The sequence below is a fragment of the Ctenopharyngodon idella genome, chromosome 6 (assembly GCF_019924925.1).
Source record: "Ctenopharyngodon idella isolate HZGC_01 chromosome 6, HZGC01, whole genome shotgun sequence".
Classification (NCBI taxonomy): Eukaryota; Metazoa; Chordata; class Actinopteri; order Cypriniformes; family Xenocyprididae; genus Ctenopharyngodon; species Ctenopharyngodon idella.
Genome location: NC_067225.1, coordinates 10409573 through 10553751, shown reverse-complemented (window position 1 = coordinate 10553751; position 144179 = coordinate 10409573). Strand labels below are relative to the sequence as shown.

Below are 144179 nucleotides of genomic sequence, written 5' to 3'. Positions count from 1 at the left end.
GATGCTCCCCTTAATTAGCACCCCAAAGGAAGAGTGTGTTTCCTCGCCTATGTTCCGTGGAAAAAAAAAAGTAAGTCTGAGGAAGAATGACCCTGAGGAGACAGACGTGCTGATGTCCGAAATGACATTACAGGAGCCACCTCTCGCCTTCGCTCGCTCCCGCTCTCTCCGAGGACACGTAGACCTGGATCTAGGCAATGCCCGAGGAACTCCTAGGCCTTTTAATCAGTGGCTGGAAACAAGTCTCCTATTAGTCTAATTTCATTCTCATTCCCGCTGACAAAGACCAAGCCACACAAGATGCCACCCGACGCCTGAAACATGCTGCGCTTGTGCCAGAGCTAGTGCCGCTGGGCAATAATTGGTGGCACTTTAACTTCCAGGGAAACTGGCAGATGACGGATGGGGGTGAAGTAAAAATGTGATTCGTTTTTGAAATCAGATAGAATTTTGCTAATTGGGTTTGTAAAGCCACCATCACTTCCACTGACAGCCAACTCAACTGCACACTGGGCTCCAGGCGAGGTCTTCAGCCTCACACCAACTTTGAAGACAGTGACATGATAAAAAAAAAAAGACAGAGACGGAACAAAATCAGACAAAAGACCTGACTGATAATCCGCTGCACCTAGGGGACCATTAAGCTCACGCGTTCTTTTGTTCATTGAACTAACACTGACATGGTCTATGTTGCTCGGTTGCTGCACTTCAAAAACACTGAGGGAAGTTCATCATCATCAACTAGATACCATTGTATATTAATAGTTATTTATGTAGCCACTTCATATGCGAAAGGCCTATGCAGAGTGATTTACTTTTGTAGCTTCTTAAACACATTAACTTTCTTGCAAGACAACCAATACAATAGAGTTGGTGAGCATAAGTGAGCAGCCTGTTTGAATCTCTGATAATGAGCTTGCTGCATACCACCATAACAGCGTTGTTCATGTCAAGGCTGTAACCATATCTTGAACATTTTTTTAAGGAATTACATAATTAAAGGATTAAAAGGGATTTAAGGGGAAATAAATAAGAATGGTAAAAGTTCCAGGTGTATTGTAGTTATGAAGTATTCAATTTAAATTGTTTGCAAATAATATTTTATTTTTAAATACACACAAATTCACCCTTATTTGTATGTCCAATATGCAAAACGTTTCTTGTCTCGTCACATTCATTACACGAATCACGTAACTAATAGCATACTTTCAATTCAAAACTGTGAAATTTCATAAAAAAGTTGAGTAGTTTGCATCACTGGGTGTTACTATCGGTTGCTGAACATTACTTTTTTAAAACAGTCATCAAATATTAAACGTTTAGCTACTTGCATCTTACCATGCGCTCTATTTCTGTTAAAACTAAGCATAGTATTGGAATTCGTGTAACTTCTTATGTTCGAACCGGCCGATCTAAGCGGGACTCGAACCCTGGTCCGCCGGCATGGGAGCCAGGCGCTCTAACAAGGAGGCTAAAGACCGCAGTCTCTAACGCTAGAGCGCCTCTCAAGGGAGTGAGGTTTACGCACACAGCTCTTACCGGCCTACGTCCGGTACATTCGCACAGTAAGCCCCGCCTTCTTTAATTTGATTGGCCATTTCAATCATTTTGACAGTGATGGGCGCTGTTACATCTCTGCCTAAAAATTTAACTTTTAAAACTTTCTGTCATTCTAACAACAAACAACGCAGCATCAAGAATATCAAATTGGGGGGGGGTGGGGGGGAAGGTGGGGGGGGGGGTCAATTTGGCCATTTCTAAATATTGGGGGGACTTGTCCCCCTCAATGTCTATTGTGGTTACGGCCCTGGTTCATATGAGTTTAAATGAGAGCCAAGAAATACAGAGAGGGCGGCAGAAATGACAGTTTACATAACTTTGGGCCTTTTACAGGCCTCTACTGGGGGCCATTGAAAGCTCTGGACAATTATCCACACATACGATCCGCCGGCTTCCTGTAAAACTGACATGCCTGTTTGGGCCGCTGCTTGAAGTACAATCAGCCCCTTTGTGGTACAGAGAGGAAAGTAAGAGAAATCCTGTTACAAAAGGACATGAAGTGCCGGTGTAATTGGGATATTTGGGAGCGTCCTGTTTCAGGGCAATGGTAAACGCTCCTGAAATGAAGCCGGTAAGAGTAGCTCGCCTGGGTTACTCGCCCTGGTCGTGCACCCCCCCAAGCAACCCATCACCTTGTCGTCACAGTGACACGACGGGACCATCCGTGACGGGGCCGCGGTGATAGCGGTCTGATCGGGAGGTATAAGTAACAAATGAGATCAATTAAAGACTTGGAGAGGGGCACCTGCCTGGAGCTCCGGTTGCACTAAAACGATCCCACCATCTTTGTTTCCTCCAGCAGGATTCCATTTGCAATCTCATCACTTCCACGGCTAACAATGCCGGTGATTGTTCCCTAATGGAGAGGGAGCTCCAGAAGGATAGCCTCTTCTCCAGACCTCAGGGTATCGCTAGCATCGGGGCCCCAGGCCAGGGACGAGGGGCAAGATCAGCTACACTCATCCAAACTACTTCAACCCTTTCTGTGGCCCCGCTCAACTTTTCAGGATCTCAACAAGCTTAATTTGTAACAAATTTGTAACTTCAACTCTCCTTAATTGAGTCAAAGAGGCCCAAACAAGGGACTGACAGAGGTGGGATAAAAGAGAAGCGCAGGAAAAAGAAACTGACCTGTCCCTCTCTTACTCCCCAAAATCCTTTACGCCACGGACACATGACTCAATAGGAGGGCTCGAAGCGTAACTCCCGTCCTTAAACCCTGTGGTTGTGCATTGTTTAGGAAGATTTGAGACAAACGTAGAAGATGCAGGTATTTCTTGAGCAACAAAAAAACCCCAATGTTCAGAGGGTCGTGTCTGTCGCACAACATTCGGTCCAATGAAGGGTCAAGGTAGACAGCATTGTTGTGTTACACTACAATTACACCTCTCGTCACGTTAGACAGAGAAACACAATGTGCGGGGGGCCCGCAAAATCACTGAAGTTGAATACACAATTATGAGGGATCACCGTAACCGAGACAGCCTCACCGCACTGAGTGCGTCTGTCTGAACCGTCGGGTGATTGTGATGGCCTGTCTGTTCTTCTCCTCAATTCATCCAGCACCGTCTGACTGCTCTGTTTACCATAACCTTGCAATCAGCCCACCTGACAGTGTACCATTACCCATGGTAACAAGCCTGGCGTAATTTCAGGCACAGAGCAGGCCGCGCCGGAGACCGGGCTGATGGTGTATTGATGGTACGCGGCTCTGTTATCTTTCCCCTTAATTTGTTTTCAAGAACTGTGATTTACATTTCAGTTGGATTAAACCTTTTAATGTATCGCCAGCGTGAAGAGGGCCCCTCTGAACATCGCCTCTCCCCCTCCATCTTCCGTCCAGATTTCAAACGGCACATTTTCAGCCCTCAAGTGGAGAGGATTACAATTACAATTAAAAATCAAAAGCCCGAGTGTCCACCTAACGACTGCCCATCACCCTTTGTGCAGCTCTAAACAGCGAGCGGCGGGAGAAGAGAGGCAGGCAGATGTACCTCAGCACTGGAGCATCAGTAGGTATTTCTGACACAGTTCATCTTGTTATTACGCAATGAGTGTTATTTTAGATGAAAGTAGGGGCGGCCAATGACATGCAAATGTAAGTCATTTGGCAGCAGGTAAAAGAACATTCAGACAGGCCTTTTAAAACAATGGTGCGCAGTTTAATACAGAGTTCAATTATCTGCCTTGATGTTCTTTGGCGTTCTGTAGATCCAGCCTGTCATCAATGTTTGGAGATAAATTCAGCGTGTGTAACTCGGGTCTTTAACTTTTGCTTGTGATTTTATAATTCATAATTTACAATAATAATAAAAAAATGATGGGGCTTCAGACTGTGTTTTTTCTGCTCATTTATGTCGAATAATGTTTTGCTTTCTATCTGCAGACTTCTGTTTCTACTAAATCTGTTATAGGGAAATATTGGACAGAACACCATTTGTCTAAAGAACCTGATAGCGAATAGAGATTTTGAAGGAAACGTGTATGCCACAACTGCCCCTTTTTCAAGAAGAAAGAAAGAAAGAAAGATTTTTTTTTTTAATTCATTACATTCTGTATTTCTGTTTCTTTTTCTTTTGTAATGTAGATTATGAAAGTATAATTTCCAAATACTGGATGTAAATAATTATATTAAAATCACTTTTAGTGTAACTAAATTTAATTAATCAAAATTCACCCTCCTCTAGGGTAATATCGCATGAACCTGCCATATGATAACCCATAATGTAAATTATGATATTTAGGCATATCTTATCTGTTGGTTATTCATTATCATTTTGCACTTTTTCCTAAGATTTCTGAAAAACAAAATGTCAATGGAAGAGAAACGGCAACATCATTTGCACATACCATTATTCAAATAAATTCATTTTCTCTAAGGCAAATGATATCAATGTATTTTAATTTGGTGACACTTATTGTTAATTTCTGCGATCATTTATGCTCAGATGTTGATACTCAATTCTGCATTAATATATCTATTGCTGTTCTTTTCAGTGGTGATGATTTTGGAATTTTACAATGCATAACCACACAGTGTGTGGATTATTAATTGCTGCCTAAAATTAGCCTGCCGTATTATATGTCTTCCGTACCATAGATCATACGAGACCGTAGTCCCTTAAATATATCTCAAATTTATTTTCACTGAACCTCTGTCTTAAATGCATAAATACAATACATAATACATTTTCCAGACTGTTAGAACTCAAATCTCTATTGGGAAGAATATTAACATTATTCATGTTGTTTAAATATGTTAATATTTTGACTGCAACTAATGTCCTTTAGCCAGAAAAATAAGCTACATTAAAACATTTAATGACTAAATCTTTCAGTGTGAGATTACAAGCAAATAAAAGTGGTCTTTATTCACTTGGTTTGCATTTAGTAAAAATGAGAAGAAAGAAAGAAAGAAAGATCAGCTTAATTAACATATGGTCGTTCAATAAATGTCTATATTTTCTGGTTTGTTAGATGTCCGTCTGTTGCAGGTGATTTACAGCCTCATGGATAATGCTGAGGGAGGATGTCTGTGTTTTCAGTTCACCAGGGGGCGCCATCTTGATTTTACAATACTGTCCCCTTTTCTAAAAAAAGATTTTTCTTTGTCTATAGGCGTTAAAGTCTCCTAACTTTTATTATAGGTCAGTTTAGTTGTATAAATATTCTTTAATAGGTATTGTTTTGTGTTTAATACCTTCTGCCCGAAGAGAGATTTTATAAAGATCAAATAATTCAGTGTCTGCGTGCAGATTTGCAGAAGGTAAACACAGCAGTCCTATCAGGTCCCTGTTATCAAGTACTTTAGCGACATCTAGTGGACTAGGATGTCACTGCACATATTTGTATTAGTTAATTCGCACCCAAACGAAAACTAAACAAGTAATCTGATGTATTCGATGTGTAACTGAATTTATATTCGATTTAATAGCATTTATATTATTTTATGGCGGTTTAATTTTAGCCTTCTTCTAGGGGAAAACTTACACAACAGTTAGCCTACTTTCGGTTACTGAGGAACTAGTTAATCTCGAGGGACACCTGACGCGTGTTGATCTTCTCCTCCTCTGTTGAAGCCGTTTCATTTATTATATTAGTAGGCGAAAACATTAACTGCAAACGATTAAGTGAAACAAAGCTTCGGTGGGTGAAGGCGGTGGGGGTAGTTCTGCATGGTTTGGTGTTTATTCATTGAGGCTTTGTCGCGAGGTACTAGATGAGGTTCAAAGACAAGTATTGTAACAACATTGTTTCATTAGGAGGTGCAGCGCTTTTGATGTCCTCCACTTGTGCAGCACCTGTAGCTTTGATAGTGAAGCTCTGGACCACACTGAAGAGACCACACCGGTTTATAAGGGTGTTTTGTCATGGTTTATAACAAGTAATTTTAGAGCAAGATCGGCTTCTTTCTTCATCCACGCATGGAGACCTTCTCGTAGACAGGACACAAATACAATGCGGTCTTGTTTGCATCTGTTAGTGCAGCTGACGAAGAATGATAGCTCCTGATTTTTGTCGTTTGTGTGATGGAGTTGGTATATTGTGGTTGACATAAAATATACTTAAAATGATTGTTAGATACCTCAATAAAACGCACCAGAACCTGCATGACCTCATAGCAGTTGAAACATAAGATTATATAATATATATATATATATATATATATATATATATATATATATATATATATATATACACACACACACACACACACACAAACAGGTGCTGGTCATATAATTAGAATATCATCAAAAAGTTGATTTATTTCACTAATTCTATTCAAAAAGTGAAACTTGTATATTATATTCATTCATTACACACAGACTGATATATTTCAAATGTTTATTTCTTTTAATTTTGATGATTATAACTGACAACTAAGGAAAATCCCAAATTCAGTATCTCAGAAAATTAGAATATTGTGAAAAGGTTCAATATTGAAGACACCTGGTGCCACACTCTGATCAGATAATTAACTCAAAACACCTGCAAAGGCCTTTAAATGGTCTCTCAGTCTAGTTCTGTAGGCTACACAATCATGGGGAAGACTGCTGACTCGACAGTTGTCCAAAAGACGACCATTGACACCTTGCACAAGGAGGGCAAGACACAAAAGGTCATTGCAAAAGAGGCTGGCTGTTCACAGAGCTCTGTGTCCAAGCACATTAATAGAGAGGCGAAGGGAAGGAAAAGATGTGGTAGAAAAAAGTGTACAAGCAATAGGGATAACCGCACCCTGGAGAGGATTGTGAAACAAAACCCATTCAAAAATGTGGGGATTCACAAAGAGTGGACTGCAGCTGGAGTCAGTGCTTCAAGAACCACTACGCACAGACGTATGCAAGACATGGGTTTCAGCTGTCGCATTCCTTGTGTCAAGCCACTCTTGAACAACAGACAGCGTCAGAAGCGCCTCGCCTGGGCTAAAGACAAAAAGGACTGGACTGCTGCTGAGTGGTCCAAAGTTATGTTCTTTGATGAAAGTAAATTTTGCATTTCCTTTGGAAATCAGGGTCCCAGAGTCTGGAGGAAGAGAGGAGAGGCACACAATCCACGTTGCTTAAGGTCCAGTGTAAAGTTTCCACAGTCAGTGATGGTTTGGGGTGCCATGTCATCTGCTGGTGTTGGTCCACTGTGTTTTCTGAGGTCCAAGGTCAACGCAGCCGTGTACCAGGAAGTTTTAGAGCACTTCATGCTTCCTGCTGCTGAACAACTTTATGGAGATGCAGATTTCATTTTCCAACAGGACTTGGCACCTGCACACAGTGCCAAAGCTACCAGTACCTGGTTTAAGGACCATGGTATCCCTGTTCTTAATTGGCCAGCAAACTCGCCTGACCTTAACCCCATAGAAAATCTATGGGGTATTGTGAAAAGGAAGATGCGATATGCCAGACCCAACAATGCAGAAGAGCTGAAGGCCACTATCAGAGCAACCTGGGCTCTTATAACACCTGAGCAGTGCCACAGACTGATCGACTCCATGCCACGCCGCATTGCTGAAGTAATTCAGGCAAAACGAGCCCCAACGAAGTATTGAGTGCTGTACATGCTCATACTTTTCATACTTTTCAGTTGGCCAAGATTTCTAAAAATCCTTTCTTTGTATTGGTCTTAAGTAATATTCTAATTTTCTGAGATACTGAATTTGGGATTTTCCTTAGTTGTCAGTTATAATCATCAAAATTAAAAGAAATAAACATTTGAAATATATCAGTCTGTGTGTAATGAATGAATATAATATACAAGTTTCACTTTTTGAATGGAATTAGTGAAATAAATCAACTTTTTGATGATATTCTAATTATATGACCAGCACCTGTAGATAGATAGATAGATAGTGGTATTTTCAAAAGCATTGAGATATCTCAAATCTACTTGTTTCTTTAAAATATATATTATTGTTGTTACATTTAATATACTTTAATCTATTTATGGTCTGAAGACAGTGATTATGTAATGATTTTTTGACTGATGTCAATTATGATTAAACAAAAATATATTCAAATTAACTATACTTATAATGAAGGGTTAAAAACAACCATTTCTGTTATTTGGCAACCCAGTGGTGGGTAAAGATTGGACATGCTGGGTTATTTTGACCAAGCTTTTTGAGTTTTATACATTAACTCATTTGTTGGGTTGTTTTTTGACATAGTGCATGGGTCAGTCAACCTATAAATAATACAAATGGCAAGTCAGTATTTTACAATCACCTTTTAAGACATGACAAGAGCAGCCAGTGGGAATCTGTGGGAAGAAATTAGGCTGTTCCAGTTCATTAAATTAACATCTTATATATTCATGTTTGAAAAGTTACATCAAAAACAGCTTTACTTTGTGCCGTCTCCTCTGTCAGATTTAAAGGTGCAGTAGGTGATCTGGGAAATGCTAACTTTAGCCTGCTAGCATTGCAAGCATACGATCTCACCCTCCCTGCAAATCGCCATCCAAAGCCACGTCTCCTCCAAAACACATGAACACGCACAGACCAGAGAGACATTCAGACATTCAAACTTTACAGTACAGTGAGAAACTTTGAAAACATTAAAAATAGCTCCTGATTAGACGCTGGGTGCTGCTGTCGTTGAGCTAATTCGTAAAGCTACACAAACTACATTATGCGTTACTATCAAAACACATTAAAATCGAGTACCTACCTGTTCAAAAGAAATAATGCAACCATGGCATCATCTTTCAAACCTTTTGACTCCCGCAGTTGTCTCCAGCGTGGAAAACACCGTTGTTAATTGTGGTTTTAGTTCTTTTCTGATCCTTTTTTTAAGACTGTCTTTCTTTTCGTAGATCCTTTGCCAGTGCCACTTGTTGTCGGTTCAGAAGGAAAGTTCTGGACCGAATGCAATGATTGAATGAACATTTTATGGCCCTACGCCTTCCACAGACAATAATACATTTAGACCGTTTAACATAGTGATTGCCATCAGGATATGAGGAGACTTTCAACCAGCATAACAAAAAATGTTTCTGTAGAGAATCACTTATTGCACCTTTAAAGGAACACTCCACTTTTTTTGAAAATAGGCTCATTTTCCAACTCCCCTAGAGTTAAACAGTTGAGTTTTACTGTTTTCGAATCCATTCAGCCGATCTCCAGGTCTGGCGGTACCACTTTTAGCATAGCTTAGCATAGTTCATTGAATCTGATTAGACCGTTAGCATCTCGCTCAAAAATGACCAAAGAGTTTCGATATTTTTCCTATTTAAAACTCGACTCTTCTGTAGTTACATCGTGTACTAAGACCGACGGAAAATGAAAAGTTGCGATTTTCTAGGCCGATATGGCTAGGAACTATACTCTTTGCTGACTATGAACTTTGCTGCCGTACCATGGGTGCAGCAGGCGCAATGATATTACGCAGCGTCTCTCACAAATGTCTCCATGGTTGCAAGGCACGCTCCCTGTGCAAGCAGTGGGTCACAGGCGCTCGTAATATCATTGCGCCTGCTGCACCCATGGTACGGCAGCAAAGCTCATAGTCAGCAAAGAGTATAGTTCCTAGCCATATCGGCCTAGAAAATCGCAACTTTTCATTTTCCGTCAGTCTTAGTACACGATGTAACTACAGAAGAGTCGAGTTTTAAATAGGAAAAATATCGAAGCTCTTTGGTCATTTTTGAGCGAGATGCTAACGGTCTAATCAGATTCAATGAACTATGCTAAGCTATGCTAAAAGTGGTACCGCCAGACCTGGAGATCGGCTGAATGGATTCGAAAACAGTAAAACTCAACTGTTTAACTCTAGGGGAGTTGGAAAATGAGCCTATTTTCAAAAAAAGTGTTCCTTTAAGTTTCAACCTGTCAAACGCATAGCACGACCACAGCTGCGACGCTAGTGCACTAGATCAATAGTGCTCCTATTGTAGTCAGTGGAGCGCACGGCAACTTCGTTACATACGACAGCGATGTCACATCGTGTTTCAGCCCTGGTCGCGCACTCGTTTGGCAGAGGAGAAACTTCCATTGTGGAGCCAAGTGTAGATCCGTTGTATGCTGCGTTTGTAGAAGGCTAGCGTTCTAAATGTAAACGAAAATAGGTAAAATGTGAGCATACAGATGTTTTCCTATTTGTAAATTAATAATTTGCTAGAAATACAATGTAATACAAACCTTAACTTCATTCAGGAAGTTTCCACCCAGGACGTTTTCTCTCAGATCAGAACACAAAATGACCGTTGACAAATGTATGTTTAACTGGTTTGGCACAGACTACCCAACATTGGGTTACACTGATCCAGTGCTGGGTGGGTATGTGAGGGGGTTCATCATTTGTATTGACCGTAAAAATGACCCAGCAGAAAAACTACCCTAAACTGGGTAAAAAGATATAAAAAATAACCCAATAAAATGACCCAGCAGGCTGAACCCAGCATTTGGATTAAAAAAAAAAAAATTCAGAGCATCCAAACTTATAATGGCAGTCAGCGATACCAACGAGTATGAGCTGAAGAAAATGCTTCCATCCACATCCATCCATCATAAACGTACTTTGCATGGCTCCAGGGGGTTAATAAAGGCCTTCTGAAGCAAAGCGATGCATGCGATTTTTAACAAGTTATGAAGTAAAATATCTAGCTTCCGCCAGACCGCCTTCTGTATTCAAGGTACAAAGAAAGTGTACACTGCCGTCGCATCAGTTAAGCTTTTTCCGTAAGTTGAATAGGGAAGGCGTAGGACGTAGCGTAAGCTTTTTGACCTGCAAGAGTTTTACACTTTCTCCGTAAGTTGAATATAGAAGGCGCTCTGACGGAAGCTAGATATTTTACTTAATAACTTGTTAAAAATGGATATTTTTTTACACAAATGCATCGGAACGCTTCAGAAAGACTTTATTAAGCCCCCGGAGCCGTGTGAAGTACATTTATGATGGATGGATGTGGATGGAAGCACTTTCTTCAGCTCATACTCGTTGGTATCCTATCACTCGATCATAAAGCTCGGATGCATCAGGATATTTATTAATATATCTCCGATTGTGTTCATCAGAAAGAAAGGGTTGGCTTGATTATGAGTAAAGCTTGGGGTAATTTTCATTTGAAAGTAAACTAATCCTTTAATGTAAACAATTAAAACAGGCAGTGTTATCTCTTTAAACACTTTAGGCCAAGGTTCAGACTTTGAACAAGGTGTAATTTAAAGATTCAGATCACACATTGAAAGACAAAAGATTTGCTGATGTCTCCTTTTAGGCTTCTTTAAAGTAATAAACAGCAACCATCTGACAGAGATGAACACAGGCTATGCATTCTTTGGTTCTGTGACCTAGTATTAGCGTATATTATCAGTGACGCAAAATCAAAGCAGAGTTCTGGTATTGTTCTCAATGTCACTTCTCTCTAATTCACCCTGTCCTTTCTGTTTCTTCAGCTTTTGTGCTGGGAAATCAAACAGGGAAGCTTTGCAAAGGGAGAGAATGATCTGGAATGAAGTGCAAATCAATGATTCGTCAGGACATTTAGAATAAAGATGGAAACTCCTGTCAGAGGTGCACAACTTCTACTGTGTACCTCTGGGAAACTTACTTGTGGCTTGATCTTGACTTACCTGCACTTATTGTTGGATGGTCAATTATAAATAATGGAGAGCCCTTAAATGGATAGTTCACCCAAAAGGGAATATTCTGTCATTATTTATTTACCCTCATATTGTTTCAAACCTTCTAATTTATTGTAGAATATAATATAATTTATAATTAAAGCATTTATTTTTCTGCAGAATGCAAAAGAAGATGCCCGTGCATTAATCCGTCCCTGCAATAAATATACGCATTGCTTTTAATAAAGCACCCAACATCTCCAACAGTAAGCAAAGTTAGCAACATTCTCATGTAGGCAGCATGCAACTTAGGTTTGGTTTTGTGAAAACATGATGTAAAGTTGGTTTTACAAGAGTGCTACGAGAGGAGATCCTTCCTTACAAGAGGAGGGTGGGATCTTATGCTTTCATATTGAAATGCAGAGGCATACAAAACTGGCTAAATAGACACCACCAAAAAAATGAGTGCCTTGTACATCGTGGATCTTAATTTTTGCATTGTTATGAATCCCCACCCATACAGAAGTCACTGCTGAACCTGCTAAAAGTTTTGATATTAGTCGGCACTGCAATTTTTATTTTTTTTGTCAGAAGTTCACCAAACTAGAACCTGGTGCAAAATTTGCATTGGGAAATTCTTTGCCACCAGAAGTCCATCAGGCAAAATACTTCAATTCCCAATAAATGACTGGATTTTACCCACAAAATTTTGCCGAGCAACAGTAAATGTGACCAACACCTTAAAGCTGCAGTCCGTAACTTTTTTTGGTTAAAAATGATCCAAAATCAATTTGAGCAAGTACATAACCATCCAGTGTTCAAAACTATCACCTTACCTTAGCCTGATTCACAACGGTAAGCTTGTAATAATGTTTTAAAATAAAATCGGTACTGGTGGGTTTCTGCAGGAAATTCAAGCATGCAGCAATTCGTCTTTGCGTCATTACGTCACATCTGTTTACATGAACAGGGATGCAAACAGGTAAGGGGGGAAAAAAGGTGAGAACATTGTGCAAGGCGGGGGCATGGTGTGCACAGATTTTTTTCTTTTTTAAAGTTATTTGCTTTACATGCTCATTTGTAGTTGCTTTAATGGATTTTTTCATTTATTTTTTATTACCCTATATGTTCACGAAAAAAATTAACATTGTTGCAACATTTTACTAAAATCAACATTTGCTTAAAATCTCATGTTATAAAAGACAAAATGCTATGCAGGATATTTAAGACAATATTGGCTGATTAGATGGCAATACTTTTCTCACAGCAGCTGCAATAATTAAACTTATCATTTTGATGGTGGATTGTAATCCAGAAAGGTTCAAACGACAATCATCAGTGACAACTGGAGATACACCCGTAGTCAAAAGCAAAAGACTTCGGACTGCGGAGTGGCTACAGAAACTGAAATCTACAGGTAACACTAATACACACTAAATACACATTGTCACGCAATGCTGATGTTGTTAACATTAACAATTTGAGAACAAAGTATAGCAATAATAATAATTTGCACGGTTTGACGTGATCCAAGCTAAGCAATCGTTAGATTTAATCACCATTGGCAGCACGATTGTAATGCTTTTTTCCTCAGTTGTTCAGAACAAAAGTGGCAGACATGTTACTTACTTATTCAGATGACATTTTCCGGTGAAAATTCTTATTTTGGTCATACTTCCAAGACTACAATCTGTGATTCAGAAGTACAGTATCCACACCGATGTGGTGACTGACAGCAAACATTAGATTCATCCGCGCTGAGGAGCCGTGCCGATGCACAACCCACGTAAAGATGATAATTCTGCAAATAACTGCAATTGCAGGTTTCAAACAGAGATGGCGACAAAGAGGCAAAACTTACAGACTGCAGCTTTAAGACAACTGTGACATTGCTTAAAAGTTCAAAAAGTTGTGATTCCTAATGCCTGACTTATACTTTTTGCATGCTCCTGTAGACAATGTGTGTATGTTGGTGTTATGCTATGTGATATTGCAGGAGGGAAGGTGTTTGGTGTAATTAGGACAATATCAGCGTTATCGCCTTACTCTCTCCTCTCTGCGATGATGAGCCGTACTGCCGGGTCTGTTGTTGCCTAATTCCTGCTAACAGCCGGTGTAATCACACACCCCAATTAGCCACCCCTGCGCCCCACTTCCCCCAACTACTTCCTCTGCACGCCTCTCCTCACCACGCTGTGTAATGAGCTTTCATCTGTCGCTGCAGTCCTTATAGGAAAAGAGCAGAAAAGAGCACAGTACAATAAAGTTATTCGCGAGAACAGAGACTTGTATTCACTTGGCTTGATTTTTTGCCACTTACTGTAGTGCTACATTATTATGTGTTGAATTATTGTGTCTAAAACCTTAGATTCTTAAGCTTATTTTGAAAGAAGCCTTGGATTACCATGTACAGTAACAATGTGCTTGTGTAAAGTGAGTGAGTTGCACCCTCAAGGAGGGAGAACCCCAAAGAGTGATCAATATCAGCATGCTCATCTGTATTCAAGCACCTCCTCCATTTTCACTGTCTGTTTGTCCTCTTATCTCTGCATGTCCTCGACAAATCAATGAGCCAGTCGTTAGTACTGGATGGTCTACAGAGTCTGCCCAGCCCAGAGAAATGTCCCATATTAGAACAAGCCCAATGAATCTTCATGATTGTAAGCTGTGTTTCTGGATGATGGATGGAGGGATGGACTAACAGACAGTGGCTGAATTCATTCAGAAACAATTCACTGGCCTTAGCTTTTGATGTATGCTATAATATTGTAAGTATATGTTAGATTAATTTATATTCATTTACAATTTGTTGGATGTTAACTGTATGTAATTGGCTCTGTACTTGAACTCTGCACAGTGACGGTGAATCTAATCTAATCGAATCTATACACAGTGTTTAACCTTCAGTACAGCGGGGGGAGAGAACTAAACAAAAAAATTGCTTCTTTTTTAATTAAACAGTGGTTTATTGTCTCTCTCTTTAAAAAAATTTAATTACAATTAACATTTTCTTTAGGATAAAAACAATCTATCTCAGCTAATGCTGTAAACTATCCAACAATCAGACATAACATTATGACCACCTTCCTAATATTGTGTTGGTCCCCCTTTTGCTGCCAAAACAGCCCTGATCCGTCGAGGCATGGACTCCACTAGCAGAACATTGCCCAAAGCATCACACTGTCTCCGACGGTTTGCCTTCTTCCCATAGTGCATCCTGGTGCCATGTGTTCCCCAGGTAAGCGACGCACACGCACCCGGTCATCCACGTGATGTAAAAGAAAATGTGATTCATCAGACCAGGCCACCTTCTTCCATTGCTCCGTGGTCCAGTTCTGATGCTCACGTGCCCACTGTTGGCCCCTTTGGCGGTGGACAGGGGTCAGCATGGGCACCCTGACTGGTCTGTGGCTATGCAACCCCATACGCAACAAACTGATGAACTGTGTATTCTGACACCTTTCTATCAGAACCAGCATTAACTTCTTGAGCAATTCGAGCTACAGTAGCTCGTCTGTCTTCGTGCATCATTGAGCCTCGGCCACCCATGACCCTGTCGCCGGTTCACCACTGTTCCTTCCTTGGACCACTTTTGATAGATACTGACCACTGCAGACCGGGAACACCCCACAAGAGCTGCAGTTTTGGAGATGCTCTGACCATCACAATTTGGTCCTTGTCAAACTCACTCAAATCCTTACGCCTGCCCATTTTTCCTGCTTGTAACACATCAACTTTGAGGACAAAATGTTCACTTGCAGCCTAATATATCCACCCACTAACAGGTGCCATGATGAAGAGATAATCAGTGTTATTCACTTCACCTGTCAGTGGTCATAATGTTATGCCTGATCGATGTATAGCATCTTTGTCACTTTTCATTGCCAATCCTGTGCTGTGAAACAGAATGTTTGATATGATGGTGACTGTTAAACTTTATAACACCTCTGCTACTGGCAGATCATAACACTTCATAGAACAAATATTAACTAGTTCCTTCGAACAGTGAAAAAACTGAATTTCATCTGATGCAAGCCACCACTGCTGTAGTATACTGTTGAAAAACTAAGATGGAGGTCTTCACACATAACATCTGAAAGTCTTAAGGCGCAACAAATGGTCATATTAAAATGATATGCAAATATTAGATGCTGAGGGTTGGGTTTTGTCATTTGTGTGAAGATTGAGTGAAATGATGCAGGAATCATTTTTCTTTGATTTGTACCATGAATATGTATTTTCTGAAAACATTATTAATGACTCCTTGTTTACATATTCACGCTCATATGAATGCCATTTCACTAATAATGTGTGAAAAAAGTTTGTCTGTTAAGTTTGTGACTATGTTGTCTATCAAGGGTAATGACGGTTAACGGATATGGATGAAGAAAAACAGCATTAATCTTAACGTTTTGGCTATTTCCACAGACACGGCAGTGCTTCTAAAAAAAATTAGTTGTTTGAACTAGACTTTTTTTTTTTTTTTCTCTCCTTTGGAATAACAACTTGTTCATCAAAAGTGAGAGAATGACACCACCATTTACTTGCCTAAAAGAATTAGAACAGAGAGCTGCTTTCATTTGCAAATCACTGCAGCTATGTTATTCTGGTGGTCACATGTTTAGGGCACTTCCTGTTTGTTTTCCTTTTTCGCTTAGTTTTCATCATAACTGCATGTGCTAGTCTTTACGTGATTACTCCACAGCACTGAACCCCACCCAGACCATTAGAAGTGTGAAGCCAGAATATCACAGTGCACCGTTGACCTTAGAATGCAAAAAAATGTCTTTGTTATCTTAATAAATAACCCTGGGTAGAAGAATACTGTGATTTGTTTATGTAGTTTAGCCAGTTTGATCTCCTGGCACTCTCATAATACAGTGATTGTGGGACAAACCTCTTAAAGGTGAAGTGTGCAATTTCTGCACAATTCGCGTCACAGAACAGAATTATAAAAATTCTCCCCATCTGCCATTGGTTTAGAAAAACATATTCATATTCCTGCCTCAAAGTCACATCAATGGTTGAGCCAGCATTGCCATGTCAGGCTGGTTGGACCAATGTTTGAATAGGCACTACAGAGCCACAAACTTTTCAGGGAAACAAACATATAAATGACTTAAATGACAAACGTTCAGTGCGAAAACGATCTAAGCACATGGTCTGAAGTGCATGGCGCTTGTCCGAATCCACTTTTGCTAGTTTAACGATGGAAAAAATGGTTGTACCTTGTCTCTTAATGAGTCATGGGTGAGTTTTGGGCGTAATGTGCAATAAACCAATCAGAGTGTCATCTCCCATTCCCTTTAAAATTCAGGTGTGCTTGGAAATTACAAACACGCCCTTTAAATAAAATAAAAAATACTTGACTTTAGACCAGGTTTTTGTTGGTCAATGGCGCAGTTGTTTTCAGTTTCTCAAAATAGCAACACGCCAACAACGCGCCTGAACACACCCATGGGCGAACAGATGGGCACGAGTGCATTTGCTATTTAAACAACATGGCACTGGACATGAAAATGATGACTGCGTCGGGCTGAAACTAGCAAAAAACACTTGCGTCGCATTGCGCTAGGTGTATGATAGGGCCCTTAATGTGTCTGTTTAGACCGACACACCAATTTTTGCATGTCAACAATGCAACAGATTTTTTTTTTTATAGAGAGGTTATCTCATTTCTTTTCCAACACACTGGAAATAATCTGACCAACCAATAAGATTTGCGCTTTTGGTCACATGCATTGCCCAGAGTTGCTGCTGTTACATTCAACTACAACTTAGTAGCACTCACAAACAGATTATTTTGCAAAGTGACACAGTGAAAGGAAAAGGAAGAATCTGGAATCCGGCTCTCTTGTCTCTGAACTCGTATATTTGGTGTTGTTTATAAACAACATAGCAAATAAAAAAAAATGTTTTTTTTTTATTTTTTCATCATTTTTTCGCATTTGGACCGAATTTACATACTGCACATTCATGTTGGTCTGAACAGGATTTTACTTATAGTTGTCTCCGTACAATATATTGGATAAAATAAAGTATTTTAGCTCCAAAAATAGTTGAAATTTCACCTTTAAGTTTTTATTTAAAGCTACAGTGGGTAATTTTGCGTCAATAGCACTGAACATTAGCCCCAAATAGAATTTCAAAGATAATTTTCAATTGTCACTGTTGCTAACTGTTGCAGTTAGCAACAAATCCAAGCTTTATGGATCATCCCATAGCAATCAACAGAAACTGCAAATCTGAATTTAGGCAATCAAAGTAAAAAAAAAAAAAAAAAAGAGTAAAGCCTCATTTGAAGTGTAGTGAACAGAACAGTTCTGCAAACAAAATCACTATGTACTGTGAACTCTTTAGTTACTGTCGACATTACTGTATAATGACCTGAATCAATACGAAAATTAAATTACTTCAATGTAGTAACAAATAATATTTGACATATTTTAGATAATTTCCATTAAGTTGCATTTAAAATATTCAAACACACATATCCTCCATAAAAATACATTAAAAAAGAGCAAAAAAAAATCAATTATGTTTTTTAAGGCAGGGCTTAGCAAGGGGCTAATTATAACAAGATCAACATCCTTGAAAGTTCTGGAAACATCTGAGTCTGTGCTTTCAGGTTATAGATTCCTTGTTCCAGCTCTAGTATGTTCTTTTTGTTAAAGGGTTAGTTCACCCAAAAATGAAAATTCTGTCATTTATTACTCACCCTCGTTCCACGATTTTTAAGTGAACTAAACCTTTAACTTTTTACAAAAAACTAACTATTTTTTTGTTTTGCATATTGTTGCAGGTTACACCAAAGCCAGCCATCCACCAACACGGCACCTAAACCATGCACACACAGACTCACATACACGCACAACACACCATCACCTCCCAGCCCTCTGCTGAGCTGTTTGTTTAGGAATCTTGGTCTGAAAATTGTATTCCATCGACCATGCTCGCTATCAACACACAATTATCTGGGTTAATCATGTGGAACAGTGGCAAATTCACCTGGGGCTTAGGAACTAATGACATTCGCGTCTGGCCTGCTTTAGTGAAATAGCCCCACACCTGCAGCAGGAGAGACAAGATTGCCAAAGAAAATTTGGTCTCATTTTGTCCCCCTCCCATCAACCACTGCACCCTCACTCCCCTTTTTTCTCTCTTTCATTTCCCTGCTCTCTTTCTCCTTTTTAAATCTCCCTTTTTGCTCTTACGACTGTTTACTCTCCCATTTCTTCACCTGTTTCCATTCATACATTCTCTTTCTGTACTTTTCTGTTTTTATCCTGTCACCTTTTCTTTCCTTTTTTATATTGTTGTGTCATTCGTTCCATCACCTTCCTCCACATTGCTATCCTTCAGGTGTCACCTTCGCCGTTTCCATTTTTAAACAACAAGTCCACCAGAATACATCAGCAAAGGCGTCAGAGTTGTCATTGTCAATAGGGCGAAGAATACCATTCTGATCAGCGTATCAAGACTCATCAGATGGGAAATGCATAAAACACCAGAGATGCTCACATGCGCGCTGGACGGCGAGATGTGCTCACACTGCATAATTATAGTGTGATTGTGAGCCAGCAGAAAGATGCTGTCACGACATCACCTCTCCCACAATCCCCCGGCTTTATGAAGTCATTTCAGCCAACTTCCAATACAGGAAGAGAGTCTCATCGCTCATAATTATTTATCGATACTGTGACATACTTTTCTCATCACAGGCCGCATCCATGTGTGAAATAGCAGCGTGCAACTGGGAGATTATTACCTGTGTGATTGTGATAGGCTCCCTGTGTGCTTGGGATAATCAGCAAGGCACTGCCACAGACAAGGCTGCCAATCAATGCAGCCCTGAATCAACTCAACTCTTTTCCTCAATCACATGGGTGTTGCATCTAGATCTTGGTAAGTTGGCATACCGTCTTGCATGCAAACTGCATTGCCAGCACCCATCACTTGCACAAAAGAAGACATGCATTTATGTTATTCAATATGTCAGATGCCAAGCAAGTAAGAATAGAAAGCTCTTGTGTGGCTATTCAGTCCTAGAACGCAGAAACAGTTCACACAAGAGGCCAGACGCCATCAAGCACTCTTGTATATGCTGTCTTGTTATGCACATTTCACATAAAGACCTTCGCAAGTCAACTCCACGCTGAGCCAAGATGCTTCAATTTAATTGAAAACTGAAATAAATAATCAAATTTAAGGCTTAAAGGTGCATTTTAGCACACGTGAAGGAAGCGTACACATAGGACCGTGGTGGTGTTATCCTCCAAAGTCCATGACATGGTTTAACAGTCTCATAGAATTTATAAAACGCCCCTGAAGGCCCACATAATCTCTCCTTTTTTCCGCTTAATGGGAGATAATACAGGAGCATACCCTGATGAATCAACACGCAACAGCAGCTTTAGTTTGATAATTAATACCGACGTTGGAAATAGATTTGTGATTTGGCAGCGCAGGTCTCTCAGTCTGATACGGCACAAGCCAAGCCCCCGTTCCAGCCGGATCTGCATCCATTGAGCTAATCTCATTTTTTCAATAGTGTTAATTCTTTGACTAAAGCCTGTTATCTCATTAAGAGCCCTGCCATGGGATCCGATGGCACCCTGACATCTGTATTCATTCGCCTCAAAATTAGTCCTGACACAAATTTAATGAAAAAAATTTCTCCAAACACAGGAGATTAGAAGACGGGCCAGGAATATCAGAAAATTTCCTTTCTATAGAAAGGGTTGTTTTACTATTTTTTTCCTTCAGAGGTGGTTTAATAACATTTCCATGCTGCCTCTGTATTCGGTTGTTTCATTAAAACCTCATGTGTATTGAGGTCAGACGTAAATCCCTCCTTCTAAGATCCTTAAATCTTGAAGCTGAACCGGTCTTTTCTACCGCGAGTTCGGGATTCTTCGTGTCAGTCTCCGATTCAATGATCAATGACATATTTGATTAGACTGTCGCATCACTTTCTGTATTAATCTCGTGACCAAAACAATTCCAAACAAAAGAGGCGGGCGCTAGTAAAATCCCTCTTCATCAAGAACCTTACTTCCTCATTGTTCACACCTCCTCCTCCCATCAGTCCCTGCTGCACGAGTACCAGCACTGATAATTCTCTGCTTGAAAAAAGACATGAAAGCACTCATGGATGAAAGAAACTTGGATTTAATCTTTCTCTCGCTCACACTTCCAGTACACTGTGTCGATCATTTTTCTCAGGAAGAGCGTGGAGAGGCTGGGATGTGAAGGGGGGGGGGAGGAGGACAGAACAAAAGAGTGCAAACTCATTCTGATCATTAGCGAGAAGCAAAAAGTTTTCCTTCCCTAATGTATATGGTGACAAATAAGAAAGGACACGTCTAGTTTAAAACACATAATGGCAACTTCTTAAAAATGTTCAACTTGAATTCACATATTCTTTTATTTCATTTTCAAGAAAAGTTTAAGTTTAATGCCTCTAAAATATAATGTGGTGTAAAACCATCAAGAAAAAAAAAAAAAAAAACATATTTCCTTACATCTTGAATACATGAACTCTAAAAAAAAATGCTGGGTTGTTTTAACCCAAATTTGGCTCAAAAATGGACAAACCCAACTGTCAGGTTACATTTTTAAATTAAAGGCACAATATGTAAGATTTTTTAATTAAAATATCCAAAAACCACTAGAACAATGTTATATATTTTGTTGACTTGTTTATGTTTAAATTCAGAGAAATAAGCAATTTTAACCAGGACACGGACTGTGTCCATGTGTCGCCTATCAATGACATCATATCCACGTTACCCTCGATTTTTATTTTGTAGAAATCATGGAAACACCAAAGATGCTTTAATATATAATGTGTTTTATTAGACAGGTGAGCAACTGTTTGGATACATTCATCGACAGAAAACGAATTATGTTATATAGCTCAACACAGACAAGCTATGTCCCAATTCAGGAGCTGTGCACTTCGGAGTGCATGAAAGGGGTGGGGCTTTGGAGTGGAGGGTTGCCAGGTCTGCGCAACAAAACCATCCCAAAAGTAGCGTAATCACAGCACAAGTGTAAAAGTATCCCAATCCCAGACGTGGCAACAATGAGCCAAGCGTCGTTACATGGCTAGCGGCTGTGTGACAGACAGCTGACAGTTTGACGATTGTGAATGCATTTTAAAGTTTTATGACTTTCTATTTGGTTTTGACATGATTCACTGCCGGCGACGACGGGACACTGGACCAAAATACATGCCTAATATCGATCTAGCTTACTGCAGTGTGCAACAAGTGTCTCATGGTGTCGAGCGAACGCAGAGTAGCACTATAACAATTTTTAACACTCAAATGTATCTAACATACACTTGATCAGAAGAAGCAGTGACTGTGGCATAATAAAAGTCCTGCTGCTCTCGAGGCGTGTCGCGCTTGTCTCTCATTAGCAATAGCTCCAGCGGCCTCGTTCAGCTCCAACAGCACTCGCCCTGCTCTGCTTCATACTACAGTAATGTTAATAATCTCATCCATGAACATGATTTCTGCCGAGTCCCGTCACAATTCTTTTCCACCGGCTGTAGACGTGAAGACAACACTTCCCATGATTCCGCGAAATCAAGGCGTCATCAAGCTATGCCTTTGTTTTGAATAAGCGACCTCTAGCGGCGAAAATTTACATATTGTACCTTTAAATTTTTAATCCAACAGTAGGGTTTGTCCATATTTGACCTAAGTTTAGGTTGAAACAAATCCAGCATTTTTTAAGAGTGTGTGGGTGTACACATCTTAATTTTCTAAAAAGTTTTTAAATATATATTTTTTCAAAGTAAAAAGAATTTTTACAAATATCTTAAATTATTAATACAATATTGTGTTTTTGGTAAGCAGCACTACAAAACAACCTGAACTAACCTTGTCTTGTCATAAAATGGTCAAATTATTTGATATTTTAAGAGACTTATTGACAAACATTCTATGATATAATTTCCTTTTTTATGTTTTGTTTTGATTTGTTTGCATGCTTTGCACCACGTGATTTGTTGGTCAGACCAACTTGACTTTCATTAGGCAGACAAAGTCTTTCAAAAATTAATAAGCAGTGAAGCAGTTTTCTTAAAATATTTTTTTCTAAGAAATAATAAAAATGCCAAAATAGTTCATTTTTTGCCTCTCAAAAATATAAAAATAAATTTTTAATTAAAAAAATAAAAACGGAAGTGGTGTATTTAAGTCTCTGTATGAATGAACTGTATTTTTATTGAATTTTTGAATAAATTAATAGTTCCAAACAAAAAACTCTTGACTGACATCAGCATTGCTACAGCTGCTGCATCCTTTGTTATTAACATTCGAGGCCTAATTTTAATAACCAATTGAAGTTATAAATATAAGAGGAGAGATCTGAGCGGACTTTTAAATTCAAATTATTAAAGGACTAATATATCAGCAAACAAGGAAAAATGAAACAAAGAAAGCACAGTATAATGCACTACATATGCAAATATTATCTCTCCTAAAAAGAGTAGCGGGCAGCCCTGGCAGGGCGAAAGAGAGGAGGGTCTGCCAGGCTCAGTGCCAAAGATGGACAGGGGTTTGTTCAACACCTCAGCGTGTGTGACATGTCTAACAGCGGCATGCTGATCTCTCCGATCCTCATTAACCTGCCGCAGAGCAGAGAGGGGAAGCACGGGGCACAGGGGCGCACAGCAATCACAGAACTCATTATGGACCCTAAAAGAGTTGGCCAGAGCGAGTGAGCAGAAGAGAGAGAGAGAGAGACAGAATAGCCAAAGGAATGAGAGTGCTGGCTGGCATCTCTGGAAAATTAAAGAACAGCCTTATGCTGAAGAGTTCTCTGTAAATGAGATATAAGTGGGATTCACACAATGCAGAAGACATTCACAGCACCGCAGATTGTGGCCCCTAAATTCGATTCAGATCAACTGTCTGTTTTCCTCCCTGATAATATAAAAGGAGCCATCCAATGCCCTCTCCAGGGACAACATGCCAGGCCCCAGGCCCTTTGAGCAAAAGCCCAGACAAAGAATCATCTCGGAATATGACCTCCGGAGGGCCCACTCATAAACAGACAGCGCTCAAAGGAAGAAGGGAGCATAATTGTGGAGGGGACAGTGGTCCAACACCAGGTCCCCTGGTTGAGAGGTCTTGAATCCAGAAACAGCCATTTTCTCTTCTTGGCTAGCATGTGTAGGATGTAATTGTGCCCCCTGGGTGTGTGCTCTAGATGAATAGTATGATTCAAAAAAATAAGGGCCATGTATACAAGCAATCTATGGCCTGCATTGAATAAAATCATATGAAGCAGCTGTCACAACAAAATGTCGTGCATAGTGTAACCAACAAGAAAAAAAAAAAAAAAATTACCTTTTTACTTCTTTTCTTAACTTCAAAGTGAACAGTAGCCCATTTTTGCAAATATCGTGAATTATTAATTATTAAACAATATGTTTTTGGGAAGTCGCAACACATAACATTTTAGTACAACCTGAACTAACCTTGCCTTGTCATAAAATGGTCAAATCATATGTCATATGTGACCCTGGACCACAAAACCAGTCATAAGTCGCACAGGTATATTCGTATCAATAGCCAAAAATACATTGTATGGGTCAAAATTATCCATTTTTCTTTTATGCCAACAATCATTAGGATTTTAAGTAAAGATCATGTTCCATGAAGATATTTTGTAAATTTCCTACTGTAAAAAATATTTTTGTGAGTGGATATGTATTGCTAAGGACTTCATTTGGACAATTTTAAAGGCGATTTTCTCAATATTTTTATTTTTTTTGCACCCTCAGATTCCAGATTTTCAAATAGTTGTATCTCGGCCAAATATTGTCCTGTCCTAACAAACCATACATCAATGAAAAGATTATTTATTCAGATGATGTATAAATTTCAATTAAAAAAAAAAAAAAAAATCGACCTTTATGACTAGTTTTGTGGTCTAGGGTCACATATGGTCTTCAGGGGTCCTCTCTATCATTTCCTTTTTTATTGTTGTTGTTTTGTTTTCTATAAAAAGTGCAATTTCACGTCAAAAACTTTTTTTTTATACTTTAAAATCGGAAAATAATATTTTATTTTTAAAATTATTTTATGTAGGCTATATTTTAAATTTGAACGAAACAAACATTTTTCATTATTATTCAGGCGAAATGTGAGGACGCCAACTTTTTGTTTGCTTTGCAGTAAACTTTGGCATAGTAGTTTTATCTATTTGATTTATTTATTTGTATGTGTGTGCGAGTTTAAAATGTCAGGTAGGCCTATTTGCGTTTTGTCGCCTCTTTTATCTGTATATCTCCAAGAGAAACTGCGAAGAGATTAAAATGCTTCACCGCTTGTCGTTAAAGCTTCTGAGGTAATTGTTCTGGACAGTTCTATCTCTCTGGGACAAAGACCCTCGGTGATGAGGGGGACGAACAACTGCGCGAGCCGTGCGGGTGACAGTCGAGCCGCGGGAAAATCTCGTGCGGGGGGTTGTGGGCAAGCACCAGTAATGAATCTGCCAACAGACGCCATGGAAGAAAGAAAAAATTGAATCTGAGGTGATATGACCGAAACCGACTCCCCCTTATTCATTAAAACCTACCTTAAAACATCAATTCATCGCTGTGGTTTGACGAGGGTCGGGCCTGACAGAGATGTTTAAGTTGGTTGCGGCGGCGGAAGCGGATGTGACAGGTCCAGGTGTAATTATACGCGCCAAGCTCGCGACTCAGATTAACGGTGCTGCGCTTTGCGTCAAATATTAAAGGCAGATCTGCGCTGATGAGGCGCTTCACTTCATCTAAGTCAAACTCCACCATCTCTCGGAACATCTCAGGGGTCTGTTTGCCTTTTCCAATTATAAAGGTGTGACAATAGGCCGAACAAACGTATTGTAATTATTTCACGCAAGAATCACTGTAGAGGAAAATGGAGAACATCGAGGTTTAGATCAAAATGTGCCAATTTTATTCATGTTTATTTCAAATGTACAGTTATTATCTGAGCTCCCGTGTCTTATTCATAAAACAGTGATTTATTTTTCAATCTCAGCACTGTTGTTTCAGCTATCTGGGATCAGCTTTTGGATAAGACCCACAGTTCCCTGGGGTGATCGCTGCTTCCATAATGTGACAGTTATCGAGATCTGAAGCAACACTGCTCTCTAGTGGTTACTTTCTGTAAGACATTAAACGCATTAAATGCATAACCTTCTTGCAAATGTATACTTTTGGTCAAAAGTTTGTAAGATTTAAGCTTTTTTCTTATTCTCACCAAAGCTTTAGGCCTATTTGATAAAAAAAAATAAAATAAAATAAAAAACCAGTAAAAACGGTAATATTGTGAAATATTATTATAAATAATTTCAATTTTCAAATTAATATTTAAAATTATATCATTTTTAAATGTAGTTATTTATGTGATGGCAAAGCTGAATTTTCAGCATCATTAGTCTTAAGTGTCACGTGATCTTTCTGAAATATGCTGATTTGCTGCTCAGTTATCAATTATTGTTGGTGCTCAATTATTAATGGTTCTTATTATTTTCAATGTTGAAAACAGTTTTTGCTGCTTAATATTTTTGTGGAAACCATGATACATTTTTTTTTTCTCAGGATTATTTGATGAATAGAAAGTTCAAAAGAACAGCATTTATTTGAAATAGAAATAATTTAATTATAATTCAATTTACTGCATCCTGCATAACTTCTCTTTTTTTTAAATCTTACTAACCTATATATATATATATATATATAGTGTGTGTGTGTGTGTGTGTGTATATATATATATATATATATATTATTATCAATTTAGAAACTAATATATATATATATATATATATATATATATATATATATATATTAGTTTCTAAATTGATAATAATAATAAAATGAAAAAAAATTGAGCACCAAATCATTTGCACATAATACAGCAGATTTCTGAAGGATCATTTGACACTAATGACTGCTGAAAATTCAGCTTTGCCATCACGTGAATAAATTACATTTTACAATATATTAAAATAGAAAACAGTTCTTTTAATTTGTAATAATATTTCACAATATTACTGTTTTACTTGATTTTTGATCAAATAAATGCAGACTTGGTGAGCATAAGAGACTTTCAAAAACATTAGTGTATGTTTTCCTTTTGCACAAATTCATATCTCCAAACAATGTCCATATAGGTACCACACAAATCATCATGTTATGTAATATTTCAATAATAATAAGTATGGAAACCCAAAGGGTCATGCTCTTTTCTTCTGCCTTGTTTTGTTGAGATCACAACTTAATTTTCTGCATCATGGATTTTTTCTGACAGTGACTGAAATAGAGGTCAGTGATAGACCACTTCCAAATCATTGTCTGATATTTGACTTTATCAATATAGACATTATAGTGACTCTGAACATGTGGTCAATTTATTGCAGCCAAATCTTGAGACTGGGTCATCTGAATTGTTATAGAATGTTTGAGGGATGCTCATTAAATAGTCTGCCGCAGCTCAGAGAAATGGTAAGTGACATTTCTTTTCTTTTTTTTTTTCTCATGAGAAAGTTAAGTCAAGATCACAAGAAACTTTGTTCTGTTGAGGTCACATACTTATGTATGTAGGTTTCAAATAAAGCCTTAGTTTAATAAACAAAACTCAATAATCCACAGAGGTTTCAACAGAACAGTGTGCACTTTAACACATTTAACACCCGACAATGAATGAAATGAAACAGAGGGCATACATACACAGGATAATGAACTAAATACAAACAGGTGGGATCTAATTAATGAGTAACCAAGGAGACAAACTAGCGGGAAACTGAGAACATAGGAGAACCATTTTTACACAAACTTATTGTATTGGCTGTTACAATGCATTAATAATAAGAACAGGTGGATAGTTTCTACTAATTCTAATTATAGTGCTTAATCAGAGTGTTCACTGGAATCTGATTTTTTAATAGTTTTTTAATAGTTCATTTGGTAGTAATAATAAGTCATCACATATTTCTTTCTTCTCCACAAAAGGATAAGTTTATCAATGTCGAAGCTGCTCTTTTCCATAAAATGAAAGTGAATAGTGACTAGGAGCATTTCAGAGCTGTTAAGCTCTGAAAATGACAAACATCACCATAAAAGTAGTCCATACAATTCGTGGCCTCTATTTAAAGTTTTATAAAACCATATGATATGGTATATATATATATATATACATATATATATACATATATATATATATATATATATATATATGCACATTTGTTATTAAAGGTGTAATAAGCGATTTCTGAGAAACACTAGCCGGGTTTCCATTACAGATTTTTTTTAACTAAACTTTGTTTAACCCTAAAAAGGGCAAGACCATAAAGAGACATCAGAAAATTAATTTATTGCTATTTTCCATCTTCTTAGGACACAAATAATACAATTCCATGATTTTATTAAAAATTCTTTTGACATTTTTTTTCATGCTAATGTAAATGTCAAATATGACACAACAGACTTTTGGGGAACATTTATTTGTCTATTTCTCAATTATCATTGATTTGCAATGAATTGCATATATGAGCCATAAAAGCCTGATGTATAAATATGATACTCGACAAAAATACATATGCATGCATAGTAAATATACAAGTTTGCATGTGTTTTATGACATATATATGCAATTCGTTGCAAATCAATGATAACTGAGAGATGGAAAATGTTCCCCAAAAGTCTGTGGTGTCATATCTGACATTTACATTAACATGAAAAAAAATGTCGAAAGAATTTTTAATATTTAACATTAAAAAATGATGTATGAATAATCAAGTAAACCCAAGTTGCTTCAGTACAATAAATGTTTATCTTACATTTACTTTATTAAAATCATTAAAGATTTCTGAGCAAAAAAGACTTTACTTGATAAAAAAAGTATGAATTATCAATCAGAGGGCAGAAGGCATGAAGTAGATTGTTTTTTCAGCAAAATTTTGGTCGTACTGATAATTTATAGGGCCTAGAAATTTGCATATTAAATATTATACAGCATTATACAATATATTCATAAATAGGCATTATACTTATTGTTTAACAGAATTTTACAAAGAATGTTTAGTTTAAGTTATGAGAGTAAATGGTTTTAAAAATGTGGCTAAAATGTTGTAACATGCATTGACAAACAATGTTTTCAATTGATTTATACCCCCAAACGGGCAACGTGACATGCGTGATACAAACATTTACAGACGAATTATGAAAAATGTACAAATTTAATTCATAAAATTTCAACATAAACATAATAATCTAACATTAAACAACAACTTTTTAAACATGTAAGTCCCCTCCAAATATTGTAAATATGTGAAATAGGTCAACTTTTATCAGAAGGTTAGTAGATTTTCCACTACAGGAGGTCATGTTGTTTTTAAATGCTGCCTGTAAGGTAAACAAAAAAATTTATGAACAAAGTCAACATATCTAAATATTCACAACAAACACCCTTTCAACATGAAACCAAGAAATGAGACCTAAACTTTCCCTGCCTCGCCCCACAGCCTCTGAAATGTTTGTATCACCCATGTCACGTCGCCCCTTTTAGGGTTAAAGATGATTCTCAACTATGTTTTGAAAGATATAAAGGAATGAATTGATATACCATTTTACTTCATGCAGTATGTGGGTAAAATGGCCATACATGGGTTTTCCCATTCAATGCAATGTATCTATACACTATGTAATCTGCATATTAATGTATTGGAGCAACATGTAATAAAAAAAGGAGTAATAGTTGGCAACATTTTCATAATAATATCTAATATTGCATAGGAATATTGATATGTAATTTCTTTCCCTATTCACTGTCTCCTAAAATGTCTGATAAATATGATTTAAGTCCTGGTGTCCTCTAGAGGACATGTATGAAAACAATGCCCTGTTTTGTAACAGAAAGTCATATTTTTATTAAAAACCCCATAACATTTTTCCTGAGATGTTGATTGTGCTAAATTTGACCATTTTTACAGACCAAGAAGAAGTTGTTGTCCTGGTGAAACCTCCAAACATTTGGTATCTCTGAAAAGCCCTGAATGTGCTAAAACTGTGACATGTATGGTGTCAGAGAAAATCACTAAAATATGCCCTCGTACCTGGACAGTGGGACCCAGGAGGTTAAGGCAGACAACCATAAACATTCAGAACAATATAAGAGAGAGTGAATGATGACAGAATTTTCATTTTTATGGGTATATTGGGAAAGAGTCATTCTCATATATACACAACAACACTACACACATTCTTCCCGCAGTGATAACGGCTGGTTCTCTGTGTCCCTGGCCAATGCTCTGCTGACTGATGGAATGAGCAGGAGAAGTAGGCCAGTGAGCAGGCAGAGGAAGGCAGCAGTGGGAGCCAGCATAAAAGACGGACCATAGTGCACACTGAGCTGCAGATGGGGGCACACTAAGTGTCTGCGCTGGAGGCCGTACCGCTCTAAAGAGTCCGAGACCTGCACCCACACAGCAAACAACAGCACTACAGACATGATTAAGACACCTGCGGATGAAAGGACAGAAAAAGAGAGAACCTTTGAGTAAAATCACTTTAGAATCACTACAAAGTGAGTATTTCGACAACATTTTTTCTCACCCCCGGTTATAAAGAGAGCCCCTCCAGCCTCATAAAGGCGATGGCTGGTCCCAGGGGTTGCACAGATTGTGACAAACCCCCCAATCATCACAGAGAGGACTCCCAGCACAAATATAACGCACCAAAAGGCCCTTTGCACTAACAGTGGAAAATCGAGTCATATTACTTTGACTACACAGTAAATGAGAATTCCATCATATTGGCAATATATTGTTGAGTAAACTGCTGGAAATCTCACCTGTGACAGAGTCGGAGGTTAGAAGTCCTGAGGTGGGAGCATGAGACAAGTAGGCTGGCATGCAAACCTTCTGGGATGGCTGATTGGCTGGTGAAAAATGAAGCAGTGTGTTTACAAGAAAGAGCAAACAGTCAGGTGTTGTGCTTCCTCTGTAGAAAAAGTTCAAGTTTATTTAATTTCAGACATGTTTATTTAAAAATTAGTGTCAGCAAAAATGTAGCACCTGTAAGAAATTCTAGCTATCTATAGAAAAGAGGAAGTGAAGAGCAGATGTGTGCAAATTAAAAAACTATCAATGCATTCAGTTTTTTCATATTCAATTTTTTCACATTTTGTTGTTCCCCATATGACAAAGCTCGCTCTCTCTCTTCAAATGCAAGCCATTTAAAATCGATAGTTCACCCAAAAATGAAAGTTATCCTATGATTTACTCACCCTCAAGCCATCCTATTTGTATATGACTTTCTTCTTTCAGTCAAACACAATTGGAGTTATATTAAAAAATATCCTGGCTCTTCCAAGCTTTATAATGGGAGTGAATGGTGCTATTTTTTTAAAGTCCAAAAAAGTACATCCATCCATCTTAAAAGTAATCCATACAGCCCCAGGGGGTTAATAAAGGCCTTCTGAAGTTAAAAATATCAGGCAACGGCGAGTTTTGGCATATGACATAGGCGTAGCGTAATCTTAAAGGGATAGTTCACCCAAAAATGAAAATGTGATGTTTATCTGCTTACCCCCAGGGCATCCAAGATGTAGGTGACTTTGTTTCTTCAGTAGAACACAAATGATGATTTTTAACTCCAACCGTTGCGGTCTGTCAGTCGTATAATGCATGTCAATGGTAACTCCATCTATAAGAGTCAAATAAACATGCACAGACAAATCCAAATTAAACCCTGCGGCTCGTGACGACACATTGATGTCTTAAGACATGAAACGATCGGTTTGTGCGAGAAACCGAACAGTATTTATATCATTTTTTACCTCTAATACACCACTATGTCCAACTGCCTTGAGCGCACGCACGGCATCCGGTGTGTGAGGTCTGAATGCACTCTGATGCCGGAAGTAATCGCTCGCACTTGTTGACATATACGCACGAGAGATCACTTCCGTAATTCAGACCTCACCAACCGGATGCTCAAGGCAGTTGGACATAGTGGTGTATTAGACGTAAAAAAATGATATAAATACTGTTCGGTTTCTCACACAAACCGATCGTTTCGTGTCTTAGGACATCAATGTGTCGTCACGAGCCGCAGGGTTTAATTTGGATTTGTCTGTGCATGTTTTTTTGACTCTTATAGATGGAGTTCCCATTGACATGCATTATATGACTGACAGACCGCAACGGTTAAAAATCATCATTTGTGTTCTACTGAAGAAACAAAGTCACCTACATCTTGGATGCCCTGGGGGTAAGCAGATAAACATCACATTTTCATTTTTGGGTGACCTATCCCTTTAAGACTTTATTTATTCTGAAGCATCCTGGATAGACGCACGAACGCACCATTTTAAGATGAATACAAACCTACAGTATAGCTAAAACAACTCACTTCTTTCCGCCGTTTTCCTTTGCTGTAAACAACACGTGCTTCTGCGTTTGTCACTTTTCACCGGAGCTTACGCAACATCATACGCTGGACCTCGACTCTCTCGTGAATGTGTGGACAGCCGTTACCGGAACACAGTTTTTATAGTTTATAAAGTTAGAAATATAGATATTTTTCTCACAAAAACACATTGCTTTGCTTCAGAAGGCATTTATTAACACACTGGAGCCGTATCGATTACTTTTATGATGGATGGATGCACTTTTTTTTGGCACCATTCACTCCCATTATAAGGCTTGATTTTTAATATAACTCTGATTGTGTTTGGCTGAAAGAAGATAGTCATATACACCTAGGATGGCTTGAGGGTGAGTAAATTATGGGATACTTTTCATTTTTGGGTGAATTAAGCCTTTAACACAAGTAATAGTGCCATTGTTTTTAAGTTGCAAGTTGCATGCCACGTGCAAAAGAAAGAGTTGACCTACTGATCCAGAAAGCCAACATGCTGTCCTGCTCTCCATTTGCACTGCTATAAGAACATCTCCAGAAGAGGCCCTCATGGTAGAACAGTAGGGGATTTTCAGCCTGAATGCTACTGTCTGGCTGTGTTTGAGAGATAATGAAATAAAATAAAAATATATTAAAAAAAAAAAAATGTTCCTTTAATATTGATATTATTCCGATTTTTTTATCCCGCTGAAAGGTCACCAACATGTTTGGTTTGGATGCTTGTGTCCCTATACCAGTTTTCTTAACAAGCCAGCCTTCTTTGGTCAGCTGCAGCTTCATCAGAAAGACTGTGCTCGTTGACCAGCACTTTTGTGTTGGTGAATAACATGGCTGTGCACATGCTAGAGCAGCAATAAACAGCACAATGCATTTAAACTTAATTCATTCTTTATTAGCATCTATGGAGAACCATTAACATCCATGGAAACTTTCCAATGCACGAATGGTACTTTATGGTGGGAAAAGGTTCTTTAGATTATTCAAATGTTCTTCACACTAAGAAAAAAATGGTACTTTTAAAGTGTCATTATTATGCTATTCTAAAGGTTTCTAATTTTGTTTTGGAGGTCTCCAGCAATAGGTTTACATGCATCCAAGGTCAATAAACACTTTATTTTTCTCATATACAGTGCAGCATCACCTTTTTTCTCACAGTGTCTGAAACGACCCAATCAAGGATCCGGTCTCCTCAAACCCCTCCTTTCTGAGAGCCTACTCTGCTCTGATTGGTCAGATGGCCCAGTCTGTTGTGATTGGTCTACCGCTTTCAGGAAACAAAATAGCCATTACCATTACCATAGTGCTGCTGCACAAATAGCATATATCAATAAGGGTTTTAGAGGAACTCTGAAGCACACTGCAAACTGCTATAGTGAATATAACCAGCCATTTAAATGTGTTGAGCAACAAGCTCATTGGCTGCAGATGCAACATGGACCAATCAGCTGCCAAGTAGTTAACGCTGTAATTATCATCAGCTTGCGTTAGAACCATCAGTCTGTGCCATCTAGAGTTTCATGACAGAACTATGTATTTATCGCGCACTTTGCAGACCTTTTACATTCAGAAACAACTATATTACACACTACATGGAAGGTAATATCTGAAAAAAGGGCCACTTAAAAACTATTCTCTGAAACCCCAAAAATTTGTTCTGTAGCAAAAGTTTCTTTCTTGTTGTTTCAATGAAACATATCAACTACAATACAATGCAGCCTTCTAATTCTAATGCTCTGATTCTGATCCTTCTGATTCTAATGCTCTCAGAAGGATTAATTTATTCTTTGTATGTCTGAATGTCTGTATTGCTGAATTCTCTCACAAGTCACTTAGCTGTGCAGTTCAAATCTAATGAAACACATGGACAAATCTTTTTAACACCTGGCAAATATGTCCGATCCTTACCTCTGTGACTCTGAAAAAAGCCGCATGATCACAAGATTCAAATGCCAAAAGCCAGTAATCGGACCCAAGAGATCCCAGGAGGAACATTGAGCTTACAGCTCCAAAAAATCCAGCCAGGAACCGTAAAACTGCCAGACGCATAGCTGCTGAAAAATAATTTTCTTGTCAGTCTTTCAATCAAATTTAAATGCTCACGTTACTTGTTGGTTTGTGTTACCAACACTGTCCAGCTGGTTTGTTAATCATCTGTCTACATTATTTCTTGTCCTTCAAGCAAAATGTTTGGTTCTATCTCTCGCCACTGTGCAATGACCAATGATAAAAAAAGACCAGACGCCACTATTCTTAGAGTCTAGCTGTTAGGGCTTGTTTAAAAACAGATGTCTGATTCAGTTCAATGAAATAAATCTAAATAGCTAATAAAAATCATCTTTTTATATAACTGAAGAGACCTATGTGTGACTGATATGTTTAATCACTGACTGTAGCACTTCTGATATCAAGTTACACTGTGCAATCAGAGAACACTGGATTTTCATAAACTGAATCTGGTCTGGTGAGGTAATGGAATAGAAAATAACATCTGTCATCATGCATTACTGGAGTCAGTATTTGGTTTCCTTTAATAAAAATAGCTGTACGACTGTGAAAAGTTTATTTAACTGTGAAATAGATCTACACATATCTCAAGACACTAATGTCCTAATTAAATGCATTCATGTACTTGTAAAAAAAACTATACTGAAATATTAACTTGTGCTGTATGTTTTAAATAAATTGAAAATAACACCTGCATGTCGTCACAGAGCAGTGTCCTTGATCTTTGCCAAAGCAGTAAAACATTTCAGGACAGGTATTAAGTTTAGAGCACAATACAATTCTGAATGTAAAAAGATGGTATTAACACACTGAGTCTGCAAATATAGTGATTTATCACTATTATAGTTACTCAGTATGAAGATACATAAATATGCAAAATATGTCTAGTTTAAGCAGCTTACCCTTGTTTTACATGAGTGGGAATATGAAATAAATACACATGTAGATATATTAAATATGCATCCATATGTCTGAACGTATTCACAAAGACACACAGCACAAGTCTGCCTGGCTTTCAGAAATTTGATTATTTAAATTTTTAATACCATAAATGTTCCTACACTACAGTTGCTTTTAAACCAAGATTTCCATGGTTAGGGTTAGGGTTAGGGTAACCCAACCCCACCACTAAACCTACCCATTTGTGTATTATATAATATAAAATATAACAGGCAGATACGACTACAGTCACAATTTATTCAAAAAGTACAAAGGTTCTGAGGCCAAACGACTGACTTGTGTGAAGAAAAGACCCAAAAGCGATCACTGTCTCCATCCGCTGTAGATACTATGCACACATTAAAAAATTGCGGCCCGAAGAAGCATTACATCAGATTTGATTGCGAAATGCCATAGGCTCTCGTGTGTCTCATGACCGATTGCGTCATGAGATATGACTGCATGTGTTCACAGAGTGGCGGGATCATTTCATCGATTAAAACATTAAGATCCACTCTGTTCTTCACATAAAGCTTCATCTGAATTAAATCACAAAATCTTAATTGGATGTTTAAAATGTAATATTTAAAAGTCATAGGTAATTTACTAATATAGCAGTAATAGGCAGAGCTGTGAAATGACTTCATGCAGATAAACTAAAATGTCTTCCTACGTACATGTACATGGGAAAATGCGGTATTATATTGTTAAATAACAGTGTCATACTTTTTCTGGTCAACACGCAATTTGAAGCGACCAAGTTCTCTCATAATTCATTGCAAAAAACAGTAATGCCTCGGTTACTAGTTTAACCCTCATTCCCTGATGGAGGAAACAGAGGCATTGTGTTGAAACCAACACTAGGGGTCACGCTTGGGAGCCCCAAACACCTCTGATCCTCCAGAAAAGGCCAATGAGAATTGGTGATTGCAATTTGCATGCCACTCTCTCCTCATACGGGTATAACGGGGTGGCGTGCATCCACTCATCATGGCATTTAGTCCCTATACTAAACGCCACAACTACAGAACTGAGTTACGAAAGCTGGCGGTGCAGATGCTAGCTTGCTACGCTGTCTCGCAACCTTCCAACGCCCAGGGTAAATGACCTCAGGTCTCCCTATGAAGGGGGCCTCCTTACCACTTGGGAGAGGTAATTCCAGCCATAGGGCCTCTTCTGTTTTTCAAAGAAAAGATTTTTTTTACTTATGGCTGAGTACATCTGGATGTTTATGTTGGGGAAGTGTTCTCTTTTCTCTACAGAGAAAGGAACACTGCAAAGATCACATCCTACCCAAAGGGGGAGGTTAGTATGTGGAAAATACATTCTAAGGACTCATCTAATGGGGAGTACTACATAGGGAAGAGTCCCTGTGGTGGATTCCGCCTGATGAGGGGAAGACTACCGGCCACAGCGACACCAATAGGGAAACTGAGCAGTGGAAGACTACATCATATGGGGTCACCGTTAGGGAACTACTATATATGGAGCATTAGCCAGATTACAAGGGCTCACCTGAAAGGGCATACCACAAGTAATGGGCCTGGTAGGCAATTCCTACGCTGAATTCGCCACCGATGAGTGCAAGGAGGTAAAGGTGTCCTGGGTAACCTGGGGAACTTCTCTGGGATGAAAAGGGGCACCTTTTCATCTTGTGGAGGGGGAGTGCACTCGTGCAAGCACTACACAAGACCAGTTGTTCAAGCTTTACCTGTTAGTACCCAAAACTTGTGACGAAACTGGTTTCTACGAAGAGATTACAAATCCTTGCCTGTTGGCCGTAGCCCAGCCCGCAGCTCCACAGATGTCTGCCAATGACGCACTGTTCGCCAGGGCTGAAGAGGCTGCAATGCCTCTGGTGGAGTGAGCTCTGAGCTTTAAGGGACAAGGTACGCCTTGGGCTTGGTAAGCCAGACAAATGGCATCCACTATCCAATGGGGCATTCTTTGTTTGGAGACAGCCTTCTACTTCTGCTGACCTCTGAAGCAGACAAAGAGCTGATCAGATCTTCTGAAGCAAAGTGTGCACTGGGTATATGTGCAGGGCTTGCAGGTTTACTTGGTCCCTGAAGTGCCTTCTCTTGGCCTTCTTGGAGTAAGGAAAGCGCTGACCCGACCTTCGTGGATCCCCCCGAAAGGAATACCACATTACGAAAACGTGCCACTTCAAGGCATATAGCCACCTGGTATAGGGGACTCTAGCCTGTGTGATAGTGTGTACCACGGCTGGTGGCAGACCTCTGGCTCTAGAGGTCAGGGCACGGGTGCCAGATTGTGCCTGCCCCTGAGAAAGAAGGTCCAGTTGGGGTCCAGTCACCACTCTCCACGGAGCGTGACCTGCTGTGAGAGCGTGTTGGCTGAACCAGGGGACGGTACCGCCTCAGCCCCAGCCTGTGTTGGAGGCATCTTTTGTGACAACAACATGCCTGGATACTCATTCTAGGGGAACACCTGCCCATAGACATGTTCATGCATCCAGACTCCGTATGAGAGGCATCAGTGGAACAACATCCGGGGTACCCGGGGTGGGAAGCTTGCAGCGAGGCAGAGCAGGTTCCGCCACGTCGGTAGACCCAGCATCTCAAAGAAACCGTGGCTTACGGTGTAGTGGCACACCTACCTTGCTCTGGGGGCCCACAGCACAGGGGGCTGGTGACGGCGAAGGAAGACAGGCTTCCACGTGGCTCATCACACTTACCTGTCTCTTGCAGGCCCGTGGCAGCAGAACACGGGAAGGTGAAGTGTTCACATCCACCGGGGTTCTGATGCAGACACTTGACATACGGCCATTGCAATGTTGAGAGCCATAAACCTCTGGTGTCAGGGGATGACCCAAGAAGAGAGGAAACTGCCCTTTGCTGACAGTGAAATAGTCGTTGGCCACCTGTTGTACAGCAGACAAAAATCCAAATGAAAGAGTCTCCTCCTGTCCCTCCATAGTGAGACCCGTCCTGTTTTCAGTCTTCTCGGCTCTGAAGAACAAATCTGAATGAGTGGATGTACACCACTCCTTTATACCAGTATGATGGGGGAGTGCCATGCAAATTCCACTTGCCAATTCATATTGGCCTTTTCTGAAGTATCAGAGGTGTTTGGGGCTCCCAAGTGTGACCCCTAGTATCAATTTAAGTAAAACATCAAAAGTGACCGATAGAAAGGGTACTTACTGTTGTTACATGTAAATTTACAGAATTTTTTTTACAGTGTAGTCAGTAAAAGGAGAGACCCTAGTATCTTTATCACTGTACACATTCATATACTATGCATTTTGATGTTACTTAGTCACTTATTATCTTCAACTTTGGTTGTTAAATTGAAATTAAAACTAGTTTGAGATTAACAATTGTTGACCGACCCCTATATTTAAGTCTTCTCTTGTGAATGTAAATACGTGGTATGAAGATCATCCATCCACCTTAAAAAAAAAAAAAAAAAAAAAAAAAATTTGACCCAGTTTAGGATATTTATAGATAAAATAAGGTTACAGTATTAATTTGATCCTGAGGCTAAGAAAGACCTTTGAAGTTCTTTATGATAACAGTCTGTTATTGAGCTCATCATGCACCTGTCATTTAACGTAATCAACTTTTTTGGTTCTTTTTTGTTCATAAGTACCAATGCATCAGCTGTATTAGATTTCTGTATTTATCAATGCACAAATGCTTTTCTTCCAGAACATAATAATTTAATCTTATTTAATACTTATATAATATTGTTGTACTTTTTCCTGAAAATGTGTTCATAATGTGTGTGCATTGATATTTATGTTATTTTTAAAATATCTTTAAAATGTTTAATTTGGAACCAAGTTCAAACCTCTTTTTTTCTAGTGTGAATTCGTTTTTTGAGAGATTCAAACATTGTAGCAAACATTGTAGTCCTATCCTATGTAGCTTATGATATCACAGTCATCACACCAAACAGAAAGTGAAATAAAAATTAAAACTGTGACTGTATTTTTAAAACCATCCACATGATGGCAATATAGATCTTAGAAGCATGATTTTGCGTGGTACGAAATAGACTGATGTTTGCAAAAACATACTATTAATCTGAGAATCAGAACCTCCAATGTAAGGTACTTACATTAATTTATAATCATAATTAGAGATATAAGAACTGCATTTCTTCAAATGCACCATGAACCAAACTACTGTCCAATTTAAATAAAAGTCTCGCTTATTGGTCCTGCAGAAAGGGATGCACAATATAATTGACTATGCACATAAACAAATAACAATATTAAAGGTATTATGTTTAGAATTCTAAAGATTCATAATTAAGGGAACTGCAACCAAGCCAGTACGTTAAACTATTATATTGTTTTAAGTTTTATCAGTGCGTTCTGCGCTGTCTTGTTAAAAACATTATTTTGTGTTTTTGCTTGCACGTGTAGTTGCGGACAGAGCGCGTGGGAAAGGCGGGGCCGGGCACGCCGGCGTCACGCATTAGGGCGGGGCCACACTATGCAGCAACGCAAGGAAGAGCTAGAGGCAGCGCGCTGGAATTTGGCAACTGAGATTCGTTTGCATCACAACTCTTCCGATGGCAATATGGATTGACACAGCGCCAACTGAGATGTGAGTACATTTGATTTGTGAAATATTCCGAAGAGTCAGTCTTGAGGCTCTTTGTTGATTACACAACCAGAGAAATGAGCATAAAGTATCTATGTTGTTTGCATGCTCTGTAGTGCGCAAGGAGGCGAACTGGAGATAAGTTACATTTGTAAGCTGTTTGTATGACTTGGCTGCGATGCCATTTTATAATCGCTTCCCTATTGTGAGATTGGCATTGGAATTGTGCGTAAAATAACAACCAGACTCTGCCTGCCAAATCGAAAGCTACAGTAGCCTACTGTTTCTTTGGGAAATGTCTTTCATTGGCAGAGAAAGGTGAAAGTATGCATGCGGTGTGACCTGAAGGGCCAGTGTTTGCGTATCTTGTGAAAGTGAAACAGGGCCAGTCAGCTGTTCATGATTTCCCCAAATCCCAGCGAACCTATAATTGCCTTGTAAACTTGTAAACATCCTCAATACATGTCATTATTAATTAGATGTGTAATGACTTAACCCTTTAAGACACAAAATATTTTCCAAGAAAATATAAAATATGATTATATACTTTATCTCTAAATTCAATCTTAAATGAAAATATAATATATTTTAATAATTATATTTAATAGTCATTTCATTGGCTCTGAACAGTAACAACATCCAGTTAATTATACATGAGTAATCTGTTTAATATTTATATATGTATAATATTTAATTTTTTTTTTACAAAATCACCTGATTTGTAAGATTCCTGATTCATGTAAGATCATGAAAAACTTTATAGTGAACATAAAAAAATATTGCTGCAAGCAGTTATTACTTGGCCCTTGCTCAAGTGTACAGTGGTATTGACTATTAAATCAAACTCTGTAGGGATTCAAACCTGCAACCCTTTGGTGACCAATTCAGTTTATTATTTTTTCATAATGCTACAATAGAACAATGAAAAATGTTGATGCAATGCATTAGCCGATTTCTGTTGTTGTTACTGGCAAATGGTTTTGCGGATTTTCAAGAATAAGTGTGAGATTTATTTTGCTTACAAATAACTTGTCTTTTAATCAAGACACTAAATGTAAATGTGAGATATTAAACAAAGTTCACTTAATAATAGGCCCTGTACAATGGCTGGTCAGTGTTTGTCTGATACCCAGACATTCCTTCCATAAACAAAGTCAGACCTAATAGGGTTTGACTGGTTTACTCCTGATTGGAGTTGATATTTCATGAAGCTGGCAGGCTGTTGCATAAGCATGGTTCAAATGCAGTGTGCTTGTTCACACTTCGTTAGGGGATTTGTGGTTTCACTCAGCTGAGAGGAAAACATGTGCATCACACAGCAGCCTGCGTTACAGCAGCAGTGCCGTTACATTAAGACTTCATGTCTGTACAGGGCAGGCCTTTAAGAGCAAAATTATAGATGATGAATTTCTTTGTTTTATGGTCTTATTTTTCAGTTACTAGTGGTGTAACTGTTCGTAGTTGATCCGTGATCCGTACGGACCATTCGCAGTTTATTTGCAAAGTTTAACCATCATATAGTGAAAATTTATCGTTTACATGTGTGTTTTTTTTTGTTGTCAATTTACATATTCAAGCGATTTTAAACCATTCAAGCGCAAGAAGAGGCGATAGAGAACTCACTTCTGTACTCGCACGCTGTTATCTGTGTGCACTATAAATACCTGCTGCTGTCTATGTCATTAATGTTAATCAAACAATAAAACGCAGCTTTAACGAGGATTAATCTTAATTTATACAGTGAACACTATAGTGTTATATTACATTTAATTATTACATTTCTGTACCTGAGTACTACTGTTAGACCTTACTTTATTTGTAATGATTCTATTGTATTTACATATGCTTTTACTGACTGTTCACTTGTCTCTAATAAGGAGTAAAGGCCCGTTCACACCAAAAACTATAACTATAAAGATAATGATAAAGATATAGTTCTAAAAATCGTTCTAAATTATAAAAGAATAGCACTGTCCACACCACAGCTATAACGATAACGATATAGAAAACTATATCATTGGGATCATTTTCAGAACGATTTTTCTCCAACTGTTGAACAATAAAATGCTGACAGCCAATCAGAATCCGTTCTAATTTAAGGGCTCGCGCATTTAAAATGGCAGGCGACATTGTGGAGAAGTTAATCGGCAAGGTCCAGAAAAAGCCACCACTGTTTGACAAGTCAAACCCCCTTTTCAAGGATACTTTAAAGAAAATGAATATTTGGAAAACAATCAAACAGTCATACCCTCGGAATAAATGGTGAGAAGTATTAATGATGAGATCATTATGCCAGGCTAGCAAACAGTGTAAAATAAAATGACCTCAGGTATCCAGCGCTAGTTTCGACAACGTTGTCTATCTTCCTTTGAAGTTGCAGTGAAAAAGACTAGGTGTTGTTTTTATTCCACTATATTGACGTCAGCTCAATTGACTGTTAGATTAGATCGATTACACTAGCTATTTACTCGAAACATAGCATGCTGAGAACATCTGCTGGTTAAAGCCGTGTAAATGCAGCAAAAACATGTTGTACACACTTTAAAACCTCAGCACGTGAACTTAGAATAAACAGACTGTTATCATTCGTTGGTGTGGACGCAAATATAGTTATCTTTATAGTTATCGTTCTTGGTGTGAACGGGCCTTAATGAATGGAAAGCAAATTTACACCCCCCTCCCCCCAATCCTTGACTCAGAAATCATATGATCTGAACCCTTTTGTGATCCGTTGCACCATTATAACTTGCCTTCATTTAGCAAAACTTCCACATCAATAAATGAGACAAAGAAAGATGTTTTATCTAGGCTCGTTTTGTTGTGTTTTAGATGGTCGATAAAAATGATCTCTTCACCCTCGTTATCAGCATCGCCTCAACCCAGGTCACATGTAACCGATGTCACAGTCGGTTACAATCAGTTATGTCCGTGAGTCAGATACAACACATTCCTCTGGCAGTGTGAACTGTTTGATTATTCCCCTTCAGTACCTGAAAAGGCACCTTCACAAGATTTACAGCCTAAGAATTTCAATCACAGAGACATGTTTTTCTCTTAAAGATTGGCAGCGTTCTCAAGAGATTCTGTAGCCCTATTTTCAGAGTATTTATTTTTTCTTCCTATATGGCTTCCAGAGACCATTAGGCCCAGACCGGGAAGCACTTTGCAACTGAGGTTATGTAAACCTTGGAAGAAATTCATAAATCAGATGTTCTAGTAAAGAGACTGATCACCTTCATTTTGAGGATGGAGTTCTTTTGGTTTTATCTTGTAAAACTGGTAACATTTTATTCTATGTTTCTGTTTGCATTTTGAACAGCAAGGAACTCATGCTGAGCTGAGATGCATGATGGGATACATGCTGTGGTTCACATGGCAGTCAAATTAGGATCTGTCTCAGTCTTTTATCTGTAATGACTCAGCTTCTTCAACTCTGCCTGGAGGCTGGGAGCAGATCAGAACTGATCTGTGGAGCATTTGTTGTTGAACTTATACTGTGGTGATTCCCAAGACTTGCTAGTTATGCAACGCAGGCCTGCATTATTGATATTTCCTTGGATATAAGATATTGTGGAGCTAAAAGGATAGTCTGCTTCTATTTCTGTCCTGGAAAGGCACTCATATGGTTGTAAACGTGATGGCGTGGAAAGGTCCTCAACCATATGTTGAGGCAAGGATGTTATGCAATTTTGCTACTGATGTAGACCATTTCTATGAAATGTTCCTTCTCCAGCCATGTGGATGATGGGGTCTTGAAAGCAGTCTGGGATGAATAATAAATGTACAACTGTTACCAGAAACAGCTGCACTGTTTTAATGACCGCCAGTATACTATTTATTGTATATTTAATCGAATTTTTCTAATCGTGATTATGATAATGGATGCCATGATTTCGTAATCGTTCAAAGCCGCGATTACAAAAAAACGACTACTTCAGAGTGTAAAAGGTCTAATCCAGCACAAAAGTGTACGCTGATTGGTTGAATGAACGTGAAACTCCAGCACCCGCCATTTTTAAAAAGTTATGTACACAGCCTATACTCCACGAACTAACTATACAAACATGGAAAACAGTGACCTCTCAACCTTACGCTAAGGAGAAAATCCAGCACGACTTTGAGCGGACCAAGCGAAACATGATTATGTATTTCTGCTCGGCTAGCAACATTGTGCATCAATACTTTTTCATATACTACTTTCTACTTTCTACTTTCTTTGTATAACAGTTATATTTAATAACGTATTAGACAGGTCTGTTAAACAGAGAAACTAATGAAGACGGAGAATTCAAGCACTGTGTGCACAGGCTCTGGCTGAGCTGTTCTCAGCTCTGTCAAAATAAGTCACAACAACAAGTGCAGTTTACATCACTTCAGAGTTCCTACTGACGGTGTGAATGCAACCAGGAAAATTGCCATAGGGAAATATTAGTTCTCGGGGAACCACAATGGTGGCTAGTTCCTATAACAACATGGTGTGAAAGCCCGTATTATTATTATTATTATTACATGCATATGTTTACTTTTTTATTATTTAAAGAAGAAAGCAAACCAATGTATAGTTGACATTTGAGGCTTAATGCAATAGAAAAGCAATAAGAAATTTTCAGGAAGAGTGTTTTCAGCTTGTTTTTTATTTGGCATGGTATGCTGTTGCTTCAAAAAATGGTATAAAGCTATTCAAAACATCATTCGATGTAATTGTGATAATCGTAATTAATAATTGCAATTAAAATTTTAAGAGAATAATCGACAATTATGATTTTTGTCATAATCGTGCAGCCCTAATTGTAGCAAATGAGTGCAAAGACACAAAAAATTGTATTTGTTTTGAATGTTGGCCTGAACTCTGTATATGTATATAAGGAGGTCACATTCTTCAATAGTTTGTGGACTTTCAATAGCTCTGTATAAATGGAACAGTTTGGCTTTTTCACCAAGCATGCATTACCATTGTAAATTAGGGATTTTATTTTCCCCCAAGATGGACTAATTAGTGGGGTGCATGATTGACTAAGGTCAGGTTTCTTAGGGGATGTTTACATGAAACCTGTTCTTGCATTTAAAAACAGCTAGATAGAGTACAATGGAACAGAACAAAATGCTGTAAAATGGAATGACTTTTAACTTAACAAATAGTTATAAAATACAAATAAAACATTAAAATAAATAAACGCTAAATGACACTAAAATGGTCAAAACTAAACTAAAAGCAAAGAAATATTTAATATGTGATATAAATTAATATAATTAAATATTTTAAATATGTTAAAATAACTCAAATTCAAAAAGAATTCAACTTCACTAATTAACTAGTTAGTTGTTGAATGAATAATTAACTGCCATGACCCATCCTGAAATCAAAATTGATGTGGATATTTTAATTTATTGTGTGTGTGTGTGTGTGTATGTGTGTGTGATCAATAAAGACATCATTTCAGAGAAATTAATTAAATATAATGAATATGTATCCATTGTCATATATCTGTGATAATTTGCAATTAACAGCTTCCTTTTAGACAAGGAAAATTAGGGTCTTGAGTGATTTCCTAGTGTTTTCCTAGACAGTTTAGGGACAGTTGCCCTTTATTTTTCTTCCCTGAAGAACCAAAAATGCTTGCTCCATTTGATGACACCCAGCAATCTATACATTTCTCTCTTCACCCATTCAGATGCGCTACTGTGAAATCGGAGCTCAAGACCTGTGCATCAGTGCACAGCTATGTCATTTCCTGCTGACCTTCAGAGTTATCTTCCTTGTTAGTCATAGAGAAGCATGCTGAACGAGTGTTTTAGATTCAGGGACTAGTAACACGATTTGAGTGCATCTTTTCTGTTTTATCAGAGTAGAGTAGGCCATTTGTAATGGTCTAGTTAAAGACTTGTAGTCCCATGAGCTCATTTTGGCATTCAGTATAGAGTAAGTCATTTCATCATAGCCCAGAATAGAGAATGTGATCATCCTAGTTCAGTACCTTGATTCATCTTTAGTGCTTCCTCAAAGTCATGCTTCTGCTGCCAGTGGCAAACCACTTCCCTTAAGACCTGCAAAACAACATGCTCCAGCTGCACTTACACAAATGCATCATCACTCGCCGCTTCTTGTTTGCTCATTTCTTGGTTAACACTTTTTGACCTAATTGAGCTTTTGTCATTGGCTTTAAACATGTCAAGCTTTGTGACACTTAAACAGTTTCACAGGGAGATCAAGATTGAATGGTAAACACTTATGGCTGCAGCTTCTTCAACTGATGATTTACTGAAGTAAAAGTTAAAATTTGTTTAATGAAAATATTATTAAATGAAAAATATTAATGAGACCATCAGACAACAAAACTTTTGTGTTGCATATAGGTAAAGAGTGGGGAAATTCCCTGGGCATTCCTTGTGCATTTCCTGAATTCCGATCCTAAAAAGCACTCATTATTTTTTTTTTTCTTTTCTTAAAGAGAAACCTGAAAGTTATAACTCATTAACTATCGATCAGTATTAGTATTATTTACAGTCAAACCAACATTTCATTCATTAATACAGTTTATTCACTATAGTTTAAAAAAATGGTAATAAAATATGACAAGATCTCAGAGTTAAACTGTGTCAGAAAAAATTTATCTTAATTATGTCAGATAACACTTAAGCAAAACATGGTCAGATCAAAGGGTCTAAATAATTTTTGGTTCCAAATTTTTATCAATTTTACTGGTAGTCCACTGTATGAAGAATTTTTGGGTATAATATGTCACAGTTTACTTTATTTTGCTATCCTCACTTACATAAATGAACTATAGCGTCCTGCACCCACTAGTCAAAATATAGCAACAATATCAAAAACGTCTGTATAATTTTTTGTTTGACTGTATATACTGTTATAGTATTTAGTAATATTTATATTTTACTTTTATTTTTATATTTTCAGATTTCATTTTAATTGTAGTTTTAGTCATTTTGTTATGTGCTTATGTCATTTATATTTATATTTAGCTTTAATTTTATTTCTGTTTCATTTTTAGATATAATAATCAACACTCAAAAACTGAGTTGTATACAAACATTTAGATTTCCGATAAGGCAGTTTTTGTATTTAATTATATAATTATTATGTTTTTAATCCATTTTGTTATTAAAGCATAAACATTTAAACTGTGGCTGTCATATCTTGTTTTCAAGACAAATTTATTCAAACATACATTATATAAAAGATAGGTTAAGTAAAAAAATATAATAGATAATATTAGTGCATATATTTAGTACAAAATTCCTCTCTAGAATTATTTATACCAAGTTATGGCTCCTGAGGTAAATGCAATGTTACATGACATATTTTTTCACAAAATATTTGACGTCTTTCTGTGGTTGAAACACTGATTTCGATAAGTTGTACTGCATCTTTCAACATATTCTGATGTTTTTCATCTTTATTTTAGTGCTCTAACTGGTAGTAAAGTTGAAGGGATGATTGGTTCATGTGTGCTCCTGACTACCGCTTGAAATATTTAGGCAGATACTGACTGAAATATGTCATGCCACATTAAAAAGCATCAAAACAACATTATTTTATTGTTTGAATTTTGTGAAAAATTTAATTGAATTCGAAAGCGGAAACATTTTTATATTTTTTAAGAAGTGCCCAGCCCTAAATGCAACATTTATAAGTTTTCATTTAATATTTTATTACATTTTATATATTATTTTTATTTTATTTCAGCTATATGTAAAAATAAAAAATATTTTTAATAGTTTTAGATTTAGTTAACATTAACAACAAATTATTTAATTATTATTATTATTAATATGCAAATTATTTACACTATTGCATCTGCTGACAGGCCTACTTTCTGGCTAATCTTAATAAAGGCTTGGGTTCCATAAAACTGTTAAAAAAAGCCTGTTATACTGTACATAAAAAAAGCATAATGATGCTTTGTATTTGTGTTTATGAGCTCATGCTGGGAGAAAGATGGCTGTTGCTCATTTTCATCTCAAAGGGTAACATCTGTGGTTGTCCTCTAAAGAAATTATGCAAGCTCCAATTGGATGAACAGACCAAAAGGATGGGCAGTTTTTTGTTCTTGAGCACAAAAACACATACACGCTCACACAAGGGCTCTCCCTCTCCCTCTCTTTTTCTCCCTATTTATCTCTCCATCACACACAATTCTTAGTGCAGTGTTTGCATAGTCTCCCTAATGCTAGTGAGGCCATCTGGAGATTTTACATACTGGAAGTTTCTCAGGACGTCCCTGACAGAAAACATTAGGAGAAGCGTATTATTATCCCTATAAACTTACTGTTCTCCTGTGTGTGTGTGTGTGTGTGTGTGTGTGTGTATTTCCTCCAGTTTCAGAGTTTAACACACCGGTATTCAAATGAACTGAGCAATCGCACCAGTATTAATCAAACCAATATTTTAATCAAACCAAACCTGCCAAGTGTGAACACACTCTAAAAGATTCAGCAGTGATTTGATGGAAAAGAGGAAGTCTGCTGGACTTTGAGCTAGTAAACCATGCAAGATTATGAGTGTGTTTGTTTAGCATTGTATCCTGTTGCATAATCATTTGCACACCAAAAACAATTAAATGACAAAGCATTTGTGTCCTGGTTCTGAATATACTACCCACTTTTGTGGCACAGTGTCCAGTGATTGAGTAATCCACAGCTCGCATGTCACAGCAAATGAACTGTCTTGAGCATCTAATGGGCAGTGCCATATACAGTATCTCACAGAAGTGAGTACACCCCTCACATTTTTGTAAATATTTTATTATATCTTTTCATGTGACAACGCTGAAGAAATGACACTTTTCTACAATGTAAAGTAGTGAGTGTACAGCTTGTATAACGGTGTAAATTTGCTGTCCCCTCAAAATAACTCAACACACAGCCATTAATGTCTAAACCACTGGCCACAAGTGAAAATGTCCAAATTGGGCCCAAAGTTTCAATATTTTGTGTGGCCACCATTATTTTCCAGCACTGCATTAACCCTCTTGGGCATGTAGTTCACCAGAGCTTCACAGGTTGTCACTGGAGTCCTCTTCCACTCCTCCATGACAACATCACGGAGCTGGTGGATGTTAGAGACCTTGCGCTCCTCCACCTTCTGTTTGAGGATGCCCCACAGATGCTCAATAGGGTTTAGGTACCCTCAGCTTCTTTAGCAAAGCAGTGGTCGTCTTGGAGGTGTGTTTGGGGTTGTTATCATGTTGAAATACTGCCCTGCGGCCCAGTCTCCGAAGGGAGGGGATCATGCTCTGCTTCAGTATGTCACAGTACATGTTGGTTCATGGTTCATGGTTCCCTCAATGAACTGTAGCTCCCCAGTGCCGGCAGCACTCATGCAGCCCCAGACCATGACACTCCCACCACCATGCTTGACTGTAGGCAAGACACACTTGTCTTTGTACTCCTCACCTGGTTGCCGCCACACACGCTTGACACCATCTGAACCAAATAAGTTTATCTTGGTCTCATCAGACCACAGGACATGGTTCCAGTAATCCATGTCCTTAGTCTGCTTGTCTTCAGCAAACTGTTTGCGGGCTTTCTTGTTCATCATCTTTAGAAGACGCTTCCTTCTAGGACGACAGCCATGCAGACCAATTTGATGCAGTGTGCGGTGTATGGTCTGAGCACTGACAGGCTGACCCCCCACCCCTTCAACCTCTGCAGCAGCGCTGGCAGCACTCATACGTCTATTTCCCAAACACAACCTCTGGATATGACGCTGAGCATATGCACTCAACTACTTTGGTCGACCATGGCGAGGCCTGTTCTGATTGGGACCTGTCCTGTTAAACCGCTGTATGGTCTTGGCCACCGTGCTGCAGCTCAGTTTCAGGGTCTTGGCAATCTTCTTATAGCCTACACCATCTTTATGTAGAGCTACAATTCTTTTTTTCAGATCCTCAGAGAGTTCTTTGCCATGAGGTGCCATGTTGAACTTCCAGTGACCAGTATGAGAGAGTCAGAGCGATAACACCAAATTTAACACACCTGCTCCCCATTCACACCTGAGACCTTGTAACACTTACGGGTCACATGACACCGGGGAGAGAAAATGGCTAATTGGGCCCAATTTGGACATTTTCACTTAGGGGTGTACTCACTTTTGTGTCCACCGGTTTAGACATTAATGGCTGTGTTATGTGCTTATGTTATTTTGAGGGGACAGCAAATTTACACTGTTATACAAGCTGCACACTCACTACTTTACATTGTAGCAAAGTGTCATTTCTTCAGTGTTGTCACATGAAAAGATATAATAAAATATTTACAAAAATGTGAGGGGTGTACTCACTTCTGTGAGATACTGTATATGTGTATGGCACTGCCCATTGGCTATCCTAGATTTAATTATTTGTTGAATTTAATAACGCTTTAATAACACTTGAATGTAATGTAAACATGAACCCATTAATGTAGAATAATATACATTGGGATAAAAGCTTTGATACACTGAAGGTCCGATATACTCATATATCTAAAAAGAAGTTTGAAATACGTGACTAGCGATATACTGTCAGCAAACATCCCAGAGCTGCTCCAGCTGCTGAGAGAAGTGTTTATATCATCAGTGTTTAGAAAGCATCTCCGCTTCCTTGACTGTTGAAAAATAAAGCCAAAATATCTCAGAAACTCTCATTTACATCATTCAGAGCCTTATCAAAGTCCCGCCCACACTCCCGCAGATCAATCGCAAGCACAGCTGTCAATCATGATGTTACACCCCATTTTTATAGCATCAAATAACTAACAAAAACCAAACTAATTGAAAAAACGAACACTTTAACATACGTCTTCGTGATAAGAGAACTACTTAAAACAATAGAAATCAACTTTGAAAAAAATATTTAAAGTGTAATTACTGTAAAACCGGCAACACTTTACAATGAGGTTCCATTTGTTAACATTAGTTAACTACATTAGTTAATATGAGGTAAGCACACATAAAGCAGAAGAAGCATGAAGACAGTCTTTATTTAAAATCCAAAATATGAAGAACTCAGGAAAGAACGCAAACCACATAAATCATAAGATAACCAACAAGGGACTGGGAAGTTTAAATACAAAACAAACATGATGACTGACAGGTATTAATTATACGTAACCATAGAAACAATTGAGGAGATGATCAGTAACCAAGGAAACCGGAACTAACAGAGCAGGACAACAGGAACTAAGGGAACAGAACAGAATATCAAAATAGAACTGACAATGTAAAATACGTGTAAAGCATTTATTAATCTTCATTAATGTTCATTTCAACATTTAACTAATGCAAAAAGAAGAAACATTCTTAACCCATTCCCATAATATACACTGGATTGATTTTAATAACTTAAATGTACTTGAAGTGTGCACCAAGCACTAGGAAAAAAGAATCGGTTCGGGACTCATTATCGGCAGATACTCAGTATTCAATGACTCGCATCGGATCGGGGGCACAAAAAACGGGATATCGGGACATCCGTAATATTGTGTATCCCTAAAGTAAAAGACTATGACCAGAAACACAGCTGAATTACAAGGAACTTGCTTGTATGAAAATTGGGTTGTTTTTTGGTTTGACAAATAGTGGTATATTTGGTGAACTGGTCTATTGTTGAACGTTTTAAATCAAAAGGATGGTTTGGAGTTGACAGCGCTTGAGAGAGGGTAAAATTGACAGTTTAAAACTGAGAAAGTTTTACCTGAGTGTGCGTGTGGGAGGGAATGATGCAGCTGTAAATGAGAGGTGTGTGGGAAGAGGAAAGGAGACGCTGATGTGTTATAGAGATGATCAGTTCTGGATCATGTTGAGCTTGGTTTGTTAACTCTCTCTGTGTGGGAAGTTTAACTAGAGATACAGAACATCTGAGGAGGTTTCAGGCTACTCACCTGCTTAATTCCTTAATGTCATTATAGTGTGTGTGTGTGTGTGTGTGAGAGAGAGAGAGAGAGAGAGAGAGAGCGAGCTTGTCAGCGTAAGAGGAGGAGGACTATGGGTTTGAGGTTTGGCAGTCAGACATAAAGTGAAAACTGGGAAACTAGGTTTGCCCTTTTACGGTCTCCAGTCTCTGCTCTCCTCCTGCCTCAGTGCCTGTGGAAAAAGAGTCATCTAAAACAAACACACTCATTTTTTTCTTCACTCTTTCTCTCTCTCTGTCATGGATATTTAAAAAGCATGGCTTTGTTTTGACCACACTCGTCACTGAAGCAAAATAGCTCATAATTTCAAGCAGCAGGCATAAAATTCAAGGTGCCTTTGGTTTCATACTTTGAAAGTGGACTGTTTATAGCCGGGGTTTCAGACAAGGACCCCTGTGTAGATGGTAAGGCAGAGCAGGGACCACCTTTTGCATGTTGTATAAAATTGTTACATTTTAAACATGGCCTATAACAATTTGCATATCATACCATATTGCTGTATATTCACACATTTTATTCATGATGCTTGCATTGCAAGGCCATTAAAATAATAATTACTGATGTACAAAGTCATATAATTGTACATTTAAATTGTACTTAAAGGAATAGTTCATCCAAAAATTAAAATTATCCTTTAATTTACTCACCCTCAAGCCATCCTAGGTGTATAAGAGTTTTTTTCTTTCAGCCGAACACAGTTAGAGTTATATTAAATAATCTTTTTGTAAGAAAAATATCCATATTTAATACTTTATAAACTGTGCTTCAGAAGGCGTTTATTATAAAATGACCGATCGTTTTGCTAGATAAGACCCTTATTCCTCGTCTGGTGTCGTTTAAAGCCCTTTGAAGCTGCACTGAAACTGTAATTCTGACCTTTTAACTGTTTGGGGCCAATTGAAGTCCACTACAAGGAGAAAAATCCTGGAATGTTTTCATCAAAAACCTTAATTTCTTTTTGACTGAAGAAAGAAGGACATGGACATCTTGGATGACATGGGGGTGAGTAAATTATCAGGAAATTTTTATTTGAAAGTGGACTAATCCTTTAAGATAATTTTTTGAAGGTCCAGGTCTTGTCTTGGTCTCTGCCGCATTTGGTCTCGGTCTTGTCTTGGTCTCAGACTAAAAGGACTCGGGATTTTATTTCAAGACCGGTCCACAACTGCCGGGATATCGTTAAATTGCCGTTGCATTTTCTGATTTCTTTGTTAACATCATTAATTTGATTGGATGTAAAACTTCCTGTTTCAAATGCAACCAATAACTTATTTCTAATTTCATTTATTTTGTTACTGTTGTGCCGGGTCAGAAATCAACAAGGGAATGTGTCAAAAATTTCACCAAAATTAATACAAATGCCCACAAAATTCAAATTATGATTGCAAAAAACTACTTGTATAAGATCTTGATATTTATATAATATGATATAATTAGCAGTTAAGCAATATCACAAGAAAGAGGGTTGTTTTCACAAATATGAGCACAATTGCAAACATGATATTGATTTTTTTAAATTTATTTATTTATTTATTTTACCAATTTTATTTTTAAAACATTAATCTCAGCATTATTTATGCATTTGTAATTGTACCGATTCAGATGCAACTTCTGTTCCACCTCTGCAGTGTAAAGATTAATTTTGTTGTTAGTGATTTCAATTGATTGGTAACAGCTCTATATAGTGTGTTATTATTCTAATAGTAATTATTGATTAAAAATAAGACATTTCTCAGGCAGTAAATGTGGATCTTTCAGATGAATTTGAGGAGTTCTGGTCTTGGTTTTGTCTTGGTCTCAACTTGGTCTCGGTTTAGGTGATCTTGACTACAACGCTAACGTCAAGTCATGATGCAGTGTAGAGTTCCACTTCGAAAGGGAATGTCTCAGGTAATGTTGCCAAGTTTGTGGTTTTCCCACAGAATTGGGCTTCTTTTAAGTTGTTGCCACTGGTAGAAAAAAATTTCCGCTGGTTGTACATTCCCCGTAAGTACGATTTTGGCATGCCAACACCCCCAAAACACTCCCCAGACGTACAAATTTAGTGGAGAATTCAGCCGCCTGATAGAGAAAATTGTATTGGGCTATTTTTGGGCTACTTTTGACTGGTAATTTGGTGCTATAAAAACAGGATGTAACGTCATGACTGACATTTGTGCTTGCAATTGAGTCTGCTGAAGTATAGACGTGACCATAATACCGCAGCTCCACCTCAGGATCACTACTGCACAGACTCAGGCTCCAAATAATGTAATTGGCAATGACATCATGGATATCATGATTCATATTTATGTGTGAATAAAAGTTAAAATTAAAAATGTTCATCATATCAAGTGATCATGTCTCTTTAGAAGATTTCGATTAAAGCACTCCATTTATATGGATTACTTTTACGATCTCTTCATGACCTTTTAAAGTTATAGTTTTGGTGGAATAGGCTTTTAGTAGAGGGACAGAAATCTCTCAGCTTTCATTAGAAATATCTTTATTTGTGTTTGGAAAATGAACAAAAGTTGTATTTATGGTTTTGGAACAACATGAGGGTAAGTAAATGATGACATAATTTTCACTTTTGGTGAACTGTTCCTTTAATTAAAGCCTGCTGCAGTCACCTCAGTCGGATTGAACAAAAAATGAAATATCTCTGGCCATTTAAGTCAGTTTAGGGCAACCAGCTGCGTCTTATATCAAGTTCCTGACTGTTACACATGAGAAATGCTGCAACTGGCAAGAGAGAAGTGAAAAGAGCTTTCACTTCAACTCTCCTTGCCCTCTGCAACACACTCAAAGAAAGCATATATTCAAATCAGTGTCTGGTGAAGCATTTCTTTTTGTTTGAAATGACAGTGGACTCCTACAGTATTACATACTTGCTTGGAGGAGTCTGTTAGAGTTTGTGTGCCGTTTTCAGCAGGGCACATGAAGAAAAAGTGTGTCAGGTAGTCTGTAGGGATTATCTGAAAAAGCTCTCCCTGTTCCAGTTCATGTGACTCATAAATCTGGTGGGGTCTCCAGGACCTATATATGGCACTCAATGTTGGTGTTAATGTCTCTTTCTGATCCACCGAGATTAAGAACAAGAAGTTTCAGTTCAGATACAACCAAGGTAGTCAAGCAATGTCTGTTTGTATCTTGTGTGTTCTTTCAAATAACTGCAACTGTAAACATTCATCTTCATAAACGGATGATCAAGGAGTCTTTCCTTTCATATAGCACTAGATCATGTTTAAAGGTACATTGGTCAGACTGTGAGAGATACTGTAGGAAGTACTATATCTGTACCTTAAAACGGTAGTGCGTTATTATTTCAGTGTTAAAATAAATTCATCTTCAGAACACAAATTAAGATATTTTTGATGAAATCCGAGAGGTATCTGACTCGTCCATAGACAGCAATTTAACCCCCACTTTCAAGGTCCAGAAAGGTACTAAAGACATCATTAAAATAGTCGAGCGACTAGAATACTTTTTGTGCGCAAAAACAAAACAAAAATAACTACTTTATTCAACAGTATCTTTTCTTCTGTGTCATTCTCTTATGCTGTTTACGTCCAGCACTTCCAAAAGAGGAAAAAAGGCCTAAAATTGTAGCCAATGTTTGACCAGAAACTACATGTACCACCTCTCTGTTTGTGTGGTGAGACTCTTGTGAAGAAACAGCATAAGAAAACTTTATAATTCTAAGGAATTATATTATATTACATTGTTTGCATTTTTCAATTGTGCATAAAAGTCCTCATGCCCAGAAGCAATCAACATCTTGGTTATTAGCGCATTAATAAAAATGTTTTCCCATGTTTGTGTAGAGGTTGTAAGGCTATTGAGCACAAAATCTCACGTAATTCGTGTGGCAGAGACCTTTCTGTTTCTGAACAACCTGCCAACTTTCTTGTAAAAAGGTCCAGTGTCTGTTGTTGGCTGTTCTTAAGAAGGTACAAATGAGCTTATGTTAGTCTAAAGTTAGTCTGTGCATCTCTGCAGTTTAAAAATATTACTTTTAGGGATGCACCGAAATGAAAATTCTGGGCCGAAACTGAAAATTCAGGATGCATTTGGCCAAAAACTGAAAATAAATAATAAATTAAATCAATATTTAATTAAACTTATTTAATAATCAAAACTCAAATAGCTAAAACTAAGTTGTACAAACATTTAAATTGCATATAAGGCAGTTTTATATCAACTTGTTGTTTTCATAATTCCTTGTGGCTTTTGCAGAAGCTGCAGAGATGGGTCATTGAGGTCATGTCAATAGCAAGTGAAAGTTTGCAGCCCACTTGCTTTAATAATCTCCCACAGCAGGTCTTGTGTTTTTGTATTTCAGCAGCAATGAGAACCCAATCCCACATAGAGTGACAATACCATAAAACGCCATCTCCATGGAGACAGCCAGCTGAGCAGAAATTTTCATGTCATATTTCTGTAAATTGTATAAGTAAAATTTTTGATGTTTAACAAAAGACCATTAAAGACAAATACTTAACGTCTTTTGTCGTTGTATCTAGTATACAGGTTTCTTATATTTACAGAAAGGAGAGTAAATAACGATGAAAAGTAGTGAGATGATGAATTGAAGAGGTGAATCTCTCCTCATGTTCTCATGTGTAAAAGGCACAGACACGTGCTTGCAGCTCAACATGCATTAAATAAGCTGGCATACTGCAACATACTGCATCCAAACACACACATTCACTACTCGCACACTGTACCATTATCACTGCTGTTTGTGCAATCTGCAGTTGAACTTCAGACATTTGTGTGAGAGAAGTGAGTGAAAGAAAACACGTGTAACAGTGTTATAACAGAATTATATCAGTATATTGGATCGGTGCATTAGCTCTTAAAGTAACAGCAGCCTAAATATTCCTGCTGCTGCCTGTGTTTTTAATGTTAACACACAGATTCTGCCAATCTCATGTTAATCCTAAGTACCTATAGAGTAGTATAGCATCCTTCATATCGCCGAAAAGTCTTTAGTTTTATCATATTTATAAAAGATACATGTGCTGTACCGAGTCAGTTGAACTTCAGACGTTTGTGTGAGAGAACACACTGTGGGATTGTTCTGAATCCACTTGTGAAAATGCTACAAAAAATGTAACAATTTTCTTAATTGAATACAACATTTTTCAATATAAATTGTGTTTCCAGCATCACAATTTTAGGGAAACATTGATAAATGTGCATGAATTTCAAGAAGTTCTTAATTTCTTAAATTTGGTATTTGGTATGTTCTGCTTTTGCTTTAAAGGGGTGGTTGATTATGATTTCACTTTTTTAACTTTAGTTAGTGTGTGATGTTGCTGTTTGAGCAGAAACAACATCAGCATCAGTTACGATGCTCAAAGTTCAATGCAAAGGGAGATTTTCTTTTACAGAATTCTCTGTTTAAGGAGTACAACAAATGGCTGGTAGGGACGACAACGAGCTTCTTCCTGGGTTAGTGACATCACTAACCCTAAAATTTACATAAACCCCGCCCCTGGGAACACGCGACAAAGGGAGTGAGGCCATGTTGGGCTGCTTTAGGGAAGAGTTGTTGTAGAAGAGTGTTGACATGCCGAACTGCTTCACAAACGAGGGTCAATTCAATGCTGGATTTGCACAAAAGATTAACATGACGGCACATGCTAGTCGATGAGTTGAATCAACTCCACAGCAACTACATAAATTTATCCACTAACCATTCAGAAACGTCCAGTTTCATTCTAAAAGTTGTAACTTCTTCCTGAGTCTCTCCATCAGTATCGACTCCGGTTTGAACAATGTAAGGCTGAACAACGTTACTGACAATCCTCATTTTGGCTGCGTGAGATTCTCCAGCTTTGTTGTTGTTGAGCAACTGAAGCGTGAGCTGTTAAAGCTCCGCCCTCTTCTGGAAAGTGTCTGGGGGCAGCAGCTCATTTGCATTATAGGGACACACACAAAAACGCTCACACCCAAATATGGGCAAATTTGACATGCTATAATAAATGATCTGTGGGGTATTTTTTAGCTGAAACTTCACAGACACATTACAGTCTTATATTACATCTTGTAAAAGGGGCATTATAGGTCCCCTTTAAGAATGCAGCACTTGAGCTAAAATGCAGGGAAATAGGAAATGTAGTAAAATGCATGTTTTTCTTCATTTGCCTTATGGCCCTTCTTTTTTTTTAAAAAAAATATGTATATGTTCATGTCTACAGAAAATAAATCCCAGATATAAAATGTAGTGGATTTATAAACGGGGCATTTGTTGAGATTTGATGCATCTGTGTGTGTGTGTTCACTTTAACATCAGCTCCTCTTGTTCTTGTTTGACTCATAGAGGATGATGTAGGCAGGCGAGGTTCTGTTCATCACTCATGTCTGTTAACATTATGATGTTATCTATATGCCTACTAGAGGCACAAATGATTCATAAAAGATCTCTCAAATGCTTCAAAATCTGGATGGATAAGCAGATATACAGTATAGAGGTAGTATAGACATATTGTCCTATATAGTCTAATAGCTAATGGTCACTTTTAAAACTGTTCTCAGTAAACCCAGGTTTCTGGTCCTCTACTAAATAATTCTAAGAGTCTCTGGTCCTCTCTTTCAGATCTAGTAGATTTAAAAAGGGCATAATCTGGAGAAAAGAGAAAAGTAGTGGCGATTTATTCATTTCGAAATAACGAGAAACGATATGTTTTTATGTAATGCAGTGGAGTAAAAAGTGCAATATTATGCTTTGGAATGTAGTGAAGTAAAAGTTTCCTGAAATAACAATGATAAAGTACACATACCTGAAAAATGTATGTAAGTACAGTAAAAAAGTAGGTTTCTCATATATACATTCATCCTGTGCAATGAAGCCCGCAATTGCCCCTGTAATTGTCCTCTACCAGCTTTATGGAAGTTTAGTGTGTGTGTGTGTGTGTGTGTGGGTGTGGGTGTGTGTGTGTGGGTGGGTGGGTGTGTGTGGGTGTGGGTGGGTGTGCGTGTTGTTGTGACATATCAGGACACAAATTTGCATAATGACATGGGTATGACATAGGTATTACAAGGAGAGGGTGACTTATGAGGACATTACCCCATGTCCCCATTTTTCAAAAGGCTTATAAATCATACAGAATTAGTTTTTTTGAGAAAGTAAAAATGTGCAGTTTCCTGTGATGGGTAGGTTTAGGAGTAGGGGTAGTGTAGGGCGATAGAAAATACGGTTATGTGAAGTATATAAACCATTACGCCTGTCCCACAATTCACAAAAACAAACGTGTGTGTGTGTGTGTGTGTGTGTGTGTGTGTGTGTGTGTGTGTGTGTGTGTGTGATTAGCAGCAAGCATAATATGTCTCTAGCGCACACAAGTACCACTGCACATATGTGGTAAAAACTAAACTTACAATCAATTCTGAAGATTCAGAATTGTTGAAGTCCCAGCAAATCCCCACAAGGATTGTTTCTATTTAAATGCAAGTAAATCACTTGCGTATGCAATCAAATTTCACGAGAGGCTACTAAAATGTATTTAATCAGCCAATGGCTGGTAAATTTTACGAATACAGTCGCCTGTAATTGAGTTTATAGGCAAAAAAAATAAGTTTAGCGCAGATATAATTTCATTGCCTACTGAGCTTTACCAAAGACTATAGATATAGAAAGATGGTTCACTCCTATTACTTGTGAATGGGAGAAACTGCAACGCACAATATGGCAGAATACGTCCCGCCTTCTAAGTAAAAGAGCCAATCACTGATTGATAAAGTGATAATGTCACTGCAGTTCCCATAGAAACCTGAGACTTGCACTTAGGACTGCACATGCATTGGCTGGTCTAGCCTGAAAAATATGCTTTTTTAACGCTATTTGAGCATAAGAAACAACATTTATGGGATAGCTCATGTCAGATTTTGTTGCTGTTATTTAATTGTGAGTTCACCAAGCAGTTTTTGAGATTTCAGGATTCAAATAGATAGGTCTTGGTCTTGGATGCCAGAAATAGCTGCCCGGGGGTGTTGCAAATGTGGCCGCCGAGTGAACAGACTTTCCTTAAAAGGGACTTACGCACTGTCGATTGGCTGAGAGTGCCCTCTGTCGCTTTTCTCTCACATGCGCGCACTTGACGTGTGAGAAAGAGAGAGCACATGCAGGTCTCGTTGACAGAACTGTTGGACCAGTGCTGCGTCGTCATGAAAGTTGATCATTTGCAGCCTTGCTAATGTAAACATTCAAGCGAAAGATAACTCACGTGTGCTGTGTGAGAAGTTTTGTGCTTGCAAACTGCACATCTGAAGCAGGTGTTCAGCCATGTCTGACAGCACATGAGTACTGAATTGAGCTCTCTTTCACGTCTTGCATTTGAACGGACAATTTCGCACAAAATTATGTCAAAATGCCCATCTTGGCGAGTATCCTAGTAAACATAATCGGTTATATCTTAAGTGAGTGAAAGAAAACACGTGTAACAGTATCAGTATATTGGATCAGTGCATTAGCTCTTAAAGTAACAGCAGCCTAATATTCCTGCTGCTGCCTGTGTTTTTAATGTTAATCAAATAACAGACTCGCAGCAAAAAAATCACTCAATGCTTCTGACTGAATAACTTTTGTAATTTCATCTATATTTAATTAATAAAGAGAAGACTATGCAGTGTTATTTTACATTTGATTACTTTTTTCAATTTCTGGACCTAATCTACATCTAACTACCATTAGATCTACCTGAAAAACCTGAAAAGCACTGTTTATTTAATTTGCATCTTTGTTCTATTGTTGTTTATTTTTGCTATTGCTTGTAGTTTGATTCATTCCTATTGGTGACTCGAGCTTCACTGTGTCCGTAGAGGGTTGCTATAAGAAAAAAAAGTGATCCGTGAAGTACTCCAAAGTTTCTGTTTCCACCAAATCTGGAAAAATGTTATTTGTCTTTCTCTCTCTCTTAGATAACAGAGGAGGAAACGGCCACACAGGAGTGTGCCTGGCTGTGTGTGGGTTTCCACCACTCCTGTTACTCTAGCATCAACACACACAAATATCCTGCCACAATGCAGCGGAGGGAACGGCCATGGTCGGTGTACAGGGCAAATACATTAGAGCTTTCTTCCGAGATGCTTGGACTAGCATTGGAAGGTATACAGTAGTACCCATGAACTTGATGTTCTCTTGTATTACATTTTACTTTTACATATGAATTATATCAAGTCTCTCTCTTTCTCCTCTTTGTAGGAAACAGTCAAGATCCAGATGAGCCAATACTGGAGTTCAGTCTTGGTCAGTCTTGTTTTTTTTAACGGTCACACACTCAACATTTTCTAAAGTAGCAGAAATGGCACCAGAAATGACCTGTTCTCCATTAGCAGCCAAGACTGCTGGGGATATAAGGCTTCAGCTGACTATCAGCTCTGATCTTTAGACTGTAAATGACACTGAACAGGAGTGCAAATATTTCTGTGTCCCACTGTATGCTTACGTGAAGTTAACCGCTAAATAAGCTTTGTTTGGATTAAGTGACTGCCTCTATCTCTCATCAGTTGTAAATAAAGTGTTTTAACTGTGGAGGTTTAATTATATCTCAGAGAATCGGCAAGTCTTAGCAAATAACACTTGAGGTACACTTTAGCTCATTCATATATACAGTGCTTCTTGTGGAAAATCTTTACACTTCTATTACACTCAGCGTGAATGCATTTGTATGTGGTTTTGTAGTCTGCAGTGAGCTGACAACACCGTCCCTGGACCGAAAACCCAACTGTTTTGTTGCTGTGAGCTGTACCACACCTCCTCAGGCTTTCTGGACCAAGCATGCACAGACGGAGATCATTGAGGTGAGATGGACACAAATTATTGTCAGCCCAGGTGAACGCTCTTACCCAAAACCCAAACTATTCCCACCTGGTATTAACATCTGTCTCGCATGATCTGATCACAAGTGGTCAGCTGAGACAGATGGAGGTAACACCTGGTTTACAACTGCTTTAAGACAAACCATGTGCAAATTCATAAGTCAGCACCATTGCTGAGTATTTTCTCTTTAAAACTGCAGTGATTTAAAGACACGGTTTGAAATCACTGGTGTTTGTGACCTCACAAACTACCTTGTAACCAATCGCGTCAACGTGTCGGCAGGCTTTAGCATATCATTAACTGACCGTGCAAGGGAGTCTCAAAAGAAGCCAGGTTGTCCCGATATATTTTTTTGTTGATATGAAAAATCGTGTAGATTTAACAATATAGCGGGTGTATGATGTACACTATATTGCCAAAAGTATTGGGACACCCCTCCAAATCATTGAATTCAGGTGTTCCAATCACTTCCATGGCCACAGGTGTATAAAATCAAGCACCTAGAAATGCAGACTGCTTCTACAAACATTCGTGAAAGAATGGGTCGCTCTCAGGAGCTCACTGAATTCAAGCGTGGTACCGTGATAGGTTGCCACCTGTGCAATAAGTCCATTCATGAAATTTCCTCACTACTAAATACTCCAAAGGTCAACTGTTAGTGGTATCATAACAAAGTGGAACCAATTGGGAACAACAGCAACTCAGCCACGAAGTGGTAGGCCACGTAAAATCACAGAGCGGGGTCAGCGCATGCTGAGGCGCACAGTGCACAAAAGTCGCCAACTTCCTGCAGAGTCAATAGCTACAGACCTCCAAATTTTGTGTGGCCTTCAGATTAGCTCAAGAACAGTGCGTAGAGAGCTTCATGGAATGGGTTTCCATGGCCGAGCAGCTGCATCCAAGCCTTACATCAGTGCAATGCAAATCGTCGGATGCAGTGGTGTAAAGCACGCCACCACTGGACTCTAGAGCAGTGGAGACTTGTTTTCTGGAGTGATGAATCATGCTTCTCTGTCTGGCAATCCGATGGATGAGGCTGGGTTTGGCGGTTGCCAGGAGAACGGCTGCATTGTTCTAAGTGTAAAGTTTGGTGGAGGGGGGATTATGGTGTGGGGTTGTTTTTCAGGGGTTGGGCTTGGCCCCTTAGTTCCAGTGAAAGGAACTCTTAATATCAAGACATTTTGGACAATTTCATGCTCCCAACTTTGTGGGAACAGTTTGGGGATGGCCCCTTCCTGTTCCAACATGACTGTGCACCAGTGCACAAAGCAAGGTCCATAAAGACATGGATGAGCGAGTTTGGTGTGGAGGAACTTGACTGGCCTGCACAGAGTCCTGACCTCACCTTTGGGCTGAATTAGAGCAGAGACTGCGAGCCAGGCCTTCTCGCCAACATCAGTGCCTGACCTCACAAATGCGTTTCTAGAAGAATGGTCAAAAATTCCCATAAACACACACCTAAACCTTGTGGAAAGCCTTCCCAGAAGAGTTGAGGCTGTTATGGCTGCAAAGGGTGGGCCAACTCCATATTAAACCCTATGGATTAAGAATGGGATGTCATTAAAGTTCATGTGCACATAAAGGCAGGCGTCCCAAAACTTTTGGCAATATAGTGTATATTACAATGCTATAATGAACTATATGCTTTTCTCCACTGATGTTCTGAGTTGTTAAAAGCGTTTCTAAAGATGTTGATTGTTAGAAGGCAGCTGTCTGACTCGGATGGCGAATGGGAACATGGTTTGTGTAACATTAGCAACACATTATTAGCTGTTTGATAACATAGTCAAGCAAAAGGCTAATTAAATTAATTATCGTCATGTGTCCGACGTTGTAAAAAAGCGATACCATTGTGCAACTCAGTAAGTTGACTGAGTGGATCTCTGAGCTCGTGTGAGTGAGTGGAGGCGGGGGCTAATTAGCATATTCATTCATCCACGTATACTAAATGAGGCAAGGCTGTAGAGTTACATTCAAGCTATTTTCACAGGAAAAAAAAAAACGCTTAAATATGTTATTTTGGTGATCAAAAATGAGTTTTAAGGGAAAAAATGTACTACTTGGGGACTTTAAGAATGATCAAGTTTAAACGAAGGTCACAATTAATCAGAAAATCTATATGTTTTACCCAGCCTTAGTATTAACACTGATCACCCAAGATGGTTATTAATTTTCTGTCATTTATGCAAAAATGTGGACTGGTTTGGATGACTAACCAAAACAAATGGTTTGACCTCTGTTTTGCAGGGTACAAATAATCCCATGTTCCTCAGCAGTGTGGCTTTCTTCCAAGACTCCTACATTAACCAGCACACACAGGTCAAGCTCTGTGTGTACGATGTAAAAGATCGCTCACAAGGAACGGTGAGATACATACCACGCAGGGCTCTGATATGAAAAACAGCTCAGACTATGTTGCTTTGTCTTTTCAATACTCTTTTCTCTCTGTCTAGATGTACCTTCTTGGCTCAGCGATGTTCCCAGTGAAGGACCTTCTGCAGGAAAAGAACCACAGACTTAACTTACCTCTCAGGTGATCCAACCCATCTTTGTTTGAAGTCAAGATACTGTGTATCCTAGAACAGTCTGGTTCATTGCTGCATATGCAGTTTGAACGTATCGGCATCTGTTGTCCCTTTTCTTCAGGTCAGCAGAAAACAAGGATGTGGGTAGTATTACAGTCATTGCCTGGCAGCTAGAGGAGAAGAGAGATCAGCATACACCAATTAAACAACTGCAAGACACCATCAATGGCAGGGTGAGCATGACTATGCCCCACTGACCCAACTAACAGCATGTTTGTTTACTAGTTTTACTTATTCTGACGAGAGTTTTTTTTATTCTTTGATGTGCCGTTGCTGCAGACAGTCCTCCCCGTGGATGAGAGTCTGACAGAATCTGTGGGAGTCCGAGTGAAATACGCCTCTCTGTGGAAAGACTCCTTTCTACGATCCGGTAAGAATATCAGTCACTAGAAGAACCGCTTCTTTTTCACACCCTATGAATTATTTATTGTGATGGAAATTAGGGATGTCATGGTGAGTACATTTTCACACCTGTAAATAAACGGCAACACCGGGCAGTTTTAACGATAACACGCGTGAACACATGGCCAATCAGAGGTGTTTAAGAATACCCTCAACAGCGCTCAAAATGCTAGGGGGAAGTAGTGTTGTAATACTCGAGACCGGTCTTAAGGTTTTGGTCTTGTCTTGGTCTCTGCCGCGTCTTGTCTTGGTCTCAGACTAAAAGGACTCGGGATTTTATTTCAAGACCGGTCAAGACCACAACTGCGGGGATATCGCTAAATTGCCGTTGCATTTTCTGATTTCTTTGTTAACATCATTAATTTGATTGGTTTGATTAAACTTCCTGCTTCAGATGCAATCAATAACTTATTTCTAATTTCATTTATTTTGTTACTGCTGTGCCGGGTCAGAAATCAACAAGGCATTGTGTCAAAAATGTCACCAAAATTAAAACAAATGCCCACAAAATTCAAGATATGATTGCAAAAAAGTACTTGTATAAGATCTTGATTTTTATATTATAACATGATATAATTAAGCAATATCACAAGAAAGAGGGTTGTTTTCACAAATTTGAGCACAATTGTAAACGTGATATTGATTTTTTACAAATGTTCAATAAACATTTAAAAAAAAAAAAAACATTATTTATGCATTTTATAATTGTACAAATTCAGATGCAACTTCTTTTCCACCTCTGCAGTGTAAAGATGAATTTTGTTGTTAGTGAACTTCAATTGATTGGTAACAGCTCTATATAGTGTCTTATTATTCTAATTGTAATTATTGATTAAAAAAAAGACTTTTCTCAGGCAGTAAATGTGGATCTTTCAGATGAATTTGAGGAGTGCTGGTCTTGTCTTGGTCTCGACTTGGTCTCGGTTTAGGCGGTCTTGACTGCAACACTAGGGGGAAGTGCTGGTATCGTCACATTTTTTAAATTTCAGTACCGATGTCGGTACTTTTGACAATGCTAGTCTTGATATTGTCAAAGGCATCAGCCATAACTCTTACTATCGCCAATACACAACACTATCGTCTATTGGCACAACCCACACTCTCGTCACACTATTCGTCAAACCTGACTCCTGCTGCAACTCTGCAGCTTGTGCTGTATGGAGCAGAGCTGACGCTTTCAGTTTGAAATTGTAGCATCTGTTGTCCAACTGAACTAAATGATTTTTATTTCTATAAAAAAGCAAAACAACAGTGGGGGCAGTAGTACAATAATATGTTTTAATTTAAAAATTACATTTTCCAATGAAAATAACATTTTCTAAAGTGTCTACACGTTCCGTTTTCGCTAGAGGAAAACAATAGTGTGATGAGGGGTGAACGCTGCGAAAACTTTACAATCTCGTATCGCTCCCACATCACATGACAAAGAACTGCAAATGCAGATATGATGACAATCTATCGATAAACAAACACCTTGTCCTCTGCTTCTGACGCTGGCTCTGCTGACTGAGGAACGCGCTGAATAGCGCTGACTAAAAGACGGTGCAAAGCCTGTCGGCGTTTTCATATGAGGTTTAAAGGAAAAAGGGCCTAGTGATGCCTCTGGCAACATGTATTTTGCCTTAACAAGTGATGAGTGACATCTTCCTCACTTTTAAAAAAAGCACCGGCCACCACTGGATACATGTTGCTTAATGGCTCTATGGGAAATATTGACAGAAACATTGCTGGTACTAAGAATAACTAATGATAATTATGTTTTATTGTTATAATGGTGCTTTTCCCAAGATCAAGGGCACTTAATTGCATTTTTATTGACAGAAGTGAAATCCAGGGCCTGGTCATAATATCATAAATGCTCACAAATTCAGTTTTAATGCTTCAGCCTTGCACAATTGATTTCTTTTTATGGTTTAATCCTGTTTTTGCATCTTAGTGTTTGGTGGCACCATGTCACGCATGTACCGTTTTCCAACCACTGATGGGAATCATTTACGAATCCTGGAACAGATGGCTGAGAGCGTCCTGTCACTTAACATCCCACGACAGTTCGTCAAACTCTTACTGGAAGAGGATTCTGCCAGGTGTACATCATTACCTCAGACAGCATGCACACTATGACCATTTTGATGGTGTTTATATACAAAGAGCAGTCATTTACATGATTGTGTTTTGATGCTCGTAGAGTATGTGAGCTGGAGGAGTTGGGCGAGTTATCTCCGTGTTGGGAGAATCTCCGGCGGCAAATCGTAACGCAGTACCAGAGCATCCTTCTGACCTATAAGGATACAATCACAGACCTGCAGGACTACAAAGGTCAGTCTGCGCTTTGAGGTTGCAGAAGGTGTTCCTGTTGTATTACTTTATTTCAGGACTTTCAGAAGTTTAGTACTTCAGCACATGTAAGATGTGGAACGCCAACAGGTTAAATAATGCTGGATAACACGATCATTGGAATTACACTTGATTTACAAAAGTATCATATTTTGCTGTGTCACATTTTATATTAGGGTCCAATTCTCACTTTTAACTAAATCACAATAAGCCGCGAAAAAGGACTCAATGCAGTGCTCGAGCTGACGGACACACAGCCAAAGCGCGATCACAGGTCAAATACACACACACAATTATGTCAGAATGCACATCGTGCGGAGTATTCACGTAAACACAGTCTGTTATGTCCTATGTAAACGTAAACCGTTAGGAGAAGATCGGATGTGTAACTATATTAGATCCGTGTATTCATTCTTAAAGGGACAGCAGCCTCATAAACTGTTGCTGTCTGTTTCATTAGTTAATAAACAAGACTGACTTGCAAGTCCATACGCAAACAAAAATACATATATATATATATATATATATAACAACAGATGGCGTAAAAAAAACACAGTCAGCATACTGTTTTATTTAATGCATTTATTTATTTATATTTTTTCTTTTAGCAGACACTTTTTTTCTAAACCTAAGATGATTCAGTCCAGTTCATCTTGAAATATTATAAACAATATAACATTTATTTATGCGTTTATTTTATACATATTTGTAAAGATTTAATCTAATTCTAATTCTAATTCACATTTATTTGTATAGCGCTTTTCACGATACATATCGTTTCAAAGCAGCTTTACAGAGAATGCATATCAACATTACAATTTGGAGACTGCAGTTAGCTAATAATGTAATAATTTAGGCGATTAACATACAATCACTGTTAGCAATTTAATTGGAGGTAGAAGCAAAGAGCTCCTGGAAAAATGAATTACATATTAACAATAATTAGGATTTATAGAATGTGAATGTGCGTGTTGATCCAGATGTTGCATCTTCTGAAGTCATCGCAGGAGTTGGCGCCGTCTCTTCCAAAGTTTTAGTCATCTGAGGTCTTCTTAAGAGGCTGGATCCAAACTGAAACTGATGTACTCTCTAGTCACCTCGGGACGGGCGTCCCGAGGTAAAACAGAAAAGCAAATGGAGAATAATTAGCATAGCTGCTGTTCATAACATTAAGCAAAGATAGTCATGTGCAATTGATCTGATATGAGATGGATTATGTGAATGCTTGGCTGAAGAGATGTGTCTTTAATCTAGATTTAAACTGGGTGAGCGAATGTGGACATTTTTAGAATGGTACTAAAAGAATTTTACTTCCTTAAAAGATATAAACTATCGGTCAGATGACAGAAGGCATGTAGTAGATTGTACACAACTGTTTTTTCAGCTATTTGAGTCATGTTGATAATTTAGAGGTCTTAGAAATGTAAGTATCAAGTATGATACAGCAGGCTTAATAGGGTTAAACTGGCAGAAAAAAAAACTTCCAGATGACCTAGAATTATATGAAAGATTCTCCAGTGACCTGGAAGACTAAGAATAGTAGACATGTCTATTTGAATCATAAAGGACTATCAAGAAATTTCTTTTCTATCTATCTTACAGGTCCATCATTTAAAGCCAGTAATCTGAAAGCAGAGAGGAAGTTGGAATTTATGCCCACCAACCTCCATGTGCAGAGAATGAGGGTTCAGGATGAATCTGGCTGTGGTTAGATCTCTTTCTTTCATTCTGTGTACTTATTTCATTAGTCATCCCTTGTTATTATTCAGAGCACTTAACACATGTAAATAGTCTCTCATACAGAAGTTTTCATGCACTCAACACAAACACACACACACACACACACACACACACAGTTTTGACCCCCAGTCTTGAAATTACATTTCCAGGCTATAGTGCTTAATATTTGTGACATTTTGTAGCATTTCAGTAATCTTGAATCACTAAGTAAAGCTGAAAAAAATAATAATCAGTATTAATTGATAAAAGCCGGTGAGTTTGTGGTAATAAGAAAATGTATCACTGGAATGAGCAGCAGTGTATGGAAGCCTGCAACTTTATTTTTTTGTAATTGCAACTTTATATCTCACAATTTTGACTTAATCTATATCTATATCTCATATTGTGACTTTTTTCACTTAATTGCAACTTTTTATTGTGCAGTGTAACTTTATATTTCTCAATGCAATTTAATTTCACTTATTTTGAGTTTGTTTCTCACAGTGCGACTATATCTCACACTTGACTACATAATTCGAATAACTCGCAATACGAATTTTTATGCATAATTGCAACTTGCGACTTTATTTTTCGCAATGCAACTTTATTTTTCGTAAATGAAAATGTATATCTCGCAGTATGACTTTGCATTTCCCAATTGTGACTTTATATCTCACAATGTGACTTTATATGACAGAATGCAACTTCACATGACTTTTTTCACGTAATTTCAACTTGTCTTGGGATGCAACTTTATTTCTCATATTTGCAACTTCTTATGTCACATTCAACTTTATATCTCACAATTTTGACTTTATATCTCACATTGTGACTCTCACAATTCAGCTTCTCACTTTTTTTTCACTTAATTGCAACTTTTTATCATGGTGTAATTTTATATTTCTCCATGCAACTTTATTTCACTTATTTTGAATTTGTTTCTCACAGTGTGATTATATCACACTTGTGGTATATATATATATATATATATATATATATATATATGTAGTCGTATTATTCGTATTATGTAGTCACACTTGTGACTACATAATACGAATATCTCACATTACGAATTTTTACATGTAATTGCAACTTTCTATCTCGTAATGTGACTTTATGTATCACATTGTAACTATTTCTTGTATTTGCGACTTTTTTTTTTTTTCACAATGCAACTTTATTTTTCATAAATGCAAATGTATATCTCACAGTTTGACTTTGTATTTTCCAATTGTGACTATATACCTCGCAATGTGGTTATATGACACAATGCAACTTCTCATTATTTTTTTTACATAATTTCGACTTATCTTGGAATGCAACTTTTTATATCCTATTGCAACATATATTGCAGTTTTTATACTTCAGTGTAACAACTATTTCTCATATTTGCATCTTCTTATGTCACATGCAACTTTATTTCTTGTAAATGTATATCTCAGAGTGCAACTTTATATAATTTTATATGATTAATTATTAAGAACTTGTTGTTCATTTGTATTTCTTAGTACTTGTGTAATGTAACAGTAACATGACTGTTTGTGTAAAGTGTAACATGAAGTGGATGTGTGTGTTTGTGTTTCTAGATCACACCTATGATTTGGTGACGATTGGGGCCCCTGCAGCTCACTGCCAGGGCTTCAAAAATGGTGGTTTGCGGAAACTCCTACAGAAATTTGAGGAGGCAAAGAAAGTGTAAGTTAAGTTTGACACTGCCTAGGTTTTGAAAAGATACAAAATTCAAATTGAGTGTACTGTACGTGTGTGTTCGCAATGCATGTACATGCATGTGTTGCATGTGAAGGAAGAGCTATCGTGCATTTAGTTTGTGGTAGTGAGATAAGAGATAAAGGTAGTTGCAGACAGAAGTTTATATATCTTTTTGTTAATCAGCTGTCTGATAGTTTTACCTAACTAGATTTTATCTGTTTATGCTGTAATATGTGTACAAGAAAAAAGTGTGATGCTTCACTCATTAAGGATAAAACTATTCAAAAACATCTTACTGAGGGAGCAGGTAGGAACATTTAAAGGGGACCTATTATGCTTTTTTATTTAACCTTTCCTTTAGTGTTTAATATAGCAGTTTGTACATGTAAGCAATCTGCAAAGTTACAAATCATGAAGTTAATGCCAAAGGGAGTTAATCTCTCCAACAGAAAACACCTGCCTTGAACCCCTTTTATTTGTAGTCCTGACATTATTTCCATTATGTGGCTAAATCACTATGTAACACATTTGCATAATGCCCACCCACTGGCTACTTTGGCTGGCCCTTAAACAAAGATAGTTATAAGTTATAAGTCCAGGAAGGCCACTACAAAGGGAAGACATTATTACATGGACTTCCAAAGGCAGAGGAATCGAAGAATTAGTGATTAAAATAATTTTGTATCACTATTCCCCACAACTTTTTGTTGTGTTCTCACCACAAAAATGATAAAATAAAAAACTACTACTGTGTCCTGCACAAGTCACATTTGCAAAGGTGTTTTAGGTCAATCAGCTTGTTTTTCTTAACTGTCATTATCAGACTTTGGCTCAAACTGGTACAGCAAAAGTAATATTTATAGCGCATGTAAATACTTCAGAGTAGACTGAGCCTTCTTAGAAGGCTGATTTTAAAGAAACCGAAACTAAAACAGAGCATTCAGACGAGGGTGAAAACAGGTGCTGCAACAATGTAAATTATAAAACAAAATAGTTTTTTACCATTAAATCATGTAAACCTATCCTAGTAGACAACGGAACAAAATTATAAACCTGTAAATAAGCATAATAAGGGCCCTTTAAAAGCACACCAGAGTTTTGCTAGCTTTATCATTACTTGTTGCACAAACTACTGTATTTATTATTATTATAATTTTATTTTGCCTTTGATGTTTATGTGCCTCTTTATGTGTTGGTTTGCTAAAGTTACGTCAGTAGCAGTTTTCCTTTAAGATATGCTCTTAGTTTATTTTTCATATGTTTTAATTGCATTTTTGCTTTCTAATCAGCATTTATGAAGAGGAATGGTGAGTTTGTTTGAACTTATTTTTATTTGTTTCTTTGTGGTTTGTTAGCATTTTATGCATGACATCTCTGATCCAAAACCTAGTGAGCTGCATCACTACCTAGTGCATTGTGGGTTTGCCTTCAGTGCTGCCTTAAAATTTGGATGCAGCATAATTAGATTGCCTATGTTTTGGAACTTCATGCCGGATGAGCACCTATGATGCCTAGACTGCCTCACTCTGTTTTGGAACAGAATGATATTCATTATACTGTGATTCCATCATCTCTTCTCTGTGGTCGCTACAAAAGAATAATAGCGGTGTGTGTGTTGGAATGAAGTTATTATATAATTGTCTTTGTTAAGAGCACACACACACACACATATGTATATATATACAGTGTACGGTGCTGAGCTCGCATTCTACAAGATAAGACATTTATCACACGTTTAGGCTCTGCCAGGGTCTCGTCAGTCATCTCGCCTTACTCTCGTCACAACTCTGCAGCTCATGTTGGATAAGCTGGATGGGATTGAAGCAACCGTTATCCTACTGAATTAAATGGTTTTTATTTCTATAAAAGCAAAACGACAGTGGAGGCGTAATGTAAACGTAAACATAGCGGTGGCATATTCAGGAGATATCAGGAGACAGCTTTTCACCTCAACGATAAATCTTGTCACACTTTAATCTTGCGAGATCTCATCACACCCCTAAAACATATATATATATATAATATATATATATATATATATGCCCTCCTTACTATTTGATCTTTCCTTGTCATTCAGAATGTCAGGTCAGTTGTTATTTTTCTAGGCTGATATACTGCAGTAACTGGGGAAATTTCATGTAGAAATGTCCAGGTCCTCATATTTTGTCCCTAAAACAAAAAGGAAATTAATTTAGCATAAACGCATTTAATCCAATTTTTAGGGTCATTACGGGTTTTTTTTTTTTTTTTTTCTTTTCATTGTGACACAATTTTCATGAAAATGAAACACATTTCCCCCACAAGTTCTAATTAAAATCTCATTGTCAGCTTAAATTCAGTAGCACAGTGCTGTGTGTGTTTATTTATATATATAGGCAAGGGAGGCAGTGCCTCCTCAAAAAAAATAGGATGAGAAAATAATCCATATTACATATAAAACAACACAAATATTACAAATGACATTAAAAAGAGTGCAAGTCACTCGTATTTCTTAAGGAACACTGCCCAACAGCGACACCCGCAGGTAAAGTTACAGCAGAAGTCATACCTCCCTTTGCTCTCATAGAAAACCATAGAAAACCATCAGACCCCCTGGCGTGCAGTGGTTTTTGTGGGGGGTAATTGAGAATGAATGGGGGAAAGTCACATGAGAGGAGGCAATGTCTCCATCGTGCTATAATTGGATGTAATTGGTTATGATTGGATATGATTGGTTTGTGCAGTAAATCCCGCCTCTTGTTTACGTGCATGTTCCGCGCGTCAGTTTGAATGAACAAATGATGGCGTCAATGGGAAGACTAATTGAAAAGTAAGTAAACAGATCACACAGATAGATATCACTGCTTTATGTCACGTCAAAATCAAACTTGAAATGGACTGAAAACACGATGACTGCGGGGTTTTTTTAGTGCGATCAGCTTGGTGAAATTAAAAATACAATTCGTGTCTGTGACAGACGGTGTTTACGGAGCATGACTGATGATCCAAAATAGCCTAAGTTGACTATTAAAAAGAAAAACATTAATACACAAATAAAATATATTGTTTGAATTATTATTGCCTTTAGTTGTTATTTTTGAATAAATGTAGAAATGCTTAAAACACTTGATGAGATTGACTTGGTTTTGATAAATAGAACATTTATTACAATACATTGTTAATGTAAAAATACAAAAAAGAATTGTATTTAGTTTCTTTTTTTCTTTTTTGATGTAATGTAAAGTAATGTTCATTTAACAAGAAAGATGTGTCAATGTTAATATTAATACACATTCAACGTAAAATTTTATATATATATATATATATATATATACCAGTGGCGTGCAGTGGTGTTCTGAAATGAGGAGGCAAATTTTTTATTTATATATATATATATATATATATATATATACACACACACACACACCTTACTTTAAAGATAATATAACGTATGTAATCAATAATTAAAACAACAATAATCGATAGGATTCTTTTTGGCAGTTTTTTACAGTGAGAATACCACAGTGCAAAAAAAAATTAATCTGTCCCTAATAACAGATTTTATGCTAAATGTAATTTCTTATATATTACATTTAAAATATAGGTGAAATATGTCCCATTTCTTCACAGGTTTGGGAGATTCACCAAACCATATATATATTTCTCAAAATTATGCTGTCCACTTATGAAAGATGTACAAACACAATCTACTGTTGCTGTACCTTGTAATGCACAGAAGCACTTAATGAAACCGTTCTGCCATTCAAAGGACTGATGGCCCTATTCTCCTCTTCAGGATTGAGGACCTGAAGTGTTTGGTGCTTGTCTTTGGAGCGTCACTGTTTGAATGAAATGCACAATCATTATCTGTCTGTTGTTGTGCACTAATGTAGTGGTAATGTAGTGTGTGTGTTTATTGCGTGTATGGTGTGTAAGTAATCAAGCTCTCTCTGGTCCAGCAGCAGTGCTCTGTCCAGCTCCCAGTCCATCGTCTACATCCCTCAGGATATTGTCCGTGCCAAAGAGATCATTTCCCATATCAACACGCTCAAGACTCAGGTCAGCTACTACGCTGAGCGGCTTTCTCGCGCTGCTAAAGAACGCTCCGCTAACGGCATGGAGAGAACCCTCGCCATCTTAGCAGATAAGGTGGGTGTAAATATAGCTCCTGCCCATTTAGTGCCACTATTAGATCCATTTGAAGTTACAAATGACCACCTTTATATTTCTATCTCGTCCCCAGTATGGTCTGAGACTGACACTATAACCCCCTTTTCTCTCTCATTTTTTCAGACACGACAGCTGGTGATGGTGTGTGACTGTAAACTGCTGGCGTCTGCAGTGCAGGCCCTGAACGCGGCAAGACCCGAGTACATAGCCTCTAAAAACTCACCCACTGCTGACTCAGAGCAGGTTGTGCTGAGGAATGATCAGGACACACTGCTGGCCAAATGGAGCGGCAGGAACAGTCGCTCATCCCTCCACGTTGACTGGCATGAGGAGGAGTGGGTAAGAAAGCTTTAGAGGCCTGTTCACAGCAAATCCATTGAAACTAAACTATAAAAAATCTAAAATACTTAAACTGAAGTTTAACATTTTTGTGAACAATATATACACTTGTTGTTTTTGGATTTTTACTATTCCCTGACAGGAGTTTGCTTACCTGATTTAAAATTAGATTCAGATCTAGTGTAAATAAAGCATCATTACACACTTATAAGTCTCTTATACCAACCAAGGTTACGTTTATTTGCTCAAAAATACAGTTAAATAGTAATATTGTGAAATATTTTTACAATTTTAATGTTTTCTATTTTATTATATTTTAAAATGTAATTTATTCCTGTGTTGGCAAAGCAAAATTTTCAGTCTTCAGTGTCACATGATCCTTCAGAAATCATTGTAATATGCTGATTTGGTATTTAAGAAACATTTCTTATTATTATTTTTGAAAGCAGTTGTTCTGATTAATATTTTTTGTGGAAATCATTACATGATTACATTTTTCAGGATTCTTTAATGAATAAAACAGTTTAAAATAGATTTTATTGTTACAAAGTACAAACCCGATTCCAAAAAAGTTGGGACACTGTACGAATTGTGAATAAAAAAGGAATGCAATAATTTACAAATCTTATATTTTATTCACAATAGAATATAGATAACATATCAAATGTTGAAAGTGAGACATTTTGAAATGTCATGCCAAATATTGGCTCATTTTGGATTTCATGAGAGCTACACATTCCAAAGAAGTTGGGATGAAAACAAAGAAGAGGGGATGCCACACAGTGGTAAACATGGCCTTGTCCCAACTTTTTTGAGATGTGTTGATGCAATGAAATTTAAAATCAACTTATTTTTCCCTTAAAATGATACATTTTCTCAGTTTAAACATTTGATATGTCGTCTATGTTGTATTCTGAATAAAATATTGAAATTTGAAACTTCCACATCATTGCATTCCTTTTTTATTCACAATTTGTACAGTGTCCCAACTTTTTTGGAATCGGGTTTGTAAAAGTTTTACTGTCAGTTTTGATGTAATTAATGTGTCCTTGTTGAATAAAAGTATTAATTTAAAAAAAAATCATACTGACCCAAAACTTTTGAACAGTATGTTGCTTATAGCCACATGTTGATTTCAAACCCAGAAGAAGAAAATACTCCCTAAAAAAACCTAAATTAGTTGTTTTAATTTTATTACAATCATAAAAAAAAGTGTCCGACTCCAGTTTGAACAATGTAAGGCTGAACACCGTTACTGACAATCCTCATTTTGGCTGCGTGAGATTCTCCAGCTTTGTTGTTGTTGAGCAACCAAAGCGCGAGCTGTTAAAGCTCCGCCCTCTTCTGGAAAGGGGGCCGGGAGCAGCAGCTCATTTGCATTTAAAGGGACGCAGACAAAAACTGTGTGTTTTTGCTCACACCCAAATAGGAGCAAATTTAACAAGCTTTAATAAATGATCTGTGGGGGATTTTGAGCTTAAACTTCACAGACACAATTTGGGGACACCAGAGACTTATTTTACATCTTGTGAAAAGGGGCATTATACGTGTAACCAAATGTTTTTGTGCCCAAAATTCGCACTTTGTACAAATAGTTTCTTTGTTACAGGAAAAGGTGTGGGGGAATGTTGACAAAAGTCTGGAGTGTATAATCCAGCGAGTGGACAAACTGCTGCAGAGGGACCGTCTGCACAGCAGCAGCAGTGAGGACATGTTCCAGGCTGACCAGCAAGGCGTCACCAGTAAGAAAGGTAATAGGAAAACAAAAGCCTTCTGGATCAACCCTGTCTGCATGGAAGAGTCTTCCTCGGCCCCTGAACCACAACAGCAGTCACCTTCACCTTCATCCTCACCACCCGATCTGAACCCTGCATGCCCGGTTAATGCAGAAATGCATGCCTGTAGGTGCCTTTCACTGTCTTGTTCACACGTTCTCTCTCTCTTTCTCAACTATATTTTTGAGAATAGCATGGGGTCTAGTAGGCAGAGTCAATTTCATAAGTTTCATATGTTTTTCTGTGTCACATTCCCTGCTGCTTGCCCATTGCATTTCCATTGTAGTACAAACACTAACACATGTACATACTTATCTCTTCTATATTCTAGTTATCACCCTTTCTGTATCTATTTTTCAAACACCCTGTCACCTGTTCATCTTCAGACAGGTTTGCATGCTGCCATAGCAACAAGCTTTTAAATTGTTTTTACTTGGTTGTGGCTTGAATTTCTTCTCCCACTGTTTCTAATCCACTTTATCATATGTATATATATATATATATATATTTTTGTTTTTTTTGGGATGCATCTATGGTACATCATTGTGTATGTTGTCTGATTTTAAAGAGTTTTGTAATATGTGTATATTTGTTTATCTGTTTTCAATTATCAGTGCCAAAACAAGCAATATTATATGCATGGAATTGTATGGAATATTGTATGGAAAATCTGACATCCATGTGGATTCAGTGCCACAGTTTGTGTTAATGAACGTGTGTTGACTCCGTGTGACTCCCTGTTGATGTGCCATGTCTCTGGAATATGTTTCTGGAACATTCTGTTGTTTGACCCAGCATATTTGCCTACTGTGAACATGTGACCGGGTGCTCTCGTTTGATTGGCTGGCTGACTAACATGCTCACAGGCTGTCTCTGGTGCTGGCTTTATGTGCCAGTTAGTCACTTGGCAGTGCCAGCATGCTGTGATTTACAGTAGTCATTTCCATTATATAATGACTATGAAATCATTAGTTTGCCAGTCAGCTGTGAATATTACTTTATTACATAATATTTCTACACAAACCTTTGCAACATTCTAATTTGGGGAAGTAGTAGTTGTCTTGTTTTAACATTGTTGTCTCAGTGTCTGTGTGAGCTGCGTGTGCTGTGCTTGTTGCACTCGCTAAATAACTGTTGCAAGTTGCACCTCCATCCCTCTAGATGGCAGCAGCAGCAGCGGAGAGGAGAGTTACCCAGGTAAGAGCCCCTCCCCCTCCCTTAAGCTTATGCGCTTATGCTAAATAGGTGTTCACTTTTATGTCACATCTGTTGTCTTTCGTCATTGTTAATGACGTTACTTGATGTAGAACTGTCATTGCTACTGTTTTCTGAACCAAGTGCATCCATGTTTACTTTAAAGTCCCTGTGAATTGGCTTGTCGAACACCGATGTGCTACTGATGTGATATTTTTGATGGAAGTTGGGACAGGACATATTGAAGAGCTTATCTCTTTTTCGAATAGTCAATGGCGTTTAGTTTATACTAAAAAATTACCTATAACATGTCAAGGCTTCATTCATTCTGATATGAAGCATATTAGTCTAGTGTTTTTTATAATTTAGGAGGGGAAGGGATGTTGCACTTTTAGAAAGCATTTGTTTGGACATAATTCAGCTTTTTGAGGCTGTATTCCTGGAAAAGAGGGATTTTAAATTTTAAAGGCATATATCTACTAAAAGCGTTTACAATTACCTTAAAGGGATATTTCATCCAAAATATGAAAATCAGTCAATCACACTCATGTTGTTCCAAACCCATAAGACTTTAGTTCACCTTCAAAACACAAATGAAGATATGCTTAATGAAACATGAGAGATTTCGGTAACACTTTATTTTAGGGTCTTTTAACTAGTTGCTTATTAGCATGCATATTACTAGAATATTGGCTGTCTATTAGTAATTATTAAGCACATATTAATGCCTTATTCTGCATGACCTTATTCTACATTCTTAATCCTACCCAATACCTAAACTTAACAACTACCTTACTAACAATTAATATGAAGTAAATTAGGAGTTTATTGAGGGAAAAGTCGTAGTTAATAGTGAATGTGTGTTCCCTATACTAAAGTGTTACCGAGATTTCTGTTCCTCCATTGAAAGAAAATTTTTGATGCTTGTAAAAGTAACCCATATGAATCGAGCAGTTCAATTCGAGTCTTCTGAAAAGACGCAATTGCTTTATATGATGAGCAGATTTAATTTAGGCTTTTATTCACATATAAATATTGATCAGTGTGCTCATACATTGAGCACATCAAATATGGTAAATGTAAACTCAAACAAGCATGTTTGAGCTTCAGTTTACCATTTATTTGATGAGCCCTATGTATGTATGTTGATCAGTGTGAATAATTTTTTAAAAATTATATAAAGAGATCATGTATTAAACTGCTCGATTCATATGGATTACTTTAACAATGTCTCTATAAACTTTCTGAAGCTTGCAAGTTTGTTGGAATGAATGGAGGGACAGAAATCTTTCAGGTTTCATTAAAGATCTCTTTATTTGTGTATCAAAGATGAATGTAAGTCTTATGGGTTTGGAACAAAATGAGGGTGAGTAAATAATGACAGAATTTTCATTTTTGGGCTAGTAAACCGATTAAGGCCCGGTTTCACAGACAGGGCTTAGCCTAAGCCAGGATTAGGCCTTAGTTCAATTAGGGCATTTAAGTAGCTTTTATAAACATTCACTAGAAAAAAACATTACTGGTGTGCATCTTGAGACAAAGCAATGGCACTGACACATTTTAAGATATGTCAGTACAAGATGCTTTCAAACATGCATTTTAGTCTAGGACTAGCTTAAGCCTGGTCTTTGAAACCGGGGGTGAAAGTAACAAAACTTAAATTTGGATTTCATGGGGTCTTTAAAGTGGAATATGAGAATTTAAAGCCCTGTCTTGAGAAGCATTGGAATTTGTGATATTTGTTACTAGCAGTAGATTCTCTGTGTATGTGTCAGGTGAGTGGAGCGAGGCCCTGTATCCCCTCTTGACGACCCTAACGGAGTGTGTGGCCATGATGAGTGACAAAGCCAAGAAGTCAATGGTTTTTTTGCTCATGCAAGACAGCGCACCAACCATCGCGATGGACCTCAACCTGCAGTACCGCCGAGACGTGGTCTTCTGCCAGACGGTTAGTTCTCAAGCACACACATTAGTGAACACCTCTATGACCTTACAGGGTTGGTTCACCCAAAAATGAAAATCGTCACCAATTAATCACCCTCACGTCTTTCCAATCACGTAAGACTTTCGTTCATCTTCAAAACACAAATGAAGATATTTTTAATAAAATCGGAGAGCTTTCACCAAGTCAGTTCACCCAAAACTTTGATTCAAAAAGTTCATAAAAGAGATCCAAATGAATCAAGCAGTTTAACTCAAGTCTTCTGAAAAGAAACGTCAAGCAAGCACGTTAGAGCGGATATTTACCATATTTGATGTGCTCTATGTAATGTATGTGCACTGATCAGTCTTTATATGTGAATAAAAGTCTAAATTAAATCTGTTCATCATACAAAGGCCCTGTTTCCACCTGGTATTAAGATGCGTTTTGGTCGATCGGATCACAAGTAGACGAGGGAGACACATTCCCCTTTATACCTGGCATTTTAATCCGTCTCTTTTGCCCACTTTCAACCACTTCTGTCCTGATTTCTTCAAGGGGAGGGTCTATAGGTGGGTAAATGTATGGGTTTTTTTTTCTTCCGATCTTTCAATCTAATAGACGAAATAAGCTTGCACAATTTACAAATGAACACGCCCAGAGACAACAGAAAAACACCCATATGTGTTTTTCAAGACCAGCCAAACGCTGTGTGTGTGTCTTAGAAATCAGGAATGGTGAGAGAACATTGTACTTGGTACATTTTTCATCTTCAAACCAAACTTGGGTCTTCAGCCCTAAGTTTAAAGTTTAAATCCTGTCTGGCTAGCACACTTCTCATAATGTTTACGGGTTAGGTCAGAAAATAAAAATAATAAGCTGTATGAAATAAACCCTAGAAGTACCTTCCATAACTTCAAATCAAGACATGATCAAGTCGTCTTCACTAGGTGTAGACTGGGTCATTCAAGACGTACCCATGGGTTTTTATTAATAGGCGAAGTTCCTCCTTTATGTCTCTCATGTCAAGTTCCTTTGACTATTAAGCATATTCTGTTGAATTGTAATTGTAATTTTATGATGCTGCTAGAAATCGCTTTTATTCAGAAACATGTATCACCTGAATGTATTTTAGATTTTCCATCTTACGTTAAGTTGAAATGTTTTATATAATAACATATATTTTATGGATGATATTGACCTTTGTGTTTGCCATGTAAATAGCCATGATGCTAACATGCCGTAAAAACTTAATAAACAAACAAACAGGTTAGGTCAGTAGCCGGAAAGTAGGCATCTTTAGTGGCTGTTTAAACACATTTGACCACATGAGCGTCTACACTACAAAACCAATCCGGTCGAATGAGTTTTCGACTACATCTGGAAGTTGTTGAAAGTGGACAAGCTCAAAACAATTTACACCCTGTTTACGCATCTTAATACCAGGTGGAAACAGGGCCAAAGTGATTGTGTCTCTTCAGAAGACTGGGTTTTCTTATTATCTCTTTATGAACTTTTTGAAGTGTCAAAATTTTGGGTGAATGGACCTTCAATAGAGGGACAGAATTCTCTCAGGACTAATTAAAAATATCTTCATTTGTGTTTTGAAATTAAAAGTCTTTCGTACAACATGAGGGTGAGTAAATCAACCATCCAAATGTATGTGAAATGTGGATTTCCACATTAATAATTGTAATGATGACCTTTAAAAGGATAGTTCACTCAAATGCAATAGTTCTTTCCAAACCTAAATTTTGTTACCTTTTCCATTTAATTTTTTAAACGAGTTTACACAGTCTTTCCATACAATTACAGTTTATACAGGTTTGAAATGACATAATGAAGATTAAATAATTTTGGAAGAGCTATTCCTTTACTCCCATGTCATTTTCTGACATGTCTTCTTTTTGTCTCTCTTAAGCTCACAGCACTAATTTGTGGCTTCATCATCAAACTGAGAAACTGTCTCCGTGATGACGGTTTCCTGAGACAGCTTTACACCATTGGTCTGCTCGCTCAGTTCGAGTGTCTATTAAGTACTTACGGTAAACACACACACTTACGCACATGCAGCATGCCCATACTTTGATTCAGTGGTCACTGTGTATCCAGGAGCAAAGGTCACTTATGTTATGTAAACTCATCATTCCTGTGTGACTAAAGCGTTCTGTTTTGAATCACGTTTTGCCCTGGTGTGTGTGTGTGTATCACAGGAGAGGAGCTGGCCATGTTAGAGGACATGAGCATAGGAATAATGGACCTTCGGAACGTGACGTTTAAGGTGACGCAGGCCATCTCTACCTCTTCCCCCGACATGCTGCCGGTGATCACCGGAAATCGAGACGGGTTCAACGTTCGCATCCCTCTCCCAGGAAGCATGTTTGATGCATTGCCAAGGGAGATCCAGAATGGCATGCTGCTGCGGGTACAGCCGGTGCTGTTCAACGTGGGCATCAACGAGCAGCAAACGCTCGCCGAGAAGTGAGTCTTGATTATGTAAAACAGCCCTCAAGAGTGCTTGCATAACATCAACAAATAACATTATACATAATTGTTTTATCTGATCTATTTTTCAGTTTGGCTTACATTTGTGTTCAAATTGAAAATATCAAAAGGGAAATTGAATTGTTTTGTGTTGTAGATTTGGAGACACTTCGCTTCAGGAGTTCATCAACGGGGAGAGTCTGGCTCGTCTTAACTCTTACTACCAGCAGTTCAAGGAGGTTTTACCGGAGGACTGTAAGTCAGCATTCTCTCTCATGTTCTGTTTTTCTCTCTATACATACGAAATTATAGACGATTTGAATGACACAAGTCACTCAGGTTTTAATTCTCTGTCTCTCTCAGGTCTTCCTCGCTCTCGTAGTCAGACGTGTCTCCCAGAGCTGTTGCGGTTCCTTGGTCAAAATGTTCATGCTAGGAAAAATAAAAATGTAGACATCTTGTGGCAGGCTGCTGAGGTAACAATTCTTCTACTTAAAGGGTGAAATAACTAAAATGGGTCTAATAAAAGAGTGTGCTTCAGAAATTCTTTAAATATTTACATTTCAGCATTTCTCATTTAAAAAAAAAATGTTTAACACCCATAGTTTTCATGTAAGAAATGCATTAGATTCCATATTTAAGTACAAAAATGTGTTTTTAACAGCAGAATTCCTGGTTAAAAAAAAAAAAAAAAAAAAAAAAAACTTGTGATGTTGCACGGAAAATTACACCAATCAGAGTCCCATGGGACCCACAAAAAATGTTAAATATTTAAAATTTAACTCAATTAAAATGCTAAAAACACAAAAGAATTATATGCAAATTGAAATCAAGAATCTTGGATCTTCTGGGATCACAAAATCAATCATGTTCAACACTCCCAGTTTCTGCTAATATTTTTTTTTTTTTTTTAAAGCAAGCAGCATTGTCATAATTACAGTAGAAATTCCTGAGGACAAGCCTTTGAATATTATGTTGGACAGTAGGGTGCTTTCAAGTCAAAATGTTTGGGGACCAATGGGTTTACTAGTGCACCCATAATAATGACATATTAAAGATGGAAGTTAAGATATTATGTTCTTCCCTATTGTGACGTATATCTGAGTGAAACGGCTTTGCAAACAAGAAAAAATGTAGGACGGGACTTGATTTTGTCCATCAGAACTTGATTGGATCGTTGTGGTTTGCTATTGTGACTGACAGGTCGTCCCGCCCTTTTGAAAAGAGATGTCATTGCAAGAAGGAGGGGAAGTTATTTTGATTTAAAGGGGACCTTTTCACAAGATGTAATATAAGTCTCTGGTGTCCCCAGAATGTGTTTGTGAAGTTTCAGCTCAAAATCCCCCACAGATCATTTATTATAGCTTGTCAAATTTGCTCCTATTTGGGTGTGAGCAAAAACATGCCGTTTTTGTGTGTGTCCCTTTAAATGCAAATGAGCTGCTGCTCCCGGCCACTTTCCAGAAGAGGGCGGAGCTTTAACAGCTCACGCTTCGGTTGTTCAACAACAACAAAGCTGGAGAATCTCACGCAGCCAAAATGAGGATTGTCAGTAACGGTGTTCAGCCTTACATTGTTCAAACCGGAGTCGACACTGATGGAGAGACTCAGGAAGAAGTTACAACTTTTAGAATGAAACTGGACGTTTCTGAATGGTTAGTGGATAAATTTATGTAGTTGCTGTGGAGTTGATTCAACTCATCAACTAGCATGTGCCGTCATGTTAATCTTTTGTGCAAATCCAGTGTTGAATTGACCCTCACTTGTGAAGCAGTTCGGCGTAAAATGACGGCATGGCAACAACACTCTACTACAACAACTCTTCCTCTTCTCTAAAGCAGCTCAACATGGCCTCACCCCCTTTGTTGTGTGTTATGTAAATTTTAGGGTAGTGATGTCACCAACCCGGGAAGAAGCTCGTTGTAGTCCCTACCAGCTGTTTGTTGTAGTCCTTCAAGAGCGATTTCTGTAAAAGAAAATATCTCCCTTTGCATTGAACTTTGAGCGTCGTAACTTTGCAGATATTGTTTATGCTCAAACAGCAACATTACACACTAACTAAAGTTAAACAAGTGAAATCATAATCAAGGACCCCTTTAAGATTATGAGGATAAAAATAATGATGTCCACTGATAAATCACTTAGAAAAAATACTGCAATATTTCATTTAAAAAATAATTTTTGAGAACTTTTAAGTATGAAACTGATTTCTTGTATCAACAGAGTTTGCATCTAAGTTTTCCATTTCAAAGGACACTTGAATGCTGAACTGGAGTAAGTGTAAATATGTGGTTGACTTTAACACAATATTTTCTCCCTCCACGCTCAGATTTGTCGGCGACTGAACGGAGTGCGTTTTACCAGCTGTAAAAGTGCGAAGGACCGCACTGCTATGTCAGTGACTCTGGAGCAGTGTCTGATCCTGCAGCACGAGCACGGCATGGCCCCGCAGGTCTTCACCCAGGCCCTCGACTGCATGCGCAGGTAAGACACCTGAACAACTGCCCGTTCGTAAGCACTGCACGCTTTGGGGATATGCCTCTGTCTTTCGCTTTTCTTCCTTTCTTTCTCCTTCTCTCTCAGTGCATCATCCCTCATTGCTTGTGGCTTCTTGGTGTTTGCAGTAACAATTTTCTGTCTTTATTGCTTTGTGGCTTATGTGGCCTAATATGTTCATTACATTTATATTTACTCACTTTAGGGACATAGAGTGTTTATTCCTTCCCACTCCACCTTTCCATCTTTCATTCCCTCTCTCCACGCTCTACGAGAGATGTAAACACAAATAAATCACTCCTGTAGAGTGAGGAAACTGCTGAAACTTAAACCGGCTGATTTGTTTGGCTGTCTGCTTGCCAGATGTTCTGTGCTTTTAAATAAGAGTGTGGAATTGTCGGGTTTGTCCCATAATTTTCTCCTCTGGTCTCCTGTGCAATCTGAGGACAGATCTAAACAAACTTATGTAGTTACATTTGTAATGAAAACAGTTTATCTATGGAAACTGATGAAAGAGCCAAGATGAGCACAGGAAGGTTTTGTTGATGTTTAGAGACTCTCTGTAAACACTTAATTGTAATGCTTTAGTTAATGCATTAGGAATCATGAACTAACAATGGCCATTACTTTTACAGCATTTGTTAATCTAGATAATGTTAATTTCTACATACACTGCTGTTCACAAATTTGGGGCCGGTAAGAAAAATGAATACTTTTAATCAGCAAGGACTAATGCATTGATCAAAAGTGTCAGTGAAGACATGTATAATTTTACAAAAGATTTCTATTTCAAATAAATCTTTCAAACTTTCTACTAATCAAACAATCCTACTAAAAATATCATGGTTTCCACCAAAATATTAATCAACTGTTTTTAACATTGATAATAATAATAATAAATGTTTTCGAGCACCAAATCAGCATATAAGCTATTTAAAATAACAATAGTATTTTAATATTTCACTGTATGTTTGATCAAATAAATTCAACCTTGGTGAGCATAAAATACTTACCAACCACAAACATTTGCATGTTAGTGTATACTGCTACATTTCAATGTGTAAATTTGCATTTCTTAGTATATTATATTAAACGGAAGTAAAAAACTTTATATTTATAAATTAACAATATCCTAGAGTAGATAAAAAATAAGTGCTGTAAAAAATGTTCTTCATTGTTAGTTCATAATATTTAATTCATTAACTAATGTTAATGAATTGGATGTTAAGGTAAAGTATTACCCACAATGCACTGTGCATGATCTTCCACTGCGCTGTGCTGCTGTCCCCTGTGTGCGCGCGAGATTGAGTGATTGTAAATGCATCTCAAAGAAAGCCAGTAGTCTATCTATACATATATATATTTGCCTTTCTTAACAAGCCTGTATGTAAAACAGTTGGATCTCCTACTAGATACAGAGATGCCGTACACAAGATTGTTTTTATTTTGGTATGATGGCTCTGTTGCATGCTGGGAGGACGCTTGATTTGCATGGCCCAGTGCTGGCAGCAGCAGCAAACCCCCTATACGCCCACTTCTGTCCAACATGGAGCCCATTTCTTTACTTTAAATGGCAAAGATGTAGAACATCACTCTTAATTTTCTCTTTCTTTATTCTCTCTCCTTCCCTTCTCTGTGTCTGTATTTCTTTTCCTACTTCACTATGTCTGTTTTATGTCTTTTGGAATTACTTTTCGTTTTGCATCCATATCCGACGGATGGAATCAACTCGACACCTTTTCATTGTGTCTCCACTTAATCTTCTAATTTCATTATTACTTTGCATTACTGTTGGAACCACCTCCATGGTCACGTCACCCCATCCTGTGCATGTCGCCCCATTCTGTTTGTCCTCTCTGGCCTTTGCCGCCGCTCCCTCGTCCCCTGCCCCTCTCTGCAGCATTGGGACCAGGGAGGGGGTAACTCAGAAGAACCTGAGCGGCTTATTGCCCATACGTGACTTCAGGCTGGACCCCAGTCTGCTCTACTCTCTGCCCCTTCTGGCCCTGAGCCCAAACCTGCTCATCGTCTGGGTGTTCCTCAGCATAGCCTACCTGCTGGCCAAACTCCGCTGCAGCTGAGCCTGAGACCCCCTTCTTTAATTTTTCTTTCTCTCTCTCAATTGCTCCAGTTATCTCAGCACTTCCTTTCTCTTTTTATTTTCACTTTTTTCTCCTGTGGGTGAGGAGTTGTTTGCAGACAACGCTGAATTCTCTCTGGTTCATTTCAGCCCCTTTCTCTAAAGGCCCTGATATACTCATGGCAAAGATCTTTTTCTTTTTTCGCTTGGGGATAAAAAGAAGATCGAAATACCTTAGCAGGTATACAGTTAGCGAACAATCCAAAACTGTGAGCGTGTTTAGGTGAATATCTAAATGCTGTGCGCTTTCCTCTCACTAACAAAATTAACACACAACAAAAATGACAGCAGTGAGAAAACAGCAGTTAAGAAAGCAGCTGATAATAGTGATTTGGATGTTTTAGGGGTGTAACGATACATAGTTATATCGCGATATAAAAATGCGACGATATGTATGATTCGCGTTTTATTCAAGACTCAGCTTACTGCATTTATAAAGTATAATTCACCCGAAAATGTAGATTCTGTCATCATGTACTCACCCTCATGTCGTTTCAAACCTACACGATTTTCGTTCATCTTTCAAACACACTTTTTTTTTATAAAATCTGAGAGATTTCTGTCCATCGATTTAAAGTAAGTTCCCCTAAAACTTAAACAACAAAAAAGGTCATAAAGGCATCGTAAAATAATATATAGAGCGGTCTAATCCAAATCCAAGTCTTCTGAGGAGACACGATGGCTTTATATGATGAACAGATTTACAACGACGCGTATACTGTAAACACAGACGTTCAAGTGTATGTGTGCGTGAAACGACATGAGAGTGAGTAAATGAAGAGAATTTTAATTTTTGGATGAACTAATAAAAGTTTGGGAAGTCATTTTGACATGCTTTGCGATTAGAACTGTTACTGATCATCTGAAGCGATACTCGCTGGAGTAGAAACAGTTGGAGGCCCCCCATCATTCAGTCAAATGATTCCTTCAAAACGTGGATTCATTCAGAAACGAAACATCACTGTGTTGCTCAGAGACACACAATGGCTCTGTGGATTTGCTTGGAGCATTTTTCGTTTGTGAAATAGAGGAAAAATAGACAATGTTCCAAGTCTGAAATGAAAGTCACCTAACATTAGCTTCTTGTTCTTGAACTGTTGCATGAAGTCAGTAGGCTATCACATTTGCAATCGTGCTGATATTCGGGAAAACAGCACTCTATACCCTGTTATAAATATAAAAAACAAGAACTCATACAAGGACATTTTTGCCTCATATATCTTGAATTTTGGGGGCATTTTTATTAAATTTGGTGGCATTTTTGCCCCTAGCACCCGTTAATTTCTGTGATGGTGGGGGGCATGGCTCTTCTTCGAGGCCCCTTCTGTTGCGAGGCCCGTTTCAAGTGAAATGGATAAGGCCGCAACTGGTGAAAGTGCAAACATCATTTAAAGCGGCACTCCTCAAAGTGAAATTGCGTTTTTAGTTTTGGTAGTATGATGATTCAAAGCATTTTATATTGTTTATATATTTTGTTAATCATGTAAGTGTATAATCTGCGCAGATGGCTTGTCTGTGTAAAAGAGATTCAACAAATTCCTGCATTGAAAGAGTGTGAGTGTACTGCATTAGAAAAAATGAAAGTTTACAGAGTTTCCGTAATAGTACTACTATATTTAATGTTGAATATAATGTATAATTATGCAATTGGGCAATATTTGTGGGTCCTGATAGTGCCAAATAAAAAATTGCTTTTTAATTGTATAGTATAATTTTGTATTTTCAGGTTCAGAATCATGAATGTTTTTATTCTGGTGTCACCATTAAGAAGTTCTCTCTTAGGTTCTAGCAATCTTAATTCTAATTTCGTGTTAATATTCAGTTTTATTGTTCAGTGACACACCTAGTCAAGTTCAATTCAATTAAATCTTGAAATATTGTAAATTCTTTATTAAGTTGTATGTACAACAAAGAAAGTTATTGAAAATTGTTAATGTTTTGGATATAAATCTGTTTTTTGAATTTCAGTTTCATTTTTAAATTTTGTTCAAAATATTGTGATATGTATCGTATCGTGAACCCAGTATCGCGAAATCGTGAGCTGAGCGTATCGTTACACCCCTGCATCAGCTATGCAATTTGGCACACCTGTCAAGTCACGTTCATTTATATAGCACTTTATACAATAGATTGCTTCAAAGCAAGCAGCTTTACATTATTAAATATTAAAAACAGTCGGTGTCAGTGTCACTTTCAATTACTATAAAGCAGCTCTCCAGTGTGTTCATGTTTTTACTCGCGTCTGACCTCTGAAAGCAAATTACGTAATCACCAATTCGAAGGTGTTTACCAGCCAGAGTGAACTTTTCAGGAAAGTTCACTTTGGCAAGCTTTTTCAAACTCTCGAAACGAACTTCGTTTTGACCTGATTTCGTTCTATAAGATTTTGTTCATTCTTCGATTTTGCTTGAAGTATATCTGGGCCTTAACAGCCAGTCTAAAGGTCTTGGTGTTTCTATCTGCCTTATCTCTCTCTCTCTCTCTCTCTCTCTCTCTCTCTCTCTCTCTCTCTCTCTCTCTTAAGTAATCTTGGATGACATAAGAGAAAAGTTTGTACATTAATTTGTGACATATTACAGATATTCTGAATTATTTTAGAGGGTACATTGAACATATATATTTAAGACATTGATTTATTTATTCAATACTAAATATTCTTATAATATAAAACTGTTTTATTTATGTTATTATAACAGCACGCATATAGTGTGCTGGGGTTCCGTACAATATTTATAATAATGAGATACTGTTTCTGTAACAGTATCGTGGAGTTTTCCAGTGATTTTTGTGGTCGATTTTGTTATGTCTTCCATGTGTTTCTATCTAAATGCAAAGCTAAGGCCTAGCCAAAGCTAATTTCAACTATCATCGCACTTGCTTTAAAAATGTATTGCACTTTAGGGTGTTAAGTGTGTCCGTGTCTTCCCATGTTTTGCAGGAAGAAAACATTTTGTTCTTTTACCATGATTGGTCTGCACTAGCCTGTTTGCAGCCTTTCCAGTGAAACTGTTAAATTTGGCCATATAAGATTGTATTTTCAGTCAGGGAAATCTAAATATGCACTTGAGAATTACTTTTTCACTGTCAGCTGATAGAACAGCAATAGGTTTAATAGAAATTTTGTGTAAAGGAATGTTCCAGGTTCTGTTAAACACAAGACAGACAATTTGGACTCGTCACTCAATTCGTAAAAACAAAACCTTCTTTACATTAATGCACTAACAATGAAAGTCTATGGGGAAAGGCACTAACATTAAAATACGCAATTTTGAAAATACAACCACTGCTTCTTACAAATTGAGAACGCAATCAATGTTTCAGATAGCTTGAACTGAACCTGGAACAGTCCTTTTAAGATGTATCTGTTCAGATGAGAAGAACATTTATGTGTTGCTTTAAGTAAAGTGTTCTTATGCAGGACTGATGAATAGAAAGTATGTTCTTTTGCCAAAACTAATCATGACATACAGGCTGCAAATCTTCAGAATTCTTCCCTTATTTATATGTAAATATATATTTTATATGTAAATATTTACCACAATGATTACATCATTTTAAAGGACTCCCAGTTTAATCGTGCTTCCCTCTGTGCCAAATTAGAAATGGCCTCTCTGTGCTTTGTAAAATTTGTCTGGCCACATGCCACGGCCAGTACATCTGCTGTTTACAAGTTAGCAGTGCTTGAGTTTACATGCCCTAAAGAGCTGTCCATTACATGAACGTTAAAAAAATTAACATTCACCAGGCTTAATTTGACCTACAAAAGAAATTGACTGTCCCAAAATATCTCCATTTGAGATGCTGAAGGGGTTCGTTTATAATGATGTTGCGGCTCTGTGAGTCTATTTTTGCTCAATTTGCTTTAAAAACATCAGAGATGACTTCCAGACTTTTTCCTGTTTGTTTTAAATCATGTTGGATAATGTTACTAGCTGTATTCTGAGTATGATTACATCTGGAGAAAGGTTTTGGTGACTGATTTTGAAGTTTGTTTAGACAGTGATAGTCTAAGATACTGCCTTGGGTTTGGCTGAATGTCATTTTTAGGTTTTAACGAATAGAATTTAAGGATAGGACTCAGTTTGATAGCTTTAAAGTTTGATTATTTGTTTTAAGTAGGGCTGCATGATTAGGACAAAAAAAGAAATTATTTCCCTTGATATTGTAATCTGAGTTATTTTATTATTATAAATTCACAACATTTATATACATACAGCTTGCAGTGTAAATTTGATGTTACTTTGTCTACTTTACAAACAAGCTGCACAACATCTATCCAAATAATTGCAAATTATGAACTGTGTTTTTAGCCTGTGTTCGTGTGCTTCTGCAAATAACTTGTTCATTAGGATCGGTTGTTGTTACTGACAGGCGTAAATGCCTCTAATTCGCACAACATACCAGTTTGTGATTGTTCAAACGCTGCAAGAAACACATGTTGTTCTAAATGGAATGCTGTATAGAGGGTATGCATAGACGTCACTTTCCCGCCGGAATGTGTCAGAACGAGTGGCAAAAGAGCTGCTGCATGACTGGATTTAATAGGGGAAACAGTGAAAACGCAAGTAAAACAAACGATTACACTAAAGGTTGGGCACGAAAGTGTTCCTTATGACATGTCAAAGAAACCTAATCCATGGATATTGGCATGCAGCCAGGAATCGTGTTTCCTGACATTTATATGTTCCTGATTTCGACACCGGGGAAATACATAAAGCAAATCGGCCTGTGAACACTTTATATAACTACAATATAGGTAGGTCTAAATCGGAATCGGAGTAATCACTTATATCAATGTTATATATTTCGTCATATCGTCCAGCCCTAAAACTTGTCAGTGTTTATTTAAAAACACCCAATTATGCAGAATATAAGATGGTAAATATTTAATTGATGAGTTGTCAACACAATATATAACAATACAATACATAGGGTATGATTTTACCCCAAAATCTAACATTTTGACACAAAAAGATAACTGCAAAACATGTTTCTCTGCCTGGAGTCCAGCTGTTTCTGTGAATTGCAGCGACCTATTTGCTTCTTTTTTTCCTGTAGCTTTCAGCAGTCTGTAAAAATATACCTCAGATTTTGTGTCAAAGCTATTTGTACAGTCAGTCGCAAAGCTCTTTCCCGTTTTGGATGTTTTTTTGTGTTATTCGCGGCATTCACGCTAAAAACCAATGCTGCCGCTCAGTCTTTTGCCACTCAGTGGGCGTAACCGCAGTTATAACGGTCGACAGTGACGTCACGTGCATACCCTCTATAGATATCCATGATTAATCATGGCAAAGTCCCTTTAAGACAAGTCATTTCACTCTGCGGCCATCTTGAAATGCCAAGTGCAGCTCCTATCTTTTTGAATGGGGAAACATCAAATTCTCCAAAACTGTTCATTAAGCTTACGATTAAATTTCATTTTTAAAAACCCCAATGAATATCTGACAACAACAGTCTCATAAAGCTTGTTTCTTATGTTCAAATAGCGTTTAAAAAATCTTGTTTTTCATGCTAGACCAGCCAACGCGCACGCACAGCCATGAGCGCGAGTCTGAGAACGCGAGTTTCTATATCACCCGGAGCTTCTAACTGCAGCTGCAGTGACGTGATGACTTGACTAATCAACGATTGGCTCTTTCACTTAGAAGGCGGGTCTTATTCACCATATTGGGTGTTGTTGCACTTTCTCCCATTCATAAGTAATAGGAGTGCACCGTCTTCCTATATATAAAGTCTTTGATCGTGGCAGCCATACTCACAATCAAAACTTTTTGGATTGATTGTGCAGCCCTAGTTTTAAGGATCAGTTCTAGGTTTGAAGCTGTATTGGTGAATGTTTTGGGAACTATGTTTTTAAATGAGTATCTTAGATTAGGGAATAGTTTTGTGGACTGGTTTAATGAATTTGCTTGATTAATAAATAGGCTCAGAGCACATGCTCTTTTGATTTATATTGAGCTTTCATGCTCAGAGAATCATGTTTTATAAACGATAATATATAATATGCTGTCTTGTTTTTATGCTTCCTCTTACAACATTTGTACATTTTTAAATATTATTTCAATATTTTTAATCAATATTTGAAAAATATAACCTTTTACTCAAAGATCAAAGTAGATTTCTTAGTTCTACCTCGTTTTACACTTTAGGCTTGTGAACTGAGCGTACATGCTCATTTAGTCAAAAACTACAAGGTCTCTGCATGGAAAGGAACAGGTTTGATTTGAAAGGTTTTTTTTAGCTATTAAGTTATCAAAATTTTGATTTCTGTGATCATTTACTCACCTTTGTATGTTTCTTTCTTCAGTGGAACGTAAAAGACGATATTTAGCAGAGTCCAAGCTGCTCTTTTCCAGACATTTTTCTCATACGATTTTTCAGTGAACAACTTATATTTCATTCGGTTTATCACACTAAGCTGTCATATAGGGGTTTAGAAGACTTAATCCCAAAGCTACTTCATCCGTCCTCATTCCGCGAAGGTCCGGTCACTGTCCGTGTGATGTAATATTCATCATCGGGTGGGTCCGCAAACGTCTGCACACAACGTCTGCAAAGCCACTTGAAGGCAAGCCTGCAACCTTAGCCGAAAAAAGTGTAACCCCTTCTAACGCTGCATAATAAGTTGGCATACACTTGCTGCATGTCTCATAAAACGTTCAAAAATGTAAACATCTGAGAAAAAGAGAAGAGCAGACATATAGATAGATCTGAAAAAGCATAACGACACAAAAGAGAGCTCTATTCAGTGTGGTTTTCTGTGCGCACACACTCGAAGCACGCAACCGCGTACACAGAAACACAGAAAGCTAGACAGCGCACGAGTACTGAACTGAGCTCTCTTTTGCATCTGAATGGACAAATACAACATTATGTCAAAATGTCTGTTTTGGAAAGTATTCACATAAACAGCATCGGTTATGTCTTAAGAAAATGAAGAATATCGGCTGTGCATCAGTGTATTAGATCAACGCATTCAGTCTTGTGACAGCAGCCTAATAAACCTGCTGCCGTCTGTGCCCTTAATAGTCATCAAACAAAAGACGAAGAGAAAAGCATTCACTGCTCTTTAATAGCTTTATTAAGGATTAATTAGATTTAATTTATACAAATAAATATGTCTGCTTGAAAGAATAAAGAATGATGTATGCAAGTTGTTATAAAGAATCCATATATCATTCATTGGAACGAAGATCATGTTCTTCTTTAGGAGAAGTGATTTTATTTAATTTAAAGATAATTAAAGGCACGTTATATGTCACGGCAGTTAAATGTGTCTGTATTGCATGTTCAAAACTTTAATATTCATATTAACAGGTTAATAGATGTTTTCTCCAGGAGTATATAATGGGTTTGGAAATTTAACAGGAATTCTTAATTAATGCATTGCAATTTACAGTTGAGATTTTACTCAACTAAACCTAAAACAATTCAGATGACTAAAATATGACCAAAACTAAACGCCATTTTAGTCAAAAGACTGACTAAAACTAAATCAAAATTTGCTGTCAAAATGAACACTGCTGTGCAGTAGTCAAAGAAGAGTGTGTAAAGAGGGATTAGAGATCCAAAGCAGCATAACCTTCTCCATCGTTTTTGTTTTGGTTCTTGTTCTAAACTTTGCATGCAATGGCGGATACGCTACTTTTCTTCCTCTATCCTTCCGAGCGAACATTATCTGCGTTTCATTTCGAAGTCTGCATCCTCCGGAGGTCGCATTTGAAGGCTGCATACGTCAGCGAGGAGGTCACAAAAAAAAAAGTAACTATTAGATTGCAAAGTAAGAAAGAAATTACAGTATTTTACACCTCACGAGGAATAACAGTCAAGTTTATTACGGTTACTTTTCTTAAATAAGACATCCTTGATGACATATGCAGCCTTCAAATGTGACCTCCGGAGGAAGCAGTCTCCGATATGAGATGCAGCGATTGTGTAAATGATATGACTCAGTGCTGCCCTCTGATGTCTGATTGAACCTTGAACCTAGAGTATAAAAAGGGAATTGTACTGCGCATGTGTCGAACGCGCCCATCCGTGCTTATCCGCGGTTGAGTATACTTTGAAAGCTGTGCGGACTCCGAACATGGAAAATGAAGTATACTCGGGAATACTTTTTTCAGAGCTTGATAGCCTCTGCTGCTGATCCACTTTCATTGTATTGGAGCAGCATGAACATTTTTTAGAATTTCTACTTTTGTGTTCCACGGAAAAAAACATAAGTCAAATGGGTTTGGAACGACATGAGAATGACACATTGCACAGATGTTTAATTTCTAATTAGACAGTTTGACCTGAAATATCCATATCATGCTTACCGATGTCATTTACATTGCAACAATTGACTCGTTGAAGAATTTATTGTTCTTTTTTGAATATCACTAAGATATTTATGTGTAAGCACATTTTTGAAAGTATCGACGATTTCTGTGTATATATAAAAGACAGAATTTGTGGAATCTCAATAAGAGGGACATGTGCAATAGTCGCCCTGATCAAATGTAATTATTTAGCGTAAATAATTGTTTACCACACCCTAATACACAGCCAATGTAGCATGCAGATCTTAAAGATTTCTTTATATTTTCATCAGAGCATTGACTGCCTATGTGCTACCAAAAAAAAAGTCCTAAAGGACTTTTAGTGACCCGCTTTTGTTGCATTTTCAGCTTGTATTGTGACGTGGTTTGTTTATGCTGCCTTTTTTTTGATGAGTAGTAGCTTTGGCCACCCTCATTCTCTGTTCACCCGTAACACTCATGCTCATAACACTGCTGAAATGTCTGCTGCCATCTTTTGTGGCTGTGATAATTTTTGCTTGTGGTTTTTTCTAAACATGGCTTCATGTTCTGTTTGTTTTCTACTTGTTTTTACACACTCAATCCCGCCCCATTCCCCTGCCAGCGAGGGCTGCCGCCGTGAGAATACCACGAAGAACATTGGATGTCGCAAGTATGCCTTTAACTGTCTGCAGCTGAAGGCCTTTCCTAGATATTACAGACCTCCCGATGGCACTTTCGGGAAAGTGGAGACTTAATGAAATGACTCTTGTTTGGATGTAATACAGAAAGATGATCAGTTATATAGTCCTGCACATTAGAAATTCAAGCTTCTTCAAGCTAAGCTACAGTAAATCTGCTCAACACAAATGCTATTTCAGTTTGTTCAGATGGTTATCGCACATTTACATTTCAAGCATGAACTTGAAGTGGAAATGTTGACTGCAATTATTTGTATCAGTAGATGCAGTAGATACAGACTACATGTCTGATCATTTCTCTTTCATAAGCTCACAAGTATCATCAAACACATATGTATGTATTACATGTAATGTTGTATTTTATCATATTTGCCCCTCTGTAGTGCACAATGAAGGGTTTAGTCATTTTTGCTATGTATTTCGTAATCCTGGCCCTTTATAGTGCATAATGGAGGGTTTAGTCCTTTATGCTGTAGTCTTGACTGTCTATCGCAAACTGTTGTGTGTTTAGTACGTTAAGCTACACCTGCTGCAGCATAATAGCAATCAGTCTCATGGCTTAGAGTCACGTGACTCTTCTTGCCTTGTGTTCGTATGTCGAGGCTCCACCATTTTCAAGTGTCATTTCCCATAGACCAGCGAAGGAACTTTTGGGAAATATGTGTTTTATTAATTTTTAGACCTCGTACATTTATCCAAACTGATCATGCACAGTCCATCCTCTCAGTCGCGATAACAATGTCCTGTTGAAGTAAAAGAAATGAGCTACTGGCAAGTTTCTTCTATGGACCAACGTAGAAAATGATAAAGGCAAAGTGAGATCAGTGTATCACTGTGTTCGGCTGGCAGCAACGACTCTGACAACATCTTTTTTTAATAGATGACGATGTTGTCGTTCTGTGCTTGTTTTTAACAAGAGGTACATTCATAAATGGAAAATGGATACATTGAGAGAGTACAGTACAGTGCTAAGAAAATGTGACTGAAATGTGAATCTGTTACAGTCATGCAAATTATTTGTTATTCTTTTGTCATGCGTGTGTCACTGTTGTTTTTGATGCTGTTTTTGACACTGATGTTGATTTGATTATTGTATGCTTATACGAAGTTATTTAAGAGAGATATGCTCTGATTTTTGGATTGATTTTTGATTTGTATTTATTTCTTTTTATGGTAATGATCTTGTATCTTTTATGATGCCCTCTTAGATATATTATGTCTGTCTAGAACAGAGTTCTGCTGTATTAAAATGCTGTCATCAATATCTGATGCCATTAAAGAGAGAATATAAGACCACTGACGTCGATTGTGTTCTTTTTATCAAGCTTTTCTGTCTCTGTGCATGTTGGGATGTGTGGGGATCTACACTAGGTTAAAACCTGGTCAAACATTTACTGCAATGTGTTTGTTCAGTTATTTTTTGCAATTTACATGTTGGTTGAAAAACTTATTTTGTCAATATGAATGGCTGTCAATGGGGAAAGATGCTTTCTGCTCATGATGATCTACTACTATTACTAATAATAATAATAATGGTCACACTTTAGATTAGGGTCCAGTTCTCACTATTAACTATGACTTACCTCAATAAACTCCTAATTACTTCTTATTAATAGTTAGTAAGGTAGTTGTTGTAGCGTTTAAGTTTAGGTATTGGGTAGGATTAAGGATGTAGAATAAGGTCATGCAGAATAAGGCATTAATATGTGCTTTATAAGCACTAATGAACAGCCAATATACTAGTAATATGCATGCTAATAAGCGAGTAGTTAGAATTAGTAAGAATTGGACAATAAACTGAAGTGTTACCATAATAATAATGATGATGCTTATCCAGGTACCTAAAAAAAACACAATAAAACAATGAATTATACATGTAAGAGGTTTAAATTAATGGCAATAAGTTGAAATGAACACAGAAGAGAAGATTGTAACCTAAAAAATGTGCTTCATGTGGTAAATTAATTGATTTTGTTCAAATTAAATAAAAATATTTAACATTACTGAATCAACCTAAATATATTAGGTTACACCAGCAAAATTAAATTTAAGGGTAAGATCAGGCAGAAACAGCTCTTTAATAAATAAATGTAATAAATAGCATTTTACCGTGAAAGATGATCCAGGCTTGTTTCATGGGTAACACTTTAACACATCTTCTAAAGCATTTATTATTCATAGTTAATATTAATTTCAACATTTAGTAATACATTATTAAAATCAAACGTTGGATTTATTTGGTTACACTTTATTTTAAGGTGATGTAGTACTGAGTAATATGAATTAACTACATGTACTTACTATAGATTTAGGGTTTGGTTTAGGGTTAGTTACTTGTAATTATGCATAATTTACTGTTATTACTATAGTAAGTACATGTAACTATGTTACCTTAAAATAAAGGTGACATATATTGTGGTGTAATTTCGGCATCTGCCAGCAAGAGGGGGACATGCTGACCAGCCAATCCCAAGCCCACTGGACCGTGTCACCTGTCAGCGCTTCCCTGATGAGCTGCTGCTGCCCTCTTGTGTTCTGTAGCACCAGAACAGACACGGCTTACATTTAGAACAACCAAAGTCTATTTCCAAGGAAAGTATTTGAGTAATTTGAGCTTCATTCAATAACAAACACTTCACATTATTATGGTAGAGACGAAAAAGGATGAACATGGATGTACTACACTTAAAATCAATCAAATGTCACTACCTGTACAAAATAACCCTGCTTCTGATGAGTGTCATAAGAGTCGCCGCACACTTCTGTACCAAAATCTATTTTAAATGCATTTATTTCATGCTAAGTATGCTTAATCTATTCACATATTTATTGACACATCACTTAAGACTTACTGATATAAAATTATAATTAAACTTTATTTGGAGTGTTTCTTTATACATTTATATTATGCCTATATTAAGCCTAAAAAGTGTTTTAATATCACGATTAATAAGGATTGTATGATCTTTGTATAATATCTTTAAGATATTTAATGTTTACCTAAAGTATACTTGCAATAGTTCCACTTTAGCACAATCAAATATACTTCAGTGTATCTTTAGTTGATCTCAGCACTATTTCTGCATAATTAAAGTGCATTAAGTACTTCAAGTATACCAGTTTATATATCAAAAGTACAATTGCAGGGTATTTTTATTAAGCACATAAATATGTAAATGTATTTGCAGTATACTTAACATAAAATACGACCAAAATAAGAATTATCACCGGAAAATATCATCTGAACAAGTAACGTCTGCCACTTTTGTTCTGACCAACTGAGAAAAAAAGCATTACAATAAATCATGCTACTAATGGTGATTAAATCTAACGATCGCTTAGCTAACTATTGGATCACATCAAACTGTACAAATTATTATTATTGTTATACTTTGTTCTCAAATTGTTAATGTTAATGTGACTATGTGTATTTAGTGTGTATTAGCATTACCTGTAGATTTCAGTTTCTGTAGCCACTCCGCAATCTGAAGTCTTTTGCTTTTGACTACGGGTGAATCTCCAGTTGTCACTCATGATTGGACCTTTCTGGATTACAGTCCGCCATCAAAATGATAAGTTTAATTATTCCAGCTGCTGTGAGAAAAAGCTATAAATGATCCGCAGAGCTGGGTAGTAACGGGTTACATGTAATCTGGATTACGTAATCAGATTCCAAAAATCAAGTACTTGTAATTAGAGTAAACTACTTTTTAAAATACTCGTAATCAGATTACATGATTACATATTATTTACACACTGGCAGTAAATTGTTCACAATTCATTGATTCTCCTAATTTTTCATTTTTTTAATGTTTATATTTTTTTCATAATAAACCTGCCGCTTAAATACATTCGTGATTCTTCGATTTTTTTCCGGCGGTGAGGGGGAAATATAGATTAAATATATATGAAATAGATATATGAAATAATAATATAAGAATAATATATGAAATATAGATTAAATATTTGATGTAGCAGTGATATTGCTGTGAATTTCATGTTTTTCAATATTTGTTTTTGTAATGTTGCTGTTTTCTAAATGTACTTAATTTTAAGTAAATATGTTTTAAAATCGTAAGATGTGATTTTGTTTCATTCAGTGTTACTATCAGCAAACACTAACAGGTACATTAGTGTTAGTATATTGAGGTATTACCTGTCCATACATTGCCCTTTAAAAAGAATCTGTTGAGGCTCTTGTTGGTGAATAGAATATATTTTTTCTTTGTATCTGTCAAAATAGTACAAGATTATCCTACAATATATGTGACATCAAATAAGGGTTAGCACAAAAGTAATCTAAATGTAATCCAAAAGTAGTCAGATTACGTTACCAAAAATGTGTAATCTAAGAGATTACATTACTGATTACAAATTTTGTCATGTAATTTGTAATCAGTAACTGATTACAATTCATAAGTAATCTACCCAGCTCTGATGATCCGTCACCTGCAGCATCCTCACATGTGATATAGTCTACTAGCTGGGACTCGTTCTTCATGTAAACAGACGTGACGTAATGACGCAAAGACGAACTGCTGCATGCTCGAATTTCCCGCAGAAACCCACCAGCACCGATTTTATTATAAAACATTATTACAAGCTTACTGTTGTGACTCAGGCTAAGGTAAGAAGATATTTTCGAACACTGGCTAGTTTTGAATGATTTTTAACCAAAAAAGTTACGGACTGCAGCTTTAAATCTGCTGTTATTACAATAACACCAAATATTTTACAAAACTATTGTATAATAGGTTTTCCAAAAATGTTTATCTTTGGGTCACTTGTGTTAGTAGCTTGAACAACTCTTGTTTTCAATTAAAATATTGCCATTAAAAAAACTAAGAATCACCCAAATTACAATGTTCAGGTTCATCTATATACTTAAATCTCTATTTCAAGTTCACTCGTGTGGAGCAGGCTTTTCAAGATATATCTAAAAGGACTTCTTAAAGATTATAACAAAACGTGCATCTTTTCTGTTATTATGAATCACATTGTTGCGTATATGATTAACTAAGCTTGTTCAAGCAATAGCGCCACTATGTGGAGAAAGGGTGGTGGCGCTATGCTGCTGCTGTTCCATAAAATCATAATGCATTTTTTTCTTCATGGCTTTATTAACAGAGTAACAAAACACTTCATTACAACACATATTTTCTCGTAGTAAACCTTGTGCTCTATCAGTTTTTGTTTTTATTAGTTTGATGAAGTAGCGCACCGTTTAAGTCATCATTTCATTCTAACCAAAAACATTAACTGACGCTCATTGCGCCCACATAAGCGCGCAGCGCTGTGGTGCGCGCGCACCTGACACCTGTCACACTGTGACGAGTTTCTGGCTCTTCTGATGCACGGGAGCAGAGCGGATCTTCACGAGCGCGGGGTAACACTCACACACATCACCGAAGCTGGATCAAGCCGTCCGAAACCCTCCAAACTTCCACTGGGCCGGGCCAGCAGGCCAGCAACCCCCGATCTGGACCGATGTGCTGGCCGAGATGTCTCGACACATTTATATCAGGAATAAGATCGGCGAGGGAATCCAAGCGCCCATATTTCAGGTGACCATGTTAAGACTTGAGACGAGATATCGTTTTTAAAGTTCTTTGTTAATTTTATTGGATAACTTTATAGGATATATACAATCGTTTTTGGTTGGTATTTGCTCTAGTGTAAGTTCTCTCAGTAAAACTGTTTTGAATGATATTAAACAAAAGTAGCCTACACTTTGTTTTCGGTGGCTTCTGCAGTTGTGCTGTTTTTTGGCGTCAAGGGCACTTGTATAAATTAAAGCATTGAGACTTTTACTACACTCTTGTGAATACAAGGTTCGAAAATAGAGGTTTACGCAGCGATGCCATAAAGAAACATTTTTGGTTCCACAAAAAAACCTTTCATCGAACAGTTCTAAAAAGAACTATTGTTTTCTTGATGTGAAGAACATTTTAAAAATCTAAAGAACCTTTTTCCCGCTATAAAGAATCTTTTGTGGAATGGAAAGATTCCGTGGATGTTAAAGGTTCTTCATTAAAAGATGCCAATAAAGAACCTTTAATTTTTAAGAGTGAACGCTAAACTTCAAATCACGTGAAATATTTGAAGTACAGGTAAATACCTACTATCACAGAGTATTTGACAGTAATAATGAAGGAAGCTCACTTAAATCACCTGACTACAACCTTAATGGTGTGAAATGAGCACACTGACCTACTTTTTGGTGGCCCTATTAAACAAACTTTAAAAAGAACAAGCTCTCTGTCTATCCTCAACACTACAGAACTCTAGAGACGCCTAGAAATAGAAACAAATCAGACCTGGCTAATTAATGTGTCCCTGTAGTGACTATTTTTTGTCAGCCCACCCCCTGTCTCTCTCTCTTCCTCTTTCAAATTTCCTGTTGTTTATACAACTGTAATTTTTTTCTTCCCAGGGATATGGAAGGGTTAATATCTCTGATATAACATCAAGCTGAATGACCGCTCTGTACCTTTTCTGCTCCTGCTGTTATATTACTCATACATTGCACCGATAATTTACATTGATACAAGTGGCTCTCATTACAGAATGAACTTCCCTCATTAATGCTCACTATATGCACTGTGCACACACAGTGTTTTCTGCTGGTACCGTCCCTCCCATCACCCAAATTTGGCTAACTAATGTTTCTACACAATGTATAGTCTAGTCATATTTTAAACATTTCTAATTTATTTTTATGCAACAATAAGTCAATATTTTAGTCTGCATACTGTACGTTTATTATAACCTTGATAGTAACTAGCAGGCAAATTCAATAATATTGGCCAACAAATTCAGTACTGATGCTGCTCCTTATTCTGATTCTAAGATATTAATATCAAATATCATGATTCCATTAACATAGATGCAAATATTATATAATCTCAAAATGGTTGAAAAAGGATTGAATAAATGGTTGAAGATTGAAGAACAAACATATCTTTAAAAAAAAAATAAAAATAAAAAATCATTCATGTTTCCGTCATTGCTCCCTCTGCAGGTGAACAGGGGAACATATTCACGCCGTAGTCGACTGAAGAGGTCTGATGGCAGCACCACCTCCACCAGTTTTATCCTGAGACAGGTAAAGTAATTGTCCATTTCTGGAAGTGATCAGGTAAAAAGCAGTCTATAAAAAGCGATTTGCCCCTTGTTTGGCTCAATTAAATTATTACTTAGAGACTAGTCACTTAAACAGTATAACTAGTAATCAGACACATTTTAGAGTCAATGAAGCAAACATATTCTGTCTTTATTCTTTGTTTTGTTCAGGCCTGATGTGCTGTGATACATTGCCTGTTAAAGCCTTTTTCTTTTTCTTCCACTTCCACTTTAATCATGGTCATAGAACATAATGCAACTTTGTATAAGTGATGTTCATAATTTATGAATTAAATTTCTATATAGTGTACACAAACATAAAGCATATACATATTTACATCATCCAGACGTCATGTGAACATCTACTATGTACAAACTAATTAGCAAAAAATAATTTCTAATCTTGTTTTAATCTTTTAACTATTATTTATTACCATATATATATATATATATATATATATATATGTGTGTGTGTGTGTGTGTGTGTGTGTGTGTGTGTGTCAGCGGACAGATGGAGACAACACAGGTAATATCGTTTACAATGTTTATTGACAATGGTGGCAGAGAGCAGGTGAATCAAACAGATTAATAGATGGAAGGTTGGTCATTTGAATGAACTTAGCTTGGTAATAACAGTCACTCTTTCTTTGTTGAGATGGAAGGATCGTGGAATACAGATGACTGTGAGAACCATTAGAGGTGATCAGGTGATGGTTCATGAGAACCATTAGAGGTGATCAGGTGATGGTTCAGGAGAATGGACTGGTAAGTAGCAACATCAAGACCAGACTCAGGGGACCATGGCGGAGCAAGAAGGTTATGAAGCCATCGCGGTGCAGAAAGGTCAGGAAGCCATGGTGGTGCAGGTAGTTCAGGAAGCCATTGCGGTGCAGGTAGCTTAGAGCCCCATGGTGGTGCAGGCAGCTCAGGATCCCAGGGTGGTGCTGGAGACTCAGAAGTTAGAGCAGGTTTCTGGCTGAGCTTTGGGGCTGAAGTGGACTCTGGATTGAGCTCGTGAGTAGGCTCTGGGATGAAAGCGGGCTCTGGGCTGAGCTCGGGGATACAAGAGCGGGCACTGGGCTGAGCTGGGGGACAAGAGCGGACACATGACTCTAGTCAGGGGCTGGACCCATCACTGGACTCTGGTCAGAGGCTGGAGCCATCACTAGACGATAGTCAGGGGCTGGACCCTTCACTGGACGATAGTCAGGGGCTGACTCAAGGGCAGGAATGGTCTCAGGAATTTTTCTCATGAGAACAGACTGATGAAGATGATTCATAAGAACAGACTGGAAGATTTCACTCTCTGGAGCACATTCGGGGATTTCGCTCTCTGGAGCGGATTTGTGCATTTCACTCTCTGGAGCGGATTCTGGAGGGTATTCTGGAGTGGACTCTGAAGAGCATTCTGGTCGCTGGACTGAGACTAGAGTCATCTCTGGACTCAGGACAGAGATAGGAGTCATCTCTGGACAGGGACTGGAGTCATCTCTGGATCTGGACGGGAGCTGGAGTCATCTCTAGACTCTGGACAAGGAAGGAAGTCACCTCTTGACGAGGACGGTAGTCACCTCTGGACTCTGGATGAGGACGGGAGTCACCTCTGGACTCTGGACAGGAACTAGAGTCTCAGGCACAGTGGCGGCCATCTTGGCTGAGGGCTCAGGCGCAGCGGCCATCTTGGCTGAGGGCTCAGGCACGGCGGCCATGACGGGACTAGACTCTGGAATGGCGGCCATGACAGGACGAGACTCTGGAATGGCGGCCATGACGGGACGAGACTCTGGAATGGTGGCCATGATGGGACTGGTGACTCTCTCACTGAAACCGATGCAGAGATTTCACATACTGGAATGGATTCGGAGATTACACACACTGGAGTGGACTCACGGACAGGAACTAGGGATGCACCGATCCGATACTCAGATCGGGTATCGGCTCTGATACTGCCATTTTTGCCGGATCGGGTATCGGCCGGATGGGACCGATCCAAATCCGATATTGTGCGTATACTAATCTGTGTTATTGTTAAGCCCCACAAAAGGCACAAAAACATTAAAAAGCACCATAAAGTTTCCGTGCACTATATTCCAAATGTTGAGAAGCTATTCCATAGTTTAATTTGAGGTTCAGATAAATATTTAAGTCGTTAAATTAAAATTCACGTAAATGCCTCCCTCCGCTGCGGCTGTCAGTCATTCTCAATTCAGCATTTAAACTGCGAGTCGCGTTCGGTTACGACAGTCAACACAATGAAACTCTTTCCAAGATGATTCAATGTTTCTATTATTATACTTCATCTGTAGACAAAGATACCAGTAATACAATACACATCAGTATATCTTCATTTTGTGCTTTTAAATCTTTTAAAAGAAATCTTTTAATTTTATAGTATATATTTATATATAAATATATTTAGTTTATGTCATGTATGACCCAAACATTCATGAAAAACAAGCCATGAGTCAGGGATGAAGGAGTCAGCTGGACTTCTGTTTATTTTGAATGTCTACCAAGCTAGTGAAGCTTGCACTGTTGCACTGATGCACAATTATTTAATAAATAATTCACTACATTTGTGTCTGTTTGTTATTTTGTTTTACAAAGTTAGGCAAGTAATGTTTAAGTCAAGCCTGATGCCTTGCACAAAAGAATGATCCCAGTTTCTTCCACACAGTGAGGCATACAGTTTATTAGGTAATTTCACACTTTTTTTTATTATTACTTGAATATCGGATCGGTATCGGCCGATACTGAATACCAGGTATCGGAATCAGTATCGGAAGCAAAAAAGGCGGATCGGAGCATCCCTAACAGGAACCATCTTGGGATCGGACTCCTGTATACCCATCTTCTGATGGCTACTTCCAGCAGGATAACGCTCCATGTCACAAACCTCAAATCATCTCAAACTGGTTTCTTGAACATGACAGTGAGTTCACTATACTCAGATTGCCTCCACAGTCACCAGGTCTCAATCCAATAGAGCACCAGTTTGGGATGTGCTGGAACAGGAGATTTGCATTATGGATGTGCAGCCGACAAATCTGCAGCAACTGTGTGATGATATTATATCAATATGGACCAAAATCTCTGAGGAATGTTTACAGCACCTTGTTGAATCTGTGCCATGAAGAATTAAGGCAGTTCTGAAGGCAAAAGGGGGTCAAACCCAGTACTAGTAGTAGCAAGATGTACCTAATAAAGTGGCCGATGAGTGTATATATACTATTTAAAAAAGTATTGAAGGATTTGTTTTAATTTGTGTTATTTACAAAAAAAATAATTATTACATTTAAAAATATGTAAGAAAATACTATGGCTTTGATTGTAAAGATAAAAAAAAAAAAACATTTTAACAGTGGAGAAGTTGTGCAGAATAATGATTAAATGAAGAAAATAGGATCATTGCAAATAAAGTGGAACATACTGGAGAAAAACTGACTGTACATTCAAAAGAAATAACAGAAGGAAAGAGAGAATGAAAGAGGCAGAGGGAGGCTCTCTCTCTCTCTCTCTCTCATCAGCGTTCACAGTCAAGGAGAACACACGTCAGCAGCAGCTCTGACTAGAAGGCTTCTCGACCAATCAGCATGCAGCTGGTCAACTGTGTCATCAGCCTGAGATTGAGGAAGGGTTCTCTCTCTCTCTCTCTCTCTCTCTCTCTCTCTCTCTCTCTCTCTCTTTCTGCCTTACCCTCTCTCTCTCTCTCTCTCTGATGCGGGGAGCAGCGCTGTGCCGTGTGTGTGTGAGCGTGTTGCTGAGAGATGATGAAACATCCGCGTCAGTGAGCCGTTGGGAAGCTTCTCCCTGCCTGAGGATGTGAGAGAATTGGAGGCTGAACGAGGGATCCACTCCATCCTGCAGGCCGAGCCGTCTGCACAGGCCTGCTTTCCCTCTTTCTCTCTCTCTCCATCCTCTCTCGTGAGGCATCACTCACCCTTTTTTCCCCTCCTTGTTCTTCCTCTGTGGAGCAAGGGGATCGTCATCCCCCCATCGATTCTTTTTTTTGTGGTGGTGGCTCCCTCCTCCTCTTCCTCCTCCTCCTCCTCCTCCCCCCCTCTCTCTCTCCATCTCCACCACCTCCTCCTCCTCTCTTTTTTTTCTCTATTCTTCAAGAGGACCTCTTTGGAATAGCAAACCTCCATGTATGACAATTTGTACCTGCATGGATTTGAAGACTCGGAGGCGGTGAGTTATTTTTCTCGTGATCGGAATTGGCTACGGCTATATATAGTGTTTTCCCACTGGCTATATGTGTGCGTGCGTGAGCGCGCTCGTGTGCGTGTGCCGAACACTGGCTCAGCTGTGCTGCACATACAGGGCCTGCGAGACTCAGTGTACCATGATTTTCTAAGATGCAGCCCACCAATCTCCGTGGGTGTACTATTGGGAGATGCTCATCAGAGGCTTGTGTGTGTGTGTGTGTGTGTCTTTCTGTATGTGTTGTTAATAGCACACATTCCCATTGAACGTTCACTTCTATTCCATACGGCGTGTTTAAAGAATGCTACAGAAAAAAACAGCACGTCTCTCATTCATTTTTCAGTTGGAGGGTTTTTTTTTTTTTTTTTTCAGGATTAAGATATGTGGCTTTTTCTATTCTTTGTAGGACTGACCTGATCTCTTGAAGGTTGAAAATGTTTAAGGTGTTATCATATAGGTAAAAGTATAAAGCTTCATTTGCTGTTAAAGGGGCAGAGCCGTTTCTTGCTGATGTATAGAATGTAATGAGTCACATGGCTTGGGTGCCCCACTTGAATGCCTTAAAATGAAATCTGGAAAAGCCATCAGGAATTGTGTGTGTATGTGTTAGAGGCCCATAGAACCCACTCTAATTCCCATCAGCTGTGTTTATGTATATAGACCATCTATTTAAGATACAGACCATAATCCATAATCAGGTTCCTGTGCTTTTGTGAATGAACATTGTATATGATGTTGTGTGTATATTTAGTCAGCATTCACATATAACTTTTTAACTAGGGCAAATAAAAACATTTAAAAATTCAGTCACACTTTAGATTAGGGTCCGATTCTCACTATTAACTATGAATTTTGCCTCAATAAACTCCTAATTACTGCTTATTAATAGTTATTAAGGTAGTTGTTAAGTTTAGGTATTGGTATAGGATTAAGGGATATAAAATATGGTCAGGCATTAATACGCTGTAAAAAAATATATTTTCATGATTTATCACAACATTTTTTCTTTAGTCAAATCAACTTTAATAATTAATGTGGTTCAGATAACATAATTTATAATTATTTGTCATAATATATGAGTTTCTGTTGATGAATCCAATTTCCTTCATTGTATTAACTCAAATTTTTCTTTTCAATGATCTCAAAATTTTAAGGCAACCAGGTAACTTACTTTTTTAAGTTAAACTAACAATTCTTTTTTACAGTGTATGTGCTTTATAAGTACTAATTAACAGCCAATATTTTGGGTTTGAGAATTGGACCCTAAATTAAAGTGTTACCAAAATTTAAATCAGCAAGCATAAATTGTTTGTAGAAGTTGTGTAACTACATAGTCTGTGTTCATATAACTGATATACTTCAAAATTGACGTCTGTGAGAATATATATTTGTTTCCTAATAAAATGCAGACCCATTTGAACCACATTCGCTGTGCTTTGCATTGCAAACCCAGTTGAATTGTGGCTATAAAGCTTCCAAGCTTAATAAAAGCTTCATTGAAGAGAAACCTGTCTGTTTAACTTCATTTTGGGCCTTTTCATGATGTTATACATGAATCTGTAAAGTCATTCTTCAGCAAAAAGACTGTTATCTCGTCAAAATCGAGGATGAAAGCCATTCATTTGAATTTTCGTTTTTTGCTCACAATCATCACTTCTGCGGCGAAAGATAAGCAAACTTGTGCATTTTTTGTTTCCCGAATCAGGCGTTTTGTGATTGGACTCACCGGCCTCAATTGGGTCCCTGCTGAAGTAAGCTTGTGTCGAGCGGCTGCCTTCAGGGAAAAAGTGTTTCGCCATAGGCAGCGTGCTGAAATTTTTTAGCCGACTGCGAGGCTTTTTCGCTCTCTCTCTTGCTCTCTCTCTAATGCGATATTGACCCGATCATTCTTTTCACTGACTTGAGCTAATGTTGTTTCCAAATTGGATTAACAGAATACAGCTTCCCAGCTTCACTTCACTTTGAGCAGTATCTCTCATTAATTAGACGACTATGTACTTGCTGGTTGGATCTTCTTTATTATCTTAAATGGGGAACGTGTGAATACCAGCTGATAGGGATCAGGTGCTTCTCTTTTGAACGTCATGGAGCCGTCTGAGGACTTTGTGGAGATTTCAGGTGAAAATGTTCAGGTTGTGTATTGTGAAGTTTTTCATGGTCCTGAGAAGCAAGCAGTGAAGGTATGTATGCTTAAAGGAAACTATCTAGATATGTTTTTCGCATAGCAATGATGAGAGGATTTCCTATAGGGTCTGTTCAGGGTTTCTTTGGAGTAGTATTTGTACTCTTGAAGACTATTCAGAGTAGTTTGTTGTCAAAGATACGGAAGTAATAAGGAACTTTCTCACAACTGATGGATGATGGAAATGAATGAGAAGGAACGTTGTTGAAATGAATGTACAGCAGAAAAAGGTTTTGGAAGCTCAGAATTAGACATATGGTATATTTATAGTTTTTGTTTGGAAGATAATTGGTTTCTATGCTGTTGTTAAAGATAGTTTCATAGCCTGTTACTTTATTTTAGGATTCAATATGTTTATATTTGTCTCAGACAGTGACAGATGCCTCAAGGTGGGAATCGCAGTTATTTTACTGCATACTGTGGTTACACTCTTTTAAAGGGGTCATGATCTGCTTTGTGTTATTGTTTTATGTTTCCTGGGGTGCACTTATAATGTTAGTATGATTTTTACATCAAAAATTGTCTTAATTTAGAAATAAAAGGTTTTTTTCCTACCCTGATTTTAGCCCTCTGATTTGAACGCTCTGTTTTAAGGGGCGTGTCTGCTGTGAGACTTCAGTGTAAACGCCCACTGCTGTGATTGGTTGACATGTTTGCCTATGAAATAGCTAAGTATTACATGTGGAACTCTCGACAATTTTTAGCACATTTTTACTAATACAGCTCTCAAGGTTAACTAATCGTGAAAAGTGTTGATTGTAGCATTATATTCAGATCTATGGTATTATATTTAGATCGTGGCATGAAAGGTTGCAGTGATGAACATTGTAGCCGATCACAGACGTTGTTGAGCGCATGAATGCAGTGATCTCGTCATTGCAAATCAATTTCTACACACTAACGAATGCTTTCATCATAATTAACAGTGCGAACTTGATGTAACTAAGAGATTTGTTGATTATTACAGGAGTTTTGGCACAAGCCCTGAACTCAGTCATGGATCAACTCGCGCTGTTTGATTGACAGCTCCAGCGATTGTAAAGGGAGCGTTCTTTGATCACTTTCTATATATAATTTAATCGCATTGTTGAAAATAAATAAAATAACCACATTTCTAGCATTATGATCCTTTGAAAGGTTATGTTATTTTTAGTCCTGTATCGCTCTTCTCTCCTCGTCATCTCACTAACACGCCAGTGGGCGGGGCCAAAGTTTAAATGATTAAGTAGCCGTTGGGTTTCTTCTGCAGAGGCGGTCTTTCACCTGTCTATTACGCCATGAATAGGCACATTCCAGAACGAGTCGTTCGCTGGGCTTGGTAACAATAAAAGCTGTTATTGGACTAACAAGGAAGTTTTCAGTTCTGAAACTTACAGGATATTCTTATAGTACGATGACCTCAAAAGCTCAAGGAAAATCTGATTTCTCAGTTCATGACCCCTTTAAACTGTGAATGTTCAAAATCAATTATTACTATATTCAAAAATATGTGATGACTGATGTTTATCCATAAGATGATGGGTGACATTTTACACTACAGTATCCATGTTACACATTGCACATTTGTGTAATTGATTAATATACCAACAACAAAATAAATTACATGTGAAATAAGTGTTTATTATTACCTAGTCTATTATTAAATGTATTTGTTTTTTTTTTTAAAGACTAGTAATGTAGACTGAACAAAAGAGCTTACCTGAATTCACCTTCAGCTCACAGGTGTATTTTTGTGTTTGCTTAAGGAGCGTGTATCTCTATGGGTGACAGCTCCGTCTAGTTAATAGAGGTACAGGTGGGTTTTTTGCTGACCTGTGTTTGCGGCGGTCTGAATAGGCAAACATAAGAATCACAGACGTAGTGAAAATCCAGCAGACCAAACCAATGTGCGTAATGACCAAGGAAGATGGTTCAAGGCACTGTAAAAAAAATAAATAAAAAAAATCTCTGAAATTAAAAAAAAAAAAAAAAAAAAAAACGGCAGCTGTGATTGACAGAACTGTTAAAAAATACGGCAACATTTTAAGTTTTATAGATTGACCTCAGTAAAAAAAAAAAAAAACTTAATTTTGTTAACAATGTTAACTTAATACTTAATAAAAGTACTAAAATCTGTCTGTTCTTACTAACTGAGATAAATACTGAGGCCATGCACAGAAACACAAAACACAATCATGGTAACAAACATGACACTAAACATTTAACTGCATAAGATGTAACATGATGTAACAACTGATAAGAACCGTATAGTCTAAAGAAACTTACACTGAGTTAAAATGCTGGGTTAAAAACAACCCAAGTTGGGTTGAAAATGGACAAACCCAACGATTGGGTTGTTTTTACCCAGCGGTTGGGTTAAATGTTTGACCCAACCTGCTGGGTAGTTTTATTTAACTCAACTATTGTTTCAAAATGACTGTATGGCTGGATTAAAATGAACCCAAAATAAGTTGGAAATTAAAAATCAGACACATAATTACTAGAGGCAACAATAATAATCAAAAGGTGAACATTTATTAATAAGTAATTTAATAAATGTTTATTGTTTAATTATTATTCATTAAACTTATTAATTAATGAATTAATTTCCAACATACTTTGGATTAATTTTAAGCAAGCAATACAGTCATTTTTAAACAATAGTTGAGTTAAATAAAATTACCCAGGTTTGGCAAACATTTAACCCAACCTCTGGGTTAAAACAACCCAATCACTGGGTTTGTCCACTTTCAACCCAACTTGGGATGTTTTTAACCCAGCATTTTTTAGAGTGTAACATAAACTAATTAACAGGTTTTACTGCAGCATTTTTACAGTCTTTTGCCATTAAAATTACAATCATTTTTACAGTGTGGAGGGTCTGATCTTGTTTTTTAATACACAAATCTGGTCAAATGTCAAAATGTATTTCTGCAATAGGCAGTAGAGACGATTTCAGGTAAATCTCTTTTCTCAGTCATTCTCCAATTTGGAAAGTGGTCTTATTTTCCACTTTTTGTACAGCTGTCCAATTCAAGGTTATTCAAGGTTTCTTAAACCCAAAACAAACATTATTCAGTTATACATGGCAATATTCCATCCCAACTCTGACCTATAAAATTGAACATTTTACATTTGGCAGATGCTTTTATCCCCAGCAACTTACATTGAATTCAAGGTACACATTTGATTTCCCTGGGAATCAAACCCATGACCTTGGCATTGCTACTGCCATGTTCTACTGATTGAGCTACAGTTTTTGATGCTGTACCTTTAAGACTTCTATATGTAAATGTCCTTGCTTATGATTGGTTCCACATAGTGGCATATTTCAGACTGCCTTTCATCAGTGCACACCAAGTATCTGAATGCTGAATAGATATCAACATGGCAGAACAGCTATGTGTCATTGAGCTGATATTTCAGAACAACGCATTTTTGAGCTTTTCATAAGTGGTCTGGGTGGACTAAGCAAGGAAAATGTCATTCTAATAACATTTAAAGACTGCATGCATGTAAGTAATGTAGTACGTGCCTTCTGTTTGCAGGGTTCAGCTGATTCCTACACTAGCAGGCCGTCTGATTCAGATGTGTCGTTGGAGGAGGAGAGGCCGGAGGGGGGTAGTCAGGGCCGGCAGGAGCGAGAACAGCAGGCAGCACAGCAGCTGGAGAGGGCAAAGGTCAGGACAGACACAAATCACACTTACTACATATTAATACAGTGTTTCCCAACCTTTTTTTTTTTTTTTTTTTTTTGCCACGGAACAGTTTTGATAAGTAAAAAATCCCACGGCACACCACTTTATAAAAATATAACAAAATTGCACAAACATGCATTGCTTCAAAAGGCATGTTAAAACTAGATATTATATTAAAAGTAGTACTTACATTTAATGTGAAACTTGAGCTTAAGTCAGGTAGGAACACACAGTAACGTCACAGTATAATGTTTGTTGTTGGTGATGATAAAACAACAAATTTACATATCATCGCTGTCAGGCAGAAACCTCGTATTTAAACACTGTCGTCGAAGTTGGTATTGTGGCTTTATATAGCTACGGTCATACACTTGCATGAGTAATAATATAATATTTTATGAAAATCAAGCTCAAGTTGGGTTACGAGGTTTTTGACCTGTGAATGACGGATATATTTTGTCTGTCACTGAAACAGCCGCATCTGAGGCAGTAAGTGCATCGCATTACGTTTTCATCATCGTACAGGATAAAAAGTTTATTGTAGCTAAATGGCCGCTCAGTTTTTTTGTTGAAATTTCATGATCAAAATCCTGCATGCCAATTTTCAAGTCAATCGGACTAACGGTTGTGTAGTTATAGCTGTTTTCATGGGGGTTTTTTACATGTTATAACGCCACCAAATGTCCAATCACCACAATTTTTTTACTTTGACCACAGAATGAGCCCATACACAAGTATACCGAATTTGGTGAAAATATCTCATTCCATTCACGAGTTATAGCCATTTTAGTAAAAGTGGCTCCGCCCATTTCAAACATTTTGGCGCCCCTTAGCTACTATGAATCAAAATTTCAACTTTTTTTTTGATAACTTTTGATATTCATTCTCCAGAAAACATTTCTGCACTGGTTTGGTTCCGATCGGGTGAAAAACCTAGGACTAGTTTGCAAAAGTAGGTTTTGGATAAAATTCAAAATGGCGGAAAAAATTTTCAGGCGCGAATGAAATAGTGTGCTGCGGCACAGTGGTTAGGAAACACTGTGTTAATATATGGAGTTTATCATATTCAACATATAATTTATAGTGTAATGCATTACTTTTAAAAGTAACTTTCCCCAACACTATACTTATATTTCTAAAATTACAAAAACATCCACTTCCAGGCCAAAGCGGTGGCCTTTGCCGTGAAGACAAATGTTAGTTACTGTGGTGCGCTGGATGAAGATGTGCCTGTGCCAGGAACTGCCATCTCATTCGATGCAAAAGACTTCCTGCACATCAAAGAGGTACTGTGGCCTGGTGGCCCATTAATGAAAGGGTCACTACTGACTCACTGATGACTTTGAATATAGAAAAAATCAAGTCAAAATTCATTACTAAAGCTGGTATCATTGGTCAAACGCTAAGTGGGGATAAAGTTTTTCCAAGCTTTTATTTCTTTTGTCCTTTCTCTGCTCCATATGCAGAAGTTTAATAATGACTGGTGGATTGGGAGGCTGGTGAAAGAAGGCTGTGAGATTGGTTTTATCCCCAGTCCCCTGAAGCTGGAGAATATCAGAGCACAGCTGGAACAGAAGAAAAGCCGTGTACAAGGGTAAGCAGACAGAGAACATACTTACCTAGCTGATGGAGCATTTGATTTTCCACAACCTCTTGGTCCTTAATATTCTGTCTGTTTATTCTTTTCTCTTTTCTTGTTTTAAATCAACCTGGCTATGAACTCTTGGAACATTTTCCAAAAATGTGCACCACTACATATTTCTAGGCTCATTTTTATATGTAATTTGATGATCCATTATTAAAAACTTGTTTTGGGTGCCCTTTTGAATCTGTAGAAAACCAAATGCTCTATAGATGCGATTCTATAGATACAGTAGTAGATACTATAGCTTGTTGATGTAGAAACAGAATATTACTTAGTCACTGCATGCCTTATTTTAGGACACAATAGACATTTTGAAACAAATAAATATTCCAGTCTGTACACCTTAACATTAAACGAGTGTTGTGGGTTTCAAGAACAGAGGTGGCCTTTTGAAGAAAATTGACTTTTGCCTCAGTAAATCTGGGAGAATAGCATTGCTTGAAATTTGAAATTAGATTAACACTCAGATTAAACCCTGAGGGTATTGTGGATTTGTTTTTCAGTTTCATGCCAGATCTGAATTTTTACACTCTTTGGGTTTTTTTTTTTTCTCCAGTTACCAGTTACTTGTATGCAATGTAATCAGGACTGTTATCTTTGCCAAATACATCATGACTTGAATTTGACCCAAGATTGTACATTTATCACAGTTCACTGTTCTTTCATTGCATGTCCTAGGGCCTGTTTACACCTCGTCACTTCATGCGTTTTTACTGATCAGATAGCTGTCTGATTTATCGAAAATGATTTCATTTACACTTGGCCACATAACGGATATAAATCTGATCTTCAATTCCCGCGCTATATGCAGATTTAATGGAGTTCATGTCACCGATAGCAAGAAATATGAGCTGTATTTTATTGATCAACAGCTAATTTCAAAATCAAAGACCACAATAGGAGAGAGCGGCAACAGCGCTGGTAAGATCATTTAGTCTCATTACTTTTAATGAAGATAATTGTGTGTTGAGCGTCTGCGACTAACACCGTGTCCTAACCAGACGCGAAGCGATGCAGTGACACGCGATAAAAGGTATCTTTTCCATGTTAAGCAGAGTTTTTGTCCTAACCAGCCGCGACGGTGACACGCGAATATTCTATTTTAGAAACGGTTTCTATTTCTCTGTGACGTCGCGGCTGAAACAGCAACACAAAGTATGTCAATGACAATATCAGGTACTGTTTATGTGCTTTATTTAATATTAAAAGCATCTAATGTGAGTTTGAATATCATTCTGTGTTCCCAGCTTTTTAGCTGCAATGAAAACAACACTGGCTAATTCACCTCAGATCTTGAAAATAAATAAATGGGCACAAGAATGTTTAAACTGTCAACTCAATGCGAACAAACAAGTGTATTCTATGACAAAGATTGGTTCAGTCACTCCGTATGTACTTTAAACAATGTTTAAATGGTGTAATATTTATGAATTTTACTAAGTACTTGCCCATTTCATTGTGTTCGCTGTGCTCTTGCCGAGAGAGCCCACCCACACTCTCTTCTGATTGGCTGTGGTTTTTGATTGATTTTATCACTTCTCATTTTCGCGTTGCGTCTAGTGTGAACAGTCAAATTGCTCGTCGCTGGAATCTTAAGGCAGGAACACACCAAGCTGACGCCAACGAACTAGTGGCGACGAAAGCAGACTGCGGGGTTGGCTCACGTCGGCAGCGTCTGTGTCCAAAGTTGGCCTGACACACCAAACCGACGCTCGACACCCGACGGCCAAGTAGCACGTCCGTTCTGAGCCTGCGCAAGATGAAATGCCTTTCCGTACCAGCAGGTGGCAGTAGCTGAACAGCCAATCAGAATGAGCAGATAGCCCGATGGACCGACGAGCTCCGACGCCGATTCAACATTTCGAATCGGCCGGAAAAAAGCCAACGAGGACCAACTTCAGCCGACGGTGTGGAACACACTGAGAAAACTTAAAACAAAAACTGCCCGACGGCCGACCGTCGGCTTGGTGTGTTCCTGCCTTTATGCATCGCATCTGGTTAGGACACGGTGTTAGGCTACGTTCAGACTCATTCCAAATCCGATTATTTGTGTATCCGATTGGAATCTGATTTAAAATTATTGCCGTCCACACTGTGTATCGCAACTGTTCAGATCCGATTTGTGTGTCCATGCCGCTCTTTCCTTTTCCGGAACATCTGCATTCATAGGGCATTTACACCTGGTCTTTTCACGATCGGATAGCTATCCGATCAGAGAAACCGCATAAAGTGACAAGGTGTAAACAGGCCCTTAGTATTGCAGTACCAGAACCAGCCTTTTCAGTATCGACATCGATATCGAGTCCACAGTGCAGTTTATTCTGGCCAAGAACCTCCCACTTAGACTGTCTGTTTGAAAAAGCAGAACATTCAATCATCATTTGTTTTTGTCTTTTTTTTTTAAATTTGTTTTTTGTTTTGTTGAATTTGTTTGAATTTATTTGAATATTTAAATTAAAACCATGGGAAAATATTTAAAATGTTATTTAAAATCAATGATACAAGAATAGTAGAGAGTGTTACAAAATGACCTTTTCAAATAATGGTGCCGCAGTCTGTGCAAGTAATTGCAGAACTAGAGCTGAAGAAATAAACACAGACATTACTCTGAAAATAAACAGATTATACAGTTGTGCACAAGGATATGCATTTTTAGTGTCTCAACTGAATATCTTTTAAAGATTTAATGGTATGAACCTCGCATACTTTGTTCATTGCGGCAGCCTGGTGCTATATAAACAAGTCTTTTTTTTCCAGGTAGACTGATAAAAATGTTTGCACATTGGAAACTGCATTGAAGCTAATTAGATTCGATCTTGTAATTTTGGAGCGCTCTTGCCATTTTTGTATAAAATATGCATCAGACCAGGTCCATGGGTGGGCTGTCTGATGCTGAGACTACCAGATGAGAGACCCAGCATCAACTTATGAGGCAGTTTACTGAAAAAAAAAATATTTTGAGATTGTTTGACATTTGATTTGTTGAAAACTGGGTATCAGGTTAGGTGACACCAGCTCGCAGTTTGAAATCGGATGACTGACCCTCGAACCAAGGTGACTATCGATAACAATTCTACATGAAGCATCAGTTCTAGGTCACAGTACATGGACAATGACGTAGAATCAGCGTGGGTCTGACCAGGATTTATGCATTCGCTGTTAGAAATGAGAGATTATAGCATGTAATGTTAAATTTAGAGATTTAGAGTAGTTTGCTTGTGTGTTTGAACACACAGACTAAAAATGTTCTATCTCTGTCTCTGTTTGTCTGCTCATTTCTTTAGTAAGTCCAGTGGAAGCTCCTCCTCCAGTTTGGGGGATGTGATGTCATCAGGTGAGCCAATGATCTGGTGGGGGTGGGGGTGGGGCTTTAGGAGATGGGGGTGGGGTTACAGGAATCTCCCCGAAAAAATAAAAACGGAATCGTAGGCAATACGTCAGTGGATGATTTTACTTCAACACTGTCCTGCGTAAGGCTAGAGATCAAACGAGCAGCTTCTTGTGAGCATGGGACAGTGGACCATGAATGACTTTCTCAAATTTGAAGAACCTGACAGTACTTTATTCTGAATTTCTTTTTTTTCCCTCTCTTTGTACAGGCAAGCAGAAACAGAAAGTGGTAAGTGTGTCCAGAGGATGGACGAATCCTCACCTAACCCTCCTGTCCAGTCACTGAGGAGACTGTCACCGCTGTCTTAAACACAAATTCCTCTCAAGTTAAACTCATTGTGCTTAAAAACGAAGCATTGGCCTTTATGCTGTTCATTGTTATTTGCCTATGATCTCATATGCAGACTGAACATGTGACTCCCTATGATGTCGTGCCTTCCATGAGGCCTGTGGTGCTGGTTGGTCCATCCCTGAAAGGATATGAGGTGAGTTATCTCAAATGATGTTGAGGTGTATCATCGTCAAATTTGACAGAAAGATGCTTTTGTGAAAGATCAGTCCGGAGAGTTTTTACAAGGTGAATCAGCGAATTCATCATAAAAAATAACATCGAACAGAAAATTCCTCCGTCAAGGCCGTAGAGCTGACGTTCTTTGTTTATGCCTTGCTGCATGCCTGTGTGTGCGCATTTTGCGTTATTGATACCAGCAAAATATAATATCTATTCCAGTCTCTCCATCTCCTCACACAGAGAAAACAAAAACATACTCCTCCTCTCCGCCGCTCCGTTACCACGGCAACAACCTTCCGGGGTCCAGGAGACGTCAGTGCTAGAAAGTAGAGCACGGTTTGAAATTAGAAAGAGACAGAAAAGGGAGAGAAGAGCAGGAATGGTGATGGAGGGAGGAAATCGGTGAGAGAAAGAAAGAAGGCATGTGAGAGACAAAGAGGAGGCGAGACAGTGAAGTTGAGAAAATGAATAAGGAAAGCGAGCTCCTTTGCGTTGCAATTTATAAGCCGTAACTAGATGCAGATTTGCTTTATTGTAAGGATTTTATTTATTCACAACTGCTTGGTGTTTAAATCACAGTCATTTGTTTTAAGTTTATGCATTGATGAGGCAGGAGTTGCGTACTTAAAGGGTTAGTTCACCCAAAAATGAAAATTTTCCCATGATTTACTCACCCTCAAGCCATCCTAGGTGTATATGACTATCTTCTTTCAGACAAACACAATCAGAGATATATTTCAAAATATCCTTGATCTTCCAAGCTTTATAATAGGGGGGCGTGATTTTGAAGCACAAAGAACATCCATCCATCCATCATAAAAATAATCCATACAGCTCCAAAGGGTTAATAAAGGCCTTCTGAAGCGAAGGGTTTTTGAGTTTGACGTTAGCATGTTGGTCAGCTACAGTACAATTCCCTAATAAGCATAAACATGGCACATGCAAACATTGTTTTGAAAGACAGCAAATGTTATTTTTAAATCACACTCAAATACGCTTCATATCTTTCGTACAGGTCACTGATATGATGCAGAAAGCTCTTTTTGACTTCTTGAAACACCGGTTTGATGGCAGGTAAGTAACAAATGTGGTTTATAGATTTATTCAAAATATCATGTTATATAACTACAGATAATGTATTTATCGTCCTAGGATAACTATCACACGTGTGACGGCAGACATCTCACTGGCGAAGAGATCAGTGCTTAACAATCCCAGCAAGAGAGCCATTATAGAGCGCTCAAATACCAGATCCAGTCTTGGTAAGACATAGAGAAAGCCTAGGGTTATTAAAGAAATATTCCAGGTTAAATTTAAAGTGCCCCTGTTATGCTTCTACTTTGCCCCGCCCTAAAACACTGTAGTTGTAGCTAAAACTGGAAGAGTTTGGTTTGTGTTGTCGACATGTTGAGAAGACGCTGTTTTCTGTGCTGCGAAATGTGCGAATCCACTTTGCATGCACTTTAAAAGGATGCTGTAATTGATATGGAAAGCGTTGGCATAGTTCGTATCAGTGTTAATTTCGTTGACGAATAATTTTCGTCATAATTTTCGTCAACAACATTTTTTCACGGACGAAAACGAGACGATGACTAAATAAAAATGCGTTTTGAATGACTAAAACTATGACTAAAATCTACTCTAATTTTCGTCAACGAATAAAAACGAGACGAAAATGAAAGAGGGACAATTTGGGAAGATATCCAGTCAGGACTGCTGTCCTGTGTGGAAGATGCGCACATTTGAAGTGTAACGTGCTGATCTAACCGCGGGAAACACAGCGCTGCTGCGCTCTCTACGGGCTCGAGCAACAGCACTTCAGACTGCTTCGCAATTAATGAATAGCACACATTTATGCCAAGTTAATGTTGATGAATTATGACAATGTTTACTACACGATGTTTATATGGTAGTATGTTTTAGACAGTTGTAAGAATGCATATTTTATCACCCTCATGAGCAGCCTGCTACATTATTGTTATTTTGTTTACACAATAAACTGTATTTAATTTAATTTCTATTTAATTCATAGTAAACTACTGTATCTTCTGTCACAGGAAGGAAAGACTAAGAACATTATTTGACACATTATTCAATATATTTTACAAGTATAAGGGTTATTATAGTTAACTAAACCTAAAACCAAAGAAATCTTCATTACTTGAAATAAACGTTAACTGAAATAAAAAATAAATAAAAAATGTAAACTTATTTTATCTGTGTATTGTTAGAGAAATGCTTAATGCATTACAATTTAACTAAATTAGATTTTAGTCGACTAAATCTACAGTAGTAAAACTAAAACAATTTCCGATGACTAAAATATGACTAAAACTAAATGGCATTTTAGTCAAAAGACTATGACTAAAACTAAATCAAAATTTGCTGTCAAAATTAACACTGGTTCGTATCAGTGTGTATCAAGCGCTGAGGAAGCCTCTGGAGCTGAAATTCAGATATGGTATTAGGCGTTTTATTTCCGACACGCGCTGTAAGCAGTAGACCAATCACAACAAACTGGGCCGTCTGACCAATCAGAGCAGAGCAGGCTCTCTGAAAGGAGGGGTTTAGAGAGACCGCATCCTTTATCGAACCGTTTCAGACACTGTGAGAATAGTGGTAATGCTGCAATGTATATTATGAGAAAATGAACGTGTTTTTTGGCCCTTGAATGCATGTAAACCTGTTGTAGGAGACCTCCAAAACAAAATTAGGAACCTTTAAAATAACATAGGGGCACTTTAATCTGACATACTGCCATCAAATGCAATGTACAATCATATACAACCACATTCTCAAATGTCAAAACGAGTCACTTCAAGTCCTTATTGTTTTTTTGTTCTGTTAGTGTGCAAACTTTAAACTAATATCTAACTCTCTGTGTGATATGCATGTACAGCTGAGGTACAGAGCGAGATTGAGCGCATATTTGAACTAGCTCGCTCACTCCAGCTGGTTGTGCTGGATGCAGACACCATCAACCATCCTGCTCAGCTGTTGAAGACTTCACTAGCACCCATCATCGTCCATGTCAAAGTGTCCTCGCCAAAGGTGCGACATTCACAGACAGTCTTGTGTCATGGTTTTAGTGTTTCATTAGAGAAAGACCAAACTTCAAAATCTGATAGAAATGACTGTTCTTGCTGTGTAACCAACTCTTCTGTCCTGTAGGTCCTCCAGCGGCTCATCAAGTCCAGAGGAAAGTCGCAGAGTAAACACCTCAATGTACAGCTCGTAGCAGCAGATAAACTAGCACAGTGTCCTCCGGTGCGTCTTCCCTTACGTACAAACTAGTGCTGTCAATCCATTAAAAAAATTAACTAATTAATCACACATTTTTTTCTGTAATTAATTATGATTAATCACGATTAAAAACATTGGAGTTTTTAATATTTTTATATTGTAATAATTTCACAGTTACTCTTCAAATGAATGTAGAAACAACTTAAAGACTTATGAATGAAGGCCAGTTTCACTGATACTAATACTGCTACTGATGTCTCTATGAAATTTATTTATTTATTTATTTATTTATTTTACATTAATTATAGACATTCAACATTACAGTATAACTTCTTAGCCTACCTGTCTAACAGGTAGGAATTATATATAAATTGAATAAAGTTATCAAACACTTTACAGTCTTCAATGCATAAATTATAAATGAAATATAGATTAATCCTTATTAAAGCTAAAATTTTCTGTTACCTTTGTTCTTTAATTAACATTAATGACAGACATCACAGCAACTGGTTTATTAGGCTGCTGTCACTTTAAGAGCTGTCGCTGCTGAACATGACGTGGATCTGATGCGCATCTCATTATCTCAGAACTCTTTAAGTTCATTTAAGACGTTATTTAACTAATTTAAGACTGTTCTTATGCGACAAAACGGGCATTTTGGCTAGTGTTATTGTTTGTTCAAGCGTGAAAGAGAACTCGATACTGGCGCGCGTCTTTCTGAGCACAGTTTACAAGATGGCTAATTCGTATGTATTCGTATGACCTCACTCGTACAAATTCATACAATTTGTCTAAACCCCAGTGATGAGTAGGTTTAGGGGCGGGGTTAGGGGTAGGTCATTCATACGAATTCATTTGGCAACTCGTAATTTATTCAGCTCGATTTAGCATAAAACGTTTGTAGTAAAATACGTACGAATTGCCATGAGATCGGGTTGAAAAAATTAATTGCATGCATTAACGTGCTAATTTTGACAGCACTAGTACAAACATAAACATACACATATGGAAGTACACAAATGACTAAAGGTTTTATGCATTCTTACCCAGTTACACTTTATAAGAAACTTTGCAGCTACATGTCAACTAACTCATTAATTTGCAGCTACATGTCAATTAACTCTAATTAGAGTATTAGTAGACTGTAAGGTTAGTGTTCGGGTTAGTAGAATAAGTTGACGTGTACTTGTAAAGTTACTTATAGTCAGTAGAGTGTCTGTTGGGGAGCATCAAAATAAAGTGTTAAAGACACTCTACTAATCCTGGTAGTTGACATGTAGTTGCATGGTAAAATGTCTAAAGTGGACTTTCAAAATAAAGTGTTACCCATTTTTGAATGCATTTGTGTGTGGCATGTATGTGTTTCTTTTTAACAGGAGATGTTTGACATCATCTTGGATGAGAATCAGTTGGAAGACGCATGTGAGCACCTGGCTGAGTATCTTGAGGCGTACTGGAAGGCCACCCACACCTCCAGCAGTACCCCACTCAACCCTCTGCTGGGCAGGAACCTCGGCCCTGCTGCCCTGGCCCCTTACACTACATCTGCCATATCCGGCTTGCAGGTGCGCAGTCACACACACACACACACACACACACACACACACACACACACACACACACACCACACCACACCACACCACACCACACACAGATGGCTATTTCACACATAATGTGTCCATAGACTTTTTTTTAATCAGCACCAAGATATTTGGTCAAAATGTTTATGAATGTGCAAGGAAAACTCACCTATTGCCCTGACTGGTTAATCACTAGTTCATTTTAAATAGTCCTGTGATGTGACAAAGTTTTTATGTAATTATTTGATTTAGTCTCTCAATTAATAAAAGGCCATAAATCTGAATGTAACATAATTTTAAAATTATTAGCAAAATGTTGTATAAAATATTTTTGAATACAGTCGTTCATGTCAATGCAGGACATGTCAACTACCTTATACAGTGGGCCTATAAAATATTTGGACACTTAAAATGTATTAATTTTTCAAAACTTCATTTCACTTTTCTGAGCTATTTTTTGCAATTACCAACTTTTGCCAAGGTAATTTTGGATGTATGAAGTCAGTTCCCTTCAAATTCACATAGGTGTCCCAGGTGTAACCAAGGTGTAGTTCACCACAACTATGGTTTGATAACTAGAAAGTATCCAAATACATTTGTCATAATTTTGATCATTTTATCTATTGTTTGAAACTTAAAGGGATAGTTCACCCAAAAATGAAAATTCTGTCATCATTTACTCACTCTCAAGTTGTTCCAAACCTGTACGAGTTTCTTTCTTCTGCTGAACACCAAAAAAGTTATTTTGAAGAATGTCGGTAACCAAATGTCTGTACTTTTTATCCATATTATGGAAGTCAATGGGGCCCATCAACTGTTTGGTTACCAATATTCTTCAAAATATCTTCTTTTATGTTCAGCAGAAGAAAGAAATTCATAGGGGTTTGGAACAAATGATGACAGAATTTTCATTTTTGGGTGAACTATCTATGGAAGCTTGTTTCCACCACTAAATTAAAAATGTAATTGCGACTTTTTTTCTCAGAATTCAGAATATAATCAGATATTCTATAATCAGATTATATAATTTAATCAGAATATAACCACAATTGCAAGAAATAAAGTCAGAATTGTGAGTTGTAATATGAGAATATAACCTCAGAATTGCAAGAAATAATGTCAGAATTGCGAGATATAAACAATTCTGACTTTTTTTCTCGCAATTGTGAGATATAAACTCGCAATGGCGAGTTATAAAGTCCAATTCTGAGGAAAAAAATACTTTTTCTCAGAATCGCAAGTTTATAACTAGCAATTCTGACTTTATAACTTGCGATTGCGACTATATCATTCAATTCTTATTTTATAACTCACAATTCTGACTTTATAACTCACAATTGCAACTATATCATGCAATTTTGACTTTATAACTCACAATTGCGAGTTTATATGTTGTAATTCTGACTTTATAACTCGCAATTCTGACTTTATAACTCGCAATTGCAACTACATCACAATTTTGACTTTATAACTCTGACTTTATAACTCACAATTCTGACTTTATAACTCACAATTGACCCTTCATCGGGAGTTTGATTGACAAGCGATCTAACCAATCATAACGCAGAATCCGCCATCTTGTCCGACAAAGCAGTCAAGAGTTAGAAGATTAACCTCGGTGGACTTGAACTTGAAAAATGGTGTGTACTGACATCTTTCCGCGTTTGAAACAACATTCCCTCTCATGTTCATTCATGTTTATTTGATGCTATAAATTAACTAGTAGGAAGAGATGATCGGTTCACGAGCTGCTTGAGCTGAGGCGCTACAGCAATCTGTCACGACACATTAAAGAGCCACAAAACGTTTTTTATTGTTCGATTTTCTTAAAAAATTACACAGTTTGAAAGTTGGGACTTTGTTTAATATCATAAGTAACCTGCTCTGTCTTGTCTGTCGACGTGTTGTCAGTGTCCTCTTTGCTCCACAATGTATTTTTCACTCTGTGTTGCGTGACAGCGCCATGGCTTGTCGGACAAAGCAGCAGTAACTAAGGGAGGCGGGTCTTTGCAAAGGGTCAATTGCGAGTTTATATCTTGCAATTCTGACTTTATAACGCGATTGTGAGTTATATTGCATATAAAAGTCGCAATTATACCTTTTTATTTTTTATATTTAGTAGTGGAAACAAGCTTCCATAAACTATCCCTTTAATTGCTGGCTCTTACTTTATTTGGTACTTGTACATCAGAATCAACAGGGACAAAAAACACGGCACGCCAACCACACCGGGGACAACTCCACCCCCAACGAACGGCGCAACCTGATGACCTCAGATGAGAACTACCACAACGAGCGAGCGCACAAGGGACGAAACCGGGGCTCCTCTGGCTCACAGCACGGCGGCAGCGGTCGAGACCACCACTACATGGAAGAGCAGCAGGGCTACCAGGACCCCTACCAGGACACCTACAAGCCCCACCGCAATCGCAGTTCCCCAGGCAGCTACAGCCAGGACTCACGACACCGGCTCTGAGCCACCCTGCCCCGTTTCGTCCTCCAAGCCTGAGCCACAGAGCCACCGAGCCAAGATGGCTTCTGTCCAGAATTGTATACATCTTCCATTACGTTTTCCTTTTGTTAAGGTCTCTCAAGCTACAAAGCAGAAACTGTTTAGCCCCCCCTGAACCTCCGCCATCTGACCAAAGCCTGCATTTCCACCTGCTTATACGAGGCTCAGCGTGGGAAAAGAGAACCTTTTAACATGCAATTGGAGACAGTTGTTATGCCTTCACATGTTAATATGCTTCTTGACTTTTTGTTTGGTCTATTCTGTTGCAAAAAGGCAGGTTTTCCTTCTACCAAGCAACCATTTAACTTCAAAATGGAATTGAATGATTGGTTGGCCCTTAAAAGCAAATATTCTGTGAAGCTAGCAATAGCAGAGAATCAAAGGGTGTATACAGGATCCCTGAAAACTGAATAAGGAGCTCAGTTAGTCTTTATGTCATTATTGCCAGCATGTTACCTGACCGCATGCTTCCCTTGTCATTAGTGCATAACTTGAGCGGACAGACCAATAAGCAGGAAAGTGGCTGCCAAACTGGAACATTTCAATAATAATGGAACACAAACCTACTGCCAGCTGTCTTTTGTTACAGAAATGGAATCTTAAATAGTTTTCCAAAGCCTCAAAATCTTAGGCAGAGGAATTTCCACATAACTTCTGCCGTAAACAGCAGGAATCTTAGATTCAGCCGCAGACAGCCACTCATCTGTGCAGTTTAGCATGATGCACCGCATCCAGTCCCATGGACCCATTTCTTGCCAGGCGTTATTTTCTAGTTTAAAGAGAGAGCTTAAAGACATAGGAATGCTGAACAAAAGTGTCGCTGTGATCTAGTCCTCAGTAGAGTTAGCAAGCATTGACTTTTTATGATTCATTTTCATCATTTTAAAAGCAGAAATGATGGTACGTTGTAATTTAGATAGATCCATCTTTTCTCAAGGGTGCTTGATGTCTCTAAAAAAGACCATCAGCACTAAATGTGACTCTAGGGCGAAAAGGTTAGATTAGCTCGGATTCTTTAGGAGTGACTGGCTCCCTGTTCTCCACCCTGCCAACTGGAGCAGCTGCCGTCCAGCCCACTTCAGCCGATATACAGTGACCTCTTCACTGGCATCTCAAATACTACAGACTAAACCCGCAAAGTGTCGTTCTTCTGTTCATAGGTTTTCAGAGTGAAAGGGACTGGCCAAGGACAAGTAGATCCTCGACATATGGAAGCTGTTCACACCTGGACCTGACACTTACAGTCACAAGGCCTTGGCAAACCATGGATTTCCTCGCCTGCATATTCTCGCCTTATTGATTTATGCTAGTTTGTGCATTTTCAAAAGAATAAATTTTAAGGAAAAAATAAACTGAAATACGAAGGACCGCAACGAGTACATTCTGTATGCATTTGTCTATGAGCATGCTTCTCTGTTAATTATATAATGAGGATGAATGAACATGAGGAATTTGGCAGTCGATGCCCATTGGACTAAACAAAAAAAAAAAAAACTGAAATCTCTGAATTTTCTGCCTGAGACAATCAGATGGAACTTCTCTGTAAAACCGGAACGTTGTTCATCCCTTCCCATCATCCCGCTCTCTCCCGTTTCACAGCAGCTTCATCTGAGCTCCAGATAAAAGAATAAAAATGTGTCAGTTTTTCCTTTTTTTGTGAAAGTTGAAAATTAAAGATGGAAATGCAAAATTGCATGCATATCATTTTAATTTATAACAAATTTGAAAGAAAAAATGTTTTATGGAATATAATTGTGTAAAAGGCAAATCTAGCAGTATTTAAGTTCTTTTACAAAAAAGAAAAGAAGAAAAAATAAATGGTCATTTTGAAACTGTGTCATATTTATTCATTCATTTTAGATTTTTTTTTTTTTTTTTTGGACCCGTTGGTTTATTGGCATCTCCAAGGCCATGGTAAGTGACTATTAAACAGGTGCAGTTTGAAAAGTTGATTTTAAAGTAAATTTCTGTATGATTTAAAACATAAGTGTCAATAAACTGCATTGTATCATCTCAAGGTACTAATATACAGAATAGGCTATATGAAAGTTTACAGGGCTCAAATTAAAAAAAAAAAAAAAAAATTAAAAAAAAAGCTATTCAATGCTGATTTTTGTACAAAAAGATACATTTCCATTGTTATTTGTATACCTTACAAAATCATGGTAACATGATTGACAGCTTGCACCTTACAAAAACACAAAAAAGTGATAGAAACAGAGATTGCCATGGCCTCACAGAATTCATCTCTTTTCAGGAAGCCACTTTTAAAAATACAGAAAATTAATAGAAAGTCAAAGAATGTTACTACGCTTTTGTTCGTGTGACTACAAAAACAGCCTATAATAGAACAAAGCTGCCATCAACTATTAAAATGCTGAAAGTTAAAGCAATTACACAAATAGCCCACAGCAAAAAAAAAAAAAAAAAAACATCCCAGGATGTTCATAATCATAAGATATGTCTACGTAGACGGCACATTCGACAGCTCCAAACAAATCGACGCATCCGCCATCTTGGTTAGGTCAACATTTCAGATACTGTCGTCACTCACGGTAAAAAAAAAAAAAAAAAATCAATGAGTTTGTATAATAATACCACAACATTAAACAGCATCTGGTTGTAAAAAGCGCGGAGATTTACATTCCTGAAGAAATGAGATAACCTTTCACAGGTGAGATTGTGTTGGTTTCTGTTTTTATATGTATTATGAACTCAATGTTACAGGCTTTTAAACTATGGTAACTTTTTAATGTCGTGTCAGCTAATACCGTCGTTGTTGTATTGTGTTAGTTTAGCAAAAGCATCTAGCATCAAGTCTATTACAGATATAGATATTCATACATGCGTATAACTAGGTTGCAGACGCACAGAGTGTTGACGGACGGGCTTTGACCGTTCCAATATGGCGGATGGCTTATGCATAACGGCCCATTGAAACAGCTACTAATGTCCAGTGTGTGCAGAGCTGTAATATACACACAAGATGGCGACTTTGAGTAAGAATTAAAATATTTGAATACTTACAAAACTTCAATTATAGTTTTAATGACTTTATTATTATTCTAAAATGTGGAAAATATTAGAAAAGAAAAAAAAAAACAATGAGTAGATGTGTCCAACCTTTGGACTGGAAGTTTATACAAGCAGCAAATCATGCACACTTCTCACAAAAGTCCATTCTTGTTTCGAACAGTAGGGAGCAGTATTATCTTGAATGTAGCTGATGAACCTCTCCCCTATTAGCAACCTTTTCTACTCCCTCTCAACATATTTCCCTGCCCTTCCTCTAAAATCTAGATTAAAGGCACTTTGTAGTGTAGCATGCTTTAAAGACGCTGTTGGACAGAATGTTCCCTCTGTGGCACTCAGAACCCAGACATCACGTGTTTAACATTTCTAAAAATATTGTGTTACTTCAATATTAATGACTGTTTATCAGTCTGACAGAAAAATCCCCCTTTTCAGGATGCACAAAGCACAGTTATGGATGTCCCGTTGAAGAGGTTATCTGGCTAAAGAGCGAATTACAGTTCTCTGACTCCAGATATATTTTTAAACAGAGTTGGTCATGTGAGGAAGATAACAATAGCTCTGTGTAGCTAATTTGCTGTTTAATGCACACACTTTGAAATAAGTGCTTTTTGCTTTGCTGATTACATCAACAGCTACTTTTTAAGGAAAGTGCTCTTTGTGGTTGCCAGGCAACATTTTCTCTCTTGAATGAGATGGTAAGTGCTCATATTAGAAATGGCCACATGGATATAGCTGCATCACTCAAAAAAGTGCGCAATCAGCTTTTATAATAATAGGCAATATCATTGGTGAAAGTATTGGGAAATATGAATTAAATTTGTACAAGAAATTAACTTGTATACTTTACCTCATAAGAGAAGTGTATATAAACAATAACAACATATGAGAGGCTGTGTGTCATGCAAGCCCTTTAGCCATGACTGTATACACAATAGAACAGCCTTGAGTGCCTTTATTGCTTTTATAAAACATTTACAGCATCATAAATTAATAAATAATGACACATTTTCATTAGATCTTTATTTTATTTAGGAAGTTCATTGAGTGCCATTATACACTAGAAGATACACTACCATTCAAAAATTTCATGTCAGTGTTTTTTATGCTCACCCAGGCTGCATTTATTTGGCCATTTATTTTTATTTTTTTTAACAATTTAAAGTGGCTGTTTTCTATTTTAATATTTTTAAAATGTAATTCATTCCTGTGATGGAAAAGCTTAATTTTTTTAAGTGTTACAGTTACATGGTCCTTCAGAAATCATTCTAATATGTTACACTCTAAAATATGCTGGGTTAATAACAACCCAAGTTGGGTTGAAAATGGAAAAACGGATTACTTTAACCCAGCAATTGGGTTGTTTTAAGCCAGCGGTTGGGTGAAACGTTTGCTTAACCTGTGGGGTAGTTTTATTTAACTTAACTATTGTTAAAAAATTACTGTATTTCTTGCTTAAAATGAACCCAAAATATGTTGGAAATTAACATTTATTAATATGTTTAATAAATGAACATTTATTAATAAGAATAATAACTAAACAATAAACATTTATTAAACTGCTTATTAATAAATGTTCACCTTTTGATTATTATTGTTTCCTCTAGTAATTATGTGTCTGATTTTTAATTTCCAACATATTTTGGGTTCATTTTAAGCCAGACATAGTCATTTTTAAACAATAGTTGGGTTAAATAAAACTACCCAGCAGGTTGGGCAAACATTTAACCCAATGACTGGGTAAAAACAGCCCATTTGCTGGGTTTAAACAACCCATTTGCTGGGTTTGTCCATTTTCAACCCAACTTGGGTTGTTTTTAACCCAGAATTTTTTATTCTTAACTTATATATATTTGTATATTTCTTAAATGTATCAATGCTGAAAATGGTTGTGCTGTTTTGTGAAAACTGTAATAATTTTTTTTCAAGATTCTTTGATGAATAGAAAGTTCAAAAAAACAAACAATTTTATGCATCCTTGCTGGAAAAAAAACATACTAACTTCAGACTATTAAACGGTAGTGTCGATTCTAAACAAAATGAATTATCCACTACAGTGAACAGGTCAAAGAACTTACTAATGGCATATAACAAGATTGGTACACTATTGACAAATTTGTTTTATAATAAATGTTTTTGAAGATTCTAGAATGTGCAAATGACATGCAAAACACGGAGGAGTGCTTACATAGACCTAACTCGTTTTTGTTGGCAAAAACAGCATAAACATTACATAAGCTGCGTTGCCTCCTCTCACTGACATTGGCCCGAGGGAATGCTCATCCATCATCAAAAAACATATAAGCCTTACTTACTGGGCTGCAGACTGGAACATGCTCTGTGTGGATCCATCAAAATCTGATATTTTTAGCACAGAGGTCTCTAAAATTAAGTCAAAAGTGAGAGATTGATTTTCATGCATCTTTTTGATCAATATAATATTTAGCCTAACATGGGAGGTGGGGTTCGGTGTGAAGCTGAGGTATATTTCAATGCCGTTACACAATACATGTGCTATTATGACTGGAAACTGTTATGTGAGCCTACAGGCTGTAATAGAGAGATGGCAGTACAGCAACATAAGCACAGATGGTCACACATTTGGGATTCATGATGAGTCCAGTCACCTCAACATGAGCGTGAAGAAACGAAGCCTGTTACCACATGTCCAGTCTCTTTTTCTGCCTGGTTTACTTATCTCTGAGTTCTACACAGAATGTAGAATACTTAACCAACATGGCAGTGCACAAGGATATAATGAAACGTCTGATTGAACAAGACGCTTAACGAAATATAATATCTAAAGTCCCTGTGGAGGTTTTAAAAATCTAATCCTAACAATAACAGTAGTTCAAAGCAATATTTGCATTCAAACAGGGTTCAATAGAAGGTAAACTCAATCGACAGCACTTATGGCATAATGGTGATTCGGATTAAATGACCATAAATGATGAGAACATCTTTACAGCTAAAATAATACACACATTTTAACAGAAGAATCATGCTGCCTTCAGGTTCTAACGGAAATACGAGTAAATACAAGTTTTCTAGTTGAAAATTGGACGTAAACACCCTCAAGTCATTTTTACTACTGGGAAGCTCGGGATTATTTTGATACCCAAGTTCCCGAGTTGGGAGGTCATAAACATTAAACTGTGGGAGTCAAAGGGTCTGAAAGATGATGCCATGGTTGCAGTATTTCTTTTGGACAGGTAGGTATGATTCAATTTTGAATGTAGCTTATGTACAGCTGCATGAAAAAGTATGGGAACCACTTGCAGAATCTGTGAAAATGTGAACAATTTTAACAAAATAAGAGAGATCATACAAAATGCATGTTATTTTTTATTTTTATTTGTTTTATTTATTTATTTTTATTTTAATAAATTCAGCTGTTTTTTTGTCCTGTGGACTATATGTAAACATATTTTATGTAAAATATCTTACTCAAGACAGTACTAAATAAAAAATAACATGCATTTTGTATGATCTCTCTTATTTTGTTAAAGTTATTCACATTTTTACAGATTCTGCAAGTGGTTCCCATACTTTTTCATGCAACAGTAGTTTGTGTACCTTCACGATTAGCTCAACGACAGCAGCACCCAGCGTTTAATCAGGAACTATTTTTATGTTTTCAAAGTTACTCACTGTACTGTAAAGTTTTCTCACCGGTGAATGTCTCTCTGGTCTGTGCGCGTTCATGTGTTTTGGAGGAGGCATGGCTTTGGACGGCGATTTGCAGGGAGGGTGTGATCATATTAAAGTCCCTTTAAGACAAGTCATTTCACTCGGCGGCCATCTTTGAAACGCCTCTCAGGCATGCAAGCAGGGCCGGCCCAAGCTTTTATGGGGCGCTAAGCAGAATTTTATTTGGGGGCCCCTCGGTTAAAATAACTTAAGATAAACATCTTCTCATATATATAAAAAAATAAATATAAATGTACAAAATGGACAATATTAAATTAATAGTGCACGTCAGAATGAAATGAATGAAATGTTTAACCGGCAAGGCTTTGAAGCACATGCAAATAATGAACTTTTGTGATAGCGAATAAGTCCCGTGAGTGTAACTCTACCGCTGCGTTTACGTGATGCAAATGTACGTCATGTACAGTATTGCGACAGAGAGGCCAGAACGGCATCTGATAGAATAAGCGCTGTAAAAAGCTGTCATTTAATTTGCTCTTGGGGGCCCCCTGGTGGCAGCGGGGCCCTAAGCAGCTGCTTAGTTCGCTTATAGGGAGGGCTCTGCATGCAAGTGCAGCTCCTAACTCTGTGAATGGGGAACATCAAATCCTCCAAAGCTGTTTGCCAAGCTTTCGATTAAATTTCATATTTGAAATCACCAATGAAATCTGACAACAACTGTCTCATAAATTTCAGGCCTCTTATTTAGAAGGCAGGACTTTTTCCGCCATATAGTGCATTGCACTTTCTCCCATTCAAAACAATACGAGTGACGCGTCTTGTCTTGTGTAATTCTATAGTCTTTGATCATATGCTTTCAATGCTAGCAGGCTAATGTTAGCATTTCTCAGATCACCTACTGCACCTTTAACTCTCATATATGCTGTTGGATATGATTCAGATCATGTTTTGGTACAAGCTCTGTCACTTTCCACTTTTGACTCTACAGTTTGAGGTTTGATTGCCCAAGCGGTCAATGAGAGTTTTCATTTAGAAGACAAATTTGATAATTATGTATTCAATAATGAAATTTCATTCATTTTAAACCAAAAATCTTTCATGTAAGCTTTACATGATGCTTTACAAGCACCACAATTCTGCTTTTAAATCTTTCTTTTTTAAATCTTTTTTTTTAAAGAAAATGGGTGATGAGTCATAATCTTTTTTTTTTTCTTTTTTTTTTTTGTAATCAACATTATGCCACAGTTGAGCTTAACTTGCATTTTCCTTTAAGGAGAAAAAAAAAAAAAAAAAACATACTAAAACCTAAACCTGAGACTGTGCAATCCACAGTAAGTGAATATTATGATGTTTAAAGTTCACCCATTAGAATTTGCTGTGTTAACATGTTTCATGTCTGTGTCAATAATAAGCCTATGTGCAGTGAAGCAGGTAGACAGTGAACATGCATTCTTCCACTAGACTCAAAGTGTGATAAGATTTCAGTCCAAATAATAGAGCCCATAAAATGGGAATGACCACACACCTCAGCTGCAGGTCAGTGACAGTAATCTTTCTTGTATCTGAATATAGTGTCAGCCAATAATTATCTTTACCTCTAATGGCAGTAGATGATAGGATTACTGACCTTCCATGCAAGCCATCACAGTGATTGAATATTCAATGATGAAGTTGAAATGGTTGACTCCCTGATCCCGGATAACCATAATCGGTGTGCGTGTTTTGCTGAAGGCACGGTCTAAAGGTCAGTGGAAATTTGACAGCATGCTGATGGCTGTCTATTTTTTAAGACAGGATGTCTACTTTTTTATTGTACACCTTTATTGTCATGTTCCCTTATATTTTTAATGTTTAAATGGTTATATATTTTAGCATTGAACTACACTATCATCTCTTACAGGTAACAAAACATTTAAATTCACAGTTATAGTTTCCGAGAACTGTTAATAAACAATATTTGTTATGACACAAAGCACTCATGACATACTCGATCAGACATAATTTGCTCTTTGTGAGTACAACAAACATGTTTGAGACCTTTACAAGCCAATCACTGCCGTCTTTTATCAGAGGTGACAGTAACATCACCTCACCACAACTTCTCGCCTCTATTGAAAAGGTCACTTAACTGTAGACAGTACACTTTTTTAGCTTTTTTGTTCCTCCTCTTCTTCCTGATGCACATCCCTATTTCTTGATTTCTCTCGTAGTGTGGAGAATAATGTGGAGCTGACATTTTCAGCAGCTTGCTCTGTTTCTTCCACCACATTGTAAAAAAGATCAAATAGCAACATCAAAACAACTCTGCGTCACTGGAGCACTGGCAGGTTATTGTGAAATGCCATCCGTCATCAGGGGCACACTGGTGGAGTGTGGTGAGGAACTTATACTAGGTGCCCTGTGCCAAGTGAAGAGTGCTAACAGAGGCGTAATATGGCTTTCATTAAAATGGACAGTGATTTATTATATGTAACGAAGTTCTTAATGTGATTATGGGCTGGCATAATGTAGTTTTGTAATTAATGCCAGCTCACACAAGATATTGTTTTAAAAATCTTTCTAATGTAAAAGCATAGTAGAGTCCGCACCACAACTATAACGATAACGACACAGAAAAACGATATCATTGGAATTTCTAGCTGATAAACTATAAAAACATTGACAGCCAATCAGAATCCATTCTGCTTCAAGACCACGAGCATTGCATGTGCATTTGTGGAATAAAGAGAACGAATTGTCCACTGGTGTGGATGCTAATATAGATACACTATATCTCACTTAAAAATAACCCAAGTTGGGTTAAAAATGGACAAACCCAGCGATTGGGCTGTTTTGACCCAACTGTTGGGTTCAATGTTTGACCCAACCTGCTGGGTAGTTTTATTTAACTCAACTATTGTTCAAAAATGACTGCATTGCTTGCATAAAATGAACCTAAAATAGGCTTGAAATTAACATTTTCTAATATTTTTAATAAATGAAAATTTATTATTAAGTTTAATAAATAATAATTAAATGATAAACATTTGTTAAATTGCTTATTAATAAATGTTCACCTTTTGATTTTTATTGTTTCCTCTAGTAATTACAGTATGTGTCTGATTTTTAAGCCAGCCATATAGTAATTTTTAGGCAGCGGCTATTTGTACTAAGTGCAAATAGCGATACATGCTATTTACACTATGTGACAATAGCAGCATTTTCTTAGCGATATGCTATTTACACTAGGTGAAAATAGTAACAGATTTTATTTAGCCTACATCATTTAAAAGTAAGCTACCAGTTCTTTGCAAGAAGAGTAAATAGTAATTAGATGCTATCTATACTTTATATTGGCAGATACTATTTGCACCTCAATATTTTTGTACATTAATAGGATGCAATAATATCATAGAGTGTAAATGATTATATTTAAGTTTTATTATACGTTATTAAATGAATGCTGCCTTATTGGGAGAATAAAAACCCTCCCTATACTAACCCCAATCCTACCCAATAAACACTTGTAATATTATTAAACACTCGTTCGCAGTTTATTTCCACTTTTAAAACATTATTTTCATTTTTATTGAAAATAAATGCAAGCTCTGCAAAAGGTGGGTTCAAACCCGCGTCGATTGCGTTAGGGCTTAGTTCACACAGAACACGTTTTTGCTTTGAAAAATGCGAGACCCGGGCAGTGGAAGGTGGAAAAAATGTAAGATCTCGAGATGCATTTTAAAAGTTGAACTGATTTTAACTTGAGCGTCGCGTTTTTAGAATGCCATGTCATGCGCGAGGCGCTGCAAAAGACGCAAGACGCGAGTGCAATGGTTTTGCATGTCCGTCTAGCGCGTTCACATAGAAAAACAATGGAAAAGTAGCGCATTGGAATGGAAAAACACGTTCTGTGTGAACGGCCCCTTACTTGCTACTGCTGCACCACTGAAGACGTTAAAATCCATGCGTCTTTTTTAAAACTTGAGTGAACTTTGAACTTTGCCAACAAGGGGCACTATTTGCACTTAGTGTAAATAGACACTCCGTAATTTTTAATCAGTAGTTTGATTAAATAAAACTGCCCAGCAGGTTGGTCAAACATTTAACCCAACCGCTGGGTTAAAACAACTCAAACGCTGGGTTTGTCCATTTTCAACCCAACTTGGGTTGTTTTTAACCCAGCATTTTTTCAGAGTGTATAGTTGACTTGTAAAAAAGTTAACGTACTAGTAAAACTTGTAATTACAACTTGTAAACTCTGAATTTCCTGAGAGTTACGAATTGTACCATGTGACCGCTGTACCACCGCAGATTCATTCTGACATTGATATTGTTGCCGTAGAAACGCATAATTCTGAGTCAGAGAATGTGAACAGCTCTGAGTAGAACATCACATGTTGTCATCTCGTAATCACGGTAATTACGGCATGCCATGAATGCAGCATTAACTGTCTGTGAAAGTATTCTCAAGGACACAATGGTGTCTTGTTAGTCCAAGAATATAAGTTCACATAGGCATGGTTGCCAGACCTTCAGAAACCACATGGTTGGGTAACACAGGTTTCACTGAAAGCAAAGGAATGGAGAGACTGTCCCAGTCTGGGCATGGCATTCAGTGTGCACTGTATGTTAATTAAAAAAGAAACACATTTGATTGCAGTGCAGTTTTAGTGGCCACAGTAAACACTCTTTATCTATTGCAGACTTGCTTAAATACAATAAGTGCTGATATACACTCCAACATCACACGTTACACTGTCTTTGGCTTAATAATTGTCCTACTGGTAACTCTCAACTAGGTGAAGAGGGCAGTGGTTTAGCTTTGTGTGTCTGTTACATGAGAGAAAGCAAGCAAGAAAGACACATAAGTAAAGCTAATACGCATGGTAGTTTCCACAAATTCAAATCAAATTGGTCGAGTTGGTGTCCCTTTACTTTTTAAATGCAACTAAAGCATAAAACCTGTCTTGACAGATGTGTTAGATCTTACTAAAATGCAATTAAAATGCTTGTAACCAAATAGTAATTTTTGCCTATCCCCTAGTTCTTCTCTAGTTTATTCTACAATTAAAATGATAAAAACATTAATTATTTTAATTACTAAATCATTCAGTTGTGTTTTTAACACGTTATTCCCACATTAATAAATCTAACATTCCATCACATTGTGACACACAGGAAATAACATGAATATACAAAATTTAGAAATTACTACATTCGTCAGGCTATTCAACTATTTAGCACTGTTAACAGAAAATATTATAGGAACACTCCACTTTTTTTGAAAATAGGCTCATTTTCCAACTCCCCTAGAGTTAAACAGTAGTTACATCATGTACTAAGACTGACGGAAAATTAAAAGTTGCGATTTTCTAGGCCGATATGGCTAGGAACTATACTCTCATTCGGGCGTAATAATCAAGGAACTTTGCTGCCGTACCATGGGTGCAGCAGGCTCAATGATATTGTGCAGCGTCTCTCACAAATGTCTCCATGGTTGCAAGGCACGCTCCCTGTGCAAGCAGGGGGTCACAGGCGCTGCGTAATATCATTGCGCCTGCTTCACCCATGGTACGCCAGCAAAGTTCCTTGATTATTACGCCGGAATGAGAGTATAGTTCCTAGCTAGATCGGCCTAGAAAATCACAACTTTTCATTTTCCATCGGTCTTAGTACACAATGTAACTACAGAAGAGTCAAGTTTTAAATAGGAAAAATATCGAAACTCTTTGGTCATTTTTGAGCGAGATGCTAACGGTCTAATCTGATTCAATGAACTATGCTAAGCTATGCTAAAAGTGGTACCACCAGACTCAGAGATCGGCTGAATGGACTCGAAAACGGTAAAACTCAACTGTTAAACTCTAGGGGAGTTGGAAAATGAGCCTATTTTCAAAAAAAAAGTGGAGTGTTCCTATAAAGGGGTGGTTGATTATGAGTTCACTTTTTTAACTTTAGTTAGCGTTTATTGTTGCTGTTAGAGCAGAAACAACATCTGCAAAGTTACGACGCTCAAAGTTCAATGCAAACGGAGATATTTTCTTTTACAGAATTCTCTGTTTAAGGACTACAACACATGGCTGGTAGGGACTACAACGAGCTTCTTCCCGGATTAGTGACATCACAAAAAATGTACATAAACCCTGCCCCCGAGAACACGCAACAAAGGGGGTGAGGCCATGTTGGGCTGCTTTAGAGAAGAGGAAGAGTTGTTGTAGTAGTGCAGGGGTTTTCAACCTTTTTGGACACGCGCCCCCCTACGTTTATCTAATTTCACTCGCGGTTTACAGTTTACACACCAGAAGCGACCACTGTCACGTCGCGCCTTGCCGCAACACCTTGAGGATGTCTACACTAGACGCAACAAAGTGACAATTGCAAATCAATTTGTTCTTTGTGTCAAAAGAAACGCAGATGCTTTGGAGTATGTCAGAAATACCGGTAGAACGAGGCATCAGTTTACTGTCAGGGATTTTGTGTTGCATCACGTCGTTCGCGTCCGGTGTAGACAGGGTTAGTTAAAAACTGAAACATTAAAATATAAACAGCTTACCGACTTCAGAGTCACGGCTGAGCTTGTTTTTCGTTCAGTTTAACCTTAGTTTTGATCATCTCTGGTATTCTTGATTTTACAAGCCACCAGTCCATTTTGCTTTTAGTTGTTTTTGCTCAAATTCAGTTGCGCCAAACCCGCTGTAACTATAGCCAACGATTAGCTGGGAGAATAGTCAAATTGCACCCTCTAGTGGATGATTTAAGATTTGCTAGTAAAATCTCACTTTTACAGCTGTTTCACTTGAGAATTTCACTTACACTTTTGATCTACAGATGCTGGCGCCCCCCACAGGTTGAAAACCCCTGTAGAGTGTTGTTGCCAACTACATAAATTTATCCACTAACCGTTCAGAAACGTCCAGTTTCATTCTAAAAGTTGTAACTTCTTCCTGAGTCTCTCCATCAGTGTCCGACTCCAGTTTGAACAATGTAAGGCTGAACACCGTTACTGACAATCATCATTTTGGCTGCGTGAGATTCTCCAGCTTTGCTGTTGTTGAGCAACTGAAGCGCGAGCTGTTAAAGCTCCGCCCTCTTCTGGAAAGGGGGCCGGGAGCAGCAGCTAATTTGCATTTAAAGGGACACACACAAAAATGCTGTGTTTTTGCTCACACCCAAATAGGGGCAAATTTGACAAGCTATAATAAATGATCTGTGAGGTATTTTGAGCTGAAACTTCACAGACACATTCTGTGGACACCAGAGACTTATGTTACATCTTGTAAAAGGGGCATTATAGGTCCCCTTTAAAATCAAAAATATAAGTTCATCAATAACTTCAAACCAAACCTTGTTACCCAATATAGGAAGTTTAGAATTTATTAGAACCTTTTACTTAGGATTTATTTATTTTTATTTCTAGAGAATAATGAAGTCACACTAATCAAGGTATTGACTCCTATGTCCCAAAATCTTTTTGCAGGGTTGCAAAAATTACTGCTCATAAAATTAAACAGCACATATAATATTTAGTTTCCCATCCTGAGGTGGATGAACAATACATTTAAGCATCTCTTTTTGAACAAAAAGTGTGTTTATATGTTTTTGTCTGCCTGCATGTGTTGAACTCCCATCTCTCTTATGCTCCAGTTACCCTGAAGCTTGCTTAAAGCAAGCAGGCATAGCAGTCGTTTAAACACATCGGCACGGCAGCTGGCCTACTTTGGTTTAGTCTATTAACCAAAGCTGAGTCCCCACACACTCAATCAGCTTTGAGCTGCATTTGGGACAAAGGTTTGGGGGAAGGGATTGATGTTTCTAACAGAGGCTCTAACTCTTTTGGGGTAGCTGTTGGCCCTCGTGAGCTCCTGATCTCACCCTAAACACTGCTGGAGCCCTGTGGGCTTAATGTGTTTACTTGCATTTCCTACACCTACCTCATACTCCTCCCCCAGGCAGCCAACAGTCTCCCGCCCCAGCCAACACGGTGCCCTCCCCGGCTTCATCAGCATGCGTGAAAACCAGCAGCTCCGAACACAAGACCATTGGTGAGGGTGTAAATGGATTCAAATAGAGGAATGACAATGGAGATGGTGTGAAGAGACCGCCTCTGAATCACCCATCTAAAAGAGATAGACAGAAATGGAGTGATAGACAAGTGAGAGGTTGGATTGGCCATTGGAAAATGTGTTTTTAACAATAACTGCATCCTGGAAATTGCATTCAACAGAATTACGCTTTCATATATACTGTTATTTTGAGGCACACAGTTATTTTAGGTGGTGACACAACTAGGACATGTCTCATGCAGTTTATTTTAGTAATCGCCAAAGAACTTTCACAGAAAGCCCACACATAGTCATATTCGTGAACTAAACTGACATGCATTAGCTATTGAAAAAAACTACAAATAGTCTTTTATATTAGATTTAAAAGGAATGTTTCTTGAATGTTTGCTATGAACAATTGCTATTTCTTTTGTCTCCATGAAGCTATTTTTGCTTTATGGGTCACTCTGACTCTTGACAATCTAGGAGTTTCGTGAGTCAGCTCTGTTCTCTTTCTCTGGTGCTCTCTCTCTCTCGCTCTCATGACCAAGGTATCTCCATGGCTACAGGATCCTCAGAGGTTCAGGTTGCAGAAGTGGGTGTGTGGGTAGGTGTTAGCTGTAGCTGTGTTAAATGAGCCTGAGCAGAAGCATTGAAATGCAGAAGAACACAGAGAAGTGAGCATAAATTTGCTTGATTCAGTCTTTTAGCAACTCCTCTTAACCCTGTTGCTGTTCTAATGAACGTGACAGAAATGTAAAATCCTGAATGAAAGGAAAAGAGACAAAAAGTGAAGGGGTGTCTGCACTAACTGGAACAGAAAGAGACTTTTTAACTTTTTACAAAGCCAAAACTTCAACCGCTCTAGACATTACAAATTAATTGATAGGATTTTTTTGCATTTACAAATATGCATTTAGCAGATGCTTTTATCCAATGCGAGGAACATGAGCAATTGTTCACAGAGAAAAAAAATATTCATACTACGCAAAGGTTTGTTAGACAGCTAGATTAAGAAAACAAACTAGATCATGAAATGCAGAAAAGAAAATATACATTCATTGGTTTTTCATAAAGTAAAACTGCATTTCTGTCATGACTACTCTTGGAGTGTTTGTCGTGGTAATGGATAAGACACTAGCCGGGTTTCCATTACAAATTTGCACAAAACTATTGTGAAATGACGGCGTTTCCATTAACTGATGTTATGTGATTAAAATGTAATTTTTTCCTCTCGCGATAAGTCATTCCAAAAATTATGGCAATAGATGTTAGTAGGCTTAAGTATATCACAGCCATTATTTTTAATCGAAGGAGATGTAGGCGTGTTATCCAAGCATTAATGGCAAGGAAAGCCCCTTATACTTGGGAGCGGCCACATATGATGTGTTTCTGGGTGTTTCTTCCTTCTATCTGCTTCGAGGTCTTGATAAATTGTGGCATTTCTTTGTTGTTCAAGGCTGATTTATACTTCTGCGTCGCCGTAGCTATGGCATAGGCTGTGTGTAGCATGCGTGGCCTATGGCGTAACCCAACGTGCACCTCTTCAAAAATGTAACGTGTCAATTCTACATGGACCACAAGTGCTGTGATTGGTCTGCTAGAACCCCTCCCTCAGGTCAAAAAACTGGTGTAGAGCCAGCAGAGAAGAGCGAGCATCTTCAACTTCCATCGGAATGAAAAAACGCTCTGTTTCAGGAGACACGCGCCGTTAAACTGCAACAAAAGTCGTTGCCTATTTGCCGCCATCACTGCTGAAATTTCTCTGACAACGTACATGACAAGCTGCTTCTTCTTCGGCTTTTGCCTTGATACTCAATATGACCGTGGACACTGCCTACTAACGGTCTGCATGTTGCATGTCGACACGGACGACGACGCAGAAGTATAAATGAAAACTGACGCATAGCCTGCGGTGCAGAGGCTCCGGTGTAGGTCACACGCAGAAGTATAAATCAGCCTTTAGAATCCAGTATTCCCATAATTCTTTTGTCTTTTATGAGTTTAATAAAGAACTCTTGTCTCGTCTTCTGTTCAAATATACTGCACCATTTTTAAAGAATGATCGACTTTTACGTATGTCAGGTGACCTGTAAATGCGAAAAAAAACTTTTTCCCATGTGGTTTTGCTAAATATTCCTTTTTTGAATTGCCTGATAAACCAACTCATGTGAGTGTAAAAACTTTTTTGCGATATATGGGAGTTTTTGCAAAATTGACGTGTTTCCATTGGACGTATTTTCAATTCACAATTTCAATTTGCGCAATTTGAAGGGTAATGGAAACGCAGCTAATGTTGATATGTTTTGTCTTGGCGGAATAGATCTGCTACAGGACTTCTGCCAATACATACATGACACACTGCTGTGAGCAAGTAAGACATGCTGCTGCTGTACAATATTGCATACATGAATTACCCGTAGCAGATCTATACAGGTGGAGCTGGGGAAGGTGGAGGGCTTCTGAAAGCATGCTGCACTGCAACAGCAAATGCTGACCAAGTATTTGAAGGTTGAGCAGCAGCAACCAATCAGCTGTGCTGAACAGAGAATGATGTCATTGCAAGCAGAAGATGACAGAATTTGTATTTTACAGATATAGGTTTTTTTTATTTTTTTATCACTAGTATGTTTTTTTATGCACCCAGATTTTATCTGTCTCATAAAAGTCATCATTTTTACTGTTAAACATTTGTGAAGCATTTATTTGAATAAATGCACCCATTTCCCTTTACACACATTCACATAACCACGCTCGTCCGTCATCAATCAAAGGGAGATTTTCAAAATTACAGCTTTGAATGAAAGAGAATCGTTCCCTTCAATTACAGGGAGCACCAGGCAATCACAGGTTTGATGTTTCCTGTATAGTATGACACACCAGGGACTGTGAAATGAATTTAGCTCTCCCCGAAGAAGAAAACAAACACTGTGACTCACACCCAGCACAGCAGCAGATCAAGGCTCTGTAACATATTAACAGTCAATTAATAACATACTGCTTTTTCGATCTGAGACAAAAAAGTTAAACCTCAGCATGAGTCAGAGGCTAACGTTCATGAACAGAAAGCCTATGACTCAACAGAAATGTGAAGTTGCTTTGGCTACAGTGTACAGAAGAGGCAGATACGTTCAGTACTGCAGCATGGTGCCATTTCAATTGAATTTAGAGCATATTGTTATATAATGGAGGCGTTTGAGAGCTATATTTAGAGTGGCCTCGCAGCAAGTCGCGTGGAACGCTGATGAAAGCTATGGCAACCTGTTTAATTTCAGGTTATGAGGAGCGCTATCACTCAATTTAATGAAGCTGCAGGTTCATTGACAAGGATATCAGCCCTCAAGCTGAAAAGCCAGTTTTGGATTATTTTTTCTGCATTTAAAAAAAAAAGCCAATGATTTTGCTGGTGTATGGGATATTTGTAAAGTCGCAATGAAAGTAGCAAAATATCTTTTTTTTCTTCTCCATATTGTGATGTACATCCGAGTGAAATGGATTGTCTAATAAAAAAAAGTAAGGTGTGGACTTGGTTCGAGTTAATTGGATGAAGGCAGATCTGAATGCAAGCTTGTAGTCAGTTGTAAGCAGTCTAAAGGATTGGAGAAATCTGACATACATCACCAGAAAGAAATTTGTTGTTTTACCGAAAGATTGAGTTATGATATTAAAGGGTTAGTTCACCTAAAAATGAAAATTCTGTCATTAATTACTCACCCTCATTTCGTTCTACACCCGTAAGACCTTCGTTCATCTTCAGAACACAAATTAAGATATTTTTGATGAAATCCGAGAGGTTTCTGATCTCCCTATACACAGTAATGTTATTCCAAATTTCAAGGCCCAGAAAGGTACTAAAGACATTGTTAAAATAGTCCATGTGACTACAGTGGAT

General features: G+C 37.7%; 3 protein-coding genes across 14 annotated transcripts; 2 read left to right on the top strand and 1 right to left on the bottom strand.

Moving 5' to 3' along the window:
• Window positions 1-29531: 29531 nt before the first annotated feature.
• On the bottom strand, window positions 29532-34227 carry tmem182b (transmembrane protein 182b). Its single transcript, XM_051898358.1, has 5 exons — window positions 33964-34227; window positions 32525-32658; window positions 30478-30564; window positions 30240-30377; window positions 29532-30146 (listed from the first exon to the last, which is right to left on the bottom strand). The coding sequence occupies exons 1-5, from the start codon at window positions 34092-34094 to the stop codon at window positions 29878-29880; spliced, it is 759 nt and encodes a 252-aa protein (XP_051754318.1). The 5' UTR covers window positions 34095-34227; the 3' UTR covers window positions 29532-29877.
• Window positions 34228-39403: 5176 nt separating this feature from the next.
• On the top strand, window positions 39404-96810 carry inpp4ab (inositol polyphosphate-4-phosphatase type I Ab). Of its 11 annotated transcripts, none has more exons than XM_051898348.1 (24): window positions 39404-39571; window positions 60386-60572; window positions 60669-60713; window positions 61149-61267; window positions 63534-63650; window positions 63740-63819; window positions 63933-64044; window positions 64151-64241; window positions 66210-66357; window positions 66459-66589; window positions 68210-68314; window positions 69913-70021; window positions 71326-71343; window positions 73975-74164; window positions 74309-74524; window positions 76134-76275; window positions 77461-77496; window positions 79269-79441; window positions 81336-81459; window positions 81628-81895; window positions 82056-82153; window positions 82262-82374; window positions 84228-84382; window positions 95439-96810. In XM_051898348.1, the coding sequence occupies exons 2-24, from the start codon at window positions 60488-60490 to the stop codon at window positions 95569-95571; spliced, it is 2808 nt and encodes a 935-aa protein (XP_051754308.1). In that variant the 5' UTR covers window positions 39404-39571; window positions 60386-60487; the 3' UTR covers window positions 95572-96810. The 11 variants fall into 11 exon arrangements, with proteins under 11 accessions (XP_051754308.1, XP_051754306.1, XP_051754311.1 ...); XM_051898346.1 differs by having other exon boundaries at window positions 86295-96810; XM_051898351.1 differs by lacking the exon at window positions 77461-77496 and having other exon boundaries at window positions 73978-74164; window positions 76134-76425.
• Window positions 96811-100861: 4051 nt separating this feature from the next.
• On the top strand, window positions 100862-127414 carry cacnb4b (calcium channel, voltage-dependent, beta 4b subunit). Of its 2 annotated transcripts, XM_051897688.1 has the most exons (14): window positions 100862-101078; window positions 102536-102619; window positions 112552-112683; window positions 113865-113987; window positions 114168-114295; window positions 117631-117680; window positions 117946-117965; window positions 118141-118221; window positions 119263-119321; window positions 119400-119509; window positions 121147-121298; window positions 121419-121514; window positions 122867-123055; window positions 125262-127414. In XM_051897688.1, the coding sequence occupies exons 1-14, from the start codon at window positions 101016-101018 to the stop codon at window positions 125544-125546; spliced, it is 1572 nt and encodes a 523-aa protein (XP_051753648.1). In that variant the 5' UTR covers window positions 100862-101015; the 3' UTR covers window positions 125547-127414. The 2 variants fall into 2 exon arrangements, with proteins under 2 accessions (XP_051753648.1, XP_051753649.1); XM_051897689.1 differs by lacking the exons at window positions 100862-101078; window positions 102536-102619 and adding an exon at window positions 106306-106827.
• The last annotated feature ends 16765 nt before the right edge of the window (window positions 127415-144179 follow it).

What these genes read in the sequence shown, in the direction of transcription:
- cacnb4b (XM_051897688.1), top strand. Translation starts at nt 101,016, where the DNA reads ATGTCTCGACACATTTATATCAGGAATAAGATCGGCGAGGGAATCCAA. An exon ending in CATCCCTGAAAGGATATGAG is followed by an intron (nt 118,222 to 119,262) that starts GTGAGTTATCTC and finishes TCTTTCGTACAG; the next exon opens with GTCACTGATATGATGCAGAA. An exon ending in CTGCCATATCCGGCTTGCAG is followed by an intron (nt 123,056 to 125,261) that starts GTGCGCAGTCAC and finishes CTTGTACATCAG; the next exon opens with AATCAACAGGGACAAAAAAC.
- tmem182b (XM_051898358.1), bottom strand. Translation starts at nt 34,094, where the DNA reads ATGCGTCTGGCAGTTTTACGGTTCCTGGCTGGATTTTTTGGAGCTGTA. An exon ending in GATCATGCGGCTTTTTTCAG is followed by an intron (nt 32,659 to 33,963) that starts AGTCACAGAGGT and finishes ATTTTATTTCAT; the next exon opens with TATCTCTCAAACACAGCCAG. An exon ending in CATGTTGGCTTTCTGGATCA is followed by an intron (nt 30,565 to 32,524) that starts GTAGGTCAACTC and finishes ATTTTTCACCAG; the next exon opens with CCAATCAGCCATCCCAGAAG.
- inpp4ab (XM_051898341.1), top strand. Translation starts at nt 60,488, where the DNA reads ATGCAGCGGAGGGAACGGCCATGGTCGGTGTACAGGGCAAATACATTA. An exon ending in TCAGGATGAATCTGGCTGTG is followed by an intron (nt 68,315 to 69,912) that starts GTTAGATCTCTT and finishes TTGTGTTTCTAG; the next exon opens with ATCACACCTATGATTTGGTG. An exon ending in ACGTGGTCTTCTGCCAGACG is followed by an intron (nt 79,442 to 81,335) that starts GTTAGTTCTCAA and finishes GTCTCTCTTAAG; the next exon opens with CTCACAGCACTAATTTGTGG.